General features: G+C 33.1%; 14 protein-coding genes, 1 long non-coding RNA gene and 1 pseudogene across 20 annotated transcripts in view; 7 read left to right on the top strand and 9 right to left on the bottom strand.

Annotated features, from left to right (window-relative positions):
* LOC133287705 (aluminum-activated malate transporter 8-like) overlaps positions 1–1,571 on the top strand; it is a 3,058-nt gene extending 1,487 nt beyond the window's left edge. The window contains exons 4-6 of the mRNA XM_061485367.1: positions 582–691; positions 981–1,124; positions 1,224–1,571. Coding sequence (XP_061341351.1) covers positions 582–691; positions 981–1,124; positions 1,224–1,571 — 602 coding nt within the window. The remainder of the gene's footprint in view (positions 1–581; positions 692–980; positions 1,125–1,223) is intronic.
* A 16,136-nt stretch (positions 1,572–17,707) lies between these two features.
* Positions 17,708–22,886, top strand: LOC133287704 (aluminum-activated malate transporter 14-like). The gene is made up of 6 exons (XM_061485366.1): positions 17,708–18,032; positions 18,174–18,314; positions 18,526–18,807; positions 21,185–21,294; positions 22,306–22,449; positions 22,545–22,886. The coding sequence occupies exons 1-6, from the start codon at positions 17,708–17,710 to the stop codon at positions 22,884–22,886; spliced, it is 1,344 nt and encodes a 447-aa protein (XP_061341350.1).
* Positions 22,887–30,067: 7,181 nt separating this feature from the next.
* On the bottom strand, positions 30,068–30,823 carry LOC133287703 (uncharacterized). The gene is made up of 2 exons (XM_061485365.1): positions 30,729–30,823; positions 30,068–30,635 (listed from the first exon to the last, which is right to left on the bottom strand). The coding sequence occupies exons 1-2, from the start codon at positions 30,821–30,823 to the stop codon at positions 30,068–30,070; spliced, it is 663 nt and encodes a 220-aa protein (XP_061341349.1).
* Positions 30,824–33,603: 2,780 nt separating this feature from the next.
* On the top strand, positions 33,604–34,008 carry LOC133287702 (antifungal protein ginkbilobin-like protein). Its single transcript, XM_061485364.1, has one exon. The coding sequence runs from the start codon at positions 33,604–33,606 to the stop codon at positions 34,006–34,008; it is 405 nt and encodes a 134-aa protein (XP_061341348.1).
* A 1,722-nt stretch (positions 34,009–35,730) lies between these two features.
* Positions 35,731–40,068, bottom strand: LOC133287725 (protein trichome birefringence-like 10; annotated as a pseudogene).
* A 5,882-nt stretch (positions 40,069–45,950) lies between these two features.
* On the bottom strand, positions 45,951–51,186 carry LOC133287728 (F-box protein At2g27310-like). Its single transcript, XM_061485394.1, has 2 exons — positions 50,935–51,186; positions 45,951–47,224 (listed from the first exon to the last, which is right to left on the bottom strand). Exon 2 carries the CDS (start codon positions 47,206–47,208, stop codon positions 46,087–46,089), a length of 1,122 nt encoding a protein of 373 aa, XP_061341378.1. The 5' UTR covers positions 47,209–47,224; positions 50,935–51,186; the 3' UTR covers positions 45,951–46,086.
* An 8,802-nt stretch (positions 51,187–59,988) lies between these two features.
* LOC133287738 (uncharacterized) lies at positions 59,989–62,529 on the bottom strand. Its single transcript, XR_009748279.1, has 3 exons — positions 62,245–62,529; positions 60,958–61,031; positions 59,989–60,385 (listed from the first exon to the last, which is right to left on the bottom strand). It is a non-coding gene; the product is annotated as an uncharacterized LOC133287738 (long non-coding RNA).
* A 5,371-nt stretch (positions 62,530–67,900) lies between these two features.
* On the bottom strand, positions 67,901–68,454 carry LOC133287734 (outer envelope membrane protein 7-like). Its single transcript, XM_061485401.1, has one exon. It carries the CDS (start codon positions 68,313–68,315, stop codon positions 68,103–68,105), a length of 213 nt encoding a protein of 70 aa, XP_061341385.1. The 5' UTR covers positions 68,316–68,454; the 3' UTR covers positions 67,901–68,102.
* A 1,914-nt stretch (positions 68,455–70,368) lies between these two features.
* Positions 70,369–73,245, bottom strand: LOC133287726 (small nuclear ribonucleoprotein SmD1a). Of its 2 annotated transcripts, none has more exons than XM_061485390.1 (4): positions 73,094–73,245; positions 72,873–72,971; positions 70,846–71,039; positions 70,369–70,738 (listed from the first exon to the last, which is right to left on the bottom strand). In XM_061485390.1, exons 1-4 carry the CDS (start codon positions 73,105–73,107, stop codon positions 70,677–70,679), a joined length of 369 nt encoding a protein of 122 aa, XP_061341374.1. In that variant the 5' UTR covers positions 73,108–73,245; the 3' UTR covers positions 70,369–70,676. The 2 variants fall into 2 exon arrangements, with proteins under 2 accessions (XP_061341374.1, XP_061341375.1); XM_061485391.1 differs by having other exon boundaries at positions 70,377–70,738; positions 70,846–71,037; positions 72,895–72,971.
* Positions 73,246–75,103: 1,858 nt separating this feature from the next.
* LOC133287695 (uncharacterized) lies at positions 75,104–84,402 on the top strand. Of its 3 annotated transcripts, none has more exons than XM_061485355.1 (17): positions 75,104–75,241; positions 75,973–76,090; positions 76,659–76,807; positions 77,509–77,592; positions 77,671–77,733; positions 77,917–78,048; positions 78,138–78,338; positions 79,033–79,152; positions 80,533–80,582; positions 81,774–81,936; positions 82,042–82,179; positions 82,530–82,652; positions 82,742–82,840; positions 83,061–83,150; positions 83,259–83,343; positions 83,637–83,767; positions 83,895–84,402. In XM_061485355.1, exons 1-17 carry the CDS (start codon positions 75,227–75,229, stop codon positions 84,036–84,038), a joined length of 1,905 nt encoding a protein of 634 aa, XP_061341339.1. In that variant the 5' UTR covers positions 75,104–75,226; the 3' UTR covers positions 84,039–84,402. The 3 variants fall into 3 exon arrangements, with proteins under 3 accessions (XP_061341339.1, XP_061341341.1, XP_061341340.1); XM_061485357.1 differs by having other exon boundaries at positions 83,259–83,346; XM_061485356.1 differs by having other exon boundaries at positions 75,136–75,241; positions 75,959–76,090.
* Positions 84,403–93,282: 8,880 nt separating this feature from the next.
* On the top strand, positions 93,283–94,622 carry LOC133287701 (probable aspartic proteinase GIP1). Its single transcript, XM_061485363.1, has one exon. The coding sequence runs from the start codon at positions 93,283–93,285 to the stop codon at positions 94,585–94,587; it is 1,305 nt and encodes a 434-aa protein (XP_061341347.1). The 3' UTR covers positions 94,588–94,622.
* Positions 94,623–104,483: 9,861 nt separating this feature from the next.
* On the top strand, positions 104,484–105,579 carry LOC133287736 (adenylate isopentenyltransferase 3, chloroplastic-like). Its single transcript, XM_061485403.1, has one exon. The coding sequence runs from the start codon at positions 104,529–104,531 to the stop codon at positions 105,435–105,437; it is 909 nt and encodes a 302-aa protein (XP_061341387.1). The 5' UTR covers positions 104,484–104,528; the 3' UTR covers positions 105,438–105,579.
* A 3,926-nt stretch (positions 105,580–109,505) lies between these two features.
* Positions 109,506–110,039, bottom strand: LOC133287687 (vegetative cell wall protein gp1-like). Its single transcript, XM_061485345.1, has one exon. It carries the CDS (start codon positions 110,037–110,039, stop codon positions 109,506–109,508), a length of 534 nt encoding a protein of 177 aa, XP_061341329.1.
* Positions 110,040–113,433: 3,394 nt separating this feature from the next.
* On the top strand, positions 113,434–120,487 carry LOC133287692 (DUF21 domain-containing protein At4g14240). 2 transcript variants are annotated; one of them, XM_061485349.1, is made up of 13 exons: positions 113,434–113,703; positions 113,785–113,861; positions 115,507–115,590; positions 115,683–115,796; positions 116,580–116,663; positions 116,891–116,962; positions 117,549–117,616; positions 118,465–118,552; positions 118,650–118,723; positions 118,802–119,168; positions 119,403–119,449; positions 119,554–119,639; positions 120,248–120,487. In XM_061485349.1, exons 1-13 carry the CDS (start codon positions 113,457–113,459, stop codon positions 120,274–120,276), a joined length of 1,437 nt encoding a protein of 478 aa, XP_061341333.1. In that variant the 5' UTR covers positions 113,434–113,456; the 3' UTR covers positions 120,277–120,487. The 2 variants fall into 2 exon arrangements, with proteins under 2 accessions (XP_061341333.1, XP_061341334.1); XM_061485350.1 differs by lacking the exon at positions 119,403–119,449.
* A 6,076-nt stretch (positions 120,488–126,563) lies between these two features.
* On the bottom strand, positions 126,564–130,659 carry LOC133287693 (probable glutathione peroxidase 5). Its single transcript, XM_061485351.1, has 6 exons — positions 130,397–130,659; positions 130,188–130,264; positions 129,989–130,050; positions 129,708–129,826; positions 127,539–127,706; positions 126,564–126,950 (listed from the first exon to the last, which is right to left on the bottom strand). The coding sequence occupies exons 1-6, from the start codon at positions 130,448–130,450 to the stop codon at positions 126,918–126,920; spliced, it is 513 nt and encodes a 170-aa protein (XP_061341335.1). The 5' UTR covers positions 130,451–130,659; the 3' UTR covers positions 126,564–126,917.
* Positions 130,660–139,842: 9,183 nt separating this feature from the next.
* LOC133287690 (protein HUA2-LIKE 2-like) overlaps positions 139,843–144,179 on the bottom strand; it is a 15,868-nt gene continuing 11,531 nt past the window's right edge. The window contains exons 5-12 of one of the 2 annotated variants that reach the window (XM_061485348.1): positions 142,666–142,774; positions 142,408–142,520; positions 141,920–142,107; positions 141,387–141,828; positions 140,838–141,270; positions 140,512–140,679; positions 140,329–140,383; positions 139,843–140,198 (exon numbers count right to left, since the gene is read on the bottom strand). In XM_061485348.1, coding sequence (XP_061341332.1) covers positions 140,358–140,383; positions 140,512–140,679; positions 140,838–141,270; positions 141,387–141,828; positions 141,920–142,107; positions 142,408–142,520; positions 142,666–142,774 — 1,479 coding nt within the window. In that variant the 3' untranslated portion in view covers positions 139,843–140,198; positions 140,329–140,357. Of the gene's footprint in view, positions 140,384–140,511; positions 140,680–140,837; positions 141,271–141,386; positions 141,829–141,919; positions 142,108–142,407; positions 142,521–142,665; positions 142,775–144,179 lie in introns of both variants that reach the window. The other variant, XM_061485347.1, reaches the window with a different exon arrangement.

Here is a 144,179-nt window from a genome sequence, read left to right as displayed (position 1 = left end):
AGTAGATTGTGTACATGGCCCTTGTATTATAGACCATAACCTAGCAACAGGGCTAACAAGGTAGAACGATGTATAGCCTTAGAGGGTCCAAGTTTCCAAGGTGACATAGTGCAGCAACGTGCCACACGCATCCTGACCAAGGTATCATAGTGCGGTGATGCACCACACACACGTAAGCAATGCAAGTGGTCGAGTTGACTGTTGCTATGTGCCACACTCGCAATTTGTATAGGGTGTCATTGCGGGCGGTGCAGCGTTGCCTCTTGCATGTCAATTAATTAAAGGCACTTGCAAAGTATGTGTCACGTCACGTTGTCTTTGGCGGTTTGGTAATAAGCCACATAGTGGGGCCTAGTTAGGGGTCTAATATGATGGTCTAGAACATAAATTAAATAATATACAAAAATATTTTATTGAATATCATTATTCAATATATATAGTTGGATTTTCTAATATTTTTCATGCTCAAATTTAATTTCTTTCATAATTAAGTGGATGGGGTTCAATATTAATACAATGATGCTTTAAATATATAGGTATTAGGTAAGCCATAATAATAATAATTTTTTCTTTCATTGAAGGTTGCTTAGAGGAATATACCAAATCCAATAATAAAAAGGAAAGCCGACCTCCTGCGGGCTTTGCTGCTTGCAAGGCGATATTGACCTCCAAGTCCAAGGATGAACTATTGGTATGTAAATTTATTATTTATTTATTTTATTTTATTTTTGAATAAATCACATGTATTCTTCAGAAAAATAATCCTCTTCAAACCAGGAACATTTATATCAGGATTAGCTTTCCTAAAAAAAAAATTATTTTATTTTTTCATTTTGGATTGGTTTAGTATCTTACTTAAAATTAATTAACGAAAAACTATATATTAAGTTGAGTTATGATATTTTGTTTCGTTGTGAGCTATAACTTTTATAGAGAGGGAGAAGGTGTAAGGGTAGAATCAATGTTTATTCTGTTTTCAGGCAAATTTCGCAAAATGGGAACCTTGGCATGGAAAATTTGGATTTTCCCACCCTTGGGAAAAGTACCTAAAGATTGGAGAGGTTCTTCGAGAACTGGCTGTATACATTATTGCTGTGGGAAGTTGTCTACAAGCCTCAGAACAAGTAGGTATATTTTACTTACAATTTATATAATTGCAAAAATGACAAAATTAGATTTGATGGGGCTAATTTGTTCGGGTTAAATGAATATTTGTTGTCAAGGCCATGGAATCTCTGAGGCAGTCAAAATGGGTACATATAGAACCGTGCGAAGCAGTTGGGTCAAGGATTGTGTGGACTTTGCGAGAACTCGGAGACAGCATGAAGCAAATGAGAAAATGTGAAACAGAGGGCAGCATGTTGGCCAAGTTAAAAGCAGCGAGAGCAGAGCTAAACTTGGTGATTTCCACGTCCAAGATATCAAAACTTGAGAACGACGAAGTGCTAGCAATTGCAAATTTGGTGTCATTGCTCCTGGAAGTGGTGGAGAAGGTTGAGGAATTAGTGAAAGAGGTGGATGAACTCGGAGATTTAGCTGGTTTTAGTACCCACATTTGGACTCAAATCTAATTTTTGGACAAATACATTAAATAAAGGTATAATATAAACTATCAAGTATGGTTAACCAAATTAAAGCGATCTTTTCCATAAGGACAACTTATATGCATGATTAGGCTTGAAAGATCATCATTTCTTTAATAAAAAATCTGCTCTGACATTATGGATTCAGATTATATTTTGCTCTTTATATTATCTTAATGATTTGAGATAAACGATTGTATATGACAAATTTTGAGATTTAGTGGTGGTTTTCACCATATTTGTTAATGCCATACACATATGCTTTGAAATTCTAACACCCACATAACTCCGGTGTCCTAGATCCGATGCATGACATGCATATAATAATATTTTTTCTAATTTTTGGTCATAATTAAAAAAAGTGTTTGTGTAGTATCCAATCTGGAAAGTATTGAACAATGTTGTTAAAATCGAGATTTTTAGTAAAATTGAAAGGGGACTAAAAAATCATAAAACGTAAAATCGTAACGTAAAAAAATCATAAAAACGTAAAAGCATTTGGAATATTGGTAAAATCGTTTTGATGAAAAAAATCGTAAAAACGTAAGATCGTAGTGATAAATCGAGATTTTAACAACTATGGTATTAAGGTATGATGCAATTTAATGCACTTATGAAAATGGAAAAAAAAAAAAAGTAAGGGAAAAATTTAAAAATACCTCAGTGGTTTGCTTTAAAATTATTTGTTTTTTTAATATAAGTCTCCTTTAATGTCATTAAATATTGGGTTAATTTGTTTATTTTGCCCCTGCAAATAATAAAAAATTATAGGGGAATAAAAAGAAAAGTACAAGAGGATAAATGATAAAATATTAAACTACAGATGAGTTATCTAACTTTCCCTTTGTAATAATTAAATGAACAAGAAAAAAACTAATGTAATGAATATAAGAAAATGAACGAGCTAACGAGGTATATGCATTGCAAATAGGGTTATGTTCAAATATCATCCATATGCGTTTTTTATATTTGTCCATATATATATATATATATATATATATATATATATATATATATATATATATATATAAACAAAACGACGTAGTTTTAGGCTGGCCGGAGATAAACTTATCTCAAATTTCTGGAGAAATATTTTTCTATATATATATATAAATATATATATATATATATATATATATATATATATATATGGATGGTTGCTAAAGAAAAAAATATTATTATTATAATGGTTTATTTTATTTTATTTTTATTTTAAATCTGTCTATTTATATTTTCAATAAACTAAATATATATTTGAAAAAATAAAAGATTAAAATAATTCCAATAGAGTACCAATGGCAATAACAAATCTGTTTATATTGTAGAATTAGAATGGTTAATAAAATAGGTATTTTCTGTATTTTTTTATTTAAGTTAAAAGTTAAAATACAAAACAAAAACAATCGAGATATATTCTCTAAAATAAATTTTAAAAACTAAAAAATCACAAAACAGACATTATTAAACAAGTTTTTTAATTTTTTTTATTCTGAAAATCAAAAAAATATTTTTTAAAACAAAATTCAAACATGCCCTTGGTTTTCAAATTTTTTTGGTTAGGCTTTGTGTGCAAAACCCATTGGGCCGGTTTCAAGTTTGTAATTGTAATGCAGGGGTATCGCCTAGTTATCAAGTCAAAAATACTCCCTCTTTCATACCTAAAGTCTGATATCGATTTACTTTTTATTTTTTTACTCTACTTCTAATAAAAAAATTCATATAACTGCATTTTAAAAAAGATTACCAAATTAGTATTTTTTACAAATATTTTATTCAATTAATGCAGCCAATTACGGATATGATGGATGGCAACTAAATACGCAAAATACTAATGTGCAATTGCTATATGTCAACCCACTATAAGTTTCATATCAATCTTATGCGCAACTAGTTGCGCACCAACCGTTATGCACCAATATAAGCCCATGGTAAACTCATCCTCTTCATTTCATACCTTTCACCAATTCTCTAAAACTTCACATCACGCTTTCCACGCTGCTAACCCACCATCACCGTGAGTTTTTTTTGTTTCCCTGTCTCGTATTAGCGTGTGCCCATTGGGTTCCTAGTTAGAGATATTTTTGTGGTTTAGGTTTACCTTTTAACTCAATGAAAAGAAAAGTGGGCTAAGCCCAACATGTTGGTACTGAATAATATTTAAACTCATTTCATAAAGGTACAGTTAAATCCATTTCGGTGATATAGGCTTATAAATGGTCAAATGTTCTCTTTTCTTTTTCTAAAAAAAATAAATAAATAAACCTCCAAAAAAAATAAAAAAAAATAAATATAAAACAAAAAGTGGTTTTATTATACAAAAGAAAACTAGTGTGAGCATCAATGATTAATGGATTCGTGTCTTTCAATAAACAAAGTCTTTGCTTATTATATATAAGGATTTTATATATGTCATGTTGTAGGAAATTTGTAGTGTCATGTTACTTTAATACATTTCATGTGAGTCTCACTCAAAAAGAAAGAAAAAAGGTGGGGCCATCACTTTTTGTGAGAGTGACATGATGTTACAAGTTTCCTACAACATGATATATATAAAACCCTATATATAAACCACTGTACAAACTTGCCATGACCATTCATGCGTATATGTTCTCAGATGGTTTGCTGTAATTTTATATTTCTTTATTTGATTTTTATTTGTTTTATAAAATAATATTTAAAAACTCCTAATATTTCAAAAAAGGTAATAATAATAAAAACAAAAATAAAAAATGATAATAATATAAAAGGAAAAGAAAAGCTAACAATGAAGATGGTTTTTTTTATTACTTGATGTATTTGTGGTATAGAATGGAATCGATAAGTATGTGATATTGTGATATTCTATGAACACAAGGTATGTTTGTATTTTTCTTATATTTATCTAGTCAATTTGATCAATAATAATGATAATATTATTATTATTATGTATAGATTTGAAATAGAATCATAAGGTGTGTTTATAGTAAAAAATGGATTAACTGAGTTGTGACAATTTGTTAATCCAAATTTTTTTATCATTTCGACTGTAACAGTCTGATGATTTTAAAATATTTATTAATAATAAACGAACAAACAAACAATCATAGTTTTTTATTGTTATTAAAAATTATTATTTTAAAAAAATAAAGAATGAAGAAGATTAGCCTGCTATTAATCGAAATGGAAGTTAGCTGAGTCGCGACGGCTTGTTAACCCCACATATTTTGTCTTGAATCGTCTTAACCGTGACGGCTTGGTGATTCAAAATTTACTGTAAAATTTACAATAATATAAAAAAAATCAAATTTATTTTTAAAGGATTAGCTGAGTTGAGACAACTTGTTAATCCCGTAACCTTTTGAATCGTTTTAGCCGTGACGACTTGGTGATTCAAAATTTACTGTAAAATTTACAATAGAAAAAATAAAAATTATTTAAATAAATATAGATCATCAAATCCAAAAATTTTCAATAAGTTTTCTCAAGTTATTTTTTTTTTAAAAAAAATCAATCAACAAACAAATATTTTCTACAGAATTACGTAGCTTTGAGTTCCCAATTGTACCGAGGGATACATCGGAGCGGAACCCATCCCGTCAAGCACAAAAATAAATTTACAAAAATTAGTTTTCTTTTCTTTAATCAATTTTATTTAATTCTTGAGGGTGAAATAAAATATTAAAATCTTATCAATAATTTGCACAATTAATACAAGGTAACCATTTTTTTTAAAACGGACGGTGTATGGTGCTAACACTTTCCCTACCCGTAATCGACTCCCGAATCCAATTCTGTTTTCAAAGACCAATTCTCAAACAAAAAGATTTTTCCAATATTTTCCCGAATAAACATTGGTGGCGACTCCATTGTTTTTAAACATTTCAATTTCCTCCGCTGTCACGTCGCGATCCAGTTGCGACATGAATGAACTGAAAAATCGATAACCAAATAAATCCAAAACTGAAAAAAAATCGCAAATTTTAATTGGATTGGATCAGTTTTCGGATTGGTTAATGAAAATTGATCCAATCCAAAATGATCCAATATATTAATTCTCTTCTACCTACTTGGATCTTTCCCCAATCATAGCCCAAAAAATTTTTAAACTCAATACCCATTAACCCATCAACTAAACCCAAGAAAAAATCTAGTCATATCTTATCAACAAAATTTCATTTGTGTAAAGCTCCATATCTCATTGCCAAAAAAAAACTATATTATCGTTTGCTGATACTTTTGTATTTAAAAAAATAAATTGCAATGCTAATATATACAAAAGATATTATTTGCACAATAATCATGAAACAAATTTTAGGATTTTTAAAAAACCGAAAACCAATCCAATCCAAACCGAAAAAATGGGATTGCATCAAATCAGATTTGAAAAAAAAACCAAACCGAAGGGATTGAATCAGATAATTTTTGCTTCCAAAATCGATCAAACCCAGACCACAAACACCTATATATGCTGCACCCAATAAAACTTTGCAGTAGCTGCAAAAAATTTGCACCGTTTTTTAAATAAGTGTGGGTCCCACCACATCTTAAGTCTACAACATGAGATATCTCATCTCCAAAAACAAACGACATGAGAAAATGAAAATCCTAGATTAATACAGGGTAATTAATTTTGAATAATAAATTATTGATTGATCATTACACATATTTTCTTGTATTGCAATTATTATGTAAATAAATTATTATCCATTAAAATTAATTTGCTAATTTAGTGATGCTATTATTTGAATATCAAATTTAAATTAGGGACATGGCTTTTTCATCTTCCCTTCATCATCGAATTGTTCATCAGAGTACTCTTATTATGATGATGGTTCCCTTCGATATCACATTCATTCAGATCAAAGGAAGTACATTATATTATGACAGTGCATGTTGCGTGGAACAACGGCAAAACGAGAGTTCTAAAGGAATGACAAGCATCACAAGGTATTGTGGCCGACCGACATCAGCCTAATGGCATCCCTGAGGTGGTTGATGATTAGGCTGGATCTATCCATGTGGCTTGCATGCATCATATTTTGGTTTGTTTTTATGATAAAATAAATTAGATTTATTATTTTATACTGCTTGATTATTACAATTTAAAATATTGGAATATTAATTATTTTTACTATTTTTACAAATTTAATCACAACTTTCATATGTGAGAGGGTGTATTAGGAATATAAGTTTTTATTGTATTTTTATTTTTAGCTTCTAGAATGTAGTAGTTGTAGCTGACGTGTATAGTGTTGTGCACCATTCTGTTAGAATTGCTGATTCATTCATTCTGTTAGGATTTCTTAGCTGAGTTTGTTATTTTTAACTTCTAGAAGTTTTTCCTTCGTTGTATAAAATAGGTGCTTTGTATACTGTTCAGATTATCAATGAATATACAAAATTCTTCCAATCTTTCTTCTCTGCAATTTATTCATTGTAATATGGTATCAGATTAAAGAAATTTTTCCTCATGGCTAGAGGCAAGAACCCTGCTGCTACGGGTTCTGATTCCTCTACCGATGATTCGTCCAGTCCTTTCTTTCTTCATTCTGTTGACCACCCTGGTCTTGTTCTAGTTGCTCATCCTCTTTCTGGGGCCAACTATCACACATGGTGTCGCTCCATGATCATGGCCCTCCAAGCCAAGAACAAGTATCATTTTGTTGATGGGTCTTTATCTCCTCCTTCTACTGATGATTTACTTTACTCTTCCTGGGTTCGTTGTAACAGCATGGTTTCGTCTTGGATTTTTCATGTTGTTGATCGCGATATTGCTGACAGCCTTCTCTATAACCCCACCGCTAGTGGCATTTGGACAGATCTTCGTGATCGATTTGAGCAAAGCAATGCTCCTCGCATTTTTCAATTGAAATCTCAACTTGCTGCTCTTCGACAAGGACCTCTGGATGTCAGCGCTTATTTTACTCGGTTGAAAACTCTTTGGGATGGCCTCGTGAGTTTCAACCGGACCCAACCTGTAATTGGGGTGGCCTTCGCACATTCAACCAGTACCAGGAGCAAGATTCCTCCATTCAATTCCTCATGGGACTGAACGAATCTTATGCTGCAACCCGAGCTCAAATTCTTCTCATGGAACCGCTTCCTTCCCTCAGCCAGGTTTTCTCATTAGTTTTCCAGGAAGAACGCCAACGTTCCATCATGCCGGCATCATTCCCTGTTTCTGATCTTCAGCTCCTTCCTGCTGTGAATGCCACCACCAGACCGTCCAGACCTCGTCGTGATCGTCCTTTTTGCACCCATTGTTCCCAACAAGGCCACACCATCGAGAAGTGCTTCAGGCTGCACGGTTTTCCGCCTGGGTACAGAGCTCGCACCAAGCCCATGGACAATCAAACCCATCTGAATCAAGCTCATTTGTCTGCTGCCACTTTTCCCCATAATGGGCCTTTTACACCACAGCCCAATCCATCTAATCCCCTCACTCTCACTCCTGATCAGCTTTCCCAAATATGTTCCCTGATTTCCACCCACATCTCCCCGACAACGACATCCCCATCTGCATCCTCTGACCATGATTCTTCATCTCCATCTGTTGCCAATATTACTGGTATTTCTTCTACTCTTTCTCGTTCCTCTTGGATTTTGGACACTGGGGCTACCCATCATGTATGTTGTAATCTTGATTTTTTTACTTCCACAAAATTAATTTCTAATTTTTTCGTTTCCCTTCCTGATGGTACCACCATTACTGTACCTCGTGCAGGTTGTGTTTCTTTTCAAGGTTTTACCCTTTTTCCAGTTTTGTTTCTTCCCAAATTTCACTATAATCTCCTGTCTGTTAGTGCTTTGTCTGCTGCTCTTGGTGTATCTATCACTTTTTTTGCTTCATCGTGTGTTTTGCAGGATCCTTCGAACTCCCACACGATTGGGACTGCTGATCGTATTGGGAATCTCTATTTTCGTCGTGAGTCTCCTCGCGTTTTTGCTTCTGCATGTGCTGTTGAAGCTAGCTCTTCCCTTTGGCATACCCGCCTCGGTCATCCTTCTTCCAACCGTCTATCCCTTTTGAAGTCTTTTTTAAATTTGCCAGTAGTTTCCACTCATTGTAATTCATCTTGTACTGTTTGTCCTCTTTCTAAACAGAGGCGTTTATCTTTCCCTTCTCACAACAATTTGTCAGAATCTACTTTTGATTTAATACATCTGGATGTCTGGGGTCCTTTTTCGCATTTGTCCATTGAAGGTTTTTCGTTATTTTTTAACGATTGTTGATGATTGTAGTCGATACACATGGGTCTATTTTCTGCGTTCAAAGTCTGATGTTCTCAATATATTTCCTGAATTTTACTCTCTTGTTCTCACACAATTTAACAAGAAAATAAAATCTGTGCGCTCTGATAATGCTCCCGAGTTTAATTTTGACTCATTTTTTCGCACCAATGGCATCATTTCTTTTCATTCTTGTGTTGATCGCCCACAACAAAATTCTGTTGTTGAGCGAAAACACCAGCACATTTTAAATGTTGCTCGGTCTTTACGTTTTCAGTCTAATATACCTTTGATTTATTGGTCTGATTGCATTCGTACATCTGTGTATCTCATAAATCGTCTCCCATGTCCCATTCTTCAAAACAAGTCTCCTTTTCAAGTTCTTTTTAGTAAGGATCCATCTTACTCTCATCTCAGGTCATTTGGTTGTCTCTGTTTTGCATCCACTCTACCCAAGGATAGACATAAATTCTCTCCAAGGGCTATTCCTGTGATTTTTCTTGGGTACCCCCCGGTTACAAAGCCTACAAAGTTTTGGATCCTGCCACAAATAAGGTTCTTATCACTAGAGATCTTGTTTTTCATGAGAATGTCTTCCCTTTTATCAACAAGCCCACCCTTGATCACCCATATTTTCTCTCTGATTCTGTTCTTCCCACTCACACATTCCAACCTTTACAATCCCATCGTCCCTCTAGACCTACCAAACCACCCCCTTATTTACAAGACTTTGTTTGCTCTGTTGTTTCCACCAATACATACCCTTTATCTACTGTCCTATCATACAACCATTTATCCCCTTCTTTCAAGACTCTCGTTAACTCAGCTTCTCTTCACATTGAACCCTCAACCTTTCAAGAAGCTTCTAAAAATCCTCACTGGCAGCAGGCCATGAAACTTGAATTGGATGCTTTGGAATCAAAGGTACTTGGTCCCTTGTCCCTTTACCCCATGGTAAGAGGGCTATTGGTTGTAAGTGGGTTTATAAATGCAAACTTCATGCGGATGGTACTTTGGAAAGGTATAAGGCTCGTTTGGTTGCCCAAGGTTTCACCCAACAAGAGGGCATAGATGTTTTTGAGACTTTTTCTCCAGTGGCTAAGATTGGCTCTGTCAGAATTTTACTTGCCTTGGCTGCAATTTCGGGTTAGGCTCTCCATTATCTGGACATCAACAATGCCTTCCTTCATAGAGAGCTTTCAGAGGAAGTTTACATGCGGCCTCCACTTGGCTTTCATCGTGAAGGGGAGTCTTCATCTTCCACTCTGGTTTGTAAGTTACACAAGTCTATTTATGGTCTAAAACAAGCATCCAGACAATGGTTTTTGAAATTCTCCTCTGTTTTAATTTCACATGGTTTTAAACAGTCAACAACTGATTCTTCTTTGTTTGTTAAAACACAAGATGGAAAATTTTTGGCTCTTTTGGTGTATGTCGATGACATCATTGTGGCTGGTAATGATGAGGCCAAAATTGATGATCTGAAGTTTCTCCTAAATCAGTTTTTTAAGCTTAAGGATCTTGGAGAATTAAAATTTTTCCTTAGTATTGAAGTAGCAAGGAATTCTAAAGGAATATCACTGAATCAAAGAGGTTATGCTTTGAAGATCTTGTCTGATTCTGGTTTTATGGGCTGCAAACCAAGATCTACACCTATGGAACCTAATGGAAAACTTTCCTTAGAAGAAGGAAAATTATTAGATGACCCAGCATCATATAGAAGGCTAATTGGCAGATTATTATACTTGACAATCACTAGGCCAGACATCTGTTTCACTGTCAATAAATTGAGCCAATTCCTTGCTCATCCCAGGGAGCCACATATGCAGGCTGCAAACAGACTACTGCAGTACATTAAAGGAACAGTTGGACAGGGGTTGTTCTATGGCTCTGAAATTATTGTGAAGCTTAAGGCATTTGCGGATTCAGATTGGGCATCATGCCCTGATACAAGGAAGTCTGTCACGGGTTATGCAGTATTCATTGGAGAATCCTTGGTGTCATGGAGGTCTAAGAAGCAAGCTACAATTTCAAGATCTTCTGCAGAAGCAGAATATAGAGCAATGGCCAATGTTTGCTGTGAGTTAACTTGGATTAATTCTTTACTGGATGATTTGAATTTGAAACATGAAAAACCTGATTTGCTGTTTTGTGACAATAAGGCTGCTTTACACATAGCAGAAAATTATGTTTTTCATGAAAGGACAAAACACATTGAAATTGATTGTCATTTGGTAAGGGAGAAAGTTCTCAAAGGTGATGTTAAAACTCTCCATGTTAGCACACAAAGTCAATTGGCAGATATATTGACAAAGCCTCTTTTCACTGCACAATTTAGTGTTCTCTTTTCCAAGATGGGAATTTCAAATATTTATTCTCCATCTTGAAGGGGAGTATTAGGAATATAAGTTTTTATTGTATTCTTATTTTTAGCTTCTAGAATGTAGTAGTTGTGGCAAAAAAATTTATTTATTGCAATTTAATTAAATAATTACACATTTATTACAGTTTTGGAAATAATTACGGATCTATTGCACAATGTGACGCCTTTTTTGGGCGTCACATGTGACGCCTCATTTAGGCGTCTCTCACCAAGGGAAGACGCCCCATTGGGGCGTCTCTCATGAGGTGTTGACACGTGTCATTTCTCTCTAAAAAATAATAATAATTTAATCATAAAACTTCTGAAGGCCATAACTTTTGACTCGAGTATCCAATTCAGGTAATTCTTTTTTTGATTCCACATAACTTTTCGAGATCTACGCAATGACATCTCATTTGATATATTTTATTTCTCACAAAAATAATTTAAATTTGCAAGAATGGTATTATAAAAGCGTTTAAATCCACAAGCCTCTGAGTACTAGATTTGTGATTTAATATTAAATCACAAATCTAGTACTCAGAGACTTTTAGGTTTAAACGCTCGTATAGTACCATTCTTGCAAATTTAAATTATGTTTGTGAGAAATAAAATATATCAAATGAGATGTCATTACGTAGATCTCGAAAAGTTATGTGGAATCAAAAAAGAATTACCTGAATTGGATACCTGAGTCAAAAGTTATGGCCTTTAGAAGTTTTATGATTAAATTATTATTATTTTTGGAGAGAGAAATGACACGTGTCAACACCTCACGAGAGACGCCCCATTGGGGCGTCTTCCCTTGGTGAGAGACGCCTAAATGAGGCGTCACATGTGACGCCCAAAAAAGGCGTCACATTGTGCAATAGATCTGTAAATACTTCCCAAACTACAATAAATACGTAATTATTTAATTAAATTACAATAAATAAATTTTTTTGCCTAGTAGTTGTAGCTGACGTGTATAGTGTTGTGCACCATTCTGTTAGAATTGCTGATTCATTCATTTTGTTAGGATTTCTTAGCTGAGAGTTTGTTATTTTTAGCTTCTAGAAGTTTTTCCTTCGTTGTATGAAATAGGTGCTTTGTATACTGTTCAGATTATCAATGAATATACAAAATTCTTCCAATCTTTCTTCTCTGCAATTTATTCATTGTAATAGGGTGAATCTGTGAATGCATTATCACCCTACAAGACGTAGCTACTATATCGGGTTTACCCACTGATGGTCATCTCGTCATAAGCAAAACATCGACACATTAGGGTGAGATCATCCAACAGAGGTTAGGTGTACCTCCATTTAACCAGTAGATTGTCCACTGTAATATTTAAATGACCAATTTCTTAATTGTACTTAATCAAGAGCAAAAACATCATTTCTATCTGAAGATTAAAAATATATGATAAAGTCATACAAGAAAAATAATAAGCTATCAAAGTGCCAAGAACAAGGATAAGCATTGAATATTATCAAAAGCAACAAACCATGAACTGTTAGAAATTTTATACGTGGACAATATTAATTAACGTTTTTGTGTTTTTTTAAAATAATCGGGTTGATAGATATTTCAATTTAATTTATTGTGATAAGTCTATTGTGATCATGTTGAGTTGGACTTTTGATATCTTTTGATATTGGGCCTAGTTGGGGTGTAGACATTAGTGTCTGATTGAACTTCTGTGATGGGTGAACCATCAGACACATTGTTGAGTAGGATTTTGCTAAGTTCCATTTCTAGCCTATTTATATTGAGATTAAGTCTCATGAGCGGTCATGCTCCCATCGCTGAAGGTTATAGAGAGGAAGATCCTGACACATAGTTTCCCTTTCCTCCGGCTTTGTGATAGCCAGATAAGGTACGCGCAATCTCTACTTTGATTTCATATTTTGTTTGAATGGTGTTTTATCTACCATACATGTATCGATCCTATTGATTTATCATCTCGCAAAATTTTTATATTTGATATCAGAGCAAGGCGTGTATGATTATAAGACCCATAATTAATTGCGATTTTTTTTTTTAATCTGGATTGTTGAATAAATTATCTGCGTTCTGTCTCTCCGTATTTTGAATACAATTGCAGCGAATTGTTATTGCCTCACCGAGAACTTTTTTCGTAAATATTATATATACATGTTTTTATTATGGGTTTATCATCTATCATTTAACATGACCACAAAAAGTTTTCTACACACACAACATTTTGTGGGGCCCGCAGCAAAAAAAAAAAAAAAAAACTTCGGCACGCAAAACGAATCTCTATAACATAACATAATCATTTTTCCTACAACATAACTCTTATAAAACCCTTTTATTATATATACATGTTATCTCGATTTTCGTGAATTGCACACTTTGTTATAAATATCCGTCTCGATTGTCGTTCAAATTATTGCACTGAATATATTGATCAAGTTGAATTGGTTGCACAGCGTAATTGTATTCGAATTGTTTAAATACTATATATATATATATATATATATATATATATATATATATATCTACAGCTGCTGCGATTCTTAACTATATTCTTTCGGAAGAATATAGTTATAACGTTAAAGTTGCTCTTTTCTCTCTCTCCACGTCAGCAAAAAAGTTCTGAAAAGTAAATGATGAGAGAAAAAAGAGAACAACTTTAACGTTATAACTATATTCTCCTGAAAGAATATAGTTAAAAATGGCATCTGTAGATAAGCTTATCTAAAGTTGCTGTAGAAATACTTTTACCATATATATATGATTACGTGAATTGTTTTTGTTTTGCATTGTGTACACTTATTTATTTATTTATATATATATATATATATATATATATATATATATATATATATTGCACTTATATAATTTTTCATTGTTGTTATTATTGTTATTGGTTGTCATGAATTATTGCAATCAGACGAAATCTTCCGCCACGTAATAAGCAAATAGCTAATAAGGTGATAGCAATATGTGTTGTTCATATTTTCATCAAACATGATTATCTGATGTAGTGAATGTGTGCTATTCAAATTTTATTACATGTTAATTTCAAGCCAAAATTAACAGACATTTAATTGTTTGATTCTTGGAATATTTGTGAATCATTGATATATTATTTGCAATTTTTTCGGTGCATTATATATTTTTATTGAATTATTATGTTTTGTTCTATTTAATTATATATATATATATATGCCCGAATTTTGAGAATATAAATTACTGGAAAATTATTTCAATTTTGTTTAGTGTCATGACACTGTTCATGTTTTGAATTCTGATTCAGTGTTCTTGTCTGATGTGATTATTAATATAGTGTTAATTAATAAATCTAAAAGATATTCAAATACCAACAACTAGATAAGAATCTAATCCCTTTTCATATTGTTTCAGATCCAATATAACAAATCTCTAATCAGATGGAAAATGACAGTTGGGATCAGTTGGGGAGATCAAAATCAAGGAAATAAAGAATTAAGAAAAATTAATTCTTGCTCAATTCGCAGGCTCGCAGCTCGCTTCAGCGAGAAAAGCAAGCGAGAAGTTTTAATTAGCTCGCTAAGCAGCTCACTTCAGCGAGCTCAAAAGCGAGAGAATAAAATATGTTCACTAAGCAGCTCGCTTCATCGAGCTGATCCAAAAATAAAAAGCCCAATTTAACTCTTTAAAAGGACGAGACGAAAGTCGTGTAATTAATTCGGAAGACGGAAGAAATTTAGAGACGAAGCAGAGACTTAAGAAGAAGCAGAAGAGAAATTCTGGAGACGACAATTGCAGAAGGGAAAATAAGAAGAGAAGATTACAGAATCACGGTTTAAATTTCCTGCTTAGTTTTTATGAACCACTATAGTTTATTTTCATCTTTAAATTTTGATTCCATGATTAGGCAAGGCTAAATTTATTTACGTAGTTAGGGCGCGACAGAACCAATGGGTTCTTGAAAGTTGTTTAATCTTTGATGCAATTATTATTCTTATTTTAATTATGCAATTAATCTGTTTTTATATTTATAGCCTTGTTGTTGACCTGATCAATCTTGAATGAGCAGTAGATTTTTGCATGCTAATAGGGATATTGTATGCTTTAATTTGATTGGTTAATTGCTAGAAATTTGTATGTTCTAGTGATAGTCTTATGAATTTCATGACGCATAATTTTTGACCTTAAAACTTGCTTTAGAAAAAAAAAACCTAAGGGATTAGAGCCTTGGAATAAAGTAAAGAACTGAAACCACCAAGGGATTGGGGAGTCAGTTACATAAGAAAGAATTGTCAATAATTGATTGCGAACTTTAATTGCATGAAAGCTAAACTCGTTGAGAAAGAGCATCTGGAATAACTAGTGAATTACAACTCTATTGTACCGCAATCGGTGCGTTAGATTTTGCAGCCTTAATGCTTTTTGCTGGTTGGTTTCATTATCACAAAGCTGCCCCAAAATTGGCTTGGTTCCAAGATGTAGAATCTATGGTGAATCACCATTTGGCAGGAAGATCAAATGATTTCGTGGATTGGATTTCACTTGACTGTCTACGGCTCCATTGCGTGTGCTGAGGAACCCAATATGGGAAGTCGAGTTCCTAACTACGTCTGTTATTAAAAGTTAAAAACTGTTTCCTTCGCATTATTAATTTTTGAATTCAATTCTTGTTTTCTTAAATATTGAAAATTAAAAATAAGTTCTTTAAAAATTCTGTTTTATAAATTAAATTAATTCTCTCAACAAAACCATTTTGAGATCGATCCAACTTTAATCGCATAAATAAATTAGTGATTGGTAATCAGTCCTCGTGGAAATGATAACCCCATTTATTTTCACTATATTACTTGTACGACCGGTGCACTTGTCTAAGTCGGAAATTTTACCTCTTAGGTATCCATCTAAAACCCTAGCATTTTTGCTATTACTGTCATCCTATGATGCCCAGGGACTTACTTTACTTGCAGTGATCATCTTCTCTGTAGACACCATTAACCCAAGATCCAATATCATGATCCACCATGATCAAACATAATTAAATCATTATATTTTGCTCTTTTTTTTTCTTATTATCCATAGATTTATTGATTATTTAACTAATCCAATTCGAGCCACCACGAGGAGAAGTTCTTAATACCAAGTTTTAATACAGCTACATTTTAAGAACTCAAACTCGAGAACATTAAAACCCATCATATTTTGGTGTGTCAGGCTTAAATTCTTTTTTTTTTAACCACATTAGCGCACAGTACTGAGTGTGTATTTATTTAATTGTCTTCTTTTTCTATTTGCTTAAGTTTCACCTTTTCAGCTCTAAATTATAAATTAATGTGTAGAAACTATTTTTATACAATATATTAGATATGCCTACCCCAGCTTGTACGGGGATACCTCCTTTTGGTTGGTGAGTTTAGCAATAACGATGGATTGAATTATTTTTATATAAACCATTATATGATTGTCAATGGCTGGAACAACTTCCTACCCATTGATACACATGCTTAACGGTAACGTGGGTTGAATTTTTTTTTTTTGTATAGATGGGTTGAATTTTTATGTATAATGAATGTAGCATTTTTCATATTATTATCGAATCTTAAACAAATGCGTGTTCCGTTTCAATCACGCCTTATAGAGCATGCTTTTCTCCACAATGGAATTATAAACCAATGCGTGTTGCACGATTGGTGCTTGGCTTGTGTAAGCCATTCATGCTCTAAAATCGTGTCTAATATATTAATCCTCACGTGCATGTATTATCGTTTTTACTTGAGAGAAAAAGTACCATCTTTAATTTGGTAGTGCTAAATAATAGCAATGGATATGAAGTTGCAGATAATTGAAGGACCCAAAATGTAGCTAAAAGCATTTGAAACACGCAGTTACACGCGACATTTTATAGACATGCAAATACAAGCATGTATCGTAGCTTGGAGTGTGAAAATGAATTTATACATTCGAAGAATTAAAGCACAATGGAGGAGGCCTATCATGCTTATTTCATAAACCTGGATTCATAGAATCCATATAAAATTTAACCATGTAATTACATAGACAGCGAAAAGTGGCCACAAATGTAATAATTAACCTACATATAAAATAAGGAATGATTACGTTTACAATTTTTTTTGTTTGCAACTCTTATAAATTCAACTATGTATTTCAGAGAATACACTTTCAAGTATTTATACTTTCCGAAATACATAATTGAAGTTGTAAAAGTTATAAACAAAAAAAAAAATTGTAAAAGTAATTGTCCCTATAAAATAAGTGTATCCTGCTACGGAATTCTGCATAATGTACGGTGGCTCGTGTCCTTGCATGTACGTCACACTAAGGTCACTAAATAATGACAAACAAGTAGCTCGGGTGCTAATTGCACACACTAAATAATGACAAACAAGTAGCTCGTGTGTGCTTGCATGTGCGTCACACTAATAATGACGTTCTACTTGTTTGTCCAAGCCAAGGTCAATTCACACCAAAAATATTTGGTACTTCAACTGATCCCGCATAGTATAAGAAGGGGAGGTTCCCCCAAAGAGAATGAGTTGAAAAAAGCTATTGAGCGAAAAGGGGAAGGAAAGACAAAATGGAATCAATAGAAATAGTATCCATAACGAATGAAGAAGAAAATATTGCTCATACGATGGACAAAAAAAAACTCCTATCACCCATTGCAATTGATTCCTATCTTTGGAAAAATAAATTCCACTGCTCTCTTTTCTCCATTGCTTCCAATTTCTGGGACAAGCATATGAATGGTAACTTTAGGAATATAATCCACAGTATCAAAGTGGGAATCGCCTTGGTTTTGGTTTCACTACTATTCATCTTGAAACCTCTGTATGACCGAGTTGGGGACAATGCAATGTGGGCTATCATAACTGTTGTCGTAGTCTTTGAATTCTATGCAGGTACTTTACTATATAACATATAATATGATTATTGCTTCAATTCTTATTCGTTGCAAAGATGGTAGAAATTAAAATATATTGTAATGGCTCGGAAGCAATGATGAATCTAATGTACATTAATTTGATCAACATATATATCAGGAGCATCACTAGGAAAGGGCTTCAATCGTGGAATGGCAACTCTTTTAGGAGGAGGATTGGGTTTCTTAACAGCAATTTTAGCCCTACGCATTGGAGGGGTTGCCGACTTGATTATGCTTGGTGCTTCAGTATTTATCTCTGGTAAGTTTTTTTATATATATTTTCAATTTTGTGTGACAAAGACTTAAATATTGTGAAGATTCTTGCCTTCTGGCTAGTCAGTTCTACTAGTATTAGAACATTATGCATGTGGTAATAACTGTACTATAGTTGAACCTATTACCTATTATATTTAATTTGAAGTGCATATCTTTAATAAATTAACGTTAGGTGGGGTACATATTAATTTCAGGATCAGTTGCTACATATTTACGAACGGTTCCAAGCATCAAGAAGAGATACGATTACGGATTTATGATATTCATAATGACTTTCAATCTAGTTGTGATGTATGGCATAAGTGATGGTTCTAAAGACAGTGTCTGGAAAGCAGCCCGTGAACGTCTCTCCACAATTCTAATGGGTTTGCTTGTTTGTATTTGTGTGAGCTTGTTCGTCTTTCCCATGTGGGCCAGCGATGAGCTTCATCATTCTACAGTTTCACGATTCCGAGGCCTTGCCAATACAATTCAAGGTATATACAATCTCAAGCAAAAACGGTTTCTACTTCTTAATTTTTCATCAATCTTTAGTTAAATATTTTGTCAAAATAATATGATGAAAGTATATTGATATGTGTGCATTCAAGTCGTACTGGGGATATTCGCAACTTGTTGTGTGCGACATATGACAAACTTGCATTAACTTTTACATAAATTGCACATCATCGCATACACAACTTAAATGCATGCATCTCCTATTTGACAAAATATTTGCCTAAACCAATAAGAAAAAATATTTTCATTTCACATTAAATAAGGATCAAAAGGCCTTAATTAAATATGTCTGCTAACATTTTCAGAATATAAATTTCTTTTAATTTAGTATTTTTGTGATATTTTAAATAACCCACTTAAGTTTTTTAACATGTACCAAAAAAAGCATATTTCTTTTTATAGAATACTTCATATATATTGTTATGTCCGAGTTATTTGGACATGATATGATGTTGATGTAGAGTTCATTGTATGCTGGTTGAGAATTATTTATGGTGGTTCGTACGTGTGCTTTGGTGAAGAGGTGGTGGTGGTGCCCTTGCAATGACTGGAGTCCGTAAAACTAGAGAAGATTGTGTACTCGAGGATTTAAGTCGTTTGTACTTATGAATGATAGGGGGGGAAAGAGCTGCTTTGGTGCCTAGATTACACAGAGTGTGCATGACAAATATGAATGATAAGTGCGAAGGGTTGCTTTGGTGCTAGATTACATAGAATGTGCATGACAAATATTCTATTTCTAATTTATTTTTGGAGGAAAATAATTTTTTTATTTTTATGACGAAGAAGGGTTTCTGAAGAAAAAAAATATTTGATAACACACATTATACGATGTGTGTATTTAATAAATAATATATTTGGGAACAAAGAAAAAAAAATTCAATTTTTGTCCTCAGGAACAAAAAAATTATACTAAACTAGTTTTGCCAAATAATTTTTAATCATATATGTTCACTAATTGAAATTAAAAATGATATTTCTAATATTTGTTTTTCTACCAAAAATAAAAGAAATTAAAAATGATATTTATAATGTTGTCATAGACATCCGTAATGTAGAAGCAATGGCCGAGGTTACAGTGCACTCCACATGTAAACAATGCAATAACTAAATGGGCTGATTAGGGCATGGCTTTAACCTATAGAGGTCATGTTTTTTTTTGTTTAAAGATCTCGTATCTATGTAAAATATTTGAAGTCTAGTCTGATCTATTAGTTTGGAGTAAATCAAATTATAAGTCTGGCTTAAACTATATTTAAAAAATAAAATGTCTGTTATCAAAAAAAATAAAATAAATAAAATGTCTGAAATAACTTGTTAGTCTATTTAAGCCTATTAGACATTCAAGAATTTAGAAAATAATTAAAATAATATTACTTTATTATTCAAAATTATTTAAATAATAATTTTACTTATTTTATTTAAAATAAATAATATGATATAGGTCAGTCTCTAGATTTATAGGTCAGGCATTATAAAAAAAAGCTCATGACCTACTTTCTAAATAAATTTTTTCAAATATTTGAGCTTATTCTATATTACTAGATATAATAGATCAAATATAATCTAATATAAGTAGGATAGTAGGTCATCTAACTCATTTAGATCCAGCAAGTGGCCGAGATAACTATTGTGACATGCTACTTTTTGGCAGTTTGATAATTGGGCCCTGTAATGGAGTCTAGCAAAGATATTCAATACACTAACCAAAATATATATATACATATATATATATATATATATATATATATATATATATATATATATATGAGTTTGATATTTGTCATATTATAAGAAATAAAATTATTTCTTACACATATATAAAGTGTATGAGGTCATGTGAAGATAAGAGAGAGAAAAAGAAAGTACGGATCCCATATATATACTTCTATGTGTGTGTATGAGATAATTTTATCTCCTATAATATGAGAGCAATAAATCATATTTTTTTCTCCCGTTGCTGCATAAAAGTTCTTCTAATACCATCACTGATAACTATGTACTCTCCAGAGTACATATTTACAATATTAAAGTTATTTTTTCTCTCTCTATGTCAGTTGACAATATCTGATTAGAGAGAAAAAAATATAACTTTAATATTATTATAATTATGTACTTCCTAGAATACATAATTATAGAATACATAATTATAAGGGGTGGTGGGAAAACTTTTTTTTTTCCAGCAACAACATGAGAACTTATTTTATATATATATATATATATGAGATTAGGGTTTCTAACAATGATGATTTTCATGTTCAAATTCAATTCTTTCATAAACAAGTGGATGGGGTTCAATAATAAAGCTTTAAATATATATCTAAGTCAAAAAAAAAAAATTGTTTTTCATTGTAGATATCATAGAAGAATGTACCAAATTGGCTGGTGAAAAGGAAAACCAACCCCGAGCTAACAACAATATTTGCAAGTCGTTGTTGAACTCCAAGTCCAAGGATGAATTGATGGTACGTAGATTTTTTATTATTATTATTTTACATATTAGATAAAAGGTTTTATTTTTGCATGAGTGGCAGAGAACAAATCTTGCCACTGAGACAAAAAAATCGGGAGCAAACGCAGAAAGCTTTCTGCAGTTGATGTAAAAACGATTTTCTCTTAGATAAATTAGATATCTTACTTAAAGTTACTGAATGAGCCAATGGGTGTACTTAAATTGGTAACACTGTAAATGGACCTAATAGGGGTAATACAATCCGAGTGGGTGAGAAGAGAATCTAGGTTTGATTCTCTAGAGGTGTAAATAGGCCTGATAGGAGCTCATGACTTGGGCTACATCAAGTCAAACTCGACCTATTGCATATAATCAAATAGAAGAGGTACATGCTTTAAAAAAATTATTTAGAAAACAGGTCATATGTTTTTTTTTACTTACCGAGCCTATTAGCTTACAAACCGGTTTATAATATATTATTTATTTTAAATAAAATAAATAAATTATTATTTTAATAATTTTGAATAATAAAGGTAAAATTATTTTAATTATTTTTCTAATTATTGAATGACTAATATGCTTAAACATGCTAACAGATCTATGCCTGGACTTTTATTTTTTAAAATAGATAAGGTAAGGCTTATGATTTGAACTTACACAAGGCTAACACAGACCAAACCATACCTAAACTATTTTACACAAGTACAGCCTATTTAAGGTAAAGTCTAACCCGACCGAACTTATTCACACCCATAGATTCCACCATATACATATTTGGGGAGGGGTGAAGTTTAATCGTAACTAAGTCTCACTCCGATATTAGTCTCATAATTAACTCAAAGAATTAAAATTTATAAAAATATTCGGATCAACTCATCTCAAAAAGATAATTAAGATCTGAAATAAAATAGGGAATGAAAAGCTAAATATTAAGTTGAGCTATTTTTTGTTTCCAATGTGAGCGATTACTTCGATAGAGAGAAGGTGCAAGTGTTGAATCAATGTTTATGCTTGTTTGTTTCAGGCAAATTTTGCAAAATGGGAACCTTGGCATGGAAAATTCGGATTTTCCTACCCATGGGAAAAGTACCTAAACATTGGAGAGGCTCTTCGAGAATTGGCTGCATTTATTGTTGCAGTGGAACTTTGCCTTCGAGGCTCAGAACAAGTAGGTATATTTTACATACAATTTATATGATTGCAAAATGACGAAAATATATTTGATGGGCTCATTTATTTGGTTCAATGAATCTTTGTAACAAGTCCATGGCATCTCTGAGGCAGTCAAAATCAGTCCATTTAGAACCATGTGAAGCAATTGGGTCATGGATTGTATGGACCCTGCGAGAACTAGGTGACAGTATGAAGCAAATGAGAAAATGCGAAACAGAGGGCAGCATGTTGGCCAAGTTGAAAGCAGCAAAAGCAGAGCTAAACTTGGTAATTTCCACATCCAAGGTTGCAACACCTGAGAATGGCGAAGTGCTAACAATTGCAAACTTCGGGTCATTGCTTATGGAAATGGTGGAAAAAGTGGAGACATCGGTGAAAGAGGTGGAGGAACTTGGAGATTTAGCTGGTTTTAGTACCCACGGCCAGAGTTAAATTTAACTTACAGTCAAAAAATATTAAATAAATATATTTATATTATAAGCTACCAAATAAGATTAACCCAATTAAAGCGATTATATTCAATTTATGGGGTTATTAATGCATCTTTAAATCAGTTAGTGATTATCTAATTGGGCTTGGGCCATAGTTATTCTAGGATGGTAACGAGGACTTATCTTCTAGGATAAGAATCTTATTCCTCTATCATCAGTTAGTTATGCTGTTTATTTTTATTCTTTTTGGGTACAATAGTTATGCTGTTTATTTGTTACACATTGTTGAGACATGAGCCTATTGATGTTTTTTTATAATAAAATCAATCTTAATCTACAAAAACTATTTGATTCAATTCTGCATTTAACATTCCAGCACGCCCTAATTGATATGAAACAACATTGAAGGCTGAATTGTAGCTTCAAATGTCATTGTCAACGAAATATAGAAAAAAAATGGTAGTTTAATAATAAGGAAAAGTGTTTGTCCTTTTAAATGACACAACTTATATTCTTTCACTCTCACGAAGAGATGGGACCCACACCTTTAATTTTTGGTCAACTCTCTTTCCTTCTTTATTTATCTCTTTCTCTCTTTTAAAATGACACAAATTTACATTCTTTAAAATGACACACATTTTTTCCTTAATAATAATAATAAGAGCTTCTCTTTTCTTATGTTTAGTATTTTTCATGTCATAGGCACAATAAGTGGTAGAGCCCAATATTAATTAAAAAGAAGAAGAAAAAAAAAAAGGATAATACGAATTTTGATGCCTAGTAAGATGATAAAATTATCTCCTATTATATAAGAAATTAATTTTCCTGATAATAAATAATGCACTTAACCCGTCGGCAAAGACATTGCCGAGTATGGCTCACGAAAATTAAAGAATGCGAATTTCAACAAAATTTGCCTGAGTATTGCTCACGCAAAGAACATATGTGAATTTCAACAAAACGTATCCATGCATGCATTGAACAAGTATGCTCACGAAAAATAAAGAATGCGAATTTCAACGAGATTTGCCTGAGTATTGCTCCCGCAAAGTACATACGTGAATTTCAACAAAACTTAATTATCCATGCTTTGAACCAGTATTTTAAACACAGAAAAAAAAAAATATATATATATATATATATATGGATAAACATACAATCAATTTAGATAAAATTATCTACAACTACCATTTATAAATCTATATTATTTATAGTACATAGTTATACTTTTTTTCTCTTTCCTCAATCACCTTTTAGAACCTATATGCAGAGTGAGAAAAAAAATAACTTTTTTTAATGTTATAACTATACTTCCGGTAATAAACTTATGTAAAGTGGCTGTAGAAATATCTTTTTCATATAATATATATAAATATATATCGTAAAATTATTTCTGCAGCCGTTTTACGTACAACAACGACAGGTGTATGGTTATGATTCTCCACATTTAATACTTTCATCCTTTGTATGATTTCGATTCCTTGCATTTAATGCTTTCAAGTATATATATGGCAAGTATTTGATTGCTGCACGTATAGCAGCTGCAAAAATATAAACCCCTATATATATTAGCTTAATTGATAAAAGATCATTTTACTTAATAATAAAAAATTAAAATATAAAATAGAAACTTTGAAGCTTTTAATTTTAAAAAAATATCAAAATTTGATTTAATTGATTAAAGGTTGTTTTATTGATGAATTATAGATATTTTATTATACGTATTATTAACCAATGAAACTTAAAGTATTCATTAAAATAAATTAATTAATAAATCTCATTTAAATAAATAATCAACTAAAGAAAAAATATCAATTTAATTTGATAGGAACGCTCATGCAGATATCACAAAAAATAAGAAAATCAAATAAATAATATTCGAATTAGCTGTACATTTGTACTCAATATACTAACGTATATGATTCAACGGTAATATTGAAAGGAGACCGAAATTACAAATATATCTTGACACTTGAACCAGATTACATGCATGAATCGATGATAGAGCCGTAACGATCTTATGGAACACCCGTTTGAGTTAAATTAAACTTGTAAACATGTGCTTTTAGTATAGTAGATTATGAGCAAACTAAGCACCATGCATAAAAATAATTACAGGGTATTTAACCATATAAGTGAAAACAATTGACCAAAAAAACCCAACTCCTTTTATATACTATGTACAAACAGCATATTTCCCATTACAATTTTCGAGACCAAAATCATGAGAAATTTACAGAATAGATATAGAGTATGCCTTCTACTCCATCAAATTTTTATCTCAGTGATTTTTATTTTTATTTTTCATAATACAAGCTATCCCTGAAATACACCATCCAAAATTAACATCCCATCTGGTTATGTTTACCTACAATGGCAGACCACTACAAAGAGGATCAAGCAATCATTTTGCAGTTTTTAGAAAAAAAAAATCCGTTGGTATTTGATTGGAATAGATCTTTACAATTGGATTGATCATGTTATCTTCCTCTACACAAAGGCATGGAACGAACTTCCTTGGATCAGAGCATCTTGCAGCTTGGAGTTTGGAGCAGCTTTAACCCATGGGTCTTCTATGGAACGCGAGGGGGTGTACCTGCAAGACACTCTGACGCTCAAGTCAGATATGGTTCAAGCAGGTTTAATTATGTAGGAGAAGATGATCTACCTTAGTGTTGATACATGTATTTATAATGGAGTGATGTGCTCCTTGGAAGATGTCTTTCTTCATGGTGAAGGCAAATGTTCTTTGGTGCCAAAGTAGTATGGCTGTCATGGAGTCTTTAAGGTTGAGGAGCTTGTTTGTCATGTAGCCATAAATATTAAGGTGCTTGTTGAGATAGCCTTGGTGGAAGAGATAAGATAGCTTCATTGTGAAGGCTTTTATGTTGGGCCTTGTATTTGCATAGTATTTATCCAGATCAGTATTCAATTAGGATTTTAATGGATTGAAAAGAAGTCATGTGGTATTCGATTAGGATTTTAAAGGATTATTTTAGAATCCGTCTAAATCTGTTAGTATTCAATCAAGATTTTAAAAAAATTGAATCACAATCTCGTGGTATTCAAAAATCTGACGATTTTAATGGATTTTCTATTGTTGTGGATTTCGTGAGACTTTTTAGTGAAAAGTATATATATGATGCCTCTTTCACAATCTCACCCTAACCCCTAGGATTTTTTGAGATTCTTCTATTGCAGTGTTTTCTTCTTCCTTTGGTAAGTTGACTGCTCTAAATTGGGTTCCGCCATGGGAGTTTTGTCAAAACTAAAAAAAAAAAATATTTTTGAGCAATTTTCATCACAAAACAACCAAAAAACAACATGCCAACGAGATTTCAATATAATCCATCTCAAAAATAACATATTTTTGAGCCATTTTTGAGAAATTTTGGAAGTTTAAAAAGTGATTTTTCAAGCTATGGGTCGCGGTTTTTCTTGGCACAAAAATGTGTGATTTTTGTATTAAAAACAACATAAAACAGTGAAAAAATAATAAGGGAACTAAAACCCTCAAATCAATTTTTGTTTTACATCAATGAAACAATATCAATTTAAAAAAAGATTGAAACTTTCATAATATGAACCCTATATTTCGTAACAATACATTCATAAACAAAATTCTTTCACTATAAAAACGATTTCAAACAATTTTTGTGTCAATAAATAACTAAAAACTTGTTTCTCAAAAGCTCCAAAGCAATTTAAGGTTTCAATGTATCGATTGAAAAAAATTTAATAAATTTTCTAAACTTTCGTGTAATTAAACCCAAAATTTCAGATTCGAAATTTTCTTAGAATATTCAATGAAATTATGCATATGATATATGGTTAGGAAACTCTCATCACATAAAACAAAAACCCAAAGATTTTCAAGATCAATTGCCAAAAATTCCAAACGAAATTTTATCATGAACTTTAGGTTCTATATGCAAATTTAGAATTATTTTTATAATTAAAAAAATTGGGTCTTATAATCATATATCAATAGCTTTAATACCAAATGAAAAAGATAATTTTCAACCCATTAGATATGTGAAAAGCTTTTGTTTAATAATTTTGAATGTTTGTTAAAAATTATATTATGTTTTACTGATTGAGAAAATTATATTAGATTTTACTTTTTTTTATTAATTTCATTGCATTCATTTGTTACTTTTTTTATGAGGAAGATTATACTTACAACCTATTTTTATTTACAACATTTTACAACCATATCTTAACCGTTGATTTCCGTCAATCAACGGTTATTATTTTCGCAAATCAAACTCATTAATTAATATTTAATTTGCAATGAATGATAATCGTTGATTGACGAACATCAATGGTTAAGATATGGTTGTAAAATATTATAAGCAAAAATAGGTTGTAAGTATAACTTTTCCCTTTTTTTATTGACTCTTGTAATTTTGAATGTTTGTTAAAAATTCATATGATTTTTTAAAATCTTATAAATCCATATTGTCCTTTCAAATCTTATAAATTCTATTAAAATCCTTTAAAATCCAATCTTATGAAATCTTGATTGTAAAAAAAGTCTTTTAAAAATTCTTTAAAGTCTCTCCAATTCTAAATAGTCTTTTAAAATCTATAAGATTTTTTAGCTCAAAAAAGTCTTTTAAAATCTAAATATTTTCTCGGTATTTGAATTTTCCCGTCGCTTATCTGGTTTATTTCTAAGTCAACGAAAATTTGCCATGGATATATTGAGTGAAAGTGGTTTACTTGGTTGCAAACCAACTGATTTTCCCATGGACCAGAATCATAAATTAGCCCTTGCAGATGATCCTGCTTATGATGACCCTACACGTTATCGACGTCTTGTAGGTCGCCTCATATATCTTACCATAAACTAGGCTTGAGTTGAGTTATGTCATGCATACACTTTCTCAATTTCTCCAACATCCCCAGCAATAACATTATGATGTTGTGTTGCGTAAAGGGAACGTTGTAGTTTGCATGCATTGCCAGGAGGACTAGAAGAGAAACTAGGAGGGAATCACATATATACTTCATCCTCAAGATCACCATGGAGAAAAGCATTTTGAACATCCAATTGATAAATATTCCATCCCTTTGCAACAACGATAGAGAGAAAAGTGCATGCACTCACCATTTTTACAACTGGAGTGAATGTTTCATTATAATCTTCTCCTTCAATTTGGTTATTGCCAGCAATGAACAATCTAGCCTTGTATCGTTCTATAGAGCTGTCATAGTGATATTTGATTCGAAAAACCCATTTGCAAGGAATTGCCTTCTTGCCATGAGGGAGAGGAATAACAACCCACGTGTGGTTATCCTCAAGGGCCTGAATTTCAAGTTTCATAGCCTGCTGCCAAAGTGGATTCTTCATAGCTTCTTTGATCGAACGTGGCTCTATGGTAGTACTAACAGCCGCTAAGAACTTTTTGTGCTGTGAGGAGAAAACATGATTAGTAACAAAGTTTTCAATAGGATAGAGGATACCTGAGGGAACATTGGAGAGAGTGTTGATAGAAGAAGGTGTAATAACAATGTGACAATGATAATCTTGGAGATATACTGGTGGCCGATGAGGTCTTCTTATGAGAGAAGGAGGTTCGGAAGGTGGAGATGGAGAGATAGAAAAGCTCCCCCTATCAGCAGACTCTGGGTCAGATAGGGGTGCAACATCCAAAGAAGGTGCAACATCCAAAGGGGGTGCACCAGTATCATACAGCTCATATAAAATCATAGGTGTAGAGATAGGCTATGTGGGAGCCTGAGGAATGTCCATAGTAAATGATTCAAAAGGAAAGTCATCTTCGAAGAATTGAACGTCACGAGAGACAAAGATCTCCTTGATATCCAAATCAAACACCGTCAGCCCTTTTTGTTAGATGGGTAAGCCAACAAAAGCATATTTACAGGAGCGTGCAGCAAACTTATCAGGCGGTTTAGGCAAGATTGTGGCATAACATAAGCAACCAAGAAGCCGAATATGATCATAACTGGGTGCAGTATCATAGATTACTTCATATGAACATTTTACTTTAAGACATATAGTGGGAGTTTGATTAATCAAATGGGAAGCTGTGCCTGTGAGGATACATTCACCCCATAAAGTGAGAGGGAGATGTCCATCAAAGTGCAAGGCACGTGCCACGTTAAGGATGTGGCGATGGCGTCATTCAACTCTACCGTTCTGTTATGGCGTGTATGCACATGTTAAATGATGGAGAATGCAACGATTAGCAAAGAAGGAACGAAGAGGGGAAGAGATAAACTCAATCCCGTCATCGGTTTGAACCCATTTAACCATGGATTTGAACTGAGTTTGCACTATTGTAATGAATGTTATTTAAGTAGAACATGTCTCATGCTTATCACGTAACAGATAAATCCATACATAACGGCTAAAATCATCCACAATAGTAATAAAGTAACGTGCACCAGAGGATGAGACAATTCGATACGGCCCCTATAAATCACAATGAATTAAATCAAAAGGTTGCAAACTATGCCTTTTATTAATAGGAAACGAAGTATGAGTTTGTTTGGCTTTACAACAGACATCACAAGAAGCCATTTTATTTGAACTAGAAACAAATGGAAGCAAACTTAAATAATGCTTAGAAGGATGTCCCAAGCATCAATACCACAAATCAAAAGAGAAACCATCATGAACCGCATTTGCAGAAACAAGTTGGCGAAGCACATGCACCCCTTCATGTTCAACACCCTTGCCAATCGTCCTCCTCGTTTGCAGGTCCTGTAGAAAACAAGTAGGATCAGTAAACATAGCCATGCAATTGTTGCAGCGTATCAACTGAGAGATAGAGATTAAGTTGCATGTAAGTGATGGCATATAGAGAACATTAGTGAGAAGCAACATAGAGGTGAGTTGAATGTCCCCACATTGGACTGCAAGGGTATGAGTACCATTTGGTAAACCTACAGAACAAGGAGAAATAGTGCGGATATTAGTAAGAAAGGAGATGGTCCCAGTCATATATGGGGAAGCCCTGCTATCCAAAAGCCAAGGCTGTTTGGAAGATACTATACCTGATAATTTTTTAGTGGACCTTTTGGAGGAAACAACAAGAGACATCAAATGTTGAAGCATGTCAGGAGTAAAATCATCAACAGACAAAGGTCTGGAGGGGCCACATCGATAGGAGATACACCAGAATGAATGGCATGAGTGAAAATAGAAACAGGTCATCTTGGAGTAGAGTGACCATATCTACGTCCACGTCCAGCAAGGGTACGATCAGGGTAGCCATAGAGTTTGTAATAACGAGAGATGTCATGGTTGGGACTTCCACAGTGAGTACAGATAATGTGTGGCTTAGGTGGATCAGAGGGTGCATTGGTGATGGCACAACCAAGAGCGTTAGAGGGAGTCTCAGAAGAACGAACCATAGCTTTATGTGTTTTCTCTTGAATGACCATAGCGAAAACTCGATTAATGGTAGGAAGTGGATTACTATTGAGGATCTGAGTGGTAAGGGTACCATAGACAGCATGATCAAGGCCTATAATAAATTGATAGATGCGATCATTTTCTAGTTCAACAACAACCAATTTTGTGAAGGAACAAGTATCACAGGTGGCACAGGAATCAAACGCGTGGCTAGATTCCAATTCATCCCAGATGGATCGAAGCTTTGTGTAGTAATTTATAATAGGTGCGCCATTTTGCTTTATACTCACGAGAGAAGCTTTGAGATGGAAGATATGGGGAATGTTGGCAACCGTAAAACGTTCCTTGAGATCATCCCATAGACTTTTCACAAATTCAAAGCACTTGATGAATGGTTACAATTGAGAATTTATGTTGTTGTGAACCCAACTATTAATCATGGAGTTGCACAGGGACCAAGCATATGCTTCATCAGAAGTGTTATCAATAGGTTCCTTAACACTAACTTTAATGAAACCAAGCTTGTTCTTGGCTTTTAATGCATTAGTCATTAACTTTGACCAATTTTCATAGTTGGATTGCCCACGTAAAAGGACAGTGGTGAGAATTACACCAGGATGATTAGAGGGATGAAGAAAAAAATGGTGATTTGGGATCGGTGATTTTGAGAGATTGATTTATAGAAGTCGATAAAAAAATTGACGAAGGATCGCCAAGCTCTTGATACCATAAAGGAAGTTGCAATCAAATAAGCAGCTTGCTGATATTATTCATGTATTGGCCATTAAATAAACTAATGAAGTAATATAAACATATACAATTCATTAGTTAGATGAACTAGAAGTCTTAGGAAAAAGGAATCCAAGTGCATGGAAACAGTGGATCATATGCAACTAAAATACAACAGATAACAAACTATTCTTATCATGTACAACAAGATAACAAACTATGAATCTTATCCTAATAATTCTGTTGAGAAAAATCATCCCTTTTAAGAAGAAGTTCATAAAGAATCTCATTCCAAGAATCAGGAACACTAGGTAGGCACCAATGGCTACAGTCTTACCGCATAGAGGTTGTGCCCTTGTTTGGCCCAAGGTAGTAAATAGATGCATGACCATCTTTTTTGCCTAATGACATTTGGGTAATATTTAGCAAGTCCAAATTCAAAACTTGTGATTTACTCGTGTGTTCTGACAAGACATCAAATACAGTTATCAAATGGATGTTGGATACTGCTGCAGGAAAAGAGCCTATATCAGGAAGTGTTTCCAAGTGACAACTACCACCAGAATTCTAGTCACCACCCCTGCAACATCCACCAAATGTGTTATGACTCGTTCATATCTTCTACTACATGCTAGCAAGTATTAGTCATTATAGGCATAAAGAAAGTTAGTGTTAGAGATATATTATAAAAGCATTTATGTATCTTTTACATCTAATAGTTTAAACTTTTGGTAGAGTTTACTCATGATATGTATCAATCTTTGTCTCCTCCATTCTTCTAATAAGAAGTTAAATTTCAACTCTATAATTAGGTCTATGAATTATCTATATAGCAAACTCAGTCCCAAAGAGCTCTTACGTAATGGCACACATTAGAGATAAAACATAAAATTATTCATGTGTTTTCTCCTATTAGCTTAAACTTTTGCAAAAATTGGTTCATGGCATTTATTAAAAAAAGGTTTTAACAGTTTGATCGAAAAAGGAACCAACAAGAAATTAATGGGAAGGAACAAAACCAGATCGGCTAGACATGGAACCAAACCACAAAAAATATGGAGAAGGAATAACAAACATGGAACCAAACCACAAAACTTTTTTAAAATTGGGCCTATTTTATTTTAGGGTTCGCTTTTTCTATAGTCAATGTAGATAACTTATCTACAGTGAGCCCAAAACGACGTTGTTTTGAGGCGGAAATCAATGTATTTTTGTAATTATAATTTATTTCAGGGTCATAATAGTCTTTTCCATTATAATTTTTTAATCTTTAAATCTAAAACGACGTCGTTTTGATAGTGAATGTAGATAACTTATCTACATTCACTTTAGAAACATTAAATCCTTTATTTTATTGGACCAGTTTTATTTTATTGAACCCAAAAGTACATTAAAACTAGTAAATATCTCCAACAAGTATTTTTTGAATTTAAATGAAATAGAAAAATAAACAGTTTCAAAAAAATCAAGAATAAAACATTTAAAATTATAACATATATATAATTAATTTTAGGATAATTTTAAAAGTATAAATTAAATGAGAAATAATATTTAAAACTAAAAAATATATATATACTCAATTAAATCAAAATATTTTAAAAAATGAAAATAAGACATGTCACTTTTAAGGAAGAATAGACTAAGAAACTAAATTATTTTTTTAGAGAATACTCTAAGTTTATATACAAAAATATTTTAGTGACAAAATGTCAGGCCGTCCATCAACGCATTAAACAAAGTTTAATTGGCCGGCAACAAAAACAAAGTAGAGAAGGTTCTCCACTACACCTTGTCATGTCACAAGCTCTTGCAATTCAATCAGCCACTACTCGTTATTTTAAGGAAACTTAATTTTTTAAATAATAGATAAAAAAATACTTTCATTAACATAACCTATCTTAATAGCCTTTTATCAGACACATAAATAAAATTTAGAGTGAATTAATATAGGTACAAAGAGAGTTGAAGTTCTTTAAAAATAAATAAATTTTTGTATTCATTTGATTAATTGTTAACTAAGTTTTATAAAGTGTTTTGAGCTCTCTGTAACTCTGAACGAGGTTAGTGGTGCCAAGAAACTTCCCTGATTCCCGTGAGGAGTCATGGAAGAAAAGCAAGGCCCTTGAACTTTCAATTGCAAGATGAGCAACAAGACTAGGTAAAACTAAAAGACTAAAAGCAAAGTGCCAAAAGATTCATTTGAAAAAAAAAAAAAAAAAAGTACGGTCCCTAAGGTTACCCCTCGTTGGAACCGCGGGTGCATTGAGCTTAGCGGGTGCATTGAGCTTCACTACTGCACGAAGGATGAGTGTCTCTGGCCCTCAAAGATTTTTTAAAAATTTGATTGAGACATAATTTGAACCCCTGACTCAAACAAATCCTTGGAAGCTCAGTCACCAAATGAGGTACCGTTAGAGGTTACATTTTATTTTAAGAATAACAAAGAGTATCATTACAAATGACAAAAGACAAAACCTTTGGTATTGAATAATGGAACATAGAGGTAGTAGGCACAACCACTGATCGATAAAGGAAAGGACCCTCGCATACAAACCCATACATAGACAGAGAGAGTGTGCTAGAATTCAAAGACAACAGGAAGATGGACCTTTCTCCAAAATTTGTAGCAATTGTGATTGGTATTTTGTATCTGTGGAGTGTTGCTGATAGTGTTCCCAATACCAACATCACAAAAGTTCTCTGCAACGGTGGCGTGTACACATCAGGGGACCCTTTTGCTATTAGTTTAAACTATGTTCTTGAAGACTTAGAGACAGAAACTCCAACCCAAAAAAATTACGAGTACCATAACATTTCGCCTTATCCTAATGCCTTTGCCTATGGACATGCTGCTTGCAACCTCAATCTAACATCCTCTGACTGCAAAACTTGTCTTGGTGTTGCTAAAAGGTCCTTATTCAGCACTTGTCAGACACCACGGATAGGGGCTCGTTCAATGCTCCATGATTGCACAATCAGGTACGAGCAATACCCGTTTGACGATTAGAAATAGAATATTTGAGCTTTGGTTTTCAAGTTTCCATCATTAGGCTTTTTATGCAAAAGCTCATAGGCATTGGGTTTCAAGTTTCCATCCAAAAAATGGCTCTAAGTTTGTAAATGTAATGCATTGGCATATTATGATGCGTCCCAACAATTATTATGCCTTGGTTATAAAGTCAAAACACTCCCTCTTTCGTTTCTGAAGTCTGATTTCAATTTATTATTGTTATACTTTTGGGTTATGATTCTTTTGCATGTCTTTTTTTTTTCTTCCTTTTTTTTTTGGTACATGTGATTAGAACCTACATGATTCTTCTACATGTTGAATAAGAGATTGGTTGCGCGATTCTAAATCTTCACATGGGGAAAAGGTGATGTACCAAAATTAAGGAACAAGTAAACTGTTTGATATGCTTCGTTTGCTTGGATATCTTTTTCGGAAGAATAATATTTTCGGATCTGTTTGTACAAGATTATAAAAAATTGATTTTAAGTCATTTTAATGCATCAATTATAATTATTTTTAATTATAAATCAATCTTAAAAAAATATCTGTATACTGATCACGTGGCAAGCCAGAACGAGGAGTATTATGCATAATGATAGTCAATATAAAATGAGCAAAAAATAGGTACCTAATGACTTTTCTTTTCTTTTTTTAATACTGTACCTAATGACTTTAATCCTTAGTTATAGACTTATAGTAATTATTTGGTTGGGTTTGGACCCTAGTTATTCTAGAATTATTACGAGAACTTTTCTTATAATTAGGATAAAAACATATTCCTTTATCCTCGGTTAGTTATGCTGTTTATTTGTTAAACATTGTTAGATATGGGCCTATTTGTTAGGTTGATAACAAATTCAATCTTAATCCACAAAAACTATTTGAGTTAATTAACACCCAAACACCCCACTTGATATGAAACGACATTCAAGGCCGAATTGTAGCCTCAAACGTGATTGTTAACCAAATATAGAAAAAAAAATTCGTAGTTTAATTATAATAATAAATAATGCACTTAAGTACTTAACCAAAGACACTGCCGAGTATGGCTCACGAAAAATAGAGAATGCGAATTTCAACAAAAATTGCCTGAGTATTGCTCACGCAAAGTACAGATGTGAATTTCAACAAAACGTATCCATGCATTGAACCAGTATTTTAAACACAGGAATATATATATATATATATAAGCTTAATTGATAAAAGATCATTTTACTTAAAAACATAAAATAGAAACTTCGAAGCTTTTAATTTTAAGAAATATCAAAGTTTGATTTAATTGATTAAAGGTTGTTTTATTGATGAATTATAGATATTTTATTATACGTATTATTAACCAATGAAACTTAAGGTATTGATTAAAAAAAATTCTCCTTTAAATAAATAATCAACTAAAGAAAAAGCAATAATTTAATTTGATACGAACGTTCACGCAAACATTTCAGAAAATGAGAAAATCAGGTAAAAAAAATATATTCGAATCAGCTATACATTTGTAATCAATATACTACGTATATGATTCGACAGCAATATTAAAAGGAGGCCGAAATTACAAATAAATCTTGACACTTGAACCAGATTACATGCATGAATAGATGATAGAGCCGTAACGATCTTCTGGAGCACCCGTTTGAGTCAAATTAAACTTGTAAACATGTACTATTAATACAATGGATTATGAGCAAAATGCAAAGCACCGTGCATAAAAATAATTCCAGTGTATTTAACTCTATAAGTGAAAACAATTGACCAAAAAAACCCAATTCCTTTTATATACTATATGTACAAACAGCAACATCAACGACTAGGCATATCTCCCACTACAATTTTCAAGACCGAAATCATGAAAAATTTACAGAATAAATATGTAGTATGTATTCTACTCCCAACAAATTTGTATCTCAGTGATTTTTATTTTTTTTATAATACAAGCTATCCCTGAAATACACCATTCAAAATTAACATCCCATCTGGTTATGTTCACCTACAATGACAGACCACTACAAAGAGGATCAAGCAATCATTTTGCAGTAAATTAAAACAGCTTAATTTCTTTGCTTGCCAAGAATGAAATTCTGTAACATGAGACAGTAACAAAAAGTTAGATGCTTCCAAGTAGTGAGACTAACCACAGAGATGCCAAATTGAACTCTCAGCTTCAAGTCATTCACCAATGATAGATAAGAAGGCAGCACATCAAGGGTTGGTAGAGATTGTAGTGAGAACTTTATAGACCAATTATAGTAAAACTTGAGAAACTTTAGTTGTATTCCGTTGAGAAAAAGCATCACGCTTAAGAAGAAGTGCATAAAGAATCTCATTCCAAGAATCAGGAACACCAGGTAGGCACCAATGGCTACAGTCTTGCCGCTGCATAGAGGCTGTGCCCTTGCCTGGCCCAAGATAGTAAATAGATGCATGGCCATCTTTTCTGCCTAATGACATTTGGGTGATATTTAGCAAGTCCAAATTCAAAACTTGTGATTTACTCCTGTGTTCTGACAAGACATCAAAGACAGTTCTGAAATGGATGTCGGATACTGCTGGCAAGGAGCCTAAATCAGGTAGTGTTTCCAAGTGACAACCGCCACCAGAATTCCAGTTACCACCCCTGCAACATCCACCAAATGTGTTATGACTCATTCATATCTTCTACTACATGCTAGCAAGTATTAGTCATTACAGGCATAAAGAAAGTTATTGTTAAAGAAATATTATAAAACCACTTATGTATCTTCTTCATCTAATGGTTTAAACTTTTGGTGGAGTTGACTCATGACATGTATCAATCCTTGCCGCCTCCATTCTTCTAATAAGAAGTTAAATTTCAACTCTATAATTAGGTCAGTGCATTGTTTATATTGCAAACCTAGTCCCAAAAGGCTTTTACGTAATGGCGCACATTAGAGATAAAACATAAAATTATTCATGTGTTTTCTCCTATTAGCTTAAGCTTTTGGGAAAATTGGTTTATGACATTTATTAAAAAAAGGTTTTAACAGTTTGATCGAAAAAGGAACCAGCAAGAAATTAATGGGAAGGAACAAAACCAGATAGGCTAGACATGGAACCAAACCACAAAAAATATGGAGAAGAAATAACAGACAAATACTCTACACACATTTATATTCCGTTTAAAATTTAGTTTTCCTTAGGATTAAACAAGTTGATGCCAGTCAACACTTGTATAATTAGATGAAATTGGGTAGGAAAACTGAAGTCAGTAAGAATAAGGAAAAACATTACTCATTATGCAGCTGATGTGGTTGGAAAACAAATATGAAATTTTGTAGAGAAAAATTTTGCTCATTATCTCAAGCAGCTCCATTTAAAAGCTACTGGTTTTGTCTCCTTCCAACCCATTGCATTCCATGAGCTATTTATACTCAGATCTTGATTGTTTTCTCATCCCCACCCCACAAACAACTTTTCAACGACTACTTTGATAACTTGAAACTAAATATCTAGATCCTCTACGTTGCCAAGGATGATAATATACTATTTTAAAGAAACATAACATTAGCAGTTACAGAAGACAAACGCATATGCATCTCCTAAGAGGCATAGAGTTATGTGCCCTTGAGTCTTAAAGTTCATGCCAGATTTAAAAAACAAATTACAGTCCAAAAACAAAAATGTTTGCCAAAAGAGGATGTAGTGAAAGGAAACATACTGTAAAAAGCCATGTTATTAGAGAAAATTAGAAAATTAAAAGACAAATTTTGAGCAAATAAAGATACAAGTGTAAGTTTGTTTGAAAGTTTAGGCAAACCTGAAATGCACAGGAGCATAAGTTCGGAAAAGGACATAAGTTTTGTTCATGTTTACTTCATTTGCAATCCAATCAATTACAGTCTCCACTGATTTTCTGAATGCATCTTCAATTGTCATATTCATCTTCACTTCCTCCCCTATTTGGAAGTAACATCCCCTATGTAACAAAATGAGGCCAAGATAAATGTCACATTATTACAACTTCAACAATGATCGCTTAATCACATAAGGAGTAAAAATATCGTTGCAAACTATCAACAAAGTAATATACGCACAAGCTTTTTTATTAAGAATAACACTCCAGCCCATCGGAATAACAGATGAAAAAATCCTTACATTTTGACAGTCTTCTCATAATTCCACCAATGTCCAGCATTAAGAACAAGCACATCTGCATCTCTCCACTTACGAGAAGTCCAGTCCATATGATCCACTCTCAAAGTCATTTTTACCTCTTTAGGTGCTCCAAAAGGATGCCGTCCCTGCACTACTAGAAATGGTGATCTGTGATATTCAATGGTGCAGTTGAAATCTTCAAATTTGAATGCCAAGAAGCCTGTGTGCTTGGTAATTGGGCTCCCATTAACTTCATAGACAGAACTCTTATTTGTAATGGCAGAAGAGAGCATACAAAGGAGTGATTCCCATTGGTTCCTTCCAATTGAATCGCCAACAAAAACTAGTCGCTTATCCCGTAGCTTTTCCAACATCATCCTTGCGTCAAATCTGTTACATGAGTAAAGCCCCACATTATATTACATTCCAAGAACCGAGCTAAAAGAACTTAATATAATATTGTATCCACAAGCAAAATGCTCCATAAGAAACAAGTCGAAAGCAGATAATTGCAGGACAGGAGAATAATATAAACAAAAAATGGAACAAGATACCAGTTAAGAGCGGGAAATACCAAATCAGCTTATCCCAAAATCAGAAATGATTTCTTTTGTTCTTTTTGAGAATAAAATAAAAATAAAAAAAATAGACACCCTAAGTAGTGTTGAGCTTGAGCAATAAGCCAGAGTTAATGGATAGGCAAGTAATGACAATTGACAAGTGAAATTGGCAATGGCTGACAATGACAATATAGGTATCATCCCTAGAAGGAAACCAATTGGGTAAACGTTCTTCTTCGTTTATAATAGCTGACAAAAGTCAAATCCTAATTTACTAGCCAACACCCTTTTTTTTCGCATTCAACAAATCAAAAAAGGAAAATAACAAGAAACCTTACTTCGTACCCATTCATAAGAAGGACCCAACAGCTGATCAAAAGTTACAAGGAAAAGGGTAGCTCATCAAAATAAATTGATTTCGGGGCATATATAAAAACACACGGAAGCACATGAACGGTGATCCTATAAGAAATCAACTATGAGGACAAAATTCTTAAATCGTTTTGTGTTCAGAGAAATAACATAAACACAGATAGCCAAAAAAAGAAAGAAAGCTTTTGTCTTCATTTTTTTAGCACTATCTTCTACCAACCAGAATCAAAATCTAATACTAAATTCCAAAACAACAAAATCAAGACAAAAAGACAAAAAAAAGGGGATTGGTTGGAACCTTGGCAAGTTGCAATCTTTGGGCTGCCATCGCCACTTTGTATAGAATGTATCAGGCCTACCATTCTCAGAACAGCGAAAACCTTGATCCAAGAAGGAACAATTTGCGGAATTATAAAGGGGATAAGTCTCATCCCAAACCCAATTCCCATCAAAAACATCACAGTTATCACCATCTTGACTTAGAAACTGAACTGGGCCATTCCCAGTGAAAGAGAAAGGGGAAGCGGAAGAAGAAGAAGAAGAAGATGAAAAAGGGAAGCGAGAGCGGCACCATGAGAGCGTAACAACCCTCTGTAATCAAGGTAGAAGAAGCAACCAATGAAGAGAACAGTGACCAAGAAGAAGCCAACTATGCCCAAAGAAGGCTCAAGAGGGTTAAAGCGCTTAAATTTCTTGAAAAAATCAAAGTGGGTCATGGTATCGCCCGAGCCCTGTGGTGCTTCTTCGCTCTTGCTCATCTCATTCGTTTCCTTCTTAGAAACAAAAAAAACATTCAGTCATTCATTCACTCATTCATTCGTTGATGCTCCACTCAACTCAACTCAACAAGTACAACAACGCGAACGTTTAAAAGATGTGGGGTTGTGAAATGTCAACAAAAGAGAAGAGAGTTTGAAGGAGGTGGGGTCCAGGACCTAAAAAATTGGCATTAATGGCAGAAAAGCATAGTTTTTTTTTTTTTTTTAATGGTTATTCTGGGTTATTGCAGGCGGAAAACAAGAAAATGAAATGCTTAAGAATTTTGAGAAAGAAAATAAATGGAGGGCGCAGAGCAGTGAGATATATAGAAAGTGAGGTAAGGGTGGCAAAGTTAATGAGAAAAAAGAAAGTGATGGGAACGTTTTAAGGTGGTGTGGGTTTGGCCTTTGGGAAAGAAAGTGAATGACGAATGCTTACTGGTGATATGGTGGATAGCCACCAATGGGTGAGGTTAGAGTTTAAAGCGTTGTGGATTTGTATAATCCCTATTATTTTGGGGCATGGGCGGCAATTTTTATTTGTTTAGCATAATTATGGGGATTATGGAGGGAATGGAATATTATCCCCTTGGACGTGCAAGCAAGTGAGCAATCCACTACCTCTTCTTCTAATTTCAAAATTGTTCCCTTTATAAAAAAGAATTAAAAAAAAAAAATAATCACATTGGTACCTAAAAATAAGTACTTCAAAGTCCAAAATAGGTTGCACTAATCTTGAGACCCTTGGGAGGGCCTCCCACGTCTATCCCATTAAAATCCTTGTGGAGATATCTTGTTAAACACTAAAATGTTTAGCTTATAAACATTAATGAGTTTGGTTATTTTAAGAAAAATTAAAAGAAACATATTTTTGTTTTTTTGGTAATTAAAAGAAGGGAAAATTATTTGTCCTTTTAAATGATATAATTTTGTATCATTTTAGATCTAACCATTGATTTTGGTTAATCAATGGTTATAATTTATTGTGAATTTATTGCGAATTACTAATTAATTAATAAGTTTGACCCAATAAATTATAATTGTTGATTGATATAAATCAACGGTTAGGATCTTAAAAGAAACATATTTAATTATGAGGAATAGTATACTTACAACCTTTTTTTTTTTTTTTTTTTTTGATAACACTTACAACCTTTTTTTGTTTACAACTTTTTATAATCATATTTTAATCATTAATTTCCGTCAATCAACGCTTATTATTTTCTCAAATTAAATTCATTAATTAATTATTAATTCGCAATAAATGATAACCATTGATTGGCGGAAATCAACGGTTAAGATATGGTTATAAAAGGTTGTAAACAAAAATAGGTTGTAAGTATAACATTTCTATTTAATTATAAAAAGTTACACGTGGATTATTTAATTAAATAAAGGAAAAAATTAAGGGTGTTTGTGATCTGAATGAGATGATTTAAAGCAAAAATCATCTAATTTAATTCATTCGGTTTGATCATCTAATCATCTATTCGATTTGATTATTTTTCAAATCTGATCCAATCTTATCAGAATTTTAGATTGAATCGGTTTTCGATTTTTAGAAGAAAAAAAACTAAAATTTTAGTCATATAAATCACTAGTTAATAGTTATATCAAAATAAAGTCATACAAAGTTACAAACCACTAAAAAATTCAAATCTTCAAAGTTCAAACTAAAACAAATCTTAAAACTTATGAAGAGTTAAAATAGAGTAATAAATAATAATAAAAACTAAAACAAGGTAATTTGCTATACCTCCAAGATTCCAAGTCTACAAAATAATAAAATTCCAAAAGTTCATTATCTTTCTCTTCCATACTCAAGGTAGTTTAAAAAATAACATTGGACCGGTTTGGATTAGATCGATTTTCATCAACCAAACCGAAAATCGATTCAATCAAATTAAAATATGCGGGGTTTTTTTTTTAGTTTTAGGTTAACTCGGTTATCGATTTTTTGATTCGGTCATCTCGATTTGAATCAGTTTTGGAGCAGTTGATGAACACCCCTAATATTTATCATTTTAAATGATACACCTTCATATTATTTTAAGTGTTTTGATGCATATTTGATAATTTTTTACATTCTCTCTTCTTCACAAAAAATTTGTTTTATCGTCTTCTACTTTTACGTAAGAGAGAATATAAAAAATCATCAAATATGTATCAAAATACGTTCATTTTACTTAAAATGACTCGAAGCTGTGTGTTTTAAAATAATATTAAGTTTTCCCTTAAATAAATGGAGAAAGTGTTTACATGAGATATATCATTTTGAGGTTTAGAATAGAAAATAAAGGGTAGCTTTTCTATTTTAACATGTATTTTACTAAAATATCCTTTATTTTTTATTCTAAATCGCAAAAAGATGTCGTTTTAGAATTATAAGTTATAACTTTATCTCATGTGACCTTAAAAACGTTAATTCCTAAATAAATATACAAAAAGATATTTCTGCAGTCACTGCAAATAAGTTATTTGTATTCACTTCCAGAATGACGTCATTTCAAGATTAAAAAATTATGATTATAAAAATTATTCTTGAAATAAATTAAAATTGTAAAGACATTTTGATTTTCATCTTAAAATAGAGTTCAATACAAATAACTTATCCGCAGTAATTATAGAAAAAATAAACTCATAAATATATTAAAAACTTTGAAATAAAAAATGTTTTTTTTTTCCATTAGGTAACCTGTAGGCTCCCGTTATGATAGGTCAAACAAAGAACACCAATCCGACCAGTATAATAAAGCCAGCTAATCAAACAAGCCCAATAGGCTTTGGAATTTTGTAAAAGACTAGATTGTACAAAGGAACGAAAACTTGTAGGCTTTTTGATCAAAATGTTAAAAAATAAATAAACGGTTGATTAATGCAGATAAGTTATTTGTATTGAGCTCAAAATGATATCGTTTTGGGACTGAAATCAAGGTATGTTTATAATTTTAATTTATTTCAGCGTTATAATAATCTTTATAATTATGATTTTTTAATATTTCAATACTAAAACGATGTCATTTTGGAAGTAAATACAGATAACTTATCTGCAATAATTGTAGAAATATTTTTCTGCAAAATAAATTAAAGAGTAAACACCTTTTTTGGTCCCTGGCAATATCTACGAAATCATTTTTAGTCCCTGGCAATAAAAAAAGACCAAATTGGTCCCTAAAATTATGAAAAAAGGGTCACGTTAGTCCTTATGTCAACTCCTCCGTCACTAACGTGGCCCTTTTTACATACTGTTAGGGACCAATTTGGTCTTTTTTTATTGCCAGGAACTAAAAAGGATTTCGTAGATATTGCCAGAGACAAAAAAAAAAAAGGTGTTTACTCTAAAATAAAAAACTATTTATCGAAATACGAAAGCATGGAAACTAGTTATCAAACTATAGAATGAGTCCAATCATGACAGTGTGATCAAGTCTACCAATAGTCGAAAATATTTTCGGTATATCAAATGTATTAAATACTCGGTATATTTTAATTAAATATAAAAAAATAACATATTTATATTACCCCTATATTTATAATTATTTCCTTGAAATAAAGAAAACTCTATTTTCGAAGTACCGAAAATATGCTTCCCTCGTAATTGTTAAAGTGTTGTCACGTGTTAAAATTCTGACCAAACATCTTAATTTTCGTTCTTTCCTCCTGATATTCTGACCCCGTCCTCTGGCTCTCACGTGTAAATTTCCACTTTCTTGTTCATATGTAAATTTTGTATTTTTTTTTTATCTCTCTTCACATGTGAATAGGGTCTTACATATTTAATGCTTGAAAGAAGAGAGACAAGTATAAATTTTCATATGAAATGATTCACTTCTCTCTCTTTTTTCACAATAAGTAAATATTAAATAACATCACAAATAATAATTAATAATTAATAAATAAAATCATAAATGATACAATTATTATTAATTTATAAATTAACATTAAATTAAGTTAAATAATAAGTAATACAATAAATAATCTCGTATTTGCTTTTATTAGCCATAAATGTTCTATTATTAATTTGAAATTATATTTATAATTTCAATTACATATTAATCTCGTATTTGCTTTAACTTGTATCTAGTGTATTCGAATCATTAATTTAAACTTGAATTTAATTTATTTTAATGAAACAGGTTTCTATATTTTAATAAATTCACGCATTAAAAAAATTCTAACAAAACAATAAAATGCTGATTAAATCCAAATCAATTTACATTGGACTAGATGGGATCAAATTGATTGTTTGAAACAAAACAATTAGATATATTATAAGAGATCTGATTAAATTAGATGAGTCGGTTTTTTTTTTTGGGGGGCTCAAAACTGATATAATCATATGCATGAATACTTTTAAAAGCGAAGACTCAATTTGTTATATAAAGATGAATTTAATATAATAAAAGCACGGTATAAGTTGTGTCGATAAAATTTATAAATAAAAAAAAAAGTTTTAAGCGCAAAGATCCCATTCAATTTTCTTCATTTGATAAATATATTATGAGTTTTAATTTTTCCAATTAACACAATTAAATTATGAATATATGATTCACACAACCAACTATTCAATATATGCAATAAATAATAATTCGTGGACATAAGATTTGTATGCTGTTGCAGTCACGAGAAGTTCAAACTTCAAAACTCAATAGTAACCAAAAAATATGGAATCTGGAAATGAAGGCTCCAAAGACAAAAAGCACACCCTTTATCTTCAATATTTCTAATTTCCAATCAAAACTCATCCACATCCGCGTAACGATGTGACATGAAAATGAAATAACTAGAAAATACATTATTTTCCCATCGGAGACCCCATAAGAGGAAATTAATTACATTGAATTTTCACATAATGTGCTGATTATGAAAGTTGGCCATTAAGGACTCGTTCTAATTAATAGACCCCAGAATCTTCAATTTTCTCAATTATTTTATTTCCCCTAGGAAAGTTTCTTGTACATCCATGGTTTAATTTTCTTTGTCATTTGATTAAGATTTTTATCACTTAAGCATGGAGGAAAAATGTGGTTAGATAGCACAACGGGTAGGGTAGGAAGTAGTTTTAATTATGATTCTATCTTTTTCAATGAATCGCGCATCTCTATTTAAATTAGGTCATGTATTATTTGTAGATCCTCTTTCATATCATTGCAGATTAAACTAGTTTGTTAAAATATTGAGTAATCCACCTTCAACTTTTAGCCGATGAACAATATACAAGACAACTTACAGGTAGAACCCTTTCAGGTTATTATAAAAATAAATATCATTCTCATACATCACATTTACATTTGTCAACTAGCTCAATTGAAACTAAACGTGATATTAACGTGAGAACTTTATATTTTATCAAATCATGTTTCCACCTCCCTTATTTGCTTGCTCCTCCAAATATACCCCAAAAAATTAAAAAGAATATAAATTAAAGTAAGGATTGATTGTACGTATCTATTATAATTATGTGACACTAGAATTATATTGTTGCCTTTCTCTATAGTGGACCCCAAGAGGAATTCATTGAAATTTTTGTTTCTTTTTCTCCCGAATTAATGGATTGATTTCACGTTTCACTTGATATGCTGATTGACTCCATCATAATTATCCACCCCTTCATTTTAATAATCAACGTTGCATAGGACCTTCTAGTATATCTTTAGCAAATTAAGATGCAGGTCAAATTACGGCATTTAAATCTATTCATATGGTCTCTGTCATTATGACATCATTTATACCTGTTATCAGGGTGCAGACGAAAACAGTGATCCTGTAGAAGCGGTCGAATAGGATATTTTAAAAGTAGTTTATGATCAAAATTTTATTCAAAAAAACTTTGGAGAAAAGTAAAATTTCCCAAAACTAGTTAGAACCTAAACTTGCAGTTAGATCAACAGGCAGGCCGGGATAAATTTATTCACCCTTTCAATTCATGGTTGTCACTTGTCAATTACTTGGAACAGTGGAACACCCAAATCCAAAATAAGTAATGCATTTTGATAATCTAAGAAGTTTAAATTTATAGAGAAGAAACTCAAAAATGTTAAAAATACTAAATGAATGCCACATAAAACTGGTAAGTGGTAGCACAAACGTTCCTGTATTACCTTTTGCTTAATTTGTAAATTGATCATACGGAGAGAATTATAACTCTCAAACCAATGACAAACATTCATTTCTTTATTTGGGTAAGCAAAATCACAAGTTACATGGCAGTGCCAACGTCAAAAATTTGTTAGGAGCGACATTAGCTTATTCCATTAATGAAATGCTCCACCATTTCATAAAACGCAGTACCAGAATGTCATAAAAGCAGCAATGCCACTTAAAATACAAAGTCTATCCAACCTACTTTCGCTTCTCATCTTCTCCTCTTTCAACTGATTTTGCACTTTTGAATACATATGACAAGACTCAAGTACTTCACTATAATTTTTGCTCCTTCGGCAGCTAAGAGCTTCCTTAATAATATGCAAACTGTTTCTTCCATTAACATGAGCACCTTCCATGTCTTCCAACTGCATGCTCAGCTCTGTTAATTTAAGAGTTGTTTGAACCCCATCTCCTTCAGTCTGAGTCACTCTAAACTTCATAATAAGGATACATTCCACTACTTGACAAGGAAGAATGTCCTTGGCAGGGAGAACTGATCCAAAGCGAATAACAAAATCCTTATCTGTTGGCCAATGTCTTTGACCACCAAGAGGGCTCCAACTAGCAAGATTAGCAGCTTGCTTTATTTTCCTGTTTACTATAATCCAACTAAGTTGGAGCCCGTCACGGAGCTCGTGCCATAGTTTTCCGTCTTTCCTTTCCCTTTCCAAGGATGTAATTGGTGGCAGACCATCAGATACAGAAAGGTTAACCACTCCATCATTGTTATCATCTCTATCTGCATAAGTGAGAATATCAATCCTGAAAGGACAGTTATAGAACCAACCATCATAGCCATTTGCATTTGGAATTCCCCATAGAACTTTGGAACAGATTGGTTTCCCCTTGAACCTAATATCTACAATAGAAACAAAATCTGATGGTGATATGCTTTCAGATTCATTCATGTCCCCATAATATTCAGCTTCAGTCCAATTGTCAGGATACTCAAGATTGTTGTTCCGTTGATAGTCTGCAACCTCCTTGTTCACAATAAGTGGAAAACAATCTGCATAGAATTTTCTGAATCCCCCAATTGAAGAGATCAAACTTTTCACATCCTCCCTATTGGTTGAAGGCCACATAGATGAACATACATTTTCCCATAAACTCTCTTCTTTTGAGATGGAACAAAACGCTGCACAAGTACATGCTGCACTAGCCAATGTTGCGCCATCAAGTCGTCGTAATATGTCATAGAAGAGATCACTGTTTAATGAGGGGATATTCTGAACTGGGGCAACTGACATAGTGATAATCCTCTGACTGTCAAATGAACATAATTTAAATCAAAAAACAGAGAAAGAAACCTGCATGCATTTGAGTACAAAAAAGGGGGGAAACAATGTTTTTTCAGACATCAGTCAATAACAGGGTATATAATGTTTTGATAACATGACCAACACAAAAATATGTATACTGTCTTCTCAGTGCTCTCCAGGACTATCAATAAAAAGTCAGTTTATCTGAACTGCCAAAATATCCAACTCCTCAACCCAAAATTCGATTATGACTGAAACAATGTATAAAGCTATACTTACATCAGGATTATGTTTCACAACTGCATAATACTCAATTACATTGAAACAACCAACCTTTAAAAAGCCGATTTCATTTTTAGATGTTCAACATTAAAGCATTGCAGTAGCATCGACAGTTTGAGGTATAAAAACCATAAACCATAAAAAGAAGGTAGGAACACCATATTTCCAATCTAACTTTCCTCAGTTTCTGGCCCAAGATTTCAAACACAGTCACATAATATGATACAAGAAAAAAATAGAGAAGACGGGGGGGAGGGGGGGTAAACATTCTTAACACACAATATAATAACGTGAGAAGCAGGAGATATTCCCACTGAGTCCAAATCTTGTAGGTTCCTAAAAGAATACTTTAAGGATACAATTAAAAAAAAAAAAGACCAAGATTGATGGAGCCATACAGAAACTGGATTTGAGTGTGTGTGTAAGAAAATTATACAGAAATGAGAGCATTAGCTTTAATCAAATTCAGAGTCAAGACCTGATCAGAATTCATACTCAAATTCAACTGTTGAATGTTACTACTGTTCCTATAGTGTTTTAAAACTCGGACCGATCATCGAACCGGTCGAGGTATTGGGTCACTAGTTCAATCGGGTTCAACCAGGTTGAACCGGTTTTACTGTTCACATATTAAAATATAAAAATATTACTTATATTAATAAAAATTCACATAAGAAAACTATCTATGATCTTCAAAAAATAAATTGGTTTTCAATGATAGCAAATATTATATACTTCTAAGCTTCTAGCTCTAGACCGTTGAGATGAGATCATGAGACCATCAGTGTTTATCACCACTTAACTTTATGAGATCATTATAAGATGCAACTAAATTACATAAACGAACTACACTAATCTAAAATACCTTATTATTTTCACCTTACTTTTAATCATATTCATCATAAAATATGAATATGATTTAATTCAAGAGTTCTTATCAACAAAAAAAAAAAATTACCAAAAAAGAAAAGAAAAGGAAAAACCGGTTTAACCCGAGTCAACTGGGTCGCCGGGTCGCCGAGTTTCGGCCGGGTCAACCGGTCCAATCCGGGCTGACTGCATAACCGGTCTAACTATCCTCTCAGACCGGGGAACCCATCGGGTCACCCAGTCGACCCGGCCGGTCCGAACCGGATTTTAAAACACTAACCCAAACGTTAGAAAGAAACCTCGTAAGGACCAAAAAATAATATAGTAAGGTACTACTCCAGAGCAAGTTTAAATGCTTAAAGCATTGAAAGCCCCAGAAAATATATAATCTATGGTAGGTGTCTCTCATACCTACGGTACATCACAATTCACAGCTAAAAAGGCCCGCAAGGAAAAGGGGCCACACAGGATAACTTAACGAATTGAAAAAACTAATGCACAAATTCTGTTTTCAATGATTTATTATGTGAGAGTATTGAATCTGCGGGACTTTCTGAAGTTGCAACAAAAATTCATAAACTTCTGTAATCTAAATTTTTTTATAACAGTTGCTGAGATATATAGTCTCACATTGGTTGTATGAGCAACTAATGTAGAGTTTATAAGGCCTTGGGCACTCCCACCCTTTGAGCTTGCTTTTGGGGTGGTGTATCTCAAGGTTCTTAACATGGTACCAGAGCCTCGTGTCCTGGTCCTGGGTTCAAATCTCGTCGGCCCCCACTTTCTTTCCGGTGGAATTTTTTTCTTCGCACAGGTAGTTGGGCCTGTGCATAGTCCACTCTTCAAGCCCAATGGGCTCTTGTGTGAGGGGTCGTGTTGAGATATATAGTCCCATATTGGTTGTATGTGCAACTAATGTGAAGTTTATAAGGCCTTGGACACTCCCACCCTTTGAGCTAGCTTTTGGGGTGGTGTATCCCAAGGTTCTTAACATGGTATCAGAGCCTCGTGTCCTGGTCCTGGGTTCAAATCTCGCCGACCCCCACTTTTCAAGCCCAATGGGCTCTTGTGTGAGGGGGCGTGTTGAGATATATAGTCCCACATTGATTGTATGTGCAACTAATGTGGAGTTTATAAGGCCTTGGACACTCCCACCCTTTGAGCTAGCTTTTGGGGTGGTGTATCCCAAGGTTCTTTACATGGTATCAAAGCCACGCCGTCCCCCACTTTCTCTTGTGGAGTTTCTTAGCACAAGTAGGCTGGGTCTGTTGCATTGTCCACGCTTCAAGCCCAAAAGGCTCTCGTGTGAGGGGGCGTGTTGAGACATATAGTCCCACATTGGTTGTATGTGCAACTAATGTGGAGTTTATAAGGCCTTGGGCACTCCCACCTTTTGAGCTAGCTTATCCCAAGGTTCTTTACAACAGTAATTTAAAATTTTAATCAAATCAAACGTTTGCTTTCTAAAACCTAGAATTAGCACAAGGAGTAAAACACGAAATGACAAGAACAATATGGCCCATAATATTCAAAGAAGCAGAAATATAGTCATTGCCAATACCAAATAACACATCGTACAACAGATCCTATGCTGCAAATCAGGTGAATGTGAACAAGCGACATGCAGAAATTGCTATCAAGGTACTTATTATTGACAATAAATAAATGAATCTCTTCTAGAACATATAAGAACCAATCGCATTATTACAGTGAACAGTTCTTTCGTAACTAAGTTGAAAAGAATATAGGAACAGCAGTACTAAATTCTCAATATACATCCTTGGTACCACGTACCCTTCGGTTTAAGCAAACATTTTTATAGCTGCAAAATGCAAGTAGTGGTAGCAATGATGAATATTAATCCATTATTCAACTCTCAAGAGGTAAGCTACTTAGAAACTCTCTCTCTCTCTCTCTAAGATGCTTCACCATGAATGTATACTAGTAATCACATATGAAGCAGATTACAAAACTAGAGGAAACTTCCATAACAATCCATTATGAGATGATAGATATACTAAATAGACTGTTGAAGATATGTGTTCCAATAATGTAAGACACTCAATTCACATAACAAGCAGGTAAAATTATTCAGACTTCTAAGGAGAGGGCTTATCAAAAAACTATATAACTGTAGCCTTCAACCGATGCCAATGATTGAAAAAAAAAAAAAAAAAAAAAGACCACCAACCTAGCATATCTGTAGGTCAGAAAATTACAATTCACCACACTATATAATTAATTCATAACGAGAGCTTCTTATGATTTAAGCATGATGTAAACCCTTCTGCTACGACATCCACAAATAGCTTAACAAAATAAATAAATAAATAAATTATATACCCTTCTGTTTCCATCAAACATGACGCAAGCAACAATCAATAAAAACACAAAAACTTGAGAAACACCTCGAATAGATGGAAATGAACAGAATTATTGTCAAATTCAGCATATCAAAATTCAAACAAAAAAAAATGCTATAAAATACATAAATACTTATCCATATATATATATATGTGGAGAGAGAGAGAGAGAGAGAGAGAGGAGGTAGAGAGTTGTGACCTCAAATAATAGCGATGAACAACATGAGCAAGCTGAAACAGAGGAAGAGCAAGTGAAAGGAGAATGGAAGATTAGAAGCAAAAGGGAATTAAATAGAGGAAAACAGAGAGGATTTCAGTTACAGTAGGGTTTGGGACACACTGATTTGTGAGTGTGTGTTTGTCTCTCCTTCGCAACCTTAACACGTGTCGGGATCTTGGGGCTTAGTGATTTCCTACCTTGTCTCTCACCTCGACGCCCTGCACTTGCTCTCCTTCAATCCACCACACAAATTTTTGCCATATCAAGGTAAATAAAAACAATTAAATATTTTATTTTATTTTTTTTGGTTTGTTTGTTTTTGCTCTTGTGTTTTTAGCCATCAATGAAAAAATCTACTTTGTCTCACCAAGAAGAAGAAAAAATCTATTTTGTTTGTCACTTACCAACACATTTCACGGGATAAAAAATTGTACGATTCTGGTCTCATTCGTTCAATGTTTTAAATGTTTTAATCCATGTTTCGTTTCGATTGGAAAATATTAAAACCATCATATCAATTTACTGAGAAAAAAAACCATAAGATCAAGACGACGACAATAATAATAATAAATTACCAAATTATTAATGAGAGGTTATATACGTTGGTCTTTTAATGGACTGTGTACATATTTAAAAAATAAATAAATTAACAAATGTCAATTATTATCAACACTATATTAATATAGTCCATCGTAATCACTTTTATCATTATATTTTTATGAGAAAAGATATTGTAACAACCAATTAGAGTTACTACCAATTAATTTCACCATTAGATCGATTATGTTGATCCAACGGTTATATTTATTTCCATATTTGTATGGTTATGATTCTCCATATTCAATACTTTATATTTATTTTCACCTTTGTATGGTTTTAATATCCCATATTTAATACTTTCACATTAAATATGGAGAATCATAAACATACAAAAGATTGAAATAAATATAACCGTTGGATCAACATAATTGATCTAACGATGAAATTGATTGGTAATAACATTAATTGATTGTTACAATATCCTACCCCTATTCTTTTTTAAAATTAGGAACAGTGTTTTAAAATTCCGCCTTGTTCCGGGGTTGACCCTGTCGGATCATTAACCCCCTCTCTCTAAGGTTGGGGTCAGCAGTTAGACCCTACATGCACTTTGAACTCTCTAACCCCCAAAATCTCCTGGTTGAACTAGTGACTCCCGAATCAGAGAAGGTCAATGTATTTAAAATATATATATATATATATATATATATATATATATATATATATATATATACGAAAGGACGTCGTTTGGTGTGTAAAAAAAAACTCGTTGCTGCGTAAATCTAGAACTAAAATTGAAATTTGAATCGTTTTTCTCTTTTTTCTTCCGATCTTCTCTCTCGGACCCGGTCTCTTTGATCCGGTGAGTTCCTCCTCATGGTAATGGTTCCTCCTATCCTTTTAGGTCTTCTCTCTCCCTCTCCTACTTCGTGCTGGTTCTTCTCTCCCCACCGTTGATTCGTCGTGTCGCCGCCTCTCCTCTGTCATTCTCTCTTGGGTAAGGAATCTCCATTCACATGATGTTGTAGGTGCGTGAGAAAGATAAGGAAGGTCTGAGTTTGATGATATAGCTTTTTATTAACTCCATTGGAATACGTGTGTTATAGTTTGATGGTTTAATACTTTGATTAGCTTGTGTAATATTGATTTGTGGATGCAATTAGTTGAATTATGTTAAGTATATTTTGAATCTTTGATTTGGTGGTTTGATTTTTTTGAATTTTTCCTATAAAATATATATTTATATTTCTTTATTGTATAAAATCGGATCAGCGAAATGATCCCTTACCTCAGCTGAATCGATGGCCAGGCCGAGTTTTTAAACACTAATTAAGAATGAACCTCTCATGTTGAAATTTTACATAATCAATAAATTTGTAAAATTTTAACATAAGAATCCATTGCATGAGAGGTTCATTCCTAATAAGTTTGTGTTTGTAAAAATCTAATAATAAAAGTGATTACGATGGATATAGTTCATAATAATCGCTTTTATTAATAGATTTTTACAAACACAAATTCATTAGGAAATTGACCTCTTATATTAAATTTCACATGATAAATTTTAACATGAGAACTTATTATAAATTTTTGGTGATGTAAAAACTTTCTATACGTATTTTTTATGACTAATAAGTAGAATTAAAATCGTAAATATATGAAATTCCTTGTTCTTAATTTATGTGTAATATGGTTACTCCATTAAAAACCACAAGGCTTCTGAGTATATTGGGAATGAGATAAATTACTCCACTTCATTCCTCATATTCCTGGATCAACTTATCTAGGGATTCAACAAACAATTAAATCTAGTTATTCAGTTTTCTAACTATCATATAATCTCCTGTCCTGTTTTAATGCTAGTATTAAATTCTAAAACTTAATGGGAAGATGGTAAATAAGTAAGAGGTGACAGTGTTTAGACTCATTATATATGAGAAACAACAGTATATATATATATATATATATATATATATATAATTGACTTTGTTGATTAAAAAAGGATATTATGACACAAAGCTGTTTAAAAACTATATTATTTTCGACCATTTTACATATTTAGATTGAATTAGTATAAAGTAAAATTTTATCTCAAATTTCATTATATTAATAACACTTTTTTTATATTCATCTCAATGAAACATATATCATATAATATTTGATCTTCAACTTTCTTAAATAATAATAATAAATTACGAAGTAATTAAAATTTTAAAAAAAGTCGCTGTGGACCAATTAATGATGGAGTCTAAAGAGGAAGGTGAAATGCTCCTTGCTGTCGTGACTACTCTTGTGGTCATATTTATGAACAACCAAACCCATCTTCATTTATCATCTTTTTTGTTTTATTTTATTTTTTGTGTGTTAAAGACTTTCAAACTTCTAGAACCAAAAGTAAATGAAAAACAAAGAATAAGGAGTCCCGCCGACGAACCCATAATGTACTTTGTTATTTGATATATTGTTGAAATGATGACTCATTAACTGTGTTATATACTGGCTAAAGCATATAATTTTATTCCATCTACCTTGAAGCATACAAAAATTAAACAAACATCATATCAGTTTTGAATTTTGACCAAGCCAATAATAAACTAAATGTAATGATTTATTTAATTTATTTATTGAATTTTTGAGTTATAAATAATTACTATATTTATTTATATTTTTCTACTGTATATTTACAAATTTAATCTTTATTCTTATATACTTTTTTAACATTATGGTGAGATGCGACGGTTGAATTAAGTTGAGATAAAAAAACAAAAAACAAAAGAAAGATAGCCAAACACTACTTTATGATAGGGTTGACTTTTGGTACCATCGCTAAAAATGGAATAAATTTTTCTTGCATCATATAAGAAATTATACTTATGTTACACTCACCTAAAAAGACGTGTTTTTCTCTTTTTTTTCTTTTTAAAAATAGTGGGCTCCACTTAATTTATCTCACAATATAAAATAACTTCTCTTTTATAATATGAGAGAAGTAAAGCCCATCATATATACTCAATGGGCTTATCATTTCTCAAGCTCCTTGAAATAATTTTATTTTCGGCTGCTAAATCATAACCGTACAAAGATGGATCAATGGTGATAAAGAAAGAGAGAAAAAAAAGAAATCATAATCATTCAAAGGTAAATCAATTAATATAAGAAAATAAATAAATAAAACGACGTAGTTTTTAGTGGCCGAAGATAAACTTATCTCAAGCTGTTTGAAAAATATTTTTCCCATATTCAATTAAATTATTATTTTTTAAAAGAAAAAACTTTTTCAATGTGGTGAAAAAAAATTCAAAAGTAGTGAAATTTTTTCTAATTACAAATATATATATATATATATATATATATATATATATATATATATATATATATATATATATTAAATACATCTGATGCACTAAAAATTGGTACCTAAAAATGATTGGAAAGATACAATTGTTTTTTGCATGCATTGTTTATTGCGCGTTCTGGAACTGGGGTAGTAGCAGCATTTGGAAAGTAAGATAAAAAGGCGAAAGAGAAAGAGAAAAGCTCAATCAAGATTCACTTTTGCCTACAAAAAAAGGTTTAAGGATTTGTAAGTAACGGTGTGTGTGATTTGTGTTTTACAAAACAATTTTCTAACTTTAAAAAAAAAAAAAAAAAAAACGTGTTTGATAGTTAATATTTTGTGAAAAAATTTAAAAAATAGGTTTTGGTTTTTGGTTTTTAAAATAGAATTTAGAAAACATCCTTAAGGTGTTTTTGTTCTTGTTTTCTATTCTTTTGTAAAAAATTAATTCAATTCAAAAGTTTAAATTCTTAAGTAAATGCCTCTTTAATGGTTTTATATATTTCTAACACGCTACCTCGTAAGAAAGCCTTGGACTTAAAAGGTAGATAATGCATCAGGTCCGACCTACCTGTACTAAGAAATTTCACAAAAAGACGGCGAATATCGAATCCACTTTTGGGTGAGACTACATTAATGATTTTATATATTTTTTAACACGCTCCATTACAAGAGAGTCCATTGATTTTGAAGGGTGGACAATGTGCAGACTCACCTACTTGTACTAAGAAATTCTACAAGAGAAAGTGGGGGCGATGAGAATCGAATCCGTGACACCGAGCCTTTAATATCATCTAAAGAATCAACTCAACCCAAAAACATAAATCGTTAAATAGAAACCTCTGTAATGATTTATATTATACGAAGACGCAATTCTCATTAATGGCAAGAATGTAAATAACAACACATTATAAATGTTTTACTCTTTAGTCTCTCATCTCATGCAGTGGGGGAGATATTTTAGGTGGCTATGCAAGAGCGGATGTTTAGGAAGGAAATAATTGACAAATTAATGTTTAGATAATTAATTTTGTGGAATGTTTGATTACTAAAAGTAGTATCAGATTCAGGGCACTCGTGTTTACATTTTATTTTATTTTAGTGTAAAGTTTTAATAATTAGTGAGGAGACAATGTTGTAATAAATCTTGTTATCTGTCCGGACAATATATATAGAGGAATAATGGATAGGTTGTTTGGTTGGGTCATGCAATCATGCTTATTTCATTATCCTGGTGATTTTTCCAGCGCATGATGAATTAGGATACATTAATGACTGACGTTTTTAAGTTTGAATTGGTAGAATAAATCTTTGGTACTACTGCTGTACCAAAGATTCAGTACATCTCACCAATGAAAATATTACATGTTAGTTAAAATTTTATTTTTTCTCTCAGATTTTTTCTCTCTCCTCTGATGTGTAATGCTCTCGTTGATGAGATAAACTGAATCTAAGTACAACAGTAGTACCAAAGATTTATTCGAATTGGTAAGATGAATATTTATTATTATCTTTTTTTCGAGAATAAGAAAACTAAAGCTCAAGGAAACGCTACTAGCATAAACTCTTACGGAGGGGTTTGGGTTTGAGTTTGTTCTTATTTTACCAAATTCATTTGCTTCTTTTGAACCATTGTTAGTAAAGTGATTTTAGTGGATTTTGGATATTTGCTTGGGGCTTGCTTTCAACAATTTGATTCATGACAATAAAATATTTATTTTGCAAATGAGGATTGATATACTTGGTCAAACTTTCTGGTCATGTTAATGGTGAATTGAATTTGATTCTTGGATTTTTCTCTTTGGTAAGTAATATATAATTTCACCCTAAATTCTCATTAAAGTTGTTTCGGATCTTGTAAGGGGACGTATCTTCCTCTAATTTAAATTTTTATTTAGTAAAAAAGTATTTATTTTTGCCAAATATTTTTTAGTTGGGAAAAGAAAATGTCATGAGTTTCAAACTTAGACACATAATTTGGTTCTTACAATAAATTATTTTCGTCAAAATACTGATAGTCAAATACAACATTATACAATGTAAGATTCAAACACACACAAAATACAAATAGAAAACTATTATAATATGTTTGACATGGATTTGTTTGTTTATAGAATTTGTGTGAGTTTGTTTCAGGGGCGGACCCACGTAGGCGCACGTGACCGCATCTGCAGACATGAAAATTTTAAAAAAAAATCTTAAAAAAAAATATTAAAGTTTGCAATAAATTTCTCCACACGCTACCTCTCCCACACTCTCTCTCTGCTGCTGCAAATTTGATTGACTGAGACAACACGGTGGATCAAGGGAAACACTGCTTCTCTCTCTCTTGTACAATATCTTCATCTTGATGATAAGGATGAACTGTGGATTAAAAAAAAAAGACATGGACATGACTCTGAATCTCTGATGTTGTGCTTAGTTGCCCTGTGCCTAGAATGTCAGAGGTACATGCTTGAATTTGCATACATGTACATTTTCAAATACACACACTTAGCTGCCCTGCTTGCTTTACTAAATTGGCAGATTGATAATCCATTTATCTAATTTTCATTCAGCATTGTAGAATCAATAGTACAAGTATATTTATCTTCCCACGTGCCTTGAGCAAAGTGATAAGAGTTGATATTTTGGCCTTCTGCATTTTTCGATAATCCTACTGTGTAAATAAACAAGTGTGATTTCTCTAACACGTGAAGGTACCATCATCCCAGCTACACCCACCATTACCTCCCCATGGTCCCACTATTATGCTCTTCTTCTTGCTTTTTCCTTCCTATAAGAATGCATTAGACCATTGGTTTAAAGTAGCTAGAAAAGAAGTATACCAATTACACAACCATGACATATTTTTTATTTTTATCTTTTTGGGGGTACAAAACAAAGATGAAAATTTATACTTAAATTATATTTGATAGTTACTATCCCATCCACAGAACCCTGTGCATAAGCGTGAAAATAAAGGAAAAATTCAGTTATTTTATCATGTCGTATGGAAGATTATTCGAACTTCGAAGTAATTATTCTTATTGATAAAACAAAGAAATTATTCTTCTTTTGATAGCAAGAAAACTGAATATGACCTTTATTGTTTGCTTGTAATTTTTTCCAATGGGTAATTATATTAAGAATAAATACCCTTTTGGGTCCCTAACAAAAAACACGGTCTCCACTTTAGTCCCTTACAAAAATAAATTAGTCAGTTAGTCCCTAACAAATTTAAAGTGGACCCATTTTAGTCCTTTTGAGGGACTAATATGGGTCTTTTTTGAATTTGTGAGGGACCACGATTTCAACTAAATGGGTCCACTTTGAATTTGTTAGGGACTAACTGACTAATTTATTTTTGTAAGGGACTAAAGTGGGGACTGTATTTTTTGTTAGGGACCAAAAATGGTATTTACTCTTATATTAATAAATTTCCAAAATTTGAACATCGAGTTAATATTTATTTTTTTGAATTGCACAATTAATATTTCTTTATTAGAGAAAGACTTCTTAATTCATATTCCCTTTGTAAGGAGTTACAGTTTAATCTTTATTTTTTGAATTGCACAGTTAATATTGCTTTATCTCTTTGTTGATTCTCTAATTGATTTATGTTTGCTTGTAATATAGGATAACTTTGGTTGATTCTCCAAAGCTTTATTTTTGAAGTGGAAGCAAAAATTGGTTCTTGATGTTTAAACATTGAGAGCACAAATAATTGTGGGTTCGTAGTAATTCGACAAGTCTCAATGAAAGGTAACTTTCTTTATTTATTTATTTGTTATAACTGTTTTAATAGCAACAAACGGTGTAATTGATATTTATTTTTGGATTTTTAGGTTGTAATTGTTTCACTAACATAACGAGTATAATTGATTTAAGTATAAATTATGATTTGTCATGAATACAATCTTATTTCAAACGTCTAAAACCCACAAATACAGAACCCATGTCTCAAAGTGAACAAGTTTCAAATAGTATTTCAGTTCCAATTCTATCAACCTCAGAGACAAAAGGTTTCAATTGTGGAAAATCTCCTCAAAATCAAAGACAAAATGTACCACCACAAGCATCTCAATTTCAAAGTTTTCATTCACAACCATTCGATTGTTGCTTGCAGTGGCAGTGGCCAGAGATTGGTTAATCGAACAAGTTGACATCAACAACGCGTTCCTTCACGGGGATCTCTGTAACAGCCCATTGTACACCAGTATTGTTAACATTAATTATGATATTAAACGCAGTTACAATCACAGCAATTCAATTATAAAAATGCGAATAAACTTTTTCCGATTATTACGCGAGCCTTTAAAACATAAAAAGCGTAATAATTAAAAGTTGTGACCGTAACCGTAAAATCTTGCGGAAGACTTATTTAAACTATTTTTATAACTTACTTTACTTATTATAAGTTACTAAGGGATTCCCATAAACCCACTTAGCCAATTACTAACTTTTACGTTTTTACTTACTCGAACATGGTTCACTAATTAAATTACTGCGAACGCACCACAAAATTTCAGACCTTCCACTCAGGTTATATTTTTACTTACTTAATTCCCTTTCTAAAAAGCTAACACACGCTATGATCGGAGCACGTTTGCTCCGGATATCACCGTTTGAAGTTGGACAAGCAAAATTGTCCTCCAACCCCAAAACAGCTCTAAACATCCCTCACTCTCTGAATTACTGCACAGAATCCACTCATCCAATTGCTCCCAAAATTTTACACCATAAACTAGACACCTCAATCTTCGATTTGATATATCATACGCTTAATTTGTTCAAGAAACGAAGCGGGAAAAAAATTTCCAAAACTGAACCAGAACAGCCCCCAAGTGCAGGGCAAAACAGGGCAGTTGTGTTCACTGACTTCCACAGGGCTGCGCACAACCCATAAAATTCTAATATTTTGACACAATGTAAGGGACATCTCAAGCTTCAAAACGGCGTATGGCACGTCCCTATCAGACCTCGATGGAGGGAGATATGCTCTCTCGAAGTTCATCTAAAATCTGTCATTTCTACATAAAATTCGCCAGAGTTTCCTTTGTTTTTCCTAAAATCCCCAAATTTGCATAAACTCAAAAGTACCTCAAATGTACCTAATAATCCAATAATAATCCAATGGGTGGCACACACAAGGACCAGCAATGCGCTGGGGCACTTACAACCCAATCCAATTTATATTTATTACATAGTTTATACTATAATGCTCACTTTAAAATCCTTCACTTGTTTCAATCACACGGATCCATTTACATGTCATTTCTCAACATAAGTACATAATTATCATCTTACAATAGGCCTAAAGCCCTTACATCATATTACATCAATATTCATGCATACTTACAACATCTCATTTAAATATAACAACATACATATTTATAACTTGAATTTACAACTTGAAATATGAACTTGAATTTACAGCTTTAAACATAACTTCGAATGAAATAATAACTAACTAGACACATGCACAATATATATCATGAACAAGTAATGACAATGCTCTCATGACTCATCCTACGAGCATCTTGCCCGCCATTCCTGTGCCACTGCTACCTCCTAAAATAAATGCCCCGAGACAGAGTGAGATATACGGATATATCTCAGTAACCTAGAGGTTCTGGAGAAAACTTCGTCCAATGGTTCACTTTGATGCATATCAATAGTATAAAACAACCACTTTCAAAACAAGATAAAGCAAGGGGTTTAGAGAAACTGGGGAATATCGGGATATAAAATACGACGAAGCGGGATGGTAGCTACCAATACCACGCAACGTCCTCGGCATATATAAGCCTACGGGTATCATCCAAGGTGTGTTCCAAGAACCACAACCATGATGCCCCAACCATCCATATACACCCGAGACATTCCTAGTGTGCTCCTATCCGGATCACACACCACGACCCTAGGTCAACTGGAACTCCCTCTCGGAGACCTATCCAGTGGAAGTCCGAAACGCCCGAAGGTAAAAACTGTCTACTGGCCAGAGACTCGGTACATAAGTACCCACTGTGATAATGCATGCATGCTCATGTTGTTCTACACTACTCATATACACTTCATACCATTACCCTCAACGGGTATGGTGTAACAGAAAAGGGGAACAAGCCCCAGTACCAAGAGATTACCTCTAAAAAGCTCAATTCCAAGCTTGCTTGAATTTCACGTATTTAATCCAATGCCTCTAAACTTGTTCTTCAACCTATGTACCATCAAATTACAAGTTATATCAATTCATGCCACCACACAAGTCAAAGACAATTACCCCAATATTTTCAAGATTTAATACATATTAACACATCTTTCATAACCACAAGTTGATACAAGTTTCCAAACTGACCATCTATATAGCATATACTTGAATTTACTTGCTAAATGTAATCAAACACTTATGTGAATTTACTTTCATCCCTAGGTCAATTAATCCTATAGTGGCCGAATTGCACCACATAGAAACTCCAAGAATTTAACTTGTTTTCCTATTCATATGCCTTAGTTAATTCCTTATTTGATCACTAAGTAGTCTTATATAAATTATTACATAACTTTTTTATCAAAACTCTAACATAAACAGTCTCATCCTAGAATTAATTAAGATTTCACACTTTATCTTCGGTTCAAATACTAGCCAATCATCATTAAATGTCCTAAGGATCATTGTTTTACATGACCAATGAATTAAACACTTAATTTACACAATTAATTCTAAAGGGCCGAAATACACACACTTTTTACAGCATCAACATCCTGTGCCATTTTAATCACGAAAATTTCATCTTAACTCCGATTCCCCTGAATTTTTGATATGTTATAGTAGACACTTAAGGCTTTAATTTGGCGCAAACCACACTCCATTCGGAATCCTGTAGCTTCAGATATGAATTTTTTAACATAACAGCCCCTATGTTGATCCTAAAAGGTCCATAAAGTTCTTTTGAAATTCCTATACTTCATTCTTTTTACAAACCAACTCTAAATCATATTACACTTATATTTTCACATACAAACTTGATTAAACACATCCTTTAACTATTTTATCACATGATGACCGATTTACCTAGCTTAAGGTTTAATGAATTCTCTTTCAATTTTTCTATCACTTGAACCTTTAATTTGTCATCTCAATTTCATGTATTTCACTTAGGAATTATTACAAACACTTGGTGTGCACATCTTTACACACAAAATCTGAACCATATAGAGTTCATCAAACTCATCCCTTATGTGATTTCAATTTCTTTTTGTAGCAGAGAAAACCAATCCATCACAACAACTCATTAATCAACTTAAACATCAATAAAACCACTTAAATTCATCATTAAACCAACATCAAAATTATCATCATAAACAGCCCTAAATTCATAAAACCTAACCTAAAATCCATGGAATTAATCAAGAAAAGATAGCTTAATCACCTTTTAATGCTTGTAGGAGACTAATTCATCAACTTCTCATCAAAAGGGCATGAAAACACATCATTTAACCAAGAGGGCAGCTGCTGGTCGCTGGACATATGGATGAAGAACTCATCATATAAAGCTCCTAAGGATGAACAAGTTGGTAGGTTTTGCTCCTTAGGTTACTAGCATGAAGTTTTGTGAAGAAATTTATGGAAGAAAATGGTTAGAAAACATGTTGCCAAGCTTCTCTTGCTCACAAGGTGCACACTGTTAAGGAAGAGGAGAAAGACTACATGTATCGTGACTTTGAGAAAGAAAAGAAAGGGCTGTCGATCTAAACATATATAATACCACTAAATATTTGTTTATTTTATTTACTTGGTATTTATTTAACTATCAATAATTAGATTACTCATTTGTTTCATAAAAAAAAACTCCTCTAAACTTCCATAAATTTCATAGCTTAACTTAATCTACATTAATGAATTAAGCTACTTGAAAACATATATGCATCTAAAATAAATATATATCTCACTAAGTTATATTATTTTTCATAATTAATTACTTTTATAAGTAATATTTCTTATTTACTTTTATAATTATTTTCATATATAGCATCTTAACTTATTTTCTATAAATTCATCATACCTCTTCTATTTTATTTACAAACACTATAAATCTATAAATTTTCCATACCATTATTTAAATTCTTAAAATTATAATTAGACTTCATTTGTATTTTAGCCTAATTTTCAAGATTTTCACTAATCCTTCCCTTCAATTCTCATTTAATATATTTTAATATATGATATTCAAACTTAGAAATGCGAGGTGTTATAATTTCTCTGAAGAGGTGTATGTGTCCATTCTTGAAGGGGTGGTTTCGGATAATCCAATACAAGTTTGCAAGCTTCAGAAGTCTCTATATGACCTCAAACAAGCTAGCTGTCAATGGAATGCAAGACTTACCATAGAGCTCTGACAACTTGGTTTCTACCAATCCAGTATAGATCATTGCTTTTCACCAAGGCTACTGTTGGCTCCTTTACTTGTCTTCTTGTGTAGGTAGATGACATGGTTCTTGTCGGCAACAACATTGAAGAGATAAAAATGGCGAAACACCATTAAGATGACAAATTTCGTATCAATGATCTTGGGCCACTTCATTTCTTCCTTGTGATGGAAATAGCTCGATCTAAGAAAGGTTTAGTATTGAATCAGAGAAAATATGTTTAGAATTACTCTCTGAAAGCGGGTTACTTGGTGCCAAGCCTGCATCCTCTCCAATGGAAGCTTCATTGTGATTGAAACAATATCAAGGTGAGTCATTTGAAGACCCTGCACTGTTTAGACGTTTGGTGGGACGTATAATTTATCTAACAAATACTAGGCCAGATATTTGTTTCTTCGTGCAGCAGCTCAGCCAGTTTGTGGCCAATCCTATGAAGGATCACTACACTGCAGCCTGTAGGGTACTTCATTACTTAAAGGCCGCTCCAGCTAAGGTCCTCTTATTTCCTACGAAGAATTTGTTGTCCTTGTTAACATTTGCAGATGCAGACTGGGCTATATGTCTAGACACCTGCAAGTCCACCACAGAATATTGAATCAACCGGCGAATGTTTATTGTGATAATCAAGCTGCAATTCACCTTGCACACAACCCTTCGTTTCATGAGCGAAGCAAGCACATTGAGCTTGATTGCCATGTGACTAGAGAGAAGATAGTTGCAGGCTTGCTTCGGTTGCTACTAGTCTCCACCACACATTGGGGTTGTATAACATACACTGCCAACTTGAGGGGGTTGATATGGAATATATTTTTATTTCACCTCTATTTATCACACATGATTCTTTTATTTAATAGTTCGGTAAGTTAGCTTTCTGTTAGTATAGTTAGCAAGTGGTGATTCTGTTACCTATGCCACATGGTTATCCTTTTTTTGTTTGTAGCTGATGTGCCTAGTATATATAGGGTGACACTTTGTACTTTACACTTACTTTTCATTTTCATTAGTTTTATCAGAATGAATAGAATTTCATCCCTTCGATATTGTAAGAGGATATAATATATGTACTGCATTGATGTAAAATAGTCTAGGATGTAGAATCTAATATAAAATAGCTAGAATGTAAAAATATATGTACTTGACTCAAATCCATGTACAAAGTAATGAAATATGTTTGTTTTATCAATCGATGTTTAAAAATTTATATTCCTCTATTTTATTGTTATTATTGATAAAGTATAGTTTAATAAGTAATGTGATATTCTCTATGTTAGTTAGCTATAAAAGATGTTACACGTGTCGTGTCAACCCATACAAAAAGTTATTAATGTTGGTGATAATAACTCGTACATTTCAATTTGTGAGTTATCCGTATCGCGTCATATAAACCTACAGAATTTCTGGGTTGTATTAGTGTTGAAGATTTTGACACGAATAAAAATTCGTGTTGATATATTCGTATCGTGTCAACTCGAATTGATATCCTTACGAACATATATTGAATAACAAAACACAAGCATAATTTTTCTAATTACTTGTTAGCTGTTCCTTTTATTTCTGTGGCTTTTATTGGGGAAGTGCATGCTTGGTTATATATATATTTTATTTCTTTTAAAAAAAAATAATATCTATAAAGTTTTACTTAAAAATTGTATTTTTTATTTTAAAATAACATACTATATACGCATTAAATATTGAATGTTGTATTATTATTTTTGGACTAGTATTAAATGTTAGATTAAGTGTTTGAGCAAAGCATAATTGTGTTAAAAAGAAGAAGCGAAGTTTTAGCTGTGTTGGGCTTGCTATAGTAACTTCATGAATCTTTATAACTCTTTCAATAATCTTTTAAAGGAAATACAACTCTCGTGTTGCAAGAAAAATAAAAATTTTTCCCTGCTAACCCATAGTAAAACGTATCATTTGTCATTTTATTTATTTATTAAAACAATGGATTTCACATGACATTATCTCTGCAGAAAACTCAAAGTCTTTCCTACAATAGGAGATACTTAAACCCCGTTTTTAATTGGGTGGATCAGATGTCCTGTTAGAGGTTATTCTGCAACTCATTTTTAACTATGTACTTCCGGAAGTACATAGTTATAATATTATTATTTTTTTTTAACTATGTACTCGCGAAAAATACGTAGTTAAAAAATAATTGCAAAAATAAACAGTACCATTTCTACAATATAATTATTATATTTCCAATTTTTAACTACTAAATGAATGTGGCGTAGATTGCTTGCTTAAGCATGGCGTTTCACTACAACCACTTTACACCTGCTTAAAAATATACTAAATGACTAGCGTTTAAGTCGCGCACACCCCAGATACGCATCTTGCAGAGCGTAAGACGTGACAGACATTTTTTGGATTTTACACAAGTCCCGCATAGGACATGCGCAACTTAAACGTTCACTTTGTGTATTTCACTAGCATCAAGTGGTGATGATATGTGTATCTTTTTTACATCACAACAAACAAAAAAACCATGCATTTAAGCTTTGTTTGGGAGTTTGGAGGGGAAGGAAAGGAAGAGGATCCAAAGGGGAGGGAATTGGAGGGAATCCCCTTCCCTTGTTTGGGAGTCAAAAAAATGAAATGGGAGAAAAATGGAGGATTAATGAGATATTTTTACCATTTTATCCTTTTTAAATTAATATAATTATTATACTTTACAAATTAAATTAAATTCAAAATTTCTAAAAAAATTATTTATATACTTTTCTCACTACTAAAAAATAACATATTTTCAACGAAATTTTTATGTTGCAAATGACGAAAATTTCGTCACAAATTTTTTTTTTCGTCGAAAATTGTCGAAATTTTTTCTTCGATGAAAATTTTTAAAAAAAATAAATTTTCTATCGAAATTTTCGACAAAATTTAGTTTTCGTCATAAGTCTTGAGGAAAATGATTTCCTACATCAAATGTTTTAAACGAAAAAAGAATTCCGTCAAAAATGTTGACGAAATATTTTTCGTTCAAAATTTCGATAGAAATGTGTTCTAACAAAATTTTTGACGAAAAGTGACTTGTCAAAAATTCAGAGCGAAGTGTTTGATTCGAAACTTTAGACGAAATTTAAATTTTGTAAAGGATTTTGACAGAATATTTTTTCTGTCAAAATTTTTTATCGAAATATTTTTCGTTGAAAATTTTTACAAAAATATTTTTTGTCGAAATTTTTTGACAGAAATGTGTTCTGTCAAAATTTTGATGGAAATGTTTTTTTATCAAAAAACTTGCCGAAAATATTTTTCGTCGAAAATTTTCGATGGAAATTTGTTTCGTTACAAATTTTGACGGAAATTTTTTTTGTCAAAAAGTTTAACGAAAATGTTTTCATTGAAAACTTTCGATGAAATTTTAATTCTGTAAAAATTTTGATGAAATTTTTTTCATCACAAATTTTCGATGGAAATGTGTTTCGTTGAAAATTTTGATGAAAATATTTTTCGTCAAAAATTTCGATAAATATATTTTTTTGTTAAATATTTTGATAGAATTTAGATTCTGTAAAAAATTTTGACAAAATAAAAATTCGTCAAAATTTTTACAGAAATGTTTTTAGTCACAAATTTTGATGGAAATGTTTTCCGTAAAAAATTTTGACGTAATTATTTTACGTCAAAACTTTTTGATGGAAATGTGTTTCGTCAAAATTTTGAACGAAAATTTTTTCGTTAAAAGTTTCGACGGAATTTAGATTCTATCAATTATTTTGACTGTTTTTTTTTTCCGTACAAAATTTATATTAGTGATTATGGCAAAATCTGGTTCCGTCTCTCATTTCATCTTTAGTTTTGACGAAAACTTTTTTGACGTGTATGATTGTCATTAAAAATTTCATCACTATTTTTGACGAAATATTTTTAGTCAATAAATTCTGTCGGTATTTGAGACTTTTCTAATAATATCGTATTTAAAAATGATTCACAATTATGTAGTTTTAGCATTTTAATGCTAAGGGTAGATTAGTAATTTTTAATATTTTCCTCCTCAAACCCTCCAAATTGGGAGAACTTTAATTTTAAGAAAAACGAGGGTTTTGGAGGGTTTAGTAAAAATCTCCAAATTCTTCACCTCCTTTTTTTAAACTCACAAACAAGGGAAGAATTTACTAAAATGCTCCATTTCCTTCCCTTCTCCTCCTAAAACCAACTCTCAAACAAAGCCTTAGGGTTTATTGTTTTTTATACTACGAGATAAATTTATCTTCTATATATACATAAAAATATGTGGAATTTATAACTTTTTTTTCTCTCTTTTCCTTATATGAACCCACCCACTTTTATGTGAGTGTGGGAGATAAATTTATCTATACAACATAATAATTAATAAACATTAAACCCCTACATAAAAAGGTTTAATGCTTCTCATGTTATCAGAGATAAACATTGTTTCTTACGCGCAAAATGTGTGAGACCCATGTTTTCTCGGTCTCTCTTCTCCTCACATTGATCCACATGAGTCTCACAACTCTTTATGTGTCTTAGGAAATAAATTGATCTTCTAAACACGAGAAACATTAAATCCTAAATAAAAAGGCAAATACAACAATATAAAAAAAAAATAAAAAAACGCAAATACCAAAATACCAATTGTCGAGTTATATATATCCCATGATAAAGGACAGAGAACAAGCAGGTATCTGGTATTAAATCCTAGAATTCCAATATTCGACCAAATAGAACAACAGAACACATAAATAAGATGTTATGCAAATTACAAATTTCAACAAAGACAAAAAACGCTGGAAGTAATTTTCAAATATCACGAAATTCACAATACGACAAAGGAAGAGAGCACCCACGACATGAAGTAATGAACAAGCAGGACTGCGTGCGCTCAAAGTCAGGCGTCTCCGACGCTACTATCTCCGGCGGCGGCGTCGGTGGTTTTAGAATCAGCAGGGTCAGGAACGACGTCGTCAGGGTCACGGGTCGGGTCGGACTTGTCGATGGAAGAGCGAGTCTTGTCAAGGAAGGGTTTGAAAGCGAGCTCAATTGCGAGCCACACAAATGCTAGGGCTCCAACCACAACCATCGCGTCTTTTGCCTTCGCCATCGTCTCTCTCTCTTTTTTCTTTTCTTTTCTTTTTTTCTCTTTATCTTCTCTCTTCTTCTTTTTTGTATAAGAATTTCTCTTATCTTCTTTTCTCTTGTAACGCAGATTAGTTACCCACACCAAACACCACAACTTCCCAAACCTTAGCTCCTTCCTTGTATACACGACGCAAGTTGAAGTTGACCGATTGCTCACTCTGCCTTTTACACGTATTAAATAATTATAACTGAATGAAACTTCTTTGTTCTTTCGATCTTATTGCTCTCGTCCGTCAAAAACTAAAATATATAATCTCAAGGGCTAGGCTAATCTAATAACCAATCAATTAGGACTTTTTGATTACTGGAGCCTTAATTTAATAATTCATTATTAATTCATTATTCAACTAAAACATATCACTCATTGTTCTTGTTTACGTAAAATAGAAGTCAAAAGCTAATTTTTTTTTTAAATTTAAATATTTTTAAAAAAATTTAAATAACTTTACCTTTTCAAAAAACACTCCTAAAATAATAAGACATAAAAGCACTTTTCATAAAAAGTACATTTATAACAAAAAGTACATTTATTAGGAGCCCTTCCAAATGGATCCGAAGGACTCGTTTAGATGAGCTTTTTTTCTTCTTCAAAAACTATTTTTTTCTTTAAAAAAAAGCATTTTTCATTTTTTGTTTGTTTGAATGTCTGCTTTTAAAAAAACAGAAATCACAAAAAAAGTTAAAAACCTACTTTTTTCATAAGCTTAAAATTTTAACTTCTAGAAAAAACAGAAGTCAAAAGTCAAATATTTTTTCAAAAACTAAATATTTTTATAAAAATATAAATAACTTTAACTTTTATAAAAAACACTTCTAAAATAAGAAAGAGATAAAAATTACTTTTTTTGAAAAGGTCAAACAAACGGAGTCTAAATCTTGGTTTCAATCCCTTTCAAATTTGAGTTTTGGTTTGCCATTTATTTTTAAAAGTGAACACTTTTTAAGTTTTTATCCTTCCCTTTGCATTGTCCGAGAATTTTGTCTAATCCCCACATATTGTAAACCCTGCTTACATCCTTTTTAGAATCCCAAATTCGTGGACTCTGATTTCATTACAGCAGCCCAAAATTCAAACATCATTAATTGCACATTAATTCAAGACACCAGTTACGAAATTGACTTCAAACTCAGAACCCACCACAAACTTTCCCTCTCATTGTAACAACGATACTGGCCAGTGGCCATAATGATCTTTAATTTATGCTTGACGTAGAAAGAAAAATTAAAAATAAAAGTAGCTTAAAGAAAGAAAAAAAGATATGGAAATAGACTACTATACAATTATCTTGCAGTTACGTCAAGACCGAGTCTCTGAATCCAGAATCCAATACTTTCTGTCCAACACTACAAAGCATATTAAAATGGGTTAAAAATTTCTTTTGTTACGGGAGGAACTTTTAACTTTCCTGAATAAATAAACAAAAATGGAACCCACCGAATTCTCTTTAAAAAAAACGAAAAAGGGCTGACTGTTGCTGTCTGTACAGAAGAAATGTAACAGGAGAAATTTTTATTCCTATTAAAATATATGAAAAAAGTTATACTTACCACTTTTTTTTTACAACCTCTTACAACCATATATCATAACCGTTGATTTCCGTCAATCAACGATTGTCATTTATTATGAATTAATAATTAATTAATGAGTTTAATTTACGAAAATCATAACCGTTGATTGACGAAAATCAACGGTTATAATATATGATTGTAAGAGGTTGTAAAAAAAAAAAATTGTAACTATAACCTCTCCTAAAATGTATATAAACTTGATAATTTTTTATTATCTCCACATCTGTGTTAATGTCCTTAACTATCAGCCGGTTTAAGTACACCAGTTCATTTCAAAATATTTACTTTGCATCATTGTTGAAGAATTCAGTAAAAGATCCAATCTCAGAGTAACTGGCGGCGTTAAAACTCAAGAATCGGTCCAGTCAGTAATAAAACTACTTAAGCCCTGCCCCAGATATTTGGTTTTATCCCTTAAAAAGGGTGTCAACTTTAAGGTCCAATATATGTAATAAAAGTCTTTAACACAGCCACCATTACGAACAAGGACAATCATCAGTAATTCCTATAACTTTCCTTATCTTGGACAAACTGCACATATAGGCAGTTTTCTTTCAGTTGAGAGGTATTAGGCATTATCCAACATGAAGGAATTATAAACTAGAACTTTAAAGCACTGATGTAAGAAAGTAGCAACAATACCAGGTCAACATGACTAATTAACAATAACACTCCTTTGATGTCTTTAAAACTGCCCAGAAAATTCCCCTACAATAAGGTACAAGCAAATGCCACAAAATTTGTGATACACAACTCAGCGGCCACGACCACGGCCGCGTCCACGTCCTCGCCCCCTTCCTCGTCCCAAAGGCTTCCCTGCAAATAAAATCAAAACTTTGAAAACCAGGAATCCATAGATAACAGCCAACCCTAATGGGTCTTTATGAAAAATATTGCAGTGACAGTCAAGTAATATACAGTACCAGCAGTTGGCTTCTTAGGCTTGACCCTAGGAGTCTCTTCAACCAGTAAAGTCTCAAGATTCAAGCTGTCAGGAAGGATATAATAACGAATGTTGTTACCTCTCACACTGAGATGATCCAAAGTAACTGGGTTTTTCCCTTTCAGGGTTAGTTTAACTGTTTTCAAATGTGTATTCATACTGATATCAACACCTGTAGCATAGCAACAAGTTCAAGGATCAGTAAAACTAGAGCTTCATAACACTTCTAAGTTTTCAACCCATCCCAAATAAAAGGCTCTGAGATTAAATGGCAAGCACTTTATTTAAACATGAGCTGACATGTTTCACTCGTTAAAGACAAGGAAATTCCTTGGTGCTTAATTTGATTGTGTTTGGATACTAAGTAGCAATATATTGCACAATTAGAAATTTAAAATATGAGGGTTCACTATCCTCAAAACATGTCCACTTTCAATTAATTATAAACATTACATAAAGGAAAGTTATTGTGTTCGCTACTCATATATGAAGCTAAGGGACACACCTGCACCACATTCCAAAATTAATGCAACCAAAGACAACAGATGTAATATGTCCATAACTTTTGAGTTTTCTATTTATGTTACTAAGTCAAACTAAATTCAGATGGGTTTGGGTTCAAATTTCAATCAGAAGCAAGAAAGGAGAATGGTGTATTTCTACCAAGTTTGGCCTAGGTAAGATGTATAGGCTGAACTGGGAGTCTGTATCAATGAATGGAACAGGCACAAAAGAATAGGCTTTGAAATGATGCAGATGCAGTATGGGAATTCTAAATTACAACAGTTTTATTAAGCATAGTTGTTCTAAACGCTAGGAGGTTGGTTACTGCCAAGTGCCAACCCAAGTGAATTATGCAGACTCAAGATTTTAATATACCTCATACCAAAATGTCTAAGCAACAAACATCTTCCTACCGTTCCAAGTCTAAAGTTTAAGCCGTCATCAATTGCTATTTTACATCTAACATCATAAATAAATCTATTAAGGAGAAAAGAGGGACAGCACAAATAAGGGGAGGACAAGACATTGTTCAAAACAGAAAAAGACAAGAAACAACCCATGCATTATGTAAGGTATAACTTTGAAAAGAGCAAGAAGTGGAATATGAAAAATTCACGAACCAGGAAAGCTATTCAATCTCTCTACCATGTCAGAAATGGCAATTCTCTCTGAAAAAGTTTAGAGCATAACACCAAAGAAAAGCCCAAAAAAATCCTATCCTCTAGCAAGTTTAGGTGCAAAGAGATACTTCAAAGTTCAAACATTATTAATCTAAAACAGAAGCTAGCTAGGGGCTACATAGATACAAAGAAGCAGAAAACTACAACTTATTCCATGGAATAAAACATCAACATCTAGTCCCATTAAATTAGGAAAAAAGGATTCCAAATCATATTCATTTTGCTGTAAGTTGTAACCTATCATGCTGATAAGAGAATTCCCATCTTATTGTCTCTAAGGAAGTAACAGTGCAGCTGCCTATTCCCCTTGACATGACAGGAAGCTATTAACATAGGAATTACAAGTAAGGAAGTCATATATCAAACATAGAAATCTTCTGTAAGCTGCAAATAAGTAGAACGGAAAAATATGAAGCTAAAAATTGGACATTGTTGATTATGAAAAACCTACATCGATTAGCAACACAGACACTTGATATCATATTCCATACAGATTTCATTAGAATTCAATCCGCTAAACTCTAAATAATCACAGGCATTTACTGTGCAATGTGAAAATGCAATTCAAACTAGTAAAGTAACGAGTAAAAATAGGGAAGATTTTCAAATTCAAACGAGAAAAGGTTTTAAAATTCAGGGGTAACATTTTAGAGTAAAACACTGTATTAGGTTTAGCATTTGGGAAACCAGTGTGCTATCCCTGCAATATCAAAGACTAAATGCTGTAACGCTAAACCATAAATGCTTAAGCGCGAAACCAGACCTAGGGTTTAACAAAACCAGCAACCAAATCATGAGGCGAAGAATAGTATAATCTGAAAATAGTGGAAGAGTGAAGAGAGTACCTGTAACGGTGCCATGAACAATAGTACCGTTCTTGAGTTCAATCGATACAGTTTCGTTGTTCAACTTCATGAGAAACCTGCTCGAGTTTTCATACAAAGGTTTTAGGTTAAGATTTAAAAAAAGAAAAAGAAAAAGAAGTAAAGAAAAGGAAACGCATAATAAGAATGGAGAGAGACGAGTAAACGACAGAGTTGAGACCTAACGAGCTTCATGCTGGCAGAGAAACGAGAAGGAGAAGATGAAACCACCGTCGCAGAGGAGACTCCCTAACAGCACCAAAATCTCCAAGTTGGGGTTTTGGGCTCGAAACGACAATAGCGTTTAGTTGCACACAGTACATGAAATGAAACCCTCTGCTAAATAGAAAATTAAATCAAGAGGAAAAATCAATGCATTTATACTAATTTAAACCTATGCTTAATGCCATGTCATTACTTGTGATTTTTTATTTTTTTGGAGGTTACAAGGAATTGAACATAACACCTACATTACACACACTCCTAACACACACACACCCCACACCACTAGGCTAACCCTAGTGGTTTTTTTTTTTTTTTTGGAGTTACCCGACCCTAATTATCTCTTTGAGACGAGTTGGCTCCCTCCGGTATCCCCACGAGCTTCGACTCTTTGAGCCGGCTATGGGACTAATCCGGAGTGCGGGGGAACAGTGATGACTAAAGGTTCAGCCCCCTCCCCAAGAATGCATTCAGCGGGAATCGAACACATATTTAACCCCACTAACTCAGCGCCAAGTTACCAACTGAGCTGCACCCATTGGGTTACCCTAGTGGTTTTTTTTTTGGTAAAAAACTCTAATATAAATAGGTGAAGTATGTGAAAAAATTATATCTTTTTCATACTTTTATCTTTTGTATTTATTTCATATATCCTTTTTAAAATTATGATTCATTTGTTTAAAGGTTAAAGACTTCCATGTAGACTAAATGGTGGTAGCTCAGTTGGCGCATGGGAGCTAAGCAGGTGGGGGTGAGAGCACGTGTTCGAATCTCCTCCATACCACATTTTGGAGAGATTTAAAGCCTTAATCCTGGATCCGCCCCTGAATTGGATTAGTTGTGAAACAATGAACTGATTGAAATATTAAAAAAAAAAAAAAGACTCCATGTAGAAGAATAATATGTGGGTTTTATTTTTATTTTTTTTAATGTGATCCACATATTTATTGTGTCATGTAAGAGAAGATATTTTCTTATGTGATATGAAAAGCTTTTAACTCTTTTTTTTTTTTGTGTTTTTTTTATTAGGTTCTCTACAAGTGTTTGTGTAAAGCTTTTAACTCTTAGTTTAAAGAGAAAGGTTATTCTTACAACTTATTTTCGTTTTCAACCGCTTATAATCATATCTTAACCTTTGATGCTATCAATCGATGATTATTATTTTGATAAATCAAACTCATTAATTAATTATTAATTCACAATAAATGATAACTGTTGATTGGCGAAAATCAACCGTTAAGATATTTTAAAAGATTATAAACGAAAATAGATTGTAAGTATAACTTTCCTCTAGTTTAAGTATTTAAACATTTTCAATATACATACGTGTAGAGTCGGCAAAACGGGCTCGGCTCGGCGGGCCAACCCGCCCAACCCGTCAAACGGAGCGGGGCAGACTGAGTTTTTCAACCCATCTCAAAAGCGGGGCGGAGCGGGCTCATTTTCTGGCGAGTTGATGGCGGAAATAGTCGGGCTGAGGCGAGTCAGTGTGTAAAATAGGCTCGGGCTGGTGGGCCAACCCGCCCAATGCGCCAAACAGGGCGGGGCGGGGCGAGCTGACTCATTTTTTGACAGATTGATGGTGGAATGGGACGGGGCGGGGTGAGCTGACCACTTTGCCACTTATACATGACTTTGATTTTCTCATGTTGTGACTTAATTAGTAGTATGATCCACATTTATTTTAAAAAATTATTTTATGCTTAAATCGAAGATTCACAATATGAGAAAATACTTCTTAGGTGATATGTACATAAAACAAAAAAAAAAACTTAAAAATAATTATTGTAATAATATCAGTAATAACAATTGTCAAAATATTTGATCATGACGGAGAAAAAAAAGTCAAAATAGTAAAATATATATGTAGAATATTAATAAAATATTAAAAAGTAATAAATGAAGAAGTAAAAAGAGAGAGATAAAGAAGGGTAAGGCTATGTCGGTTGCTCCACGAGTGGGAAGACCAGATATGTATGTAATGTAACTTTAGACTTCAAATTCTCCTCTTCCGAAGATCCATTCTCCTTAAAACCCTAATACGATTCTTTACTACTTCATTCCCAATTCTATTTCTGAATCCATAACTCCTATGAGCTATCACATGGTAGATTCCTCCTTTCCAAAACCATAATCTCTTCTTTTTTTTTCGTTTTTCTTTGTTTTTGTTTTTTTGTTTTTGTTTTTACCTCTTTTGCTGTTCGTTTTTGTTACTCCCAACTTAAATCTAGGTTGCAAAAAGCATCATGATTAATACGTACGAGAAATCAACACCTTAGATAAATTAAAGTCATTTGATGTCTGCTAAAACAATGTCCTTCTTACTCTACAATCAAAGACAACGTGTTTTTTTCCTCAGTTTTTCTGTGTATTATGTGATGTGACATTTTGAAAATTTAACATAAGACAATTTTCCAATTTCAGTGGCATATAAAAAATTCACTAATCTCGTAAAAGCTTTGTAACACAACATGTTCTCTTTTGTAGAACTATAATCTTTAAGTAAGAATGCACCCTGATGATGTTTTTTTTTTGGTGAGAATCTTGTCTGTGTTAAAGCTTGTTGGCTTGTCAATATACTCATGAATGAAAGTGTTTTGCTGTTTTTGTCTTGTGTCAATGAACTTCACTATCCAAAAGTGTGTGCACCTTTTGCTTGTTCTCAGATACACATGTGCATTGAAATATACATATTGCTCTTTAGTTATATTCATTCAACTCATTTTCCTCTTGGCAATCTTTTGTATTTGATTAGATTAGTGATGAATTGTTTATCTATTGTCATTTTTGTGAAGATAACTCTTACTCTCTTTCTTATTATGAGTATTAATGCATCAGAATAATGAAGAGACACGCAGAGGTTTGAAAAGAAAGCCCCCAGAGTTGGATCGAGAGCAAGAAAATGGATCTTACAATATGAATTCTGGACCTTATGATAGGAACGCGCTTCCTTCTGGTGGGTTTTGCTTTTATTTTTGTTTTTTAAATATGATACACAGATTTGGTTGTCATACATTGAAGATTATTGCGTTCTGCTGAAATATAGCATTGTAAACGAATGAAACTACAAGTTACCTTTGGCATTTGAGGTTTTTTTTTGTGTTTTTTTGGTCCTGCACATACTAGAACTATATGGAAGATGGTTGTGTTTGTTAAATGTCTCGATTGTTCAATATGGGGGAGTTATTTTAGATATTATTATTCTGCTTGGAATTTTAAAGTTGAGTACATCCTTTCAAATGACTATTAGATGTCCTCATTGTCTAAAGAAGACATTTTTCTTTGACTAATTTTCAATTTTATTTTTGTGATAGCATATATACCTGGTTTTCCTGTAAGTTCTGTTCATAGTTGGCTTCATGATACAATTTTCTTTACGTACTGGTTCCAGTGTTGAATTTTTATTTTTATTTTATTTTTTACTGCTCTTCATGCTTATAATAATGTTACAACTATTATATTGTGCTTTATTTTTATTTATTTTATAGTTTATTTATTTATTTTTGGTTGATTCTATATTTCAGGTTGGTTAGACTGCCCAGCACAGGGGCAAGAACTAGGATACATAATCCCTTCAAAGGTTCCACTTGGTGAATCCTTCAATGATTACATCCCAAGTCAAAAATATACTCCCAAGCAAGCAATTATTCAACAGAGAGTCTTAGGTAGAGAAGTAAGTGCACCAAATGCATAGTAGCATCAATTTACTCAGCTAAATATGCTCTGCTTTGGGAAGCTAGGTATCTGTTTTCTCAGTACATATAGGGAGATAATAGTAGATTTTGGAGTGCATAAGCTGTTGTTCTCATTATTTAAGTTCAGTGATAGGATGGTTTTGTTAAATCTTTTGATGTAACTTTTCATCATCTTTTAATGTGTTATTTCTTTTTCCTCGGCCAAAGTTCTATAAATTGTCAAACATTTCCAAAATTTTATTACTTTACAACATTTAAAGAAACTTGTTCTGTACTGGGCTTTACATGCATTTGGTGTTCCAAGGAAGTTTTATTGACAAAAGACAGCTTAGATTGCAGTTTAGAAAGGAAAAAGCATAGAAGCAGGAAGAATGAGGATAATAAGTTCTTATATTTCATTTTTCTCTGTTAATAAATAAATACAGAAAGAGGAATAATCACAGAAAGGGCCAAATTTGCAACATAGTGGGGCTTGTACAAGTTCTATCTCTAACCTGAATAGCTGAATCAAAGATTGAAGGAATAAAATTATGATTTTAAGCAATTTAAGAGCATTTATCATTGTTGTGATTCTACATTGTGTTCCATGCATAACACGTCTGCATTTTTTTTCTTTTTAGTCTTGTATAGAAATTTGTTGCGCCCAGATTCATAGTGCTTAACTCTATTAATTTTGCAGCTTGGTTTAGTGATTGATTTGACAAATACTACTCGCTACTATCCGGTGTCAGATTGGACGAAAGAAGGGGTTGGTCATGTCAAGGTACTGTATGATCTTTAATTCTATTATTTATGGAATTTAATAGCAAATAAATTTAGATTTTTGACTTGCTTGTGGCAGATAAGATGCAAAGGAAGAGATTCTGTACCTGATGATGAGTCTGTAAAAAAATTTTGTGATGAGGTAGCTTCCATTTGAAGTGTTGATATGTGTGAATTGTGCAGTTCAAAAAAATTTGTCTTGATTAATGCTTACAATGTAATAGTTAAGTATCTTCTTCTTGTTTGCGTTCCTAGGAATGGTGGTACAGTTCCTGATATCTCACTTGAGGTTTTATGATTTATACTTGTTAGACATGCTTTTTAGGTTCTGGATTTTTGCTCCCGAAGAACAAACCCAAAGAAATATATACTCGTACATTGCACACATGGGCATAATCGTACAGGTTATATGATTGTTCATTTTCTTGTCCGTACAGAATCAATTTCTGTCACCGAGGTGAGTAAAATATCATGGGACTGTTCATTGGTTTTTTTTCAATAACTGCTTGACTCCAATAATAATTGTTTTGTGCATATATCTTTCAGGCAATAAATAAATTTGCTTGGGCACGTCACCCAGGAATATACAAGCAGGACTACATTGACGCCCTGTACATGTTTTATCACGAAAAGAAGCCTGAAGATCTTGTTTGTCCTCAAACTCCAGAATGGAAGAGACTTTCTGATCCTGAATTTCATGGTGTGGCTGTCCCAGCTGTAGACAATTATGGAGACATTCCTCAGAAGGTAGTTGCACCTTCTTGTTGGCACAGTTTGTTTAACTCCTTAGAGTATGTGATTTGCAGTGCTGTTGCCTGGTTGAATTCTTTACTTGGATGGATGCTTGGAACTAACTTTTCATGAGTTTGTATGCGCATGAGTCTGCCAGTTTAGTTATGCTTTTTTATTTTGTTTTTGTTGAAGAGCATCTGATGTGGGCTGTAAATTGAATTAGCTGCATTCTTTGCATCTTTCTGCCTTCTTTGTTGAGACTTTGATGTATACACTGATAACAGAGCTTTTTATTTGCTTTGATCTAGAATGTTTAACTTTCAATTTATTTCCCGTCCCTAAACAAGTTTTTGTCGCAACTGGAGAGGAAAATTTCCATCAAGCTATTATATTTCCTTAATTGTCACGGAAGGAAATTGTATTTTCTTTTGCCATTTGTCATCCTTCATGGCCTTACTGTGTGAACATGTTGTCTTTTTTGTATGGCTTGTTATCTGAGATGCATTTTTGTGAATAACAGTGTATGAGATTAATATGTGGTCACATTAAAATTGAATTTCTTTTCCTGCTATCACTTTCACTGTTCATTTAAGTTAGTGTGCTTTGTTGAAATTAAGAATATTCTTTATGAAACCTTAAATCACTTCAACTTAATGCTGGTAGTTATATATTTACGTGGATTTTTCTTATGCTTGGTTTGATATTCTAGGAGAATATTGTGAGGGATGAAGTGTTGACAAACGATGATGTTTTGGGAGAGCCCATTCCTTCGAACCAGCTACGTACAATGCAAGACGTTTGTTATCAATTGCTCAAGTTGGGCACAGGGGTGGGTTTCTAAAGTGGCTCTTTGTTGAATTCTGTATATATTTTCTTGAATATGACTCAAACTAACATAATTTGCATAATCTAGTGTTGAAAAGTGATGCTATCATATGAAGGGAGTCACCGAAACCATGCTTATGTTTTTGTCATATGTCCCAAAAACTTCATACTATGTTGCTTTTACTTTCCCCTTTTGTGTCGTTTAGACAATTGTTGTGTTATATCATGGTCAAAGCTTGTAGGTTATGTTTTTAATTTATTCATAGACTTGGAAGACAAACATTTTTAATAAAGCCCTCCAGCCATATACAAAAGATAGAAAATATGGCAATTTGGCTGGAATGTTGTCAGATCAGAGAATAGTCATTTTGCACGTTGATGGTGTTGCTAGTCCTCATTCTTTTTGTCACTTATCTTTTCCTCTTTCGTATTCATTATTGGCATGCATGTGTCTTATTGTAATTTCTACCCTATAAATTTATGAGGATTCATACTTCTGCATGTATTTATCAATTCATCTGCATTATAATAATTCTAATTTTTTAGCTTAGCAATTATCTCTGGAATTTTTTTAATGTCTTGAGCGTAGACTGTCTTTTTGCTTCAGGTGATACTCCATCTTTTCATAGTTAAGGTCCTCTGGCATTCCTTATTCAAACGTTACTTTACAAAATGACCATCTATTACATCGTGAGTCCATGACATACTAATAATTTGTTGTGGGAATGAAGTTGGCTGCTCAAAATATATTGTGGATTTTGAAATTGAAGACTAATGAGTATATTATAAACTGTCAGCTGATATTAGCAACCCCACTAATGCATGATTTTATATTTCTGTGTCTTGGCAACTTTATGGAATGTATTAAATATTCTGATGTATCTTTGTTGTATGATAAATGAATGAAGTAAATTCCTAAAATTTTAAGGATTATTTTACCCTCCATCTTTTATGTGTAAAGTGATCATGTTTGCATCATTATAATGTTCAGCTAATGGATTATTTAATGTATTTTTCTGGGTGATCTACATAGAGGTTGGCAAGCTTGGTTTATTTGATGCGTATTTATGGGTTAAATTGATTTTTTGGCATTCTTTCTCTGGCTTGTAGAGTTTATTGTTTCTTTCAGAGTTATTTCTGATCCTCAATTATTATGTTTCTCTGGTTCCCTTCTCTAATATCACTTGCCACATGAATATTACAAAAATAAAGTCATGCATATCTAGTATAAGGGATTATATTTGCTGCATCTCAATAAAATCCAAAAATAAGTTTGAGGCCAGATAATTATTTGATTTGGAAACGTTAGTTTTTATACATAAATTTATAGAGTGAATTGATTGCTTTATTTTGGGTACTCAAATTTGATATTATCTCTTTCCAGGGTAGAGGACGTTCGCAGTTTCCTGGATCGCATCCTGTTTCTCTTAATAGGTCCAATCTTACTACTTTGATCATTTTGATTTCTATTGTATTGGGAATTATATATAACTTAAGGATGGACTTGGCTATTTTACAGAGAGATGGACATCTCATTTTTCTATATAGTCTGAGGAAGTGATAATACCTAGAATATGTCTTCTTAATTTGACGTCAACGTGCTCTTTTTTGCTTCAATTATTCATTGGAAAAGAGCACCCTGTGCTGTTTATAAAATTTGTGTAATATAATCTTTTAGAAGTCTTAAATTAACAATGCCATCGGTAAACTGGTTTAGCATCATTTTTGCACGAGTTCTCAAGTGAATGGAGTGGCTGGCATTTTATTTTCTACATTAGAACTTCTGTCTATTTTTAATTTAGAACCTTATGTTTTGAGTATTAAAAATTGAATCTGATGGGGAAGAGGGGTTAAATATGTAATTTATGCTTCTGGAGAGCTAGTTGGGCCCTCGAACATAACCTGATTAGAATTTCTGCAGACTTGGATTTGCACATAGACCGCAAAATAGTACAATAACTTGTAACAGACTCAACAACATAACAGGGTCTTAGTGGAAGAGATATCTTAATTTTTACACTGGGATGTCAATGAAGAAGTCATGGTTCAGTACTATATTGAACTTCCATTAGTTTAATTTTGGGATAAATTATATGTCAAAACTATCAGATCCAGATTTGTGACAAATTTGCATAGATTAAAATGGTGGAAGCTCAAATTCAGATTTCTATCTGGTATAAATTTTAATTTAGCTTTGATCAATTAATCAAATTTCTTCATCTTGTGTCAATTTGTATCTTATCGACAAATGATTCCTCTTAGATTAAATTAACTATCACCTTCTGTATTTTGCGTTTACACAGACATTCACTTTCGTTTATTATGAATACTTGCACAAAACTGCCTTTGTATTAATAAAATATGCTACAACTAACTCCAAAATGCTGTTTGGCCTGGTAATTGGTCTGTTAGTTAATGGATGTTTTGTGATCAAATGTCATTCCTAATCCTATCCTTGTTCAGTTTTATATGTTGAGAAAAAGGGAACAATATATTCATTTGATGCAGTTGAGTTCAAGGGAGGGGAGAGACAGTAATTTATTAACACCTGATTTTAAATCTTTTTATTTGTTAATCATCTACTTTGGTTTTGTCAATTGACGTCAGATCAATTTGTTTATGCAGGGACAATCTGCAACTCTTAAGACAACGATATTACTATGCCACATGGAAAGCTGATGGGACCCGATATATGATGCTGATTACTTTTGATGGATGTTATCTGATTGACAGAAAATTTCTTTTCAGAAAGATCAATATGCGGTTTCCTTGCAGATACTCAAATGGGGTATATATGTTTATTCAATTTACTTATGTTGCGAAGAGAGTTTTTATTTTATTTTATTTTATTTTATGTCTTACATGTTATTTTTAATCACAAAACCATTTCAAGAGTACACCTGAGAGGAATCACCATTACACATTACTTGACGGGGAGATGATTATTGACAAGGATCCACATACACAGAAGCAAGAGAGAAGATACCTCATTTATGACTTGGTGGCAATCAATCAAGTCTCTTTGACAGAGGTACACATTGATTGAGAACTGTGGTGTCAAAATTTTACTTACTTCTTGGTTGGTTCATCCTATCAATCCTACTATTATATATATATATATATATATAGGTTAACTATTATTTGTATTTTGCAACTAGTGAAATAATTTGAAGCATCATTATCATAGCAGCAGCATGAAGTTTTAAAAACCCTATTCCCCCCTCCACAATGCACAATGCAAATGAAATGGATTATGGTAAAACATTAAAAAAATGACAAAATACAATATAATGATGTCTGGATCCTTGTAAGTCCCTGGATTCATGTTTATACATTTGCTTAGCACACTTTTGAACTGACCATTTTGGTCTAATGCTGCAGCTGCCATTCTATGAAAGGTGGAAATTGCTGGAGAAAGAAGTAATTGAACCTCGTAACATGGAACGGGAGGGCCTTTCCAAGAGTATAAATCCTTATTATAGATATGACTTGGAACCATTTAGTGTATGTATAACGATATTTACCATTCTATTTTCAGAAACATTTTGCAGTGGGATTAGCTTTTTGTTTATATTTGTTTATTTTTGTTTCAGGTGAGGAGGAAGGGTTTTTGGTTACTATCTACGGTGTCAAAGCTCCTTCATAAATTCATTCCGCAACTCTCGCATTCATCAGATGGTCTTGTATTCCAGGTAATAATTAGTATAACCTCCCAAGTTGAGCTTGGATGTATTGATAGTTGAATCAATAAACAGTTAGCTTTTAGGAAACACCACCTCTTTGAGGATGTTGTTTTGAATTGATGCTCTACTAGTGAAAAAAATTCACTCCCCCATTGAACCTCAACTAGTGAGGGTGGGGTGAGGGCAATCCTTATAACAGTCCATTGTTATTGATTTCGGATTTTATCAGGGTTGGGATGATCCATATGTTCCTCGCACACATGAAGGTCTTCTGAAGTGGAAATACCCCGAGATGAACTCTGTCGATTTCCACTTTGAGGTTGCATAAGTACTTTTCCTCAAGTTCAGAAATTGAATTAGTTTATATTGGGTTAACTCCCTCTCTATCATGCCAATCCGAATACATTGATGATATCTTTGTTGCCAGGTGGGAGCTGGTGATCGTCCCCTGCTTTATCTGTTCGAACGCGGAAAGAAGAAGTTAATGGAAGGGGATAATGTTGTTTTTAAAGGTTGTAGGCCCTAATAATTATTTTATACCATCATAATGTTATTAGTACTATTTATTATTTTTAGGCCAGAAGCTGACAGCTACTTAGAGGAATTACTCAAATTTTTGGCCATACATGAATTTCCTCTTGTAATGAACTATGTATATTCTTTCAGCAAGACTCCATGTCCAATGGAATGACATGGAGTCCGTCTAAAATATAATATAATTCTGGTTGATTTAACTGAATTTTGTATTTGTAAAGCTCAAACCATAATTTTTCTTTTTTAATTTTTGGCTCTAAATAATTTTCAGATGCATCAGATATTTCTTCCTATTCAGGGAGGATCATAGAGTGCTACTGGGATCCTGTGGAGCATTATTGGGTCTGTATGCGGATCAGAGTCGACAAATCTACTCCAAATGATATCAACACCTATAGAAAGGTTATACTTATTATCTTTTACCATTCTACTATGCTCTCTAGTCTCTTCTTTAGGTTGTACATGTTTTTTTTAATTATTTCATATGAAAACCTGATGAACAGTTTATTTTGTAAATATTTTGATACAGGTAATGCGAAGCATAAAGGATAACATCACAGAAGATGTCCTGTTGAATGAGATAAGTGAGATCATTCGCCTTCCCTTGTATGCAGACAGAATACAAAGGGATATCAAGGCTCACCAGCATATGGTCTCTTCACGTCGCAAGTGAGTGATAATCAAAGCTAAGCATGTGCAATGTCGTACGCTAATTGAAGAGCAAGCAAGACTTGTTAATGAAGTGCCAGGCGAGATGTACATTTTCGTTGCCAACTTTATTATATTCGTGCTACGTTCTTGTCAGTCTCATCCCTTAAATACCTCAGGAAAAAGTTTTAGAGGTTCTATGATTTTGTTGGGTTAATAAGATTTTGGTCGCTGTTGTATATTAGCAATTTTGCCTATTTACTTTCATTTTTCACCCCCTCCTCACACAGTGGATCACGAGTTTATAAGGTCTTGTTGGAAAAAGCTCTACACAAACGGCTTTGATGGGGATACAGTAATACAAGATTTCAATACCATTTTAATATATTTTATACTTCATAGACATGCTGCTTTACGAGAGTTTCCACTTGTTCTTATGCTTTGTTTTGAGCAATTAGTGAAAAGTATATAATTGATAGTGCAGTGCCATATGCGGTATCGTTTTTTATTTACTGCCACATTCTAAATCTTTTATTCATTTTTAATTCTGTTTTTTCATGAAATGCTTAACTATTGAAAGATCCACACAAGCAAAAAAAAAATAAAAAAAAATTCTTTCATTAAGTGCACTTTTTGGGCCAATGTACGCATCTTCAACAACAGATTTGCCTTTGGTTGTGGACGATGACAGCAAGCTAATTACTATGATGGGTTTGTCCTAACAGTTGACAAAGGAGAATGAGAGTCGAAAATTTTATTTGCCATTCATGCCAAATGATATTTGGATATTCCTTTATTTTTGTAAATGGATGAAACTCAGTCAGTCACCTAAATAATGAAGATTAAGATCTGGATGATAATCATAATGCTATTGCACTAGAAAAATGACATTTATGTACCTCGTAAGTGTTCATATTTTTAATTTATATTATGTTTATAGTTACTATTCCATTTATTGGGATTGTTGGATTTAAATTTTTAATATGTCTTGCTTGAATGATAATCAGGTTAAGTCATTGTAAATTATAAGCGCAAAATTTCAATCTTTTTTTTTTAACGGAATACAGATTCCGTCAATAAGCAAAAGTTTTAAACCTATTTGCGACTGAATTTATCTATCCAAAATAATATGACAATTTCGACGGACTAGACGATACATTCAATCGAAAAAAATAAAAATTCTTTGATCCAATTTTATGACAAAAATTTGATGGAATTTTTTTCGACGGGATATAATTTGACGTACATTGATTGTGACAAGAAACGTCAAAAATAGATACGGAAACCCTTTCTATTAATATTGATTGTCAACCATAATTTTTCTACGAACATGAACTTGTTTTGGCGGAATAAGTTTCGTTTGAATTTTCCACGGAAACAATTGATATATCGAAGAGCATGTTTGAATCCTCTTTTTTTTAAGTTAGAAGCTAATATAAACTAAAGTTAAAAAAAAAAAAGCTTAAAAATTTATCGAGCTTGTTTGGATTTTCTTATTTGAAAATTACACAAAAATTTTAGCTTAAAAATTACTTAAAAACACATATTTCAAGAAAATTATCTCTCTCTATATCTTTATCACTCTTCATTCGAAAAAAAGCATACAATTCAAGAAAAACAGATAAAAGCTTAAAAAAAAGTTCCTCATAAGAACTTTTCTCAAAACTTGTTTGACGTAACTTATGCTTATAAATCTTTTTTAGCTTAAAAAAAGAGAGGATGTAAACATGCACGAAATAACAATTCCAACGAAAAAAATCTGTCCGATTTTGTAAAAAATTTCGTCGATCCGTATCCGTCGATAATAATGCCTCTTTTTAATAGTGGAAGAATAGGAAGAGGAGAGTGTAAGGAGAATTTTACCGTTGGAATCAATCATATTTGTAGTTGTAGACATATTAGACATTAGGGTACTTGGAATTAGCTTGGAGGCATAGTGCAAAGCCACCTTCTATTTATGGAAGTGGATTTTTTACGTGGCATGAGGTCATGTGAAAGGATGGCAAGCATTCAAATAGAGAATAGAAGATGAGAGAAACAACTGGATGATGGTGAATCATATTTTATTCAAAATGATTAAGCTCATGCTCAAGTTTCTCAATTCCAAAACAACAGTTAGATAATTCGCGTTAACTGATTTTCACAAATATAATCATAAAGAGTGAAAATCATGTCTAGTGATAATTTTCAACGCGATTTACTGATATAACACAAAAAATTCATGTTTGGATTGACTCATTTTTGTGTGTGTGTTGAATCAATGTTTATTTTCAAGTTAGAATTTTTTGAGGTTATTTTGTTAAATTATTGTTTTTTGGTATTATTTTATTTGTGTCACTTTTTTTGTGATTTCTTCTCTGTTGTTTATTTTTTCTTGTTTTATGGGTAGTTGTGATATTTTCTTAAAAAAATTAATTCTGTTAACTTTAAATTTGAATGAAAAATCAAGTTAAGGAGGTAAATGATTAAAAATTTTGGAGAAGGAATAAGTGTTTATGAGAAAACTTACCGAATTTTTTTTGAAGTTTCACTAAAAATTTCATAATAATGAATACTTTCGCAAATCTTATAAACAGCTAAAAAAAACGCCAAAAGTTCACAAAAAGAATTACAAGTGACAACCAACGCCGCCTGAATCCAGTGCCTACAAATAACATTGTTATTGTCGTGTTTTAGATTTTTATTTTTTTTAGTTAAAAGTTTAGGTGAGGGAATTAAGTACTTTGTAATAAATTATGTGTTAAATTTCTACTAACGTATAACAAAAAATAAAATTAGGTGGGGTTAAACACTTAGAATTTGAATCAGTTAAATGATAATAACGCAGTTGACACATAAGAACTGAGCAGGTGAGGATAATATCATCTGTTCTGTGTTTATCTTCTTCAATATCATATTTGGAAGAAATTTAAAATCTTAATCATGAACCTGTTACTAACAAATTATCTTTTAACACGAAACTTTTCAATGTGCTTTTTGCCTCACTCGCACACTTCCCGTGAAAACTTCTCAGGAAGTCACCCATCCCAGAATTTCGGGCTACCGAAAAGCATATGCATCTTATGTATAGGTAGTACAAATTAACTCTTATAAGCTATTCCAAACTGTGCAGTCTCACACTTGCACAGTCTTTGGAATCTCTCTTTCGGGTGTCGATTCGATTCATTCATGCATGTAACCCCCGCTGGAAGCCTATCAGGAGTCGCTCCTTATCCATGTCCTTTCGCACCGGTGATCACTCTCTGCCCTCGTTAGCACTCGAGATATTACATGTCCACCAGCTTCCGCCTGATTCATCCTCTAACCACACCGTACTGGAAGAGAGACCCTGTTCTGATACCACTTCTAACGCCCGACAACGTGTATTTTTTTCTCACTCACACACAGTAGCCTCCAACCGGAGCCCGGGCCAAAAAATTACATGTATATTTATTTTTCTACTTGAGTAGGAAGCATGAAAAAGAATTATAATTTTATTAAATATTTTTAAATTTTATTGAATATATTTTAGGAAAAACTTCAAAAATAAAATCCTATTAGTTTTTTTAATTATCACTTACCCCCTCACAAATTTTTTGAATCATTTACATTCTTATTTAGATTTTTTTATCACTTACCCCCTGACTTAAAGTTTTTTTATCATTTACCCTCCTAATTTAAGGGGTAAATGATAAAAAAAACTTTAAGTTAGGGGGATAAATGATTCAAAATTTTGGAGAGAGGGTAAATGATTATGAAAAAAGTTATAAGGGTTTTTTTGAAATTTTTCCTATATTTTAATTTTTTTATATAAATGGAAATAGAACACATAACCTAATACAATTTCTCCAAATCTCTCACTAAATATATTTTTTTTGATAAGGCCAAATTACAAATTTTAGCCCGGGTCAGATTATAATTTTAGACTGAGCCAAATTTAATTAATTATATAAATATACATAATAAGTATAATTTGTTAAAATTTAGCCCACGCAAAAACCACACTCAGGTACAACGTGACTCCATCACTGCTCACACACTTCCCAAGAAGTCACCCATGAAAACAACAACAACCGAATCATGACTAGCATTTGCATTAGATACATACCATTTATCTAAAAAATACTTATAATTTGATTTTTTTATTATAAAAATTACATATTACCCATCAACTAAATCGTCACATCAACCATCACTATTCGAATTTACGCAGCCAAATCCTTGAACAACTGTACGCAGTAACGCACCCTCGTTAGACCCCCGGTCTAAATTATGAAATGGGTGACGCTAAAGCACCCTCAAGTTACACAGCTTCAATAATTATGCTTGTAGAGACCTAACTTACCAAATTATTAGAGGTCCACTAAACTGTTCAGATATGATTATATATTCAGATGTTATATGAAATATCTCATGTGGGTGGCATCGCATTTCCTTTCCCTGTTCTCGGGGAGTGTACTGTTGCTTAACATTTGCAAGATTTATTATACAATACATATCCCATCACGGCAGCTTGTTTCATAATTGCCTCGTAATTATGCACTCAACGGTCCAACAACAGTACAACACCAACCACTGCTTCTTCTTTATCTTCCTCCTCCAACCTTCTACTTGCTGGAAAAACCAAAATGCCTTTTTCATTATCCAAATGTTGGACTAATAGTCAGTTAGTATTTTTACTGTTATTTGGGTTTATCTGTTTGTTAAATAAAGTCCTATGCTTTAGGGATGTGGAGATATGAGTTCTGTTATTCTTTTAATTAGTCACCACGTTGCAAGCCATGTAATACGTGGATCTGTTATGCTTCAGTTTTTTTTTTTATGTTGTAAGGCTATAAAGTCAACACCTGTTTTTGAATTCTAATAAGATTGTTCTATGAAAATCTGTGTGGTACTATTCTGTTTCAACAATTGGTATCAGAGCTCCATTATAGGGGCCTGATCCTAAGTGCATGTGAGGAAAACAGTGAGCGTGAGAGAAAAACAGCTAGTGCATGTCAAGAAAGAAATTGCAACTTTCTTTCAGGTAAAAGGAGTTGAAAATGGCAGAAAGTGGTAGCAATAGTTTTGTGCAGCCTGCTATTCCCAAATTTGATGGTCACTATGACCATTGGGCAATGTTGATGGAGAATTTTCTCCGCTCCAAAGAGTATTGGGGTCTAGTTGAGAATGGAATAACGGTGGTGGCAGATGGAGCAGAGCCTACAGAGGCTCAACGCAAATTGATCGAGGAGCAGAAGTTGAAGGACTTAAAAGTAAAGAATTATCTCTTCCAAGCAATAGATCGTGATGTTCTTGAAACAATCCTCAACAGGGACACAGCCAAAAATATCTGGGACTCAATGAAGCAGAAATTTCAAGGTTCAACCAGGGTCAAGAGGGCACAATTGCAAGCTTTACGCAGAGATTTTGAGATTCTTCATATGAAGGAAGGAGAGATAGTCAATGCCTATTTTTCTCGTACTCTAGCCATAGTCAACAAAATGAAGGCTCATGGTGAAAGTATGAGTGAAAAAATTATTACTGAAAAGATTTTGAGGTCAATGGTCTCAAAATTTGATTATGTGGTATGCTCGATTGAGGAATCCAACAACTTGGACATAATGACTATTGATGAACTGCAAAGTAGTCTTCTTGTTCATGAGCAAAGGATGAGAAGCCATAGAGAAGAAGAGCAGGTTTTACAGATCTCCCATGAAGCCAGAGCAGGACGAGGAAGAGGTAGAGGTGCATTTAGAGGAGGCCGAGGTAGAGGAAGGGATAGACAGTCCTTCAACAAAGCTATTATCGAGTGTTTCAAATGTCACAAGTTAGGACACTATCAATATGAGTGTCCTGATTGGGAGAAAAAGGCCAACTATGCTCAGTTGGAAGAAGAAGAGGAGTTGTTATTAATGTCGTATGTTGAACTCAAACAAACCAAGAAGGAAGAAGTGTGGTTTCTTGACTCCGGCTGTAGCAATCATATGAGTGGAAACAAGGAGTGGTTCTTAGAGCTGGATGAAAGCTTCAGGCAAACTGTAAAACTTGGTAACAACACTAGAATGGCTGTTGTGGGAAAAGGCAGTATTCGTATGCAAGTGAGTGGACTTACTCAGGTAATTTCTGATGTCTACTACATTCCTGAACTCAAGAATAACCTATTAAGCATAGGGCAGCTTCAAGAAAAGGGCTTAGCTATTTTGTTTCAGGATGGGAAGTGTAAGGTACATCATCCTAAGAAAGGATTAATTATGCAGACAGATATGAGTGGAAATAGAATGTTTTTCTTGTTGGCTACCATGATGCCAAAAGATTCTACATGTTTTCAAACTGTGTCAGAAAATGAATCTCACCTTTGGCATTGTCGGTTTGGTCACTTAAACTACAAGGGATTGAGGACACTTTTTTATAAGAAGATGGTAAATGGGCTGCCTTCACTCAAGATTCCAAAGAAGCCATGCATAGAATGTTTAACCGGCAAGCAGCACAGAAACTCCATGCCTAAGAAAAGCTTATGGAGAGCTTCACACAAGCTACAACTTGTGCACGCAGACATATGTGGGCCTATTAAACCAGAATCAAACAGCAATAAGAGGTATATCCTAAGTTTTATTGATGATTTCACTCGTAAAACTTGGATTTACTTCTTACATGAAAAATCAGAGGCTTTTGCCATGTTTAGAAATTTTAAGGCTTGTGTTGAAAAAGAGACTGGTGCATCTATCATTTCTTTGAGGACAGATAGAGGTGGTGAATTCACCTCAAATGAGTTTGAAGAATTTTGCAAAGTTCAAGGAATAAGCAGACAATTGACTGCAGCCTACACTCCTCAGCAAAACGGAGTTGCTGAAAGAAAAAATAGGACGATAATGAACATGGTGCGCTCTATGTTGGCTGAGAAACAAGTTCCTAAAATGTTTTGGCCCGAAGCTGTAAAATGGAGTGTGCATATCCTCAATAGATGTCCTACTATGGCTGTCCAAAACAAAACCCCGGAAGAGGCATGGAGCGCTGTGAAGCCAACAATTGATTACTTTCGAATTTTCGGGTGTGTAGCTCATGCACATGTTCCAGACCAGAAAAGACGTAAGTTAGATGACAAAAGCAAGAGGTGTGTTTTGTTGGGAGTAAGTGATGAATCAAAGGCCTATAGATTATATGATCCAGTCTCCAAGAAAATCATCATTAGCAAAGATGTGATTTTTGAAGAAGATGAATGCTGGAATTGGGGCAGAAACAAAGAAGAATGCAGAATTGATGTTTTACAGTGGAAAGATGATGATGAGAGTGACACAGAAGAGATAGTAGAAAGCGATGAAGAAGAGGGCAATGGTGTTGATACAATAAATTCAAGTGAAAATGGTTCACCTTCTAGTGAATCAAATGAGGATGATTCGCCGATTTTGAATGAAGGGAGGGTAAGAAGAGCACCTTTATGGATGGCAGACTATGAAACAGGTGAAGGTTTATCAGATGAAGATGGTCTGAATGCTATGATAATGCTCACTGAAGATGATCCACTTACATTTGAAGAAGCTGTCAAGAGCAAGAAATGGAGGGATGCAATGATGGCAGAGATTGAGTCAATAGAAAAGAACAAAACATGGGAGCTGACTATCCTACCAGAAGGAGTGAAGCCAATCGGAGTTAAGTGGGTTTTTAAGACTAAACTTAACGAGAATGGAGAGATAGACAAGCACAAAGCAAGGCTAGTGGCGAAGGGGTATGCACAGCAATATGGAGTTGATTATACTGAAGTTTTTGCTCCGGTGGCCAGACTTGACACCATTCGATTGATATTGGCTTTGGCAGCTCAAAACAGTTGGGATATTTTTCAACTAGATGTAAAGAGCGCATTCCTTCAAGGTGAACTTAAAGAAGAAGTCTTTGTGCAACAACCATTAGGATATGAGAAGAAAGGAGAAGAAGACAAAGTTTACAAGTTAAGAAAGGCGTTGTATGGCTTGAAGCAAGCACCGAGGGCATGGTACAGCAGAATAGAAGCTTATTTTGTCCAAGAAGGCTTTGAAAGGTGTTTTTGTGAGCACACACTGTTCACAAAGGCTAAGGAGGGAGGTAAAATTTTAATAGTAAGCCTTTATGTTGATGATTTAATATATACCGGAAATGATAAGAGTATGTGTGATGAATTTAAGAATTCAATGAAGTTGGAATTTGATATGTCTGATTTGGGGAGGATGAGGTACTTTCTTGGGGTTGAGGTGATACAAAGTCCAGATGGGATATTTGTGTGTCAAAGAAAGTATGCTCGTGAAGTTTTAGCAAGATTTGGAATGGATAAAAGTAATTCAGTGAAGAATCCTATTGTTCCAGGCACAAAGTTATCTAAAGATGAAGCTGGAACCAAAGTTGATGAAACTTTGTTCAAGCAGTTGGTTGGCAGTCTTATGTACTTGACTGCAACTCGACCTGACTTGACGTATGGAGTGAGTCTTATTAGTAGATTCATGTCTTGTCCAACTGAATCTCATTGGCTTGCAGCAAAAAGAATATTAAGGTATTTGAAAGGTACAACTGAGCTTGGAATTTTCTACAAAAATAGAGGTTCCACAGATCTAGTAGCTTACACCGACAGTGATTTTGCCGGTGATTTAGATGATCGGAAGAGTACATCTGGCTTTGTTTTCTTGCTTGGTTCTGGGGCAATTTCATGGTCTTCTAAGAAACAGCCTGTAGTGACATTGTCTACTACAGAGGCTGAGTATATAGCTGCTGCATTTTGTGCCTGTCAGTGTGTTTGGCTGAGAAGGGTGTTAGAGAAACTTGGTCATAAAGAAGAGAAGAGTACTGCAATTCAATGTGACAATAGCTCTACTATAAAGCTGTCCAAGAATCCAGTTTTTCATGGTAGGAGCAAGCATATTGATATAAGGTTTCATTTTCTTAGAGATTTGACAAGAGACAAAGTTGTGGAGTTGAGCTACTGCAATTCTCAAGAACAAGTTGCAGACATAATGACAAAGCCTCTCAAGTTAGAACAGTTCTTAAAACTCCGAAATATGCTGGGAATGGTTGAAGCTTCAATGATAAACTAAATGCTTTTAAGTTTAAGGGAGGGAATGTTGGACTAATAGTCAGTTAGTATTTTTACTGTTATTTGGGTTTATCTGTTTGTTAAATAAAGTCCTATGCTTTAGGGATGTGGAGATATGAGTTCTGTTATTCTTTTAATTAGTCACCACGTTGCAAGCCATGTAATACGTGGATCTGTTATGCTTCAGTTTTTTTTTTTATGTTGTAAGGCTATAAAGTCAACACCTGTTTTTGAATTCTAATAAGATTGTTCTATGAAAATCTGTGTGGTACTATTCTGTTTCAACAATTCTCTCTCCAACTTCTTCTTCTTCGCCGCCATTTCCCTCTTACTCTCTGCCACTCACACTCTCCAAATATCCCTCTTTGCACCCATATCAAAAGACGATTCTACCCAACTCTACACTCTCTCCCTTCTCCTCAAAACCCCTCTTCAGCCCACCAAACTACACCTCGACCTTGGTTCCTCCTTCACCTGGCTCCTCTGCGACTCCACCTACACCTCCTCTTCCTACCACCGCATTCCCTGCAACTCCTCCCTCTGCGCCTCCTTCCACGCCGCCGCTTGCTCCAACGACACATGCGCACTCTTCCCGGAAAACCCAGTAACCAGAAACGCCGTTCTTAACACCGCACTCATTGACTCGCTCGCTCTGCCTAACTCGGACGGGTCAACTCAGGGCCCACTCGTTCTTCTCTCCGATTTCGTCTTCTCTTGCTCAACACCCTCCTTGCTTCAAGGCCTAGCTAGCAATTCCTCCGGTCTAGCTGCACTAGGCCGGTCCAACCACTCCCTCCCGGCCCAAATCAGCGATGCCTTGTCCTCCACGCGCTGTTTTGCGCTCTGCTTGCCCGGTTCAGCCTCGAGCCCTGGCGCGGCTTTCTTCGGCTCGACCGGTCCTTATTTTTTTTCTTCCAAAATTGACCTCTCAAAGTCGCTTAATTACACCCCTCTAATCGTGAACCCGGTTGGGGACACTGTCATCAACTACAACGGACAACCGTCCGATGAGTATTTCATAAACCTGACCTCCATCCGAATCAACGGTATACCTCTCCCCATCAATTCGTCGATCCTGACCGTTGATCAGAACGGCTTCGGTGGGACCAAGATCAGCACGTCTGATCCCTACACCGTTCTGGAAACTTCCATCTACAAACGCTTCGTGGAGCTGTTTGCGAACGAGTCCTCCGCTTTCAACTTAACGGTGACGGAAGCCGTCGAGCCATTTGGTTTGTGCTACCCTGCGAAAGACCTCACGGAGAACAGTGTTGGACCCGCTGTGCCCACCGTTGATCTTGTGATGCACAGCGAGGATGTGTTCTGGAGAATCTTCGGGCGCAATTCGATGGTGAGGATTGAAAAGGAAAGAGTTGATGATGTGTGGTGTTTGGGTTTTGTGGATGGTGGGGCCCATAGGAGGACGCCCGTTGTAATTGGAGGGTACCAGTTGGAGGATAATCTTGTGCAGTTTGATCTTGATTTGAACAGATTCGGTTTCACCTCATCTCTGTTACTTCAAGCTACCACGTGTAACAATCTCAATATCACTCACTAATTTTGCCAATTACATTGTTCCACTTCCAAACAATTAAAATATGTACATATTCCCTATATTTTACAATATAAATATAGGGAAAATATACTCTTATGGTGTAGTAGGAGAATATTTTTCTCTCCTACACATACATCGACTTCCGTGTTTTTTTTTTTTTTTTTCATAAGTGAGTGAGTTCCACACATGACTATCTCTATGACATAAGAAAGCTTCTTTTATGTTGCATGAAATTAATAAAGCTCATAAATATAACCTTAAAATATGTTTCAAAATGCCTAGAAACTAGTTTTCTCTTCGATGCATCATCTGTTACCTTGGAATGTTATAATTGGCAAGGTACAGGGAATAAATAACTTTTTTTTGGAAAGGAATCAGATATACCACTGCTGAGGAAAAGGTGAAAAAAATAAAAATAAAAATCAAATTCTGTTATCTTGATTCGTAGATTCTGCTTTAGGGATACGCCTAAAATAAACAGGTCTTCCCAGAAAGAATAAAATCTTATATTAGTGAAAACAAAAAAATCTTGCCAAAAAATCTTTCTTTCGGTACAAGTATGATTTCTGACTCATACTTAGGCTGCTCATACATATTAAATTTCACATTTACGTAATCAAAATGAATTTTAATGTTTACACTGGACAACATCACTATGTTAAATATTTGTAGTGACAGAGGTTCTAATAATATTTTATAAAAAAAACTCTTCCAAGTGAAGGCATATAAATTTTAATATACTGGACACATTTAGGTCAAATGATTTATTTTTTCCATATGCAAAATTATCCATCTATAGGAAATAATAAACCAAGCATTGCCATACTATTAGATCTTTAAGATTCAGGGCTCTAGGTTTGTTAAATCAAGTGATCTAAGGTGTGAATGTGCAGCTCAATTAGGAGAATTGATATAGATATGTAAACCGAGCTAGAGGCACTCGTACGAAAAGAATCAGCAAAAGGGATTGTGCAATGTTGACGTGGGAGAAGGAGATATTCACTTATGTTAACGTTAGTGAGTGAATATTGGCTTGTGGAAATATTGGGCTGTAGAAGGGTCCAATAGTCCATTTGAGAGCATTAGCAAAAGTAGAAAAAACTTGTAGCACTAAGAGGATCCATATTTCTCAATAGAAATATACGGGTAAAGTGTGTGTCATTTTAAAAGATGTAAAATTGTATTATTTTAAGAGAGAAAAAGAGATAGATAAAGGAAGAGAGAGAGAGTTGACAAAAAAAAATAAAGGTGTGAGTCAGTGGCGGACCTACGTATGTTTTAGTGTGTGCAAATGCACACACAAATTTTTTGGAGAAAAAAAATATATATATTTTGGGTCTTGAACAAAAGTCACAGGATCCAATTTAATCTCTTAAGAAAAAAGCCGACTCGTGATCCCTTTAAAATTCAAAATAGACCCATGTTAGTCCTTTTGAGGAATTAATGTGGATCTTTTTGAATTTTAGAGGACCATGATTTTATCTGGGTCTATTTTTGAATTCTGAGGGATCACCAGTAGACTTTTTCCCCTTAAAAGATTAAATTGAGGCTCATAATTTTTGTTGAGAACCCAAAAAGTTTTGTTGTAACAGTTTAGTTGACTCTTGATTACTTTTTTTTATATTAAATTAAAATTTGAGGCTCGTAATTTTTCTTTAAATTTTTTTTACTTTATTCTTTTATTCTAATTGTGCAGACATTAAAAAAAATTTCTAGGTCCGCTATTGGTGAGTCCCACCACTTTGTGAGAATGAAAGGATATAAGTCGTGTCATTTAAAAGGATAAACATTTTCCCCAAAATATATATATTATTTTGATGTGTTTACAACAAAAGAAGCTAAGGATCTGCAAATGAAATTGCGGTGCTACGTCTTATATTTGCACGATGGGAAAGTGTTATGGTTTGGTTGTTTTAGTATACAGACATGCTTTAATTTGTAAACTTGAAAACTAACATCATTTTTTCACTTTTGTGGAGGGACAACAGGATTTATGTCGCTATTTGTTTTCTTTTGAACTTTACTTGATTAGGACATTTGACCATTTTTGTATAATAAATTAACTAGTTGATATTCAAAACTTAACATTTTTTTTTCGGTAATGAAAACTTAAGCATATTTTTATTTCCTTGTTAACTGATCTGTAGCTAGGAGCATGGGTTAATTTATATCTTTTTGTCAAACTACTAGGCCTCTAGCATATAAATTCAGATTTAATTTATTGTATGCATCGTTACCTTGAATATGAAGGAAATTTTTTCTTATTGAAACTAGGTTGAATTCAAACAAGGAGATAAGTGGAAGTAGATTGCAAGCTGAATCAACTGCAACACCACTGCTAAGAAAAAAGTGGAAACATAAAGAAAAGAAAAAAAAAGTGGGCTTTCTCTTTCTCTATCTTCTCCCATGTGGATGGACTTTTTAAGCCTATTTGTAAAACCTAAATTAACTGCAATTAATTGCAATTCCTCCCCTATTTTTAAGCCTATTTTGTACTTAGCTGATTAATGAGAGTTCTACCTCTGTCTAAAGGTTCAGGATATAGTTACTTATTAAAGATAGCAAAAATATGGGAAGAAAATCAATTAGATGTAAATATACAAGTTATTTTGATTATTTAAAAATTAATATAATCACAGCAGCATAAAAAAATCAAAATATTGTTTGATTTGCGTGGCTATTCATATTTTAAGTAAAACCGAACTATACATTGTATACTTGACGTTAAAAAAGAAAAGACAAGAAATATCAATCTAACGTATTCCTTTGATAGTGAGTCAAAATCCACTTTTGAAGAGTCATATTATTTCTTTTTACACCTTTTATCTGGTTTTTTTTTTCAAAAATAAATAATGTAAAAGAAAAGGTGTAAAATTTTAGTCTATAAAATAACATTGTTTGGCAAATGGCAATTAGTTAGACTAAAATTACGCTTTAGGATATATATATATATATATGGGTTTACATTTTTGCAGCTACTATACATGCAACAATCAAATACTTGCCATATATACTTGAAAGCATTAAATGCAGGACATCATAACTATACAAAGGATAAAAACATTAAATATAAAGAATCATAACCATACATCTGTCGTTACTGCACGTAAAGTGACTGCAGAAATAATTTTTCATATATATATATATATAACACTTATGTATCCTAGTTACTAATGCATGAACTATGAATTAACAATATTTATAAAAAAAATTTAATACAAATAAAAATTGAACACATAATCTAATATAATTTACCTAAACTCTTCAGCACTAATCGAAATCTAATGGCTTAACATTTATCAATTGTTAAATACTTCTGAGCAAGAAAAAAAAATTGCTGCATAGATGCATATGCTATACTTAAACGCATATGAGATCACTTGTGAAGTAAGAGGGCAAGCCTAATTGAACGGTAGAATGAAATCTGAAATTGGATTGGAAGCCACTTGGCAGAAAAAAGAAAACGGTATTTTCCGGGAAAAAGCACCTTTCGTACGAAGTTTGATCGCTGCGAGTCTGCCATCATACAAGAATTCGTGACGCTATCTTACAAATTCGGGACAATGACCATATTGTCAGCTTTCAGGTAAAAATTTATCAGATTGTTACGTCAGAAATTTTTTTTGTCAAAATATCATGTACAATTCTGCTGGTCTGACAAGCGGGAATGAACTGGACACGTGACAGTGTCTGAATGATCAACAATTCTAGCTTAGCAGCCCAACGCGAATGACAGAATACTGACACGTGGCAAAAATATAGGTATCCTGTACTTTTGCAGAAAATGCATGTACTTTTGCCACGTGTCAGCATTTTGTCATTCACGCTGGGTTACTTAGCTAGAATGGTTAACCATTCAGACACTGTCACGTGTCAAGTTCATTCTCGCTTGTCAGACCAGCGAAATTGTGACGTGGCATTTTGACAAAATTTTTTTCTGGCGTGACAATCTATTAAATTTTTATTAAAGGAGTGTCAGTTTGGTCAATGTCCCTACAAATTTCTCAAGTCATATTGCAACACTTTTTTAAAATAAAAAAAAATTAATTAAAATAAAAAATTGTGTAAAACAATTAAAATTAAAATAATTAATTAAATTATATTAGGTTTTAAATTTGAATATGTATATATATATTATTGATATTATTCTTACTTAAGAGATTCTTATAATATCATATTTATTTAAGAACTTTTCTATTATACTCTAAGTTAAATTTAGTTTTCATTTAAGATTCAGGAATGTATTATAAAATTAATGATTAAATTTGACTTGTATTTATAATTTCAATATATTTTTAAAAAATATTTAAATTTAACTTTATTATATTTCGATGAATTAATTTAAGCTTATATTTAGGTTTTGCATATAAAAATATTTTGAAAAATAAAATAAAAAATCGATCTAATCTGAATCGATTTACATATTTACATTTTGAAGTAATAAATTAATCAAATAGTACTACAAAAAAAAATTAATCAAATAGTATTATCATAAAATAAAATAAATTGGATTAATCGAGTACTTTTTAATAATTAACTGATCCAATTAAATACCATTCGCTAAAAATTCAGCACTATCACCCAAGTGTGGTGGTTCAGTTGGTAGCATGGAGACTGAGTGGTGGGAAAGGACCTCAGTTCGAATCCCACCAACACCATCTGGGGAGGGGCATAAGTACCGTAATCCTTGGACTCGCACCCGAACTCTGGATTAGTCCCATAGGCGGCTCAAAGAGTCGAACCCGTGGAGATACCGGGGGATTCTGATTCGCCTCAAAGAGGTAATTAGGATCAGTTTCCAAAAAAAAAAAAAAATTCAGCACTATCAGTTTCAATTAAGGCTTTGTTTGAGAGTTGATTTTAGGAGGGGAATAAAAGAAAATGGAGGGTTTTAGTAAACTCTTCCCTTGTTTGTGAGTTTAAAAGAATGAGGGGAAGAGATTGAGAATTTTTACTAAACCCTCCTTCCTCTTAAAATTAAAGTTCCCCCAATTTGGGGTGTTTAAGAGGGAAAATATTAAAAATTATTTATCCACACTTAGCATTAAAATGTGAAAACTACATAAATGTAAATCATTTTTAAATGTGACATTATTAAAAAAGTCTCAAATACCGATAGAATTTATCGACGACAAAAATTTCGTCAAAAACAGAGATAAATTTTTTGATGAAAATCATATATTTCAAAAAATTTCCTCAAAACTAAAGACAAAATTAGATACGAAACTAGATTTTTCCATAATCACCGATATAAACTTTATACGGAAAAAAAATTCAGTCAAAATTATTCTATAATTCCGTCGAAACTTTCAACAAAAATATTTCCGTCCAAAATTTTGACGAAACACATTTCCATCGAAAAGTTTCGACGTAAAATAATTACGTCAACTTTTTTTACGAAAAACATTTCCATAAAAATTTTTTGCAAAAATTTTTGACGAAAAATATTTCCATCAAAATTTAGGACTAAAAACATTTTTGTAAAAAAATTTGGCGGAAATTTTTTTTGTCAAATCTTTATACAGAATCTAAATTTTGTCAAAATATTTCACAAAAAATAAATTCATCGAAATTTTTGACGAAAAATATTTCTATGAAAATTTTCAGCGAAACACATTTCCATCGAAAATTTTTGATGAAAAAAAATTCCATCAAAATTCTTTACTCGTTTAACTTTTTGACAAAATTTCTGTCAAAATATTTAACGAAACACATTTTCAAAAAAAAAATTCGACGAAAATTTCTTCAAAATTTTCAACGAAACACATTTTTGTCAAAAAATGTTGACAAAAAATATTTTTGTAAATTTTTTTGACGAAAAATATTTCGATTAAAAATTTTGACGAAAAAATTATTCTGTCAAAGACTCAAAATCTTTACAGAATCTAAATTTCGTCAAAAGTTTCGAATGAAACATTTTCCTCAAAATTTTTGACAACAAAATTTCCATCGAAATTTTCTTCAGAACACATTTTCATTGAAATTTTTACCGAAAAACATTCTGTCAAATTTTTTGATAGAACTCTTTTTTCGTTTAAAACATTTGATGGAGGAAATGATTTTCGTCAAAACTTTTGACGGAACTTCGTCAAAATTTTTGATAAAAAATTTATTTTTATAAAAAATTTCATCGGAGAAGAAATTCTGTCGCTTTTCGACGAAAAATATTCTGACGAAAAAATAATTTTGTGACAATATTTTCGTTATTTGCAACGTAGAATTTTTGTTAGAAATTTTAAATCTAATTTTATTTGTAAAATATAATAATTATATTTATTTTAGAAAAAAAAATTGTAAAAATATCTCACTGATCCTTCAATTTCTACCTTACCTATCTCCAAACAAGGGAAGGGAATACCCTCCAATTTTCTTCCCTTCCTTCCCCTTCTTCCCTCTTGGATCCCCTTCCTCCCTCGTGGATCCCCTTCCTTCCCTTCCCTTTCAAACTCTCAAACAAAGCCTAAGTTTCCAAGTACAGTCGTTACTATTTTATTAGAACTAGGGGTGGCAATTCGTGTCAACCCGACCCGACCCGAATTTTACACGACACGAAAAACCTCAACCCGAATACGACCCACTTATTTTACAGGTTGACACGACACGACACGAATAACCTTATAATGTAACCATGACCCATTATTACACACGTTAACACGACTCGACCCGACCCGATCTGACACGATTTTTAGAATGCTCACATTCAAAACCTGTATTTAGGCACTGATTTTACATCCAATAAAAGCATATACATCCAATAAAGCCACTGCTGAGTGAAAAGGGTTGTTTGAAACCCAAAGTTTATGTTATTTTTTTTATACCACTCACTAAAATGACTATAATAACCTTATACAAAAATTATTTGCGGGTCAGAGCGGGTTAACGGGTTGACCCGAATCTGACACGAATTTTTTCGTGTCATTTTTATTCAACCCGAACACGACCCGAACAGTAAACGGGTTAACCCAAACATGTAAATTTCGTGTCGGGTCCGGGTCGGGTTAGCGGGTCGTGTCAGAAATTGCCACCCCTAATTAGAACAAGTGCTTTCTAAGGTCATGGTTCTTCTATTTCGTATTCAAATCATTTCTAATACTCATGGAAGATTGATGATACTAATCAATTTGGTCATGACGCGCGAGCCCGTGAACAGATCAGATAATGTAATGTTGTATATTGTACACGTTCATAACTAAGGAATGCATTGTTAATGTTGTGGACCTGGCGAAGGCACACACTTTAGGGAGACCTAATCACTCAAATTCTAAGATAAATTTTATAAATAGGAGTTAAAAGACTTCAGGTATGACTAATCTCTCTTTAACTTATCTTATGCAAACACAGCACACATATCACCTTCATTTAAGACTAAGGTCTTAATATAGTGTGTCGTGATTTTTTACCCCTAAAATACTTAGTTCATAAACATCTAGATATAGAGAGCACACATCAGATTCAACATAGAAAAACTAGCCTAAGGCTAGACACCTCTGCCATACAGGCAGAAAAGTTAGCTTACCATTTTTTTCTCTAATTACCATTAGTTCGAACCTATTATTTTCATAGAATTTCTATTTTCACCTCGAGTTTTAGAGTTAATATGAGTTAATCTACTTATTCGTATAAGAGATATATTCCATCCCTAACTACAGAATCTGTTAAGTCATTTTTAGGATGTGCATGACAACCTTTCTGGAATGAGTTTTTTTTTTTAATTTCTGTTCCCAAGAACAAAAATGGATGAGAATTGCGTTTGATAAAATCGGTTTATTTTTTTGTTCCCGGGATGAACTGGGTTTTTTTTTATGCTGGGGAACAAAAAAAAAAGAATCAAAAAATTTCTGCTTTTCTAATTCTAGGCACAAAAAGAGAATCAATTTTCTCTCACATTATCACCCACTCGCTGGCTATGGCAGCGTACCAGAACAACCCCTTTTGAGTGGTTACTCTGTTTCTCACTTGGTATTCGTCCCTCTGGTCCTGTCTTCTTTCGGTCCTACGTTTTCTATCTCTCTCATTTTCTCCATCTGTTAAGGACATTCTGAAAAAACGTAATTCTGAAAAACGTAATTTTCTCTCGTTTTCTCCATCTCTCTCGATTTCTATCTCTCTCGTTTTCTCCATATTCACTCGTTTTGAAAAAAATAAATAAATGTAATTCTGAAAAAAAAATTGTGTTACATGAAATTGCAGAATGAACCCAATATTCGCTCCCAAAACGTTTGGAATGAACCCAATTGCAAAATTCTGAAATTGCAAAATTCTGAATAAACCCAATTGTAGGTTAACAAGAAATTGTGTTACATGAAATTGCAGAATGAACCCAATATTCGCTCCCAAAACGTTTGGAATGAACCCAATTGCCAAATTCTGAAATTGCAAAATTCTGAATAAACCCAATTGCAGGTTAACAAGAAATTGTGTTACATAAAATTGCAGAATGAACCCAATATTCGCTCCCAAAACGTTTGGAATGAACTCAATTGCAAAATTCTGAATAAACCCAATTGCAGGTTAACAAGAAATTGTGTTACATGAAATTGCCGAATGAAAAAAAAGTTTGTGTTAACCAACATAATTCTGATTCTCGGAATAAAAATAAAATATGTTAACAAACGTAATTCTAATTCTCAGAACTCTTCCAAAGCATAGAAATAGAAAAAAATCATTTTTTTCAGAAACAGTACCAGGAATTAGAATAGTTGTCATGCGCAGCCTTAGAGACTTTTAATCTTGATATATCTCCAAAAATAAAAAAAAATAAGCCACTACAAATTCCAATGTTTTTAATTTATATAAAGGAAGAGCAACATTTAAGTCTATCTTGAGAGATACAAGAAAAACTTGGACATTTGGAAGTTGAAAAAAAAATTTATCCAGAAATCTTAATTTTTAAAAATATCATAAAAATATAATATCCGAAAATTAAAATTTTAGAAAAATTAAATTTTTCAAAATTTCTAAAGAATGACGAGTACCAAACGCGGAAATTTTTGTTTCGGCGGTCCTTTTTGTAAAAGGGAATTTTTATTTTTTATCTTAACCACTAAAGTTTTTCTCGTGAGATAGGCTACGCGGAAAAGCTGTTTTAATCATTTGATGCTAGCTAGCAGAAACCTTTATACCTATGTAAGGTACAAAATAAAATTCAAGACAAAAATCAGGGAATAATAAAATCTTATCTCATAGGTATATATTCTGTGCGCAATTTGCTATTCTATAGAGACCACTAAAGAAAGAACCTTGTACCCACTTAACTTTTGATTGCTTATTTGATATGTCTTATTTTTAATTTCTTTTTTTTTAAACTAGTAACTTTGTCAAATATTTTTTTTATAAAAGTTCTTATTATAAAATTTTTTATAATAAAGAAAAATTTAAAAGTTAAAAGTTCTCAAAAAGGGTTTTTTTTTAAGATATGTGTCAGTTTTTCCCCCTCTTATTTACCCAATAATTCATTCTAATAACATATTATTTTATCTTTCCTTCTTTAAAATTATTAGAACAATTCTATATAATTAGCAAGTAGTGTTTAGCTTTATTTTTTAAGCTCTTTTTTTTATTTTATTTTTAACTTAATAATAGCTTTTAACTTAAAATAAAGGTGCAAACATCCTTTTAGAAACATTATCGTACCCTGGAAGAGGTAACTTCACTGAGCCTCTTCAGGACCAGTACAATTTTCTATACGACACATAAAGGCAACTAAAAATATTTCCAGAATATTTGTGAAGACCACTAGCATATATGTTCTACGTGACCGACAATAATTCCTAGTACTTTATAATCTTGAACGGATCGATGCAGAAAATGATAGTTTTAATCCCTTTCGGCTTGCCTTTCGCTATAAATACTCAACAATTACTGTTTTCAATCACACTAATTCTTAATTTTCATGTCTATTGAGACCCTTTTCTACTAAATTGGGTCTATATTATTCAATCACCATGACCATCTCAATGGCTATGTGCATTCCGACACAACCATTGAAAAATGTTTCTTTAAGTGGCCAAAAATTGAACGTGAGGCAGAAAGAGAAGGTAGTGTTGGTGATGGGAGCCACGGGAACAGGGAAATCAAGGTTGTCCATTGATTTGGCCACATGTTTTCCATCAGAAATCATAAACTCAGACAAAATGCAAGTGTATAAAGGGCTTGACATAGTCACAAACAAAATCACCAAGGAAGAACAACGTGGGGTGCCACACCATTTGTTAGGAACACAGGATCCTAACTCAGAGTTCACAGCCACTGATTTCTGTGACATGGCATCAATTGCCATTGAATCAATCGTGGGTCGTGACCACCTTCCTATAATCGTGGGAGGCTCCAACTCCTATGTTGAGGCACTTGTCGATAGGTTCGGGTCAAGGTACAATTTGTGTTGTCTTTGGGTGGATGTGTCAATTCCTGTTCTTCATCCCTATGTAGCAAAACGGGTTGATCACATGCTTGATAGTGGAATGGTAAATGAATTGAGACCCTTTTTCAATCCCAATGGGGATTATTCAAGGGGTATAAGAAAAGCAATTGGTGTGCCAGAATTTGACTTGTATTTTCGAAGTGAAGCATTCTCAAATGATGAAACCAGACAGAGGTTACTGCAAGAAGCAATAAGTGAAGTCAAGAGGAATACGTGCAAATTGGCATGCAAACAACTGGGGAGGATTCATGGACTCATAAATGTTAAGAGATGGAAAATCCAACGTCTTTGTGCCACGCCCGTGTTTCAAAAGCACGGCCAAGATGCAAATGATGCGTGGAAGAATCTGGTGGCACAACCGAGTGCCATGATAGTTGACCAATTTCTCTACAGTGCTAATGTTGTTTCTGGCCTTAGAGTACCAGCTTTCTAAGAGTGTTACTATTACCATGCAACAACTTCAACCCTGTTATTTTTACACGATGGTTTGGTGTACCTGATAAGAAAAATAGGACATGTAAATTATCTTATTTTGCTTTTAACAATTGTTTGGTATGTCTTCGGATAGAATAAAATTAGCTATAAGATTTAGGATATGTAAATTATCTTATTTTTGTATTTATCAATTGTTTGGTATGTCTTGCGGATAGAATAAAATTATCTGATTGACTTTTATTATCCTGCCCAAGGCATGATTACTTATCTTTAGAGGTGACAAAGTGGGTGATCTGCCCCACCTCACTATGGCATCAACCCTCCAAAAAATGAGTCAGCCCGTCTAGCCCAGCTTTTGAAAGTGGACAAAAAGACTCGGCCCGTCCCGTCTTGTTTGGCGGGCTGGACGGGTTGGCTCTCCAGCCAGAGTCTATTTTACACTGTCCCGCCTCGGTCTGACTATGTCCACTATCAACCTGCTAAAAAACGAATCCACCTCGCTTTTGAGATTGGTTAAAAAACTCAGTCCGCCTCACCCCATTTAACTTGTAGGAAAGTTTGACCTGCCGAGCCGAGCACGTTTGATCAGCTTTACTTATCCTAAGGGGTTTGGGTTAAAAAGTGATAGAATATGATAACAAAAATTTAATTTTTATTTTTCGCAATACATCCGGCATCGTAATTATTATACAACACCTCCTAATTATTATCTAGCAAATAGTACCAATCTGTGGGTAAATATATGTCAGGCGGGTCCAGGGTGAAGCCCGTGGCGGGGGCCACATCAATGAGCTAAGGCTACACCAACCGTAGCAAGTGGGTCCCACATTGGTTGGTAATGGACTAAGTGAAGAGTATATAAGTGGAAGGGACCCATGAACCCAATGCCTTACACTTATATACTCTTCACTTAGCTCATTACCAACCAATATGGGACTCATCACACTTGAATATCCCAACACTATATAACATTTTTTTTCCGCTTAAAGTTATTGACCAATTGATAAATGTTGTTAATTAATATTCATTCATCAGTAAGTAGTATATATCACATGTGAATTTACTAAAAAAATACAAAACAAATTAGTGCACTTACTTATTACACATGGCCCAACCATTGATTCAAGAAGTTCAGAGTCAATCAAAATTGTGACCCAATAAATACGGCCCAATTGTTAAAAGAAGCAGTAATTTGAAATATAACAAATTACGATCAAATTCAAGTCCCAATAAAGCATTAGATATGATTGTGATTTGTTTGACAAGAGAAGGAAAGAAATACATTTGGTATGATTTGAGATCTGAGATTTAGAATATGTGTTTTGAATGATTTAATTGTAATTATTTATTTATTTTTGAAAGTTAGTTACCGTTATAATTATGTTAAGATTTTACTTATTTTTAGGATTTTAGATTTTTGAATTTTGAATTTTGGATCGATTTATAATTTGTCTATAAAAGGGTGCTTATGACCCTGATTGTAGGAGTTGAATTTTGTTATTTTGATAATTATAATTGAGAACCAAAGAATTACTCTGTTATTGTATCCCAACTTTTTATTTAGTCACATTTTCTATGCATTTTTGACATCACAAATATTTTTTTAAAGCGTAATTTGGCCTAATTAATTGCCATTTGCCGACAATGTTATTCATATTCTAAAATTTTACACCTTTTATTTTACATTTTGTTTTTGGAAAAAGAAAAAGAAAAGGTATAAAAAGGAAGAGTATGACTCTTCAAAAGTGGAATTTGACTAACGTATCAAGAGGAATACACTGGAATGCTTTTTCTTTCTTTCTTTTTTACTGCGAGTATCAGCTTATTAAAGTGGGTGGTTTATACCCAAACAAAAGGGGGGTGAATCAGCATTATTTCGATGAATTCTGCTTTTAACTTACCTTTTTTTAGTGGCTTTTATTTGATTTATTCTTTTCGGACAAATAGTAATCATATAAAATTTTGTTTATATAGATAACAAATACGCACCCGCGCATATTTGTTAAATTTAATATGTATATAAAAGTTTTGAAATATTTTTACATAAATTTGCTGATAAATTTAGCGACATAAAAAATGTGCATAAGTAGAAATACTTTTCTTTCTCTTTTTATTACAATAAAAAATAAAGAAAAGGGTAAGGAACAAAGTAAACACAAATAGTAATCAGAGGCAGGGTTGTTAATGATTTTATAAGTTTGAAAAGATGCTTCGCTAAAATCACGGCTTCATTTCCAAAGTGGAATTAAGTAGTAGCCGTACATATGCACATAAACCTAAAATTCGGTGCAAGTGTTAAATCATAAAAGAAAAATAAAGAATTCGGTGATGGTCGCTTAAAAAGAACAGTAATCATGGATCTTCCGTACATGATTATGCCTTAGAGCAGGGCACACCGGCACCTCCTTCGCTTCTCGCTTTTTGAATTAAACAAAGGTCAAGGGAGCATCCGATAGAAGAGAGATTATTTTTTATCTGAAAATTTTAATTTTCAGAAATATGATAAAAATATTCAGTTTACGATAATATTTAAAAATTAAAAATTTAAAAATATTTAATTTTCTGAAAATTCTAAAAAATACCTACCAAACGTTTCCCAAAACCTAAGATTTTTAAGTGGGGACAAGGAAGCTGCACTATTTGAAGAATACTAAAAGAATTTTAAAAAGGATAATTAGTGTATGGATCTTTTAAGTGTACAGTGTTTAAAAAGTTAGTTTTAATTCACACAATATGCATTTTCACATGCATGGTGCTCAACAAGAAGAGAAGGTAAAACGTCCGTTTCTATATGTTATTTAATTCAGATGGGAATACTGTAGCAAAATGCACCAACCTGCCTACAAAAGAAGAAACACCAGTCCTTTTACGAGTTGCTTTTGATTTTGTCTTCCCTTAGGCCTTAATCCTTGTGGACGGTGTCATTGTTATCATGGAAAAGGGTAATCTATTTCCAAGCGGAGGAGAAACTTTTGACAAAGGGAGCATGATATAATGATATGAAAGTGCCACACCAATTTTTGTTCATGAATAATAAGTACTACAGAGTTGGTAGATAAAGAGATAATTCATCAATCTATAGTTTTTGGTTCAAAAACAAAAGTTTAGATTCATCAGTTCTAATAACCTTTTCCCCCCAACTTTTACGTACTTGATCGTTATTTTAGGGGACGTTTGGTAGAGAAGATAATTTTTTTTTACTAGATAAATACATTTATCAGGTATATGGTAGGAAAATGAATTTCGTAAGAAAGTTAAAAAAAAATTATTTGATTGATCAAAATTTTACCAAAAAAATTGGATTAAATTTTATGAGTCTGTGTTTAGTTGAAATAAAAAAAAGTGATGGAAAAATTAAGTTGAAAAAACAAAAGTAACCTTTATTATTATAATTTTGAAGGTAAAAGAACACTGGAAGCACGGTTCCAAATTCTTGAAAGTCACCATATACTGTCTATTTTTTGAAAGTCCACACATGTACTTTTCAAGAGGGTAAAAAATTTACTATGCATGTCCATTTTTTCCCATTTGCATAGCTTTCTACAAATACCATATTGCAATTGGCAAAGTTGAAGAGTGCATTTGTTCTCTTTTTTCACATGATTGATGATTGCTAGGCAAATAAGTTTGCAGGCTAAATTTATAAAAATCCTCTACCAAACAAGGACAACAACATTTACCAATGATGAATGATTGGGAATATTTTCAGAAAAACCTATACTATCTAATGACTGGATAAATCGGTCTAGGAAGGATGGGTCCAGCAAACCGGATTAATCGGGTAATTAATAATGCATAACAATTGAAATAAAAGTTAATCTTAAACAAGTTAAATATTAACTTTACTCATCTTTGATAAAATACAACCCTTTTATGCTTGAAGTCTAAAAACAGAGGTAGCACTTCTTATTCTATCGATATTAAATATAAGTTCATGCAATAAATCTAGTTATATAAATAAAAACTAACATGCCACTCACTATATTAAACGTTAACCCTTAAAAACCAAACACAAGATTGGTCTTTTGGACTGGTAGTAATTTAAACTTTGGTGGCATGATCATAATCAAATTGGAGCACCGCATGAGTAAGTGATTTGACAGGATTCTCCAATGGCGATTGAGTACTGATGAACAGGTCTAACAAGGAAAGGTGGCAAGCGAACTAGAAGTTCACACACACATTGGCTATCAACTTCCCTAGCCCACCTGCAACAGTTTTCTTCCTCAGGTGTTTGGCGGCGCCTATGCCTGTGTCCATGCCTGTGGCTGTGACCATGTCTATTATGGTGGTGTCTGTGATCATCAGGTGATGGAGGATTGTCTGGTCCAGGTTCAGGTTCTGGTTCAGGCTCTGGTTCTGGCTCTGGCTCAGGCTCTGGTTCTGGCTCTGGGGTAGGTGGGGGCACAGGTGGGATCCCTGGTACAAATGGTAACCTTGAACATGCATAGTTTACTAGTGCAAATTGTGAACCACAAAGTGGGCGTGGAGTTATTGGTACCATAGGAATTGGTGGCCTTATTTGGCTCTCCATCTTTGGTACTATTGCTAGGAATATCAGAGCCAATGTTATTAAATTGAAGATCTTGACTCTTTCCATTTTGTCTCTTACTCTTTGTCTTTCTCTACCTGGTTAGTAATACATCAGATCCCAGAGGTGTTTCAATGTTCATATGGCCCCTTAGAAGTTAGAACTACTTATATACACTTTGCATATTCATTGGGATAGTGGGGTTTCTAATAGGTTGTTTTTCTGGTGAATTGCAATTATAAAATGTAAATTACCAAGAGAATGAGTTGAGGTCCTGCTTTTTTCATCCATTTTGTGTGATGACTTTGTAGGTTACGTGCAAATGATTCTAAATAGGAGAGGTTGGACCACCAACCTTGTTCCTGAACTATTTTTTAATCAATTACTCTCGCACTGGTGGGGAGTGTAGTTAAACGGTATTTTAGATGGTGCACAAATTATCAACATGCTGAACTTATGAGGCAGAAAGGAAGTGTTCTATGACAAGAAGTCCCATTTATTTGGAGATAAAGAGTGAGAAAAACAAATATCTCATAAACTATGTAGTCATGCTTGTTGCAAGGGTTAGGGATTGAGCTAGATGAGCATTTCTGCTTTCACCACCCACAAACACTAAAGAATATAATTATTTAAACAACGCTTGAATCTTGAGAATACAAAAGAGACAACATATGCCTAGAGTCATTGAGTTGAACGTGACACGGCATAGGTGTAGAGGTGAATCTGATGGTATAAAAATAAATGTGGCTTTTTGCATATGTAGTGTGTGTTGTCTACATAACATTACCCAAGCCATAAAGCTAATAATTTCCAGCTCCTTATAAAAAAAAATTAAATGTTATTTCACAACCTTCAAACGGTTCTATGATGAATTGAAATATACGTTTCACATTGAAACAATGGAGAATAACAATTCTCTTAAAGTAACAAGCATGATACTATGACAAAATCAAGTTCATTAAAACTTTCCAGACTTTGTTTCCAGCTGTTCCAGAATCAAGTAGACAATTATTTCATTGCTTCTTTTGAGAAGGTAGTTTGGTAGCAAAAATACTCAATATCCTAGAATCCAACTCCATCCTTAGCATATAGATAATTTGTTTCTTTCACTTTGAATGATCACAAAACTCCAACATCAGATGTCTCCCGCAGAAATACATATTTATTTTCCTCTCATTTTAGTCATAGTTCTAGGCTCAATGTATGATCACTAAGTCTAAATGATCTCTTCAATACCTATTGGGTTCGATCACACACAATTGAATCTGCTACTGTTGGTGAGTGCTTGAGCTGGGGTAATATTTGCGAGATTGCTGGTTTGTTGGCGAGATTCTCTGCGAGATAGTGGAGCTAGTACTGGTTCTTTGGAGTGATTTGAGGAAACTAGGGGTACTTGCAAAGTAATTCGATGCTTAAGTCAATAAGGATTCAAGATGTTCAAGTATTGATGATAAGATATCATACATGAGCTTAATGCCTATGCATTTATAGTAGATGAGTGCCTTGCTTATACCATCTTAATACGACAGTGTTTATTTTTATTGGTGGAGAATGATAGTTTTCACATGCTAAGTTGTGGGTGAGATGCTTATGATCAAGCTAAACCCTTGTAAATGTTGTGGTATGCAGGTACTGTCTTTGAGCTATTGGTTCATAAATGGGTCAAGTTGTCGTGACTTCTGAGCAGCTAATGGCTAATGTTGCTTAGTCCAATTGTCTAAGTTGCCAGTTGTATGTGTTAGGAGGTTGCGAGATCTTCACATTACACGAGATGGATGCATTTTCCTCATCACTAAGCAATGGTCTTTTGGGCTCATTTGGCCTTTCTCTAATTGGGTCTTCTATTTTGTATAAATAAAGTCCAGACACTAAGATAATTACTTACCATGATCAGAAACTTAAGTTCATTTACAACCTTCCTCGTTACAATATGAAAGCATAATTAGATAAGAAAGTTTTAGTCATGTAGTCTCATTTTGGTATTTTATCACGCGTTTCATTGGTTTCCCATATAGTCCCCCAAGGACTTCAATGATAGTCTATTATTACATATAGTCCCCCAAGGACTCCAACATTAATCTCCTTTTTATTTTTACTTTTTTCAAGTAATGTAACCCTTTGGTTTTTGTCATTCACAAATCAAGTTAACACACCACTGCAAGTAGAAGGGCATATCTTTTAAAAGAGTCCTTTTATGCCATACATACACTAAATTGTTTGTATGCTTTATCTCTCAACATTGCTGTTCCTATATATAATATTCCCGCATAAATAACATGCCTAAATCAAATGGCTTGTAAAAGCAACCCGTGTATATCCATCAAAAAACTTTCCCAGTATTGGCACTGGAATCCTCTCATATCATATGTAACGAAAAGGGAATGCAACTCATGGAAAACCCCAATTCTTTCTTCTTCATCACTCTTTAACAATCCAATTCTGAAGCATGCATGAATCGAGTACCAGTTGTCACTTGTCACAAAAACCAAAAGGGCGTCCCATCGAAATTCACAAACTTAAAAAGATGCAAACTTTAACGGGCCTAAAGCCCTAACGGGTTCTACACAAATTTAACTTAACCTGAGCCCAAAAAAAAACAAAGAAAAAAAAGAAAACGTAGTGAAAAACAGAGACGACAATATAGTCCACGGACACAGTATGACATTATCTGCATCATATGGAATATAATATAATGAAAATGATCGAGGGTCACATTATGCTATGTTAAATAAGTATAAATGTCATTCTCTCTCTTTTCTTTCAGGCGTAATGGATTCTTACAATATTATTAAAATTGACTCGATTATTGATTAACATACTGTGTTATTAGTTTAACCAGTGAATTATTAATATTGTCCAACAAATAAAAATTACACAATAGTTTATAAAAAAAAAAGAAACACACAACCTTTCTTCAAATATTTAACATTTATTACAAATGAAATTCAGATAAAATCTTGACGATTCATTAATTTATTTTATTAATTATAATTTTGTCATATTTTATAAGTTTCTTAAATTAAAAAAAAAAAAGTGTTTGAAATGATCTTTTTAAATTTATAAATATTTTTTTTATATGAATCGGGCCCGATTTCACCGATTCGCACCAATTTCATTACTTGACCTAATTGTAAATTTACCTAGACTAATTATATGACGGCTGAATTTCACCGATTGGCACCAATTTCATTACTTGACCTACTTGAAAATTCACCTAGATTAATTATATGACCGTTTTACCAGTTAACACAGGTCTACCCGGCCGGGCGGTCTGAGTTTGTGAACACTGAATTCTTATGTCATAGATGAGACAATAAACATGTGGGCCCACATGTTTTCGATGGATCCCACGAGCTCTTGTTGTGTCAGCCGGAAAATTTTTGACGTAAGAAACCATTAACCCTTTGATTAATAAAACGTTTCTTTCATACTGTGCTCAAATTGGTGCAAGTGTTTTTTTCTTTTCTGAATTCTGAGTGACAGAGTATGTTGGCTCTGACTCTGAATGCGATGAACCTTGGTCGGAGGGTGTTCCCTCCGGGGCACTTCGTTAACGATGCTGAGGATATTCCGTTTGGGACGTTGTGGTGGTTCGTTTATGCTGGAGTTTCTTGTTTGCTTGTTGTCTTCGCTGGGATTATGTCTGGTCTCACCCTTGGCTTGATGTCACTGGGACTTGTTGACCTTGAAATTCTCCAGAGGAGTGGCTCTTCCACCGAGAAAAAACAAGCTGGTACAGTGTTACCTCTCACCTTTTTCTTCTCTCAATCAATAGTGTTATAATAAACTCATGATTTTTGGGTTCAATTTGCAGCTGCCATTTTTCCTGTTGTTCAAAAACAGCACCAGTTGCTTGTAACCTTGCTTCTTTGTAATGCTTGTGCCATGGAGGTATTTGCATTTTATTTATTAAAAATTCAAATTCCTGCTGAAATGGGTTTGCTTTTTTTATTATTATCTTATCACTATGCATAATGGATTTCTTGCTGATTAACCAAGTGTCCATATATATATATATATATGGGTCCCGTTCTTCTGGAAGGCAGAAAAACAATGTCTGTTTCAAAGACAAAAAAATAAGACAAACAAGTGTTTTGTTTTATCAGGATCGTGGTAAAATAAATTTTTTTCCGTGTCTATGACTATGTCAGACAAAACTATTTCTGTAGCAACACGGCAGAAATAGTTTCGCCCATATATATATATATATATATATATGGATTCCTCGTTTCTGCTGTAAGTTGCAGTAAATATATTTATATAAGATACGGATCCGGATCCTGAAATAAAAAAAAAAAAAATCCAAAATACGGAACCGGATCCTAGTGGAAGTAAGTATTCCTGTAAATTTTCTGATCTGCAGCAACATGAGAGCTGTTAAAGCCTATATATATATATATCTTTTGTCATTAAAAAAAAACTTATGCAGCAACGTTAGGATACAGTCCTCGATCCTGATTTTTTTTTTGAAAAAAATCAAGTGTGACCCACTTGCTTATGTTTGTTGTACCCAATAAAATTGTCCATCACTGCAAAAAATTTGCACCCTATATATATATATATATATATATATATATATATATTATCAAGTAATTCTTATTCTTATTTAATAATTTATACCCAAGAGATGAAGTGTGCTCCTTTGTAACTGAAAGATAATGTGTTTCAGTCAAGAAACAGCCGCAGGCTGTATACAAGGATTCCCTCACCCCCTAATCTACCATCTTTGGTCAGGTTTTAATAGGAAGTGATTTCTATTTAATAAATCATACCCCCTGAACACTTTAATTGTTGGCCTTTGCTTCAAAGGGTTTAACCAACAATGTTGCTGGTCCTTTTAGCAACTAAAAGATACAAGTTATATCTGACGTGTCACCACACCAACAGTATATCTTGCTGGCATATATCCATTGGAGCATTCTAAGTATTTAATATTCATCCAATTTAGGTGTAAAAAGTGTTACACTGCTAGTAAATCATTTAATGGCACTTATTAAACAATATTAAAACTTTTACTACAAGTGAAATATTTTTATTAATCCAACAATGTGGCTCTTTCTTATTTATTAATTTATTTTCTTGACAATGGATTAAATTTAAATTCATACTAAGACATCATATTTCTCTCTGGAACTCTGACTAGAATATGATGCTAATGAATTGAGAACTTCTGGTGAAGAAAATAAAAGAAAAATAGCTGTTCTGAGTATTTTAGTCAGTTTTAGAATAAGTCTATATTTAATCTGTCTGAACCTTTTGCACACCTTGATCTTCTCAACATTTGCTGAAAATTTTGAAATATATATAAAATAAACTGAACAACTTTTAAGTTATAGTCACTTTGGATCAGATGGCACCTTATTCTCCTTGGTGAACGAGAATGATGTTCTTAAACAAAAAAAAGAGCTACAAAATCCAATGTATAACAGATTAAACCAATAAATTATTTTAACTTTGCTTTTGTTTAGCTGATGTAATAACAACTACTGATGGATCCTTCACTTTTGTGTTTTTTTCCTGCTGTTTTGATTTGCAGGCACTTCCAATTTACCTTGATAAAATTTTTCATCCTGTTGTAGCAGTATTGTTATCTGTAACTTTTGTTCTAGCTTTTGGAGAGGTACAATATTTTTTCAATCCAGTTTGCTTGCAACATACACAAGTATTTAGTCAGGACATTGGACTGACTGTTACAACACCACTTGGCCTTAGGTTATCCCACAAGCTATATGCACAAGATATGGGCTCTATGTTTGTGCAAATTTTGTGGGGCTTGTACGTGTCCTGATGATCATCTGTTATCCAATTGCTTATCCTATAGGAAAGGTAAAGATTATGCTTGTCTAAATCCTTACTTTAATTGAAGAAATTCTATTAACATAATATCACATTCTAATATAGCATAAAGGTGATAGACAACTTTACCCACCCAGTAGAATTTTGCTTATTATAGTTTTTGTGATTCTAATTATTTAATTAATTCTATGTTCAAAAGGTTACCAAAAAAAATAAAAAATTCTATGTTCAGATAGATCATATGTAAAGTGCTGATTCAACTCAAAAGCTTAAGTTCTTGGGTGAATGCTACAATAATAGTTTTATATTATATTTCTCTAACATGCCTCCTCACACAAGAGCCCATTGGACTTGCAAGATGGACAATGCACAAGCACCCATTTAGCTGTGCTAAAAAACTCTATAATATTTAATTATTTTGTAATAGAAAGGGGGCAGTGGGGATTGAACTTGTGACCACTTAGTCACAGAGGCTTTGATATCATGTAAAGCGTCAATTGAACCTAAAAGTTTAAACTGTTATGTGAAGGCTACAACAATGGTTTTATGTTATAGTTCTCTAACATCATACTTTGAAATTTCCTGATTGCATTGTATCCTTATTCTCATGCTATGTGGTAAAAGGGTAATGTTGGAACAATTTGGGTTGAGTTATTTTTGGCTGAACCATTCAGTATACTCATATGAAGCTGTTTTATATGTTATTAATATTTTTTTGGAGGAATCTTCTGTTCAGATCATATCAGCAGACATTTTTATTCACAACAAATCATGGCTTTTGTAGAGCTTATACTATGATTTTTATGCTTCCAGGTTCTGGATGTTTTACTTGGACACAATGATGCACTGTTTAGGCGAGCACAATTGAAAGCCCTTGTTTCAATCCTTAACCAAGAGGTAATCTGTTTGAATCACCACGTGCATTTTGCACAGCTTCCTATTCAAGTCGATTAACCACTTGATTTCCCTGCAAATATGTTCTAATAATAATATTATAATTTATAACCATGTAAAAAAAGATTTTGATAACATTTTACAAAGGAATGCTGCTAATTTCACCATGTCAAATTTTCAAGTATCTTTAATTCTTTTTTATCTCAACTTTATTTTCTTGACCATTTAAGGCTGGTAAAGGAGGTGAACTCACACACGATGAGACAACAATTATCAGTGGAGCGCTAGATCTCACTGCAAAGGTAGCCACTGATTTGAAGAAAAATCATTCTGATAGCTTTATCTCTTGCCATCTATATGTAACAAAGAGTTGGACAATTGCCATTTCTTTGAAGACCCTACATCAGAATATTTGAATCTCATGAAATTTTCATATAGTGTACCCAAAAATGTAAAAAATATATGGTGCCAGTGTGAAATTTATGCTCCAAAAATCTATTATGTATTGGCTCCGTGTATGGAGCTGTAGAATAAGACTCTAGTATGAGCACTTAAGTTAGGAGGGCATGCTATTTTGGCAAATGAAGCAACTGTCATTTTACATAATTTCCAAGTTGGAACTCTACATTTGTATATGTGGTCCTTGCTTCATCATCCATGATAGTTCCTTCACTTAGCTAGTTGACATGCCCTTACGGGCTTAATGAGCTGGGTTCTCTTTATTGTCTGACTGTCACTGTATCAGTGATAGCTGTCTATGGATGTGTTGTGATTTTGCATCTCATTCAGGCCCATCCACTGTTTCAGCATCAAGATAAATTTAAAATACGGATGTATCTAATATATTGGCTGTTCTATAATAAAAAATATTTCTACACTGTTACACAGACTGCAGAGGAAGCTATGACACCAATTGAATCTACATTTTCCTTGGATGTTTCTTCCAAATTGGACTGGTGCGTTTGCTTCCTTAAGTTTTTCTTTTCAAATCTATATGGCAGTCACGGAAGGTCCAGTTATTTTTCTTCCTCACATGTGCTTGATAGATATTATTTTATAAGCCTATGTCTGGCTGAAGTTGAGTTCAACCAAAGTATCTTGAATCACTTGATGTGTATCTGAATTATATATCTGAATATTTATCTCATTCTTTTCCTTGTTCCATGATTAACATTGAAGTGGAAGAGTATGTCAAATCAATGAGTTTCTAAGAGCTGGGGATGTTACAGCTCTCCAGTCCTGATAATTTTTTTTCTGTTGTCTTGAATCCTACTCTTTATTGGAATTTCTGCATAGTTATGTATTTAGTGAACAGAATGTTAATTGCTAGTGAGTACCAATGTCTAACTTCAAAACTTTGATATATTATATTTGCTTATTTGACGATGTTATAAGTAACATGAGTAAGTTAGGATATTCTGTTCTTTCCTATGCTTAAATAGCCTATGTTGATTTATTTATATATATGATATATGCTTATATTTCATAAAATCTATTGTTTGATTTGGGAGTATCACATTCCTTATTTCTTTGGAATGCTAGGAAAGGCTATCCATTCTAATAGAGTAATTAGAGGGAGGTTAGTTTTCGAGGAATGGAATGTCAGCTTAACTTATACTATATAATTTTTTGAAACCTAATTTAACTCTGCAGACAAAATTCCCAAAAATGAGGGGAGAAAGGCCAATGAGTTACCTTTCTTTCTTATGACCTGTGACTGTCATTGAGCCACACACATTTCTGACCATAAGTATGTATATTTAGAGCTAAGTAAAGTCATATATTTTTTTCTGCTTTATCACAGGGAAGCGATTGGTAAAATTCTTACACGAGGTCATAGCCGTATTCCCGTATACAGTGGAAATCACAAAAATATAATTGGCCTCTTACTAGTGAGTGTGATTGCCTATAGTGTATCCAAAATGCTTAAGAAATATTTTTGTTGGTACTGGCTGATAAAAACAGTTTGCCACTCTTATAATTTGCTAGGTAAAAAATCTTCTTACTGTACGAGCTGAAGCAGAGACTCCAGTTGGTGCTGTTTCCATCCGAAGAATTCCTAGGTTTGACCAATCGTGCGATTCTATTTAATCTTTTCTAATTTCTCAATTGAATTAAATTATTATTTCTCCTTAACCCAGGGTTCCAGCAGACATGCCTTTATATGATATCCTCAATGAGTTTCAAAAAGGAAGCAGCCATATGGCAGCTGTAATCAAGGTTATAAGTGAGAGAAACAACCCTCAGGCTGCTGGTGATATTGAGAAATACAAGGATGAAGAAGTCATCAAATCCAGTTCTCAACTAACTATTCCATTTCTGGCCAGGTCTTCTGAGAAATCAGAGAATGTTGTCAATATTGACAAACCTCCTAAACATTCTGCTTGCCAACAATGTCAGAAAAATGGCACTACAGCAAATGGTGTCCACCACTTTCCTGATAATGCTGAAGATGGAGAAGTTATTGGCATCATAACCCTGGAGGATGTTTTTGAAGAACTCCTGCAGGTAGCCTCTACTCTTACTATTCACATCTTGTATGTTTATAGTTGCCAGACTCACAGAGAATTGGGAATCGTAGATTATCTACAACCAACCTGGTTATCTACTATATTTTTATTGTCATTTCTTTGAGCTTATGTCACTTAAATTGGGGTTGTGTGTGCATTATTCGTGCAACAAAGAAGATACAATATGTTGCCTATAGAATGAAAATTTTTGCTAATATTTTCATCCATTCAGGAAGAAATCGTAGATGAGACTGATGTGTATATAGATGTACATAGAAGGTGATCTAAATTTTTTAGTTTATTTATTTTCTCTATCTCTCTACATTTCCCATAGCTCTTAAATGGCTACTAAATGAATGTGGAATACATGATGAATTTGGCAGAATACGTGTTGCTGTTGTGGCAGCTGCTTCATCTGTGGCACGAGATCCATCTAGCCGGAAGTTGACAGGTCACAAGTCTATAGCAGGTTAAAATCAGTTTTTGGATTTCTCTCTCTCTTAATGTTTAAGCTTGGAATATAAAGTTGACCATTATGTCGGGGCAGTTTGGATTGCATACTAGAACTTAACTTATTTTGTCAGCTGCAAGTAAATATTGAAGTACATTATTATTCTGCATTAATTAATAGCATATGTCAGGCTAGAGTTCAAGTGAAAGATGATTTTAAAATCATTGGAATAAAAATGCCTTGCATGCTATAGATTAAGTTTGGAGCTCAAGGTTTTCACTTTTCCATGTCTGTAATCTAGATATTCTACTAGTAAATTTCTGTAATATTGTGCCAACTTCTAAGTTAATTTTCCAGCTTCTGCGGCAGACCTTCAGGAGCAATTTACCGCCAAAGTCATTTCAAAAAAATGACAAATTAGTCTCAAGTCTCAACTCTCAAGTGATTGCTTTCATGAAAGATTTTTCAAAATACATAAATTATGTAAAACTTTTTTTTTTCTAGATGCTTTCAACCAAACACACAGTTCTGATAACAATTACAGCATCGTTATGATGCTGGTGTGATATTATCCAAATATTTAGATATCTTATATTGAAATTTGAAATAAAGTTGCTTTCCTGCAGGGGAACCAAACAAGCAGGTGAAAGCTTGACTAAGTTTATAGATGATGACTTACATTCAAGGAGAGTTTCAGGATATCTGATGGAGTATCTCCTGGGCAATACAACATTAGATTAAATCATACTCTTTCTGTATAAAGTTGTGTGGCCACTGCCACTGGTGCATTTTGATGTTAGGACGTTATAATATAGCTTGGAGATGTAGGTCATGCTTTTTTTTAGTCTTTTTTATAAAAATGTAGGTTTTGGATTTAGGAGAGTAAATTTTTATATTTGAAATTTTTGTTTTCTATGCAATTTTGTTTGAATTAATAGGACTTCATGCCTATCATAACTGTTGCTTTTCTCGCTGAAGTTCGGTTTGTTGCACATAGTTTTTCTGTATTTCATAATTTCTGCAGTATATATATATATATATATATATATATATATATATATATATATATATATATATATATATATATATATATATATATATATATATATAGTAGGATACACACAAATAATGTTACGCACAATGTTACGTTCACATCTTAACCGTTGATTTCCGCCAATCAACGGTTATCATTTATTGCGAATTAATAATTAATTAATATATATATATATTAACAAGGATGTTGATTATGATGGCAAAAAAATGGCCAAGAAAAATTTTGACCATGCAAAATGCCAGTTTCTCTTAACAAACTGACCCATGTACCAGGATCTTATCGTGGCTTTGTCTATCTCTTTGTATATTGGAAGAAAATTGCTTTGTCATTTTCTGTTCAAATGAACTGTTTATATCATCGACTCATCTACTCTAGTACTATTAGAAGTTCAAAATTACCGTCCTTTCAACTTTTTTTTTTCTACCCTGCTTTTATATTAGTAAATGTAAGCCGTATAAAAATGTGGAAATTTTCAGTCTTTAGAAAAATGACTATATCATTCAAGTCTTGGATGTTTGGACTTCATAATTGAGCAATGGCAATTACTATATCTTTTTTCTACCCCTCTAGTTGGACACATAAAGCTAAGCTAGAAGCAATGTTCAAGGTCAGATGAAGAAAAAGATTACATGCTAGAAGATCTCATACCAATCCTTCGTCGGAAGTTTGATGTATGCAATAATATGTACAAAATCTGACCTAGCGTATGCTGTTGGAATGGTAATCTGGTATCTGTCTAACCTTGGCAAAAGAGCATTAGGAATTAGTGAAGTAGATCTTCAAGTATCTAAGAGAAACAACAAGTTTATGTAAAACAGAGTTGGAAGGCTTTACGGATGCTAATTTAGGAGAAGACGTTGACTTAAGGAAATCGACGACAAGTTATTTGATGACCTTTGCAGGAGGAGCTATCTCCTGGCAATCCAGATTACAAAAATGCGTTGCACTTCAATGATCGAGGTCTAGTAAATTGCGGCGACTGAAGCTTGCAAGGAGATAATGTGGATGAAGAAGTCTTCCTTGAGCTCGGCCATGTGCAAAACAAATATGAGCTGAAGTGTGATAACCAAAGTCATTCATCTAGCGAATAACTCTTATCACTCTTGCACTAAACATATAGACACGAGGTATCATTGGATCCGAGATGTGGTGAAGGATAGACAACTCGAACTCATCAAAGTGCACGCAGACTTAAATTGGTATGACATGGTGACCAAGCCGGTACTAATAAGAAAATTTGAAGAATAATGGGAAGGTGTCAGGCTGCTAAACCTGACACATTAAAGTTGAAAAGGGGAGATTTCTTGGGGTATGTTCTTATATTTAATGCCAGAGGCTAGGCATGCACTAAATTTATGGGTGCATAGCTCAATGTCTGAACACAACCACCTCAATAAATGTTGTCCACCTCATTATTAGCGAAGATTCTAGAAGAAGGTGTACGGTTTCTCCTTATCTTTATAAACATAAGAAACCCTTTGTAATAGGTTAGCTAAGATAGCCTTGAGTGAAACGCTTTGAAGAGAAGTTTGAGAACGAGAGCTCTTTAGAGAAGAACCTTATAATTGTTGGTGAAATTTGAATGTACCTCTAGTATGACTATGGAGGTTTGATTTCCTTTATAATCCTATTATTTACAGTGAAAGATTTTCTAGACTAGGTTCTGTGATTTTTTCTTCTCTGCACTAGAGAAGGTTTTCCAAGTTAAAATTTGTCGTGTCTTCTTTCCCATCTTTTATTTCTACAATTTTTGTTTGTTTAGCATTTGGCCGACCTGATACTTTAAGCCAGCCTCAAAGTGCCGAGTTGGGAGCTCAACATGTTGACCTATGAATTGAGGGTCCTAATATGATTTTACCCAGCTTAAATCGGACTAGTATCCAATCGATAAACCGATGGATAGTATAAAAAAAATACAATTGCAAAAACACATTATGTGACCTGACCAACCGTAGTGATATCCTGAGTCATAGCACCTGTAGTGATATAGGAAATGGTTTGTAATCCATTGACTTAAACCCCAATTTGGTCGGTGATATGGGAGAAGGTTGGATTTTTGCATTAATTTATTCAGTTAAATACTTATATCTAAGCATGGCCAACTTTCTGACATGGTAATAACTTTGGTACACTGGCTTCACTTTAGCATAAAACTTAAAAGGCAAGGACTGATCTTTATTATAAAAAGTGGGTTGACACTTCAAAACTACAATCAATGAAACTGAGGCCTGAGGCTAGTTTGTAATTTACACAATCAGCAAGTACCCTGCTTCATCTAGTTTCTTTACGTACCTACCTACCAACCAACATACATAATTAAGCTTCAGTTTATTGCTTCTGGCTTGTTATGGTTAATCAGCAAAAATTGGAACCCGAACGCAATGGCAGTGGCACTGTGGCACCGAGCACTGATAGTTTAGTCGTGCCAGCACAAGAGTAACACAGTGCATCTCCATATAATGTAAAGTCGAGTCTTCCTCTGCCTAATGTATTTGGAACACCGTTCCCATGGCCGAACCTTTGAACCCCTCACTGATGAAAATAAACTACCTGTCATCATTTGGTTTCAAGACTTTAAGCTTTGAATCCCCTTTATCAAGGGAGAGAATAAGTCATCATATAAATAGGGGAAGAGGTTGAAGATATGAAAGAAGTCAATTTGTGGTGTTGCAATGTTGTGGTCCATGATTGTAGTAATGAGACATGTCCCACTGTCCATCTAGGATGACTAGGTGACACCACCAATTACAAGGATCAACTCGCACATGTTGTTTCAGTTTAATTAGTAGCCTTGAGTTCGAGTCTTGTGTACGTAGTTGTGTCAAGAAACTTGGCGTACCACAACTAAAAAAAAAATCTTCACAGCATTGAGATTTCATATGAATATGTGGATGGAGTGAGAGAACCTTGGACACTCAGAGACTAATAATAAGGCTTCAGATGTATCTATCCTCCTCATGTTGTTGTTGTTGTTGTTGAATACAACAAGACATGAATTTCCACACGAGGCCAGAATATACATAATCATGTATGCATAGCTTAGGGGATCCAACAACAACTTGAAGACGCATGCAAGCCCTCAGTAGAATCCACAGTCACGTGTACGGTGTCGCCTAAAACTAACGTTGTCATTGTCAACCCATTTTGCTGGCTACCATGACACCACGTCAAAGGTTTCAACACCCTTCACATTCACCACGTACTCATCTTTAGAAGCTTCCCTGTGAAGATCTTCAACTTCGAATGGTGTTGTGAGTTACACCGATACAGACACGAGACATGGTATATGGGATACGACACTACATTTCAACATATTAAATTTAAAAATGCTAGATTGCGACACGTTAGGACATATTTTGATATTATATAATATTTTTAATTTATGTAGTGTATATTATATTTAATATTTAATAAGTTAACAAAAAAATAAAGCTAAACTTATAATATCCATCAATTTTGCAAATAAACATAAAATTTCTCATATATTTATGTTAAACTCAATAGAATGATAATCGTAATATAACAAATTTAATAGTTGAAATTAAAAATACAACGTGTTCTGGATGGCCCAAATACTGGGGCGGCCCAACTACACAGGCCCAACTCAGCTGGCCCAATCACTCAAGCCCAGCCACAGCCTTGCCCCATGGACCCCCTCAACCCCCAACGTAGCAGCAGGCCCAAGGCATACACCAAAATGTCTCATCTTGGAACGCTAACTGTTGAAAGCGACTACGACAGAAACCACAAAGGGAAACTCCCCCTTTGCCCGGCGCTGACACTGCCAGAGTGCAGAGGGCGCAGCACTGCCACAATGACAGCGCCAGCACGCCTAACACTGCACCATGGGAGTAAATCCCAAGGAGAGTTGACCTCTCCCTCACCAGCCCGCTCCATTTCCCTTATAAATAGCCCTCCTGGGCACACCTTAGAGGTATCTTTTATGTACTGTTGTTATGCCCATTTACTTCCAAGTCATTCTCTTGCTATTAATCTGCCATTACTATTAGCTTGCTTGCCTCTTGGAACTATACCTACTAGTCTGGCCATTACCTCGCCTAGTGGTATAATCCATATAATAACATTACCCTATAGGGTACATAGTGGGCTCACAGAACCTAACGGTACACAATGCAACGCAACTTTTGAATCCTTTTTTGAGTCTCTGTAATGTGTGTTGGAGTGTCGAGAAGTGTCGGAGACAAAACATCATATATTTTGAAATGTCATGCATCATAGGTTTTCAGTTCTCAGTCACATTTAATTGCAAGTCCTGCGTCGGGTTTGTCCATAGCTCCAAAAATAGACAGACTGGGCCAGATTCTATGACTTAGTGGGTTGAGTCCAGTACCCGTGTAAGAGGGACTTTGTTCCTGGGCCGTAGCTTTCCATTGGGCCCGACCCACGTGAACGAATCTGTGACTTGATTTTGAAGGTAGGACAGGGAATTAGAATATGACGCTTTTCATTATAATTTAGAAGTTATTTTGTTCAATTTTAATAAATGGTGTATGTAAGTACTGTGATGGATATTTTGGTGGTTAGATAGCGTACCGTGTTATTCACCAAGAACACTATCAACTATCTTAATCAATGATAAGATTCACTCTCACTGTCATTATTATTGCTATGTTCTTAGCTTAACCTTTTAGAATTTATTTTGGGAGGGTTTGGCTAAAGGAAGCTTTCATGACCTTATCTCAATAGGACTAGAGATTAAAAAATCAAAAGGGATAAGATATTTGAGGTGCAATAGTGTGATATCTACCCCTAGGGCACTCGACAGTGACACCCCCATTTGCGGTGCAATAGTTACTTTTTTTTATATTTTTTTTTTTTTTTGAAATTTTATCACAAATTTATCGGTTAATCAACTAATCTACTTGAACCGAATAAGATTACAAAGACAATAAAATTCTACCTACTAAATTTTTAACTGGGTGACTAATTAAGCTGGAATAACTCTTTATTAATTAATCCTCTTCCTTGGTTATTTCAATTAGTAAATTGATCTCTCTAATTTTTTTATTTATTTTTAAAAAAAAAGGTAAAATAGAAAAGGAGAAGACGTTACTACTGCATTCACAAGCCAAAAATAATGCACATTCCCGTTTGTGTTTACATAAAAAGATAACAACTCAAATCAATTTCCATTAATCAACTTTTTTAAATAACTTCTTAAATAACATTTGTTAAAATGTTGAGTTGATTCGGTAGAAATAGCCGCTTTTTACATTTAAGATAAATTTGATTGATTCATTGAATTTACCGAATTGACTTAGTATAAAAAAAAAAATCTAGTTCTTCCCAAATTAAGAAAATAAAAAATGAACCATGTTCACGTCTCTATTGTTCGCGTCCTAGTTGAGTGTCTCTATTGGTCGCCTCTCTATTGTCTTCTCCGTTCGTCTTCGTCCTCAATCTTTCGTCCGTCCTCACTTCTCTGAATTTATTGGTGAATTTATTAGTGAAAAATGGAAAGAAGAACATGATATTAACTTTGATTTCGATGACTTAAATTAGAGATGTTGAATCTCTTTTATAATTTTATTTCCTTTGTATGGATTTAAATTTAGAGTGACTTTGTATAGATGTGTTTTGAATTTATATATGTTGGATATTTTTCGTCGCTTTTCCTTTCGCTGCTGATGAGAAAAGTTACAGCAAATTATTAACACTAGGATACGGGGTCATATCTTGACCTAAAAAAAAAAAAAAACCACATCAAGATCCGGACGCGTATCCTGATGAAAATAAGTGTTGCTGCACTTTTTCCCATCTGCAGTGATCGAAAAAGTATATAACCCTTAGTTTTTTTAGTATAAAATAGACTAACGTTTCATTTACATTTTTCTATTCATCTATGCCGTTTTTATGTAGAAACTATGTTTTAACAACAATACTTATATCACAAGGCCAAATCAGTACTTTAATACAACAACACACACTACGTACGTAGAATAAATCTTTGGTACTACTGTTGTACCAAAATTCAGCGCATCTCATCAATTAGAACATTACACATCAGAGAAGAGAGAAAAATTTTGACAGAAAAAACGGAATTTTAACTGACATGTAATATTTTCATTGGTGGGATGCACTGAATCTTTAGTACAGCAGTAGTACCAAGGATTTATTCACGTATCAGATACTCACTAGAATAAACAATATCTACCAAATATACATTCTTTTTGTTTCAATTATCTTCAACATGAGCAATAATCTGAAGTGACTAGATTCCGTTAAGCCTCCCCCAATGCCTTCTTGATGTCATTCTGTAAAGACAACGAAACAAGTAATGAGTACAAAAATTCAAGTTTCAAGAACATAAAATATGGAAAAACATTTTTTTCATGTTGCATGAAAATTCAATTCTCATGTTCTGATCCTTCGATTTGCGTGCAAAACTTTTCATTTTTTTTTCTCTTTTTAATAAATGTGGGACTCACCACTAATTGAATCACAAAATGAGAATTCAATTCTCATACAACAACATGAGAAAATCAAACCCCACGTAATATACCAGCTTTTTTCACATTGTCATACCAAGCCTCTAGTTACATACCAATAACCCCTCACACACACACACACAAAAAGAAATTATTGCATATCCCTGAAGCGCTATGTAAGATTGAGCTCCCCCGTCCATACCTTGACATCTTAGCCTTAATAATAATGGGATCCATTACTCACATATTTATCATTTTTTTTTATTTTTTTTTTAAGTAAAGCTGAGATAATAATTATGTAGGTGGTGGCCCAATCATTATTTAAGGCTTAGATGTCAAAATACAAATGCAATGACCACAATCTTAGATGGTGCTCAAGGGAGAGAGAGAGAGAGAGAGAGAGAGAGAGATTACTTCAAAGGCCAAAGGTGAGGTGGTTGGACCATAACGCCCTATAGCTTTCCCTTCCTTGTCAACCAAAAACTTGGTGAAGTTCCACTTTATCCTAGACCCCAGAAATCCTGTTTTCTGTTGTTTAAGGAATTTGTAGACAGGTGCTGTATTGGGTCCGTTGACATGTATCTGCAAATTAAAAGGAATTGAATATATGTATATATTATTTTGTTAACAACACAATGCTTAAAAAGATTGCAGATTGGTGGACAGTACAGTTATAATTATTTAGTAATACAGCAAAGAGATGCATAACATAACCCACAAAGAAATAATTCAAGAACAAACAGATGCATATCTAGACTCACTCATTTGTAAAGATGAACATAAACCTTTAGATGCAGCACATACTCTACTCACTCCTCCAACATGCTTTCCAATTGGCTTCTGTTAATTACTTTGGAAGACTAGATGCCAATACAAAACCAAAATTTCATACATCTTTTCCTTCTACCAATACATTTTATGTTGGCTGAATTGACAAGACAAAGCATTGCTTTTTTTAAAAAAAGAAAAAAATTATAGCTCTAGACCTATCCAACACATTGTAGACCAATCCACTAATGATATAGATAGCTCTAGAATTTAATTGAGCAGAAAAAACAGCACTTTATCTCAATGCTCATGTAGATTTTATTTCAAGTCATATCTGAAGTAATCCAAGGTATTTGACATTGATAATATTCATATTTTAATGAGAGAACCACTTTTTCTCAATTTCAATTTACAATAAAATTGGGAAATTTCTAGCTCATTCCACCTTGAAAATAGCAAGCTCAAAACTCTAGCAAGTCAACTTGCAAGGTTTGATAAACATGTCAATAAAGTAAGACATGCAGCAGGGATTTTGGAACTCATTGCTCAATAAGTATACAACCCAATCTGTATACAACTAGTCAACTCACAAGTAAAATAAATAGTTCAAAGTTTAACAGAAATTATGCTGTTATAGCTGCACTCTTTTTTTTCTTTTTTGGTGACATAGAGATTTGAACCTATAATCTCTTGAAAACTACCAAAACCCCTCATCACTAACCCAATCCTAGTAGCTTTGATAGCTGCATTTATGAACCTAAGACAGAGCTTGAATGAGTTAACAAGTCATGTTGTCATATAGTACATACCAAAAACCATCTCTCACCAATGAAGGTTCTATATTTTACAGTAAACTAACTTAAACTAGACAATTCTAATTTAATGAGGTTTACACTCACAGAACATTGAGTCAGAGGAAAACAATAACTAGGGTCTGACCTACAAACAGATACAAAGTCATTTTTAAACAGCTGTGTGTGTAAAAAGGTAAGCCGATTTGATCGGTGTAGCAATATTTTAATACTTGTCTAGTTCTCTTGCAATATTATGATTAACTGGAATAAATAAAAAGAAAAAGGAGAGGATTTGACTTCAGAAAAGAAGAAAAAGCAAAGTTTTAAGAGTTCACAAAAAATACATACACATAAGAAGTAATGTACTCTTTCAAATTTGACCTCAATCTTGCTTTGGAACTTATTTTTTATGCTGCTGTTTCGGAGCAATTAGCATCCTACCTAGCCAAACACTCTAAAATACAAGTAGGATGCAATAAAGAATAAAATCTATGCTTCACTGGCCACTATACGTGGTTCCTAAATTACAATACAGTTATCTCCATATCCTTATTCATTTTTCAAATTTTTTGAATAAAAAAAGGGATATGTTATCCTTATCCTTAGTCAAGTCATTACAGGAGAAAAACTGTCTTGTTAGGTGTGGATATATGCGTGTAGGAGTCCTAATCATGGTTTAAGCATCCTGCTCTCATACCTTGATCACAGTTTTGAAGAATCATATATGGTATTCAGTAGATGCAATAACGAGTTTACCAAAACTAACAAAATTGTTTAGACCTATGCAACATGATATCTTCCCATATAAAAAAGGGTTCACTTAACCATTACTAAACAACTTAAAACTACTGGATTCGATGACAAAACATGGTGATGTAAACCAAATCAATCAATAACTTGATTATTGTCCTTTCATTCATTTTGGAGTTTCCAACATCCAACAATAAGCTCAATAATAACCAGGACAGAAAAACGATCAGTAAAGGATCCAGATACCCTACACAAAAATCCAGCACCATACCTTTCCAAAAATGGGATATTCAGCCTTGTATCTTGTACAAGCAAATTGCTCAGCCTCCTGACTAGTCCCAGGCTCTTGATTCAAAAACTGGTTGCATGGAAATGCCAATATCTCAAGACCTGAGATCAGCCAACAAAATATTCTCAAGTGTGATCAATTTCAGAATTTCTTTTAGGCCCATCAGTCCAAGTTCAAAATGATTTGCAAAGCAAAGATACAAATTTAGAATTCAAGAAGAACATGCAATAACTGTTATGCAACTGCAAGCCTCAAAAACATACCTCTGTCCTTGTATTTGCTGTAAACCTCAGTTAACTGGGTGTAATTGGTATTTGTAAATCCACTGTATTTTAGACCCCATGAATTTAATTAGCTAAACCCATGAACAATTACACTAGAAAGAGAAGGAAAGATTGAATTTTTATAGTAAACACAAGAAGAAAGTTCAATTAGAGAAAGGAGAAAAAAAAAAGGAAAAACCATTTTGAAGCGACATTAACTACAAGAAGAACTTTCCCCTTGTAGTTGCTGAGGTTCACGTCTTTTCCCCTCGCATCCTATGCCAAACAAAAACCAATATGGTAAGAAATTTACATAATGATCTCCAAAATCCAATAAAAAAAAATGGGTTTTTTATTATTATTTTTATTTTTATTTTCTGAAGTTGAGAATTTTAGAAAAGCATGTACCTTGACCGTGAATTCATGGATGGATTTTTCTGAGATTGATTGTGAAGCACCCATTTCTCTCTCTGCCTTCCCTTCAATTCAAGACGTGAAGACTAGTTCTCACTGCTTTCTCTCTCCTCTCTTTCCTAATTTAGATGCTGATCTGTCTCTGTTAATATTTGGGTATTTCACACTCTGTCGGTTCAACATTTTATACTATTCTCAATCTCAATTCTGGTTCGATAAGTTTGAGGTACAGCGATGGCAGATAGACAGATAGATAGACAGTTAACCTTTGTGTTTTTTAAGATAAAAGTTGACAATGTTTCCAATTCAACAATATTTGTAAGGAAAAAATCTTTATCTTTTTAAATATCCTTTCACTTTCATCGAGAGGTGGGATTCACCATACCTTTATTTTATTTTTTGTCAAGTCTCTATCCTCATATATATATATATATATCTCTTTTTAGGAGTGTTCATCAAACGATCTAAACAGATTCAAATCACGATGACCGAACCGAAAAATCGATAACCGAATAAATCGAAAATCGAAAATTCGAGAATCGAAAAAAATCGCAAATTTTAATTGGATTGGATCGGTTTTCAAATGAGTTGATGAAAACCGATCTAATCCAATCCAATTCAATATATTAATTTTCCTCTACCTACTTGGATCTTTTCCTAATCATAGCCCAAAAATTTCTAAACCCAAGACCCATTAACACATCAACTAAACCCAAGAAAAAACCTAGTCATATCTCATCAACAAAATTCCATCTATGTAAAGCTTCATATTTCATTGCAAAAAAAAAAAAAAACTATATTATCGTTTACTGATGCTTTTGTATTTCAAAAAAAAAATTACAAAACCTATTATACAAAAGATGTTATTTGCACAATAACTGTGAAACAAATTTTAGGATTTTCAAAAAACTGAAAACCGATCCAATCCAAATCGAAAAAAATTGGATTGGATCGAATGAAATTTGAAAAAAAACCCAAACCGAATAGATGATTACATGATTAAACCAAAGAGATTGGATCAGATGATTTTTATTTCCAAAATCGATCCAATTCAGACCGCGAACACCCCTATCTCTTTCTCTCTCTCAAAATGACACAACTTTACATCCTTTAAAATGACACACATTTTTTCCTATTTTTAATTGATTAAACAAAAATCCAGAATTTCAAATCTCTATTATCAATATTTAATTTTTTTTTAGTAAATAACATTTTCGGTCCTCGGCAAATTTTACGATGTCCGCTTTAGTCCCTAGTAAATAAAAAGCCTATTCGTAGTCCTTAAGAAATTCAAAGTGAACCCATTTAGTTCTCTTGAGGGACTAATGTGGATCTTTTTAAATTTGTGAGGGTTACGATTTCAACTAAATGAGTATATTTTGAATTTCTTAGGGACCATGAATAACCTTTTTATTTGCTAGGGACTAAAATGGACATCATGAAATTCGATGAGAATCAAAAAAGTATTTACTTTTTTTTTCTCGACATGATTATAACTAATCGTCAAAATAACATAGTAACATACTATTATTTTGACTATTGACTGGTTCCCTTACACACCCTATTACCTTGTAACTCTGGGTATATATGGTGTTAATTGATTTATGGGAAAAGTGTGTGTCATTTTAAAAGATGTAAAGTTATGTTATTTTAAGAGAGGGAAAGAGATAAATAAAGGAGGAGAAAGAGTTGACAAAAAAAATAAAGGTGTAGGTCTCATCTCTTTGTGAGAGTGAAAAGATATAAGTTGTGTCGTTTAAAAAGATTAACATTTTTTCCTTGATTTACATTTGTGAGAATGAAAGGATATAAGTTGTGTCGTTTGAAAAGATAAACATTTTTTCTTGATTTATATGGCTTTTCACTACACTACAAATTCATAGCATCGGAAAGAGATAAATAAGGGAGGAGAGAGAGTTAACTAGAAAAAATAAAGATGTGGATCTCATCTCTTTGTAAGAGTGAAAGAATATAAATTATGTAGTTTAAAAGGATAAATATTTTTTCCTTGATTTATATGGCTTTTCACTACACTACAAATTCATGGCATCGGAACAGTCATGTCAATCATTTTTTTCTTTTTCATAAAATTCGTGCTTGACAAAGTGAGAAATTAGTTTTTTAAAAATGCTATCAACGAGGGAAAATTAGTCGATGGAGAAGATATTTCCAATGAAAACAAAAATTAAAAATTCTGGTGCCTAACAAAATATCTCAAACTAATTTTCCTATGACAAAAACGAAAGAAAGAAATGTCCCGAATAATTTATATTCCCTCATAATAAAATTATATATATTGAAATTAAGATCATAAAAATTGTACATTAACTTAAATGTAAACTTTTGTTTACACCAATTGGATAGGTTATTTAACTTATCTTTTTTTCTGTCTATTTTTTTCTACTATTTTAAAAGAATATTATATCATAATCTTAATTAACATTTATCTTTCTCTTTTTCCTTTAGATTCTGATCTAATAGTGTTAGAGAGTGATAGACAAAAAAAATAAATAAAATAACCGATCCCACCAAAGAATATACTTTTAAATATATGTATGTTTTGAAATACATAATTAAAATTATAAGAGTTTTAAATAAAAAAAATTATAAACATAACCTGACCCTAGTTTTCAATCTACCACGATATCAAGGGTATACTCGCACATGCACAATTTTAGCCAGTTGGTATTAATCACCGACTGTCATCTCTTTATTTAATTTTTTTGATATAATAATAAAAATAAGACACACAATCTGATACAAATTCTAATGACTTACTGTCATCTCTTTATTTGCTGACAGTCAGAAAAACATTATTATCCCATGAAAAGAACATGCTCTCAAGCGCATAGAAAGTTCCTAAAAAGTAATATTACATTTATTTTTAATTTCAAATAAAATGAAATATGTTGTGATGCTTATCCATTCAAATATGAGAAATAATTATCTTATGCAACAGAAATAAAATAATGAGGTCTATTATTTTTATTTTTATTTTTGAAAAAAAGTGGATCCCATAATTTTATATTTGTTGCATGAGATAATTATCTTATACAACATGAGATTAATTGATAGATCCCTTCAAATATATATGGGCTTTCAACTTTTTTTTTCTTGGGATAAGTTTAGAATTTAGAAAAGTTGGGACCCACCTTATAAAAAGAAAAAACAGATGATGCGAAAATTAAAGTGAGTAAATTAAAGTGATATATATATATATATATATATATATATATATATATATATATATGAGGTAGGATTCTTTGACACCAGTGTCGAATTTGAAGTTTGACACCTCATCTGAGAGCCGTTAGATCAAAAAAGATCAATGGTGTCACATGCTTATAAATCAGAGTCGTTGATCTTTTTTGATCTAACGACTCTTACATGAGGTGTCAAACTTCAAATTTGACACCGGTGATTTGAAGTTTGACACCTCATCTGATAGCCGTTAGATAAAGAAAGATCAATTGTGTCAAATGCTTACAAATCAGAGTCGTTGCTCTTTTTTGATTTAACGACTATCAGATGAGGTGTCAAATTTCAAATTTGACACTGGTGTCAAAGGATCCTACCTATATATATATATATATATATATATATATATATATATATATTTATGGGTCAGGATCATTTTACACTAGTGTAAGTTACACTCTCAATCTTGACCATTGATCCCATTTATATCTAAGGGCTCTAATTTTTTAGTAATATGAGCCATTGAATGCAAGTGGATCAATGATTTAGATTGAATGTAAGACTTCTAACTCTTATACTGGTGTAAAAATATCCTGTCCCTATATATATATATATATATATATGAGGAAGGTTATAGTTACAACCTTTTTTTTTACAACCTCTTACAACCATATATCATAACCGTAGATTTCCGCCAATCAACGGTTGTATTTTATTATGAATTAATAATTAATTAATGAATTTAATTTGCGAAAATCATAACCGTTGATTGGCGGAAATCAACGGTTATGATATATGGTTGTAAGCAATGGCGGACACACCTTAGTGCAAGTGTCTGCACTTGCAGACACAAAGTTGGGGAAAAACAAAATTTCACATTAGATGGGTGCTTCAAGTCAAGTAAAAAAAAAAGAAAAAAAAAAGAAATAGGAAGATTAAAGGAAAAAGGTAAAAATATGTCCAACCCAACCAACCCTTATAATTAAAAGTTTAAAGTTTAAACCCTAGCCCATTGCTTTGTCTATCTCCTTTTTCTAATAAATCTTATTAGCTCCAAATCTTAATAAACATCAACATTCCTGAAATTGAATCTTCATCAAGTGGAGGAGAATCTCCCGAAATTTTTCACGTTTTTTTGTGAAACAAAAGTGGCCAACTTTGGATCAAATAGACATCGACAAAGGTTGGTTTTTGATCGATTAACTCTTATAGTTATACTACATTTTACAAATGTCTTTTTTTGGTGTTTATTTTTTTTTAAAATTATCATTATCTATTATTCTCTTAAAACTTTAGTTGATTCACCAAAGCTTTACTTTTGAAGTGGAAGCAAAAATTGAATCATGATTATGATCTTTAAAATAAAAAAAATAAAAATTGTGCAGACATAAAGAAAATATCCTGGGTCCGCCACTGGTTGTAAGAGGTTGTAAAAAAAAAGGTTGTAACTATAACCTCTCTCTTATGTTTATCTCATTTTTCATGAGATAAACAACTCTCCTACACACACAAAAAGGGATTGAGTCCCACCACTCTTTTTTCTCTCTCCTCTTACCTGTGGGTCCCACTTATACTTTTATTTCTACAACATGAGGTAGTTTTTTTCTACAACATAAGAAAAATATATCAACACACACATATATATATATATATATATATATACTTCTCTGCAGTTGTTTTCGGAGGATCATAATCATATAAAGGTGAATGAAAATATTAAATGCGAGAAATCATACTCAATCAACGGTGTAAGATTTATTGCTGGACGTCCAGCAACCGGAGAAATAAATTTATCATATATATATATATATATATATAGTTATTACTCTTATGTCACATAAGATATGTATCTCATGTGGGTGAAAAAAAATTGTAGGGCCCACAATTTTTTTTTTTTAAAAAAATGGACACAAGATTTCATGAGTATACAACATAAGATAACTATCTTATGTGACATAAGATAACTATTTCCCATATATATATATATATAGGGTTCGCTTTTTCTGCAGTTACTGCAGATAACTTATCTGCAGTAAGCCAATACGACGTCGTTTTGAGGCGAAAATCATGGAGCTTTTGTAATTTTAATTTATTTCAGGGTTATAATAGTCTTTATATTCATAATTTTTTAAGATTTCAATACCAAAACGACGTCGTTTTGAGAATAAATGCAGATAACTTATCTACATTAACTGCAGAAACATTTTTCCCATATATATATATATATTTTTTTTTTGATAACAACCCATATATATATTTTAAGAATTAGAAGGCTTACACCAAATCTGAATCATTGATTTACTTATATATAAAGGTTCAAATATCTAATAAATAAGAGTCATTAGATAAAATAGGATCAATGATTAAGATTGAGAGTGTAACTTTTACTGGTATAAAATGATCTTGACACATATATATAAGGTTTAATAGTTCTCATGTTCTAAAAAATAATTTTATCTCCTACACATATAAAAGTATGTGAAAACCATATGAGTTCATGTAAAGAGAAGAGAGAAAAATAGAAAATATGATTCTCACATATTTTTATTTGTGTATAGGAGATAAATTTATCTATTATAACATGAGCAGTGACGGAGCCACGTTGGGGTAGGAAGCCTTGGCTTAGGCTAAATTTGAGAAATTAGCCACGATTTCAACGTGGCTAAAGAAACGTAGCTAGTTTGCAGGCTTATTTTCAAAACATTAGCCACGTTTTAGTGTGGCTAAATAACTATCGCCCATAATAATTTTTTTTTGGCATGGGCTAGGTTGCTACAGTGGCTCTGTCACTTGACACGAGAAACAATAAATCTTATAATATATATATATATTTATGTGGAAAATTGGTTGTCCAATCACGATACTATAACTATGTATTTTTGGGAATACATAGTTATAATGTTAAAGTTATATTTCTTTTTCTCTTCGTAAACTTGTATGCAGACATAAAAGGTGAAAAAAATATAACTTTTTTTTTTTGGTTTCCCAAGGTATCCTTCGGCCGACAACCAAAGATTAATCATTTCAACTTTAATATTATAATTATGTATTTACGAAAATACATAGTTATAATACGATGACTGGATAAAATCTGATATTTAGTGAATGGACACTAGATAGACCCATATATGTGTGTGTGTGTGTGTGTGTAAAGGGGGAATATTTTGACTCCAGAGTAAAACTTATAAGTCTTACTTTTCATCTTAACCGTTAATTTTTGCTTATCTAATGGTTGTAGTTTGGAAAGTCATTCTAATTAATTATTATTAATTATACTACAAATAACAACTGTTGATTTTCGTCCATCAATAACTGAGAAAGGGAGTAAGACTTGTAGAAATAAAAAAAATCCTCTCATATATATATATATGGAAATAATTATCATATGTTGCATGATGTAATTATTTCATGCAACAAAGACAAACTAGTGGATCTATTTTTTTATAAAAAAAAATAGATTCCATTATCTTGTCTCTGTTGTTTGACATAATTATTTCATGCAACATGAGATAAATAAAATATATATATATATAGGAAAAAATGAAAATTAAGTGACTGGACTGTCCAATGCACTAAGTTCTTTCGCGAGAACATAGTTATAATATTTACTATAACTGTGTTCTCGCGGGAGAGCTTAGTGTACTAGACCAAATTTTACATCCGTATACTCATTAAACCCATATATATATATATATATATATATATATATATATATATATATATATATATATATATATATATATGTGAGTTTGGATCATTTTACACCAGTGTAAGTTACACTCTTAATCTTGTCCGTTAATCCCACTTATATCTAATGGCTCAGATTTTTTACACCAGTGTAAGTTACACTCTTAATCTTGTCCGTTAATCCCACTTATATCTAATGGCTCAGATTTTTTAGTAATGTGAGCCATTGGATACAAGTGAATCAATGGTCAAAATGGAGTCCTGCCCTCCATGACACGGAAAACTGTGCAGTGTGTAGTTGAACATGCCAACTACCTCAATAAATTCCAATAAAATAGTGGCTACAAATGCCCCACGCGTTTTTATGTAGGGCCAGGTTTTATTGCCAGCCATCAAATCACATGCTGCATCGCATTCACAACGGAATAAATTCATGAGACAACTTTTCAGGGTTTACTGCCCAAATCGTATCAAATACAGGGATTATATTTTCTTATGCAACAGGAGATATGATATCTCATGTTTCACTCATAATTTTATGTGAATTCCATTATATAAAAAAAAATTAAAATAAGACCCACATATTTTTGAGTGTATAAGAGAGACTTATTATTTATTTATTTTTTTGGAGTCACCCAACCCTAATTATCTCTTTGAGACGAGTTGACTCTCTCCGGTATCCCCACGAGCTTCGACTCTTTGAGCCGGCTATGAGACTAATCCGGAATATATATATATAAAATATTAACAATGCTATATACTCTTGGTCACTTTGACATTAAAAATAAGTAGAAACTAATGTTATTTTTAATTTGGTTATGTTTTAATGTACTTGCTCTTAATTTTGTAAATAGTGGTGCTAAACGAATCAAGAGCCTTTGACTCGACTCGTGAAGGCCTAACCATATATGTCTAAAATTAATTGTTGGAACCAGACTTGAACTTATATAAAAACTCATTTAATAAAAAGGCTGACGTGGTATACTTGTTTTTATTTTTATTTTATATTTTTATACTATTCATAATAGCCTCCTCTCTCTCCTCAACCCCTTTTTATTGGTTAATCAGACTTTTTGAATGATTTTGTTCTATATTATGCTTTTTGGATAAACATTGAAATTATGAATCTTTGTGAAATTATTAGTGCTGTAGATCATATATTTTGTTTGAATAAATTTTTGTTGTCTTATTTTTTTAAAACAGGCTAAACTAGGCTTTTATTTTTTATAAATACGTCAGGCCACAAGCCGATAATTATATTCATAACAGGTAACAGGCTAGGTCAAACTGACATATTTAGACACAGGTTTAACCTTTTAAGACCAAAGCCCTGCTCGGTTCGGCCCGTTAACACCCCTGATTGTAAAAATTGGACTGGATCAGCCAGGTCAACCCTGAATCCGGTGAATCGGTTATCTGACAGGTCAGTTATCGTATTAGATCGACTAAGTATCAGACCCAGTGCGACCTAGCCGATTTTGGTGAAAATCGATAAGTCGATGACTCAGCCAAGTTTATTTAAAAAAATTATTAAAAAAAAAAAGTTTTCCAAAACTTTCGTAATTGACATACTTGAATGATCTTTTGCTTATTAACTTACATAAATTATGTATCTACAACACTAATATTATCTCAGTTATGCACTATGTAAAAATTTTTGATTTAATTTATAGGTAGAGATATCGTTTACTGAACCTTAAACACAATTATCACAAGCATTATATGTTTATTTGATCCTTTATTGGACACTAACGTGTAATTTATTATTTTTTAATATTAAAATATTTAAAATTTATATTATTATTTTAACTATTTTAGTATGTTTATTATTTTTTAATATAAACTATAGATTTACATGTAATCACTGAATCATGCAATTCAACCAGTGATCCACTGATTAAACTAATGACCCAGAGTTTCTGTATCTCGATCGGATCAATAACTGCGACAATTTTAAAAACATTACTTTATAAAAAAAAAACCTTATATAAGATATTATGCCTATTAATTTTCAATTTAATATATAATAGTCATAAAAAATTATAAAAAAATATTTGTACAAAAATTAATATATTTTTTAAAACATATTGATCGATAGATTTTTTATAAAAATCATACGACATACACGGAAAAATTATATAAATTTTTTATTAAATGATATTTTTATCAAAAATATTTATTCTTATCCTATCTAATATACAATACATTAGTATTATCTCATATAATATCATACCAAATGCTACATAATATTAAAATTTAATTATACTTGTACAATCAGATCTTATACTAGTATATCTTATATTATCAAATCTTATCATGTATACCAAACATACCTGCGTTTGAATTAAACGGATTGCAAACAAATAATGGGACGAAAACAACTTACTCAGCTTAGAGTTAACTGAGGGAAAAAAATTTATATATTAAGAAAACGATTTTACTATACCAAAAAAAAAAAAATATTAAGAAACAACCCTGGTGGTATAAAGCTTCCCCTATGAGCAGGATGCGAAAAGGGTATATATAATTATAAACAGTCACATCTAGTGTTTGCAAGAGGTTAATTGCATTAATCGAATCTATTACCTTTGCAACAACAGCAATGGCTCCTTTCAATTTTAACATGCAGCCCATTTAAAAAACTAAAATATATTGGCCTAACATCTATAAGGGCTTCCATGAAATAAATTATATAATTTGCAACAACAAAAATTTGATACATGACAACCTGGATAAGTTACAGCTTTCCAACAACTCTACAATGACTCTTCCTGCTCTGCATTCTGCGAAAGAGGCTACAATACATATATACAAATCTAGCAGATTATGACCATAACCTGTGCAGATTCTGCTGAACTCTCCGGAGATACTTTTTTGCATGTACAGAAAGATAGAATAAAAACCTCCTCTCCTAAATAAAGACAAAGACACGACCCACACCAAAAAGCGGTCTATTTAACATTCAATGAGTGAAATAAGTAACAATAATACTCACAGTCGAAGCACAATTAAAAAGGCCTGCTAAATAGACAGAAGTATACCAGCGCCTTCATTTCTTGGTAATTTTTGTTCATCTTGGCCGCCAAAAGCTTGAGCCTGAAACATAATTATCTTAAACCTTCACTACTTTCAAGTATTATCCCAGAATTCAAAGGAAAGAAGCAAATCAAAACATAAAATTTATCTCATGATAGATGAAAAATGTTATCGGAGTGGGTACTTACCTCTGTTTGCTACTGGAATTGCATCTTCAAAGGGTGGTCTAAAAGGCATGGAGTCCCTGTAATTCATTGAATGGGAAGGGAATCTCCACCCATGACCTGGTAATCTAGTTGATTCACTTGGATGACAAGCATAAGGGGCAGGCATACCTTTGTCATGATGCTGAGGACCTTGAAGCAGAAATCCCAAGAAAGATATATATTAATACATGAAAATACACAACCAAAGCAAACCAAGGCATGCAACCCCACCACCACCACCCATACATACACACACACACACAAAATAATAAATAAATGACATGCATCATCAGCTATGACAATCTTACCAGAATAAGGTGCAGGAACACTCCATCTCTCTTGGTAATCATATGGAGGAGGTTTTAATCTCTCGTGATTGTTATAGAAGTTCTCTCTCTTCATGTTCAGGGCAAAGTGGTCTCTATTGGAGTATGAAGGGGGAGGTGGAACCTCCATCAGAGGCTTCACATGATGTTCCCCATGAACAAAAGAGAACTGATTGGATGCAACACGGTGAGGTGGCCGTAATGAGTAACCTTTATTATGCATAGTAACACCATCAGAATTCCGGAAATTTTCTGGTGGTTGTACAGGGAAACTGTTGAAAGAGCAAGTAGAATCTGGTTTCGGCATGTTTCTACATTCTGTGACTCGAAACTGCACTGCATCATTCATAGGTTGGCTATTTCTTGGCGCAGCCAAGGGCTGAACCATAGAATGGAGTGTGTTGTCCTTGACTGTCTGCAAATATGAGCCCAAGCCCGAATAGAAAGGAAGAAGTTTGTAACATGAGTTGTCACTTGCTACCACTGACTCCATTGAATGTAAAATCCCCAAGTAAAAGTTGTGAAACATACCTGTAAATCTGTAAACACTTTTGAATCAACTACAGCGTGATATCGATCAGAGGTGGCTGACTTGAGGTGCAATGTAGGAGGTGGGGGTGGAGGTAGAGGAGGAGGTGGGGGTGGGGAAGATGGTGGCACATCATGTAGTAAAGGAGCAGTAAAGGATAGAGGAAGATTCTTCTCAAACTCTCTGGCATTTCCTCCTCCAACATTACAAATCGAATTCAATTCAACATCAAAAGAGGGAGCTACATCTTCCATTTCAAGCTCACCATCGACATCTTCCAACATGTGTCTATGTTTTTCGGTTGCATGAGTAGTTTCTTGCACTTCATGTGTTTCAGAATCATGCTCAGGTGTGACAGCCTCAAAGTTCCCTCCATCAGAATCACTCCCTTCATCTTCAAGCATTCGGGGCATGCAAAATCCAGGCAGCTGAAAACTTGAATTGCTACAAGACCAAATGCAACTTAAGTAAACTCACTCGCAGACGTATGACAGAGAACAATGCAGTCAAACTTTTTATACCAACAAATTCAAACCTTCCATATTCGTCAACAAGCATACCCTCCATTTCTCTAACAGGGTCATCTAAAGCCCTTTCTGTTCTTAATGAACGTCGTGAGAAGACACCAGCAGAAGGCAAACTGCTATATGAGTCCAGTTCCCGGATGTGATGGCGAATAATCGGTTCTGGTAGGATTCTTCTCTCCAACCACAGCCTTAAAACCTACATAATTGAGAGCAAAGTGTTAGAGATGTAACATTAAATAATCCATGTGCCTTCACCTAACACCTCAAGCTTTTAATATAGTTGGTGCATGACATGGTATCATGCATTGTCCACATTTTAAGCCCAAACCATTCAATGTCTTTGCAGTTTAAACTTTTCAGAGAATTGGTTCATGACAGAAAGGTTAACAAGAATAACGACGCAAAAAAAAAAAAAACGAAAAAAGAAAAGATGTAAGAAAAGACTAAAGAGCAAATATGTTTTAACTTCAGTAAAGAGAAAACTTCATCAACTTGCCTTAAGACACAGCCTTCGATTTTCTTGTGCAGTATTACCAGCAGGAGCAGCAGCAGACAATAGGCGTGGCAGGACTGCTTGCATAGAAGATAGATATACTCCACCAACATCTCCTGGAAAATTAGATATATTTTCAACATCAATAGATACTAATTGAATATAATCTGATATGTTTTCGAGATCAACAGAAACACATGCTTATATTCTCTTTTCTTTTTGTCAGCAAGATTCAAGAAACACCAAGTGATAAACAATTACCTTTCAAACCTCGCGAACATTGAGCAATAGAATCAATAAGAAAAAACAGATCCACCCTCCGATGCAGGCTTGACAGAGTTTCCAGATTGTGGACAAGAATTTCCACCACCTAGAATACACCCCCACAGCACAACCCCCCAAAAAATGCATATATCATCAAAAAAAGACATGATAAGCTTTGATAAGGAAGGTGCAACAATTTTGTATAGGAAATAACTGCAAAGTAAATGAAATGGGCCACAAGGGTCTAGAAGATTTAAATTAAAACATACATGTGCAAACTACATAGTTATACTCAGACAAATAAATTAAATCAAGTTCCTCTGTGAGACTGGGATGCCAAAAGTTTTCAACCTGATTTATACATATGATGCACTCTTTTATTCCCACTTCTACAAGAACAATAAAAGCTACATGATTGATCTTAGTGGATTTCTCTACACCTGAAGAGGCACCATCTATACAGGTGTAAACTGGAAAGAGAAAATCTGGCACAATTTTTTTTAAAATCTTATTATAGAACTGAATGTAAGCTGATTTTAAAGTGTAATATATATAACAACATCACCTTTATCCCAAACTAGTTGAAGTCAGTAATATAACTTTAAAGTGTAACAAAAATAATAATTTGCACGTGAGTTCAACAAAAGCAGAAGTAATTATTAGTAGCCATTTGATCCTTTCTGCTTAATTTCTAATGATAAGTTTGCCCCCTCTCTCTTTAGTTATGGTAAAAACAAATATTCAGCATTTCCAGAAAGTTGACAAAAATGTAAACTCCCTCCCAAAAATAAAAAAATGGGGGATTCTTTTTTCAATATAGTATAGATGAGATCAGTTTGTTTTAATTCTCAAATAGTACACAGAACTACAAAAGTGATAAAACCTTTTGAGAAGTGTGCTCTCACAAACCAAAAGAACAAGTTTCAGCATGTATAATGTCTCATTATTTTCCAGACCATATAACTTTGATTATGTGAATTTGACGTTAACCATTTACCAGGAATAATCATCGACCTATACTTGTGAGTTTATAATGATTTCCCAAGAACTTAACCCTCTAACCTCTCCTATACAGACACGGACAAACACATGCCCTCTATTTTACTTAAATGCCCAAATGAAGAGCAAGCTGACTAATGACCAAGAAAAAATCTAATAAGCAAAGAATAAAAAAGGCTGGCCCAAAAGAAATGGCAGCTTAATCTCAATACAAGCATGGAATTTATTCTTTTAAAAAACCATAGTATTCTAAGGTCTCAACAACAGGCATGATACAATCTTCAAGATCCAAACTGGACTACTGAACTTGCCTCTAAATTGTCGATCACAAAAACTGTAAAAAATCAATTCAATTCAAAGGCTTAAACGGTCAAGTGAAGACAGATGGCTAGTTTTTATATTTTATATTATATTTCTAACATGCCCCTAAGCTCGTTCAGCTTGAAGGGTAGATAATGAATAGACTCACCTATCCATACTAAGAAATTCCACAATTCCACAATTCCACAATA

This window comes from Gastrolobium bilobum, unplaced genomic scaffold (assembly GCF_033153095.1).
Source record: "Gastrolobium bilobum isolate Gb01-03AN ecotype WA unplaced genomic scaffold, APGP_CSIRO_Gbil_v1 utg2833, whole genome shotgun sequence".
NCBI lineage: Eukaryota > Viridiplantae > Streptophyta > Magnoliopsida > Fabales > Fabaceae > Gastrolobium > Gastrolobium bilobum.
The sequence above is the reverse complement of the archived record's forward strand: the minus strand, read 5'-3'. Positions and strand labels throughout refer to the sequence as shown.

Excerpts from the sequence above, each read along its gene's own strand:
- LOC133287704 (XM_061485366.1), top strand. The coding sequence starts at position 17,708 with ATGGAATCAATAGAAATAGTATCCATAACGAATGAAGAAGAAAATATT. Across the intron at positions 18,033-18,173 it reads AGTCTTTGAATTCTATGCAG|GAGCATCACTAGGAAAGGGC; the intron begins GTACTTTACTAT and ends CATATATATCAG. Across the intron at positions 18,315-18,525 it reads TGCTTCAGTATTTATCTCTG|GATCAGTTGCTACATATTTA; the intron begins GTAAGTTTTTTT and ends TATTAATTTCAG.
- LOC133287703 (XM_061485365.1), bottom strand. The coding sequence starts at position 30,823 with ATGACTAATGCATTAAAAGCCAAGAACAAGCTTGGTTTCATTAAAGTT. Across the intron at positions 30,636-30,728 it reads TCTGATGAAGCATATGCTTG|TCTATGGGATGATCTCAAGG; the intron begins GTCCCTGTGCAA and ends ATTTGTGAAAAG.
- LOC133287702 (XM_061485364.1), top strand. The coding sequence starts at position 33,604 with ATGGACCTTTCTCCAAAATTTGTAGCAATTGTGATTGGTATTTTGTAT.
- LOC133287728 (XM_061485394.1), bottom strand. The coding sequence starts at position 47,208 with ATGTCAGTTGCCCCAGTTCAGAATATCCCCTCATTAAACAGTGATCTC.
- LOC133287734 (XM_061485401.1), bottom strand. The coding sequence starts at position 68,315 with ATGGCGAAGGCAAAAGACGCGATGGTTGTGGTTGGAGCCCTAGCATTT.
- LOC133287726 (XM_061485390.1), bottom strand. Across the intron at positions 71,040-72,872 it reads ACTCTCTTCACTCTTCCACT|AGGTGTTGATATCAGTATGA; the intron begins ATTTTCAGATTA and ends TTGCTATGCTAC. Across the intron at positions 70,739-70,845 it reads GCCTAAGAAGCCAACTGCTG|GGAAGCCTTTGGGACGAGGA; the intron begins GTACTGTATATT and ends TTTTATTTGCAG.
- LOC133287695 (XM_061485357.1), top strand. Across the intron at positions 76,808-77,508 it reads AGAGAGTCTTAGGTAGAGAA|CTTGGTTTAGTGATTGATTT; the intron begins GTAAGTGCACCA and ends TTAATTTTGCAG. Across the intron at positions 81,937-82,041 it reads CTTGCAGATACTCAAATGGG|AGTACACCTGAGAGGAATCA; the intron begins GTATATATGTTT and ends AACCATTTCAAG.
- LOC133287701 (XM_061485363.1), top strand. The coding sequence starts at position 93,283 with ATGAAAATCTGTGTGGTACTATTCTGTTTCAACAATTCTCTCTCCAAC.
- LOC133287736 (XM_061485403.1), top strand. The coding sequence starts at position 104,529 with ATGACCATCTCAATGGCTATGTGCATTCCGACACAACCATTGAAAAAT.
- LOC133287687 (XM_061485345.1), bottom strand. The coding sequence starts at position 110,039 with ATGGAAAGAGTCAAGATCTTCAATTTAATAACATTGGCTCTGATATTC.
- LOC133287692 (XM_061485349.1), top strand. The coding sequence starts at position 113,457 with ATGTTGGCTCTGACTCTGAATGCGATGAACCTTGGTCGGAGGGTGTTC. Across the intron at positions 113,704-113,784 it reads CACCGAGAAAAAACAAGCTG|CTGCCATTTTTCCTGTTGTT; the intron begins GTACAGTGTTAC and ends TTCAATTTGCAG. Across the intron at positions 115,797-116,579 it reads TTGCTTATCCTATAGGAAAG|GTTCTGGATGTTTTACTTGG; the intron begins GTAAAGATTATG and ends TTATGCTTCCAG.
- LOC133287693 (XM_061485351.1), bottom strand. The coding sequence starts at position 130,450 with ATGGGTGCTTCACAATCAATCTCAGAAAAATCCATCCATGAATTCACG. Across the intron at positions 130,265-130,396 it reads TCCATGAATTCACGGTCAAG|GATGCGAGGGGAAAAGACGT; the intron begins GTACATGCTTTT and ends TGTTTGGCATAG. Across the intron at positions 126,951-127,538 it reads CCTCACCTTTGGCCTTTGAA|AATGACATCAAGAAGGCATT; the intron begins GTAATCTCTCTC and ends TTGTCTTTACAG.